The sequence below is a fragment of the Malus domestica genome, chromosome 09, assembly GCF_042453785.1.
Source record: "Malus domestica chromosome 09, GDT2T_hap1".
Lineage (NCBI taxonomy): Eukaryota > Viridiplantae > Streptophyta > Magnoliopsida > Rosales > Rosaceae > Malus > Malus domestica.
In genome coordinates, this window is record NC_091669.1 from 9168084 (window position 1) to 9311097 (window position 143014).

The window sequence follows — 143014 nt, forward strand, 5'->3', positions numbered from 1 at the left end:
ATAAGGCTTTACAACATTCCTTCTTAGCCTTCACCTTTGTTTGTACCTCCTCATTCCACCACCAAGATTCCTTTTGGTGTGGGGCAAAGCCCTTGGACTCTCCTAATACCTCTTTTGCTACTTTTCGGATACAACTAGCCATGGAATCCCACATTTGGCTAGCTTCCCCCTCTCTATCCCACGCACATTGGGTGATTACCTTCTCTTTGAAAATGGCTTGTTTTTCTTCTTTTAGATTCCACCATCTAGTTCTTGGGCACTTCCAAGTCTTGTTCTTTTGTCTTACTCTTTTGATATGTACATCCATCACCAACAAGCGATGTTGATTAGCCACGCTATCTCCTGGTATAACTTTGCAATCCTTACAAGTTATACGATCCCCTTTCCTCATTAGAAGAAAATCTATTTGTGTTTTTGACGACCCACTCTTGTAGGTGATCACATGTTCTTCTCTCTTCTTAAAGAAGGTGTTGGCTAAGAAGAGATCATATGCCATTGCAAAATCCAAGATAGCTTCCCCATCCTCGTTTCTCTCCCCAAAACCATGGCCACCATGAAAACCTCCATAGTTGCCTGTCTCCCTGCCCACGTGTCCATTTAAATCTCCTCCTATAAATAACTTCTCCGTCTGAGCAATTCCTTGCACCAAGTCTCCAAGATCTTCCCAAAATTTCTCCTTCGAACTCGTATCCAACCCTACTTGAGGTGCGTACGCACTAATCACATTGATAAGTTCTTGTCCTATTACAATCTTGATTGCCATGATTCTATCTCCTACCCTCTTGACATCTACAACATCTTGTACCAAGGTCTTGTCCACGATGATGCCAACACCGTTTCTCGTTCTATTTGTGCCCGAATACCAAAGTTTAAACCCTGAGTTTTCTAGATCCTTTGCCTTACTACCAACCCACTTAGTTTCTTGTAGGCACATAATATTTATCCTTCTCCTCACCATAACTTCCACTACTTCCATAGATTTTCCCGTTAAGGTTCCTATATTCCACGTTCCTAAACGCATTTTGCTCTCTTGAACTCTACCCTTCTGTCCTAGCTTCTTCACCCTCCCCCGTCTAATAGGATCAAAGTACTTCTTTTGTGTGTCCCGGGTAAAGTTGATAGGAGCATATGCTCCCAAACAACTTTGAGTGGAGTCGTTCGAAAAGAAGTTTCTATGGCCCCCTTGCTCATTTAACACTGCATCCGGGTGCCGATGGAGATACAGCGACCCTTGCTCACTTATCACTGTGCTCGGGCCACACAGCGCGCCACTTACGGGTGACGCCCTAGCTTTAGCGCGATTTTGTTCTAGATTCATTTTCATAAGGATTCGACGTGATCATGGATGCCCACATCACTAAAATGAAGTTGTTTTATGCTGGTCAAGTTTTGGACTAGGATTCTCATATTGGACTTCCTAAGCTCCAAACCATTATTGTAAGACAGAACAAGGGTGGACAGTTTGGATAGCTTTGAAATTTCAGATGGAATTTGGCCAGAAAATGCAGACCATGAAAGGTTGAGATAGGATAGACTGGAAAGGTCATGGCCCAATCTCGATGGTATTTCAGAGGAATTGAAGTTGTTATCTGAGAGGTCAAGCATTTGCAAGTGAACAAGTCGGAAAAGGGTGCTGTTGGAATTGATAGAACCATAGAGACAACTGCTCTTGAGGTCAAGGCCAATGACACGACCAGACTCCGCATGGCACTCAACACCATCCCACGAACAACAGTTACTCTGATTCTGATCTCCTTCTTGAGCCCAAGATGCAACCTTCGGATAAGCAAAAGGAGATGAAGACGCTGACTTGTCTATCGTAAAGCTTTCCTTGAATTGTAACAAGAAGGAGTGCTCGTCAGTGTGGCAAAGTGTTTGTGTCTGTGTCTGCACAAATGAAAAACAATGAGTAGCATTGAGTAATAGAAAAAGAAGACAATGGAAACAGGTAAACTTGGACAACCAAGATTCCATTTTCATGGCAGTGTGTTTTTTATGGTTATAGGAAATATTGTTTTATGACTCTCGGATAATTAAGAGTGGAGAAGTTAACTTCTTTTATAGACACAACTCATGCAAAGCATAAATAAATAAAAAAGCATGAGTCGATCGATGAGTGGGTGGTGAATTGATGTCTCGATCAATTGAAGACTTGGAAGTCATGAATTCTTAGTCATGATTCTTCTTCTTTACATGGCCAGGAAACGTTTGTTTTCAAGATTCTTCTTCTTTAGGGAAGCTTTGCGTATCTAATAGGTAACCTCAGCTGAAGTCAAGTCATCGTTTGATAAAATCAGCGCATCCCCATCACTTGAAGACTTGAAGTCATTCATCGTTTGCATGTAATAATTTGCAAACTCGATCGTTTAGTTTTATTTGTACGCTCGTATGATCTTAAAGAATGTGAACATAATATACTTTGAGCAGATAAAATTAGGTGATCATCATCACTTAAAGACTTGAAGTCAAGTCGTCGTTTGCATATGTGACTCATCACAACGCTTATTGAAGACTTGAAGTCAATTCATCGTTTGCATGTAATAATTATTATGTTCACCTTTGAACAAAAGGAAAAAAAAAACCGTCTCACTGTTAGACTGAAAATTTATGTACTCATATCTAAAAACAAAATCTTAACGTATACAAGTAAAATTTTTCTAACCTAGTTACAAATACCATACCATTATTCATCCGACCCTCTTAATTATATACTAATCAGAAGGGGCTTATGGGCGTTTCGATCACCATGGCACGTAAGCTACAGAAATAAAAAGAAGGGGTATGATATTCACACACCTCTTTTTACTTCTCACACACCCTTTTAATTTTCGACCGTTGGATCGGATGAATTGAAGAATATCAAATGACAGAAATCAACAAGAGGTGAGTGAGAAGTAAAAAGGGATGTGTGGATAGCACACCCCTAAAAAGAAATGCAAATATGATGAGGAGAGCTACTTTCCAGCAGAAAGAAGTAAAGGAAGAAGCAAAAGAAGGCGGCTGTGGAGATAGAATCTTTATGGCAAGTGAAACATTTTATCTTTGTCAAAGCACAATTTGAGAGTGAATCAGTTATTAATTACTCTTGTTACTATTCTCCAATAGGCTTTTTCATGTTTCCACTCAATTTTCACGAAGATGTATTATGTTAGGTCGAGTCCTCTACGAACTGCAGGAGATAGTTGCCCATCATGCAAAGTGACTTTTTTTTTCTCACCAATCTGTTCATTTTCTTTCCACCATACTAGTCATCCACTAGCGTTGTCTCCAAAAGGGAAGCATTTGATGATATGAGATATAGAGATGGAAAAGTACATGAGTCTATAGGCTAGGGTTTAATATTTTTATTTTTCTTTAATCATCAAGAAAAAAAAGGTCATTGGATCATCGTGGTTTAACTTGTTTTCTATACCTTGTATTGTTTTGTTTTTCATCAAAGTCACTCATTGTTTTAATCATGGTTTAAAATTTCTTCGATACAGTCGAAATTTCTATGGAAATATCTAAAAAATCATATAAAGATATGGAGATGGGGGGGGTGAAGTCTAAACTTCACCTTGTATTGGAGAAACTCTTAACTTTATGATAAAATCGACATATATCGTCGATATTTTTTTATACATCTATTAAATATCGAAAAAATCGTATATTTCGTCTAAATCAATGTTTCCAATATTTCATTTTAAATTTTCATTATTTCCATAGAAAGCAACCGATATTCGATATGTCCGTCGATATTTCCACAAATTTACTTATCAATATTTCCACAATTACTGATATTTTATGCATTGGTTTTAACAGATACAACAAAAATACCTTTGGTTGAAGCTTCCTCCAGCTTGTGTCTCAATTGTTCAGGAATGTGATTATAACAAACACCTCCAAACACTTTGTGGTAATAGTCAAAGACGTATAATTTGGTTCAAGACTATAAGCCTTAATCAATTAGTACCAAAAATATGGTTTCACACTAATCCCATGACGAGAATGTTTGCAGTGATAGTGAAAGGCATGGAATTTGGTTCAAAACTTTTAAGCCTTAAAAGTGGATCCATGCATACGACTAAAAGGGAGATGGAAGAGGTGGGGAAAGTAGGTAGTTGGGAGCCGTCTACTCCGGTCAGAGCTTCGACTACTGTTTTATTTTATTATTATTTTTACAACTTTATTTTTTAAAAGGGTAAAATGAAACCTTTGAATTTTCCTAAGTAATAACATATAATTATTAAGTGTGTTGTAAGCATAATTTACTGAATAATTATGGCAGCTATAGAGAGAGAGGTGCGGCAATAGTAGAGAGAAAGAGAGAGACGTGTAATTGTGGGGTGTATTCTATTACACCCCATTGTGCATTTATTTATAGTAGTAATGAAGGTTAATTCCTTATCCTTTTAGGATTACAACTCTTAATAGGTAATCAACTCCTAATAGGAATATAAGAGATATTCCTAGATACACTAGGATTTACACAATCACATTCCTAATCTAATAGGACTCTCCCTCTTGAATGTGTAAATACTCAAGTAAATGGCGCATTAGGTCTTCGGTGATGAAGTAAGTACAATTGATGAAGTCGTCGGCATAATGAACGAATGCGAGTCTCAGATCAACGGAAGAATGCGTAAAAAATAAAACTCACAAAACCTTGCTATGGTAAAACTCAAGGTGGGGGAAAACTCATAGTCTAAGGAGAAAAGTTAGAAATTGCATTAAGTCAAAACTATACGTCTTTTGGACGCAAGTAGAAGAGCTCACAAGGGTATGATCCGTCCAGGATGGGTGCCTTATTAAAACCTAGTTAGGTAGCAAAAACCCAGTGGGAAAAATGCTCATAATCGTAGGAAAAAATAGTACATTAAGATCAAGTAAGTATACTTCTGGATACTCCCCCTGAGTTTGACATAACTTCCAAATGAAAACTACAAGCATCGCATATAAATAGTTAGGCATACCAATTCCTCGGACAAACTTCTGGAAGGTTAACTTCGGCAGTGACATCGTGTAGAAATCAACAAAGTTGTTTGGGATCGGCTTGCATGACTTCAGTCTCCTAATGCTTTGCTAATGTAGATGTAGACGCAATATGTCTTGGCGTTGACTTCGTTGATGTATCATGTCTTGGTCGGGTGGATACATACAACATAGTCTTCATGGATCGTCGTTGGGACTTAACAATGGATGAAAACAACAAGTACTTCGAATATGGTCAACAAGAACTCCTAACCATGTCTCACTTGTGGCGTAGTGAAGTAAGGTGAGTCTTGGAATGATTCGAAAATTTCGCAACTAAGGTCATATCGTGGACCTCCAAGGGCTAGGTGCATTGATGATTGAAAGAGTACCTCAGGGGGGATTTCTATGTTGTGAACAATTTGGTTGCTTAGCACAATAAGAAGCAAAATTATGTCTCTTTATCAAATGCCGAGGCAGAATATGTGGTTGTTGGGAGCTGTTGCACTCAATTGATGTGGATGAAACAAATGTTCGGTGACTACGGTATATCTCAATCCACTTTTCTTGTTTATTGTGATATCATGAGTGTAATTGATATTTCTAAGAATTCTGTCCAACATTCGAGAGCCAAACATTTTGACATGAGACATCACTTCATTAGAGATCTAGTGGAAACTAAGATTCTTACACTAAATTTTGTGCCAACTGAAAAACAATTAGTTGACATATTCACTAAAGCCCTAGATAATTGAAGGTATGAAGATCTTCAACGGTCTATTGGTCTTTCTACTATGAACTAAATTGTTTAAATAGCTACGCTTCTGGGTTGTATATGTCTTGTCAGTATACTCATCAGATACCTACATTATGTCTCTCTATATGCTTATCTTAATTGTCATACATTCATGATATTTTTTGGATTATCCTTGGATAATTACTCTATGTGATGTCAAAGGTTCTCCTTATTATCTTGATGACATCTGAAAAATCATTTTTCCAGTCACCCAAATCTAGTGGTGTTCTTGAATTTAATGCTACCTTGGTCCTAATTGAGTGGTAGTAACTTTACTTACTTTATAATCTGGACCATATGCCAATTCTCTTATTTTTGTCCTCTCCCAAAAATCAAAAATAAAATTAAAAAAATAAATCAAATGGGAGAGTGTTATATGAAAGGGGTGTCTTCAAAAGAAAGTGTATATTATCAAATGGGAAAATCCATTCATTTTGGCCTTCCATGCAATGTCATGTGTAGTGCTTCAAGATTCCCCTCCGTAGGTCATGAACCAAATTCTCTAACAAATCAATGGTGATTCATCAAAATTTCACCTTCATTCAAATGATCTTGGCACTTTTCAAATTGGTGCCTTCTCAAAGTTCCTCATCAAAGTTGGATTTTCCTTCAAGGCTTATGCCTTGCTTTTTACAAGTCTTGCCCATTGTCCATATTGTGTAGAAAGTGTTGTCTCTTAAGGTCAATGGATTATTAAAAGCTTGATTGACTTTGAAAATGCTTTTGAGATTAAATACTTGGTTCTATGATTTTAAGATGGCTACCCAAAATCCTTTCTCCCATACCTTGACACATCATTGCAAGATTATGAGCTTGTGTTAATATTATTATTAACGTTTGTGTATGCCCTTGAAGATTTGTCCATTAAGAACTGCATTGCACTTCTACTTTTTGTGTTCTTCAAATTACATATTTATTAGAAGCATAGATATTCAAGCTACATTGTACTTCATTCTCATCTAGTCATTATGTTGTTGGTTGTCTATTGGTGCAAAATTCAACTGTTATTTTGATCTCTATCATCTTAATGAGCTACAATTGGTTGTTTAGGTGCTTTGTCTATGTCTTTGCTCAAATTCATGTTTCAATGGTCATCTCTTCTTTCTGTTGAGTCATTGTCTCTTATCAGATAAATGAAGTTACAATTTAGAATTATGGGGGTATGTTTTCATGAAGCGCATCAAGTCTAGGGGAGTTTCCATTATGGGGGAGTTAATTCATAACGCATGCACCTTTTTGTGCTTACTTGTTGTTAGTCTAGTTGTTGCTACACTTTGCTTGGGCATATCCTTATCATCTATTGCATATTCATTATCCGTTGTGCTCTTGTTGTTCGTGTCATGTGTATTTGCATCAAATTTGACTATTATGTGCGATTTTCCACCTTGTCTTTGTCTTACCATGACAAAATAGGGAGAAATTTTTCATTGTGTTTCATACCTTGCAAGCCTTTTCTTACCCATGATAAATTTCACTTGTTCTTGTCTAGAGTTATTCATATGCAGGATTCATTCCTTGTCTCTTCTCTTGAGTGTGGGTGAGTGAAATTAGTTATAGACTTGGGGTATTTTGTCAAGGAAAGCCAAATGGGGAAATTGTAAAGTCTAGGTTTAAGTGTTTGGATTTCCTTGTCAAATATTGTATTTGAGTACCACATGTTCAATCTAGCTTTAGAATATACTCTAATTATGAGTTGTTACTACTGGAGGAAATGTTCATGAAGTGGCTCATTTCACATCAAAATGTTTGTTCATGCATGTGCATTTCATATCTCATTTTGTGTTGCATTCTGTCTAGCTTGATTATCTAGCCAGTTTTGCACGCTGGATTCCAGCTGTCTAGGCACATAGATTAAGACAGCCCACATGGGCTGACTGACACCTTTCTGATGGTAATCAGTTTCTGGCCATTGATCTGCCTATATTTCTTGTGCAGTCGACAAGTGTCCACAAAACGATCCCTACACCCAAAGGGCAAGACCTTAATTTTGTCAATATTGCAAGTGAAGAAGTTAAGATTCCACCAAAAAATCAATAGGCAATATGGGAAGTAGCCTAACCTCTTATAAGCCATTGCAAAAGTTTCTCCCCTCACTTGAGATACCAATACCAATGTTGTAAAGTCACTTGAATTCCATCACTTCCCATCTCATTCATCATGTCCTGCTACAAAAGGAAATAAGGAATGTCAATTAATGTTAAGATCATTCCTTCTTGTGTTGTTACTCCAAAAATCCGGGTCGAACTCTTCCGATTAGACCCAATTCTCGAGTTTCTGCTCCAGGTGGCACGGCATTTGTATAACTGCAAGTCGAACATTTGCAAATACCGACTATGCTTTGCCTATGCAAATATATGATATCATCCATTAGAGACCTAGAATGCAAAAGGCTTCAAAATAATAACTCTGAACTCGTTGACAGCGTAATGATACTAATCTTGGTTAAACGGTGCCAAATATGTGTACTACCAATCAAACGTTTTCACAGCTGTGTGTAAGTATCGGAATTACAATTTTCATATAGCTAGGACCTGCTCAAACCGCATATTTAGATATATCAGAGATTCTCACTGTTTCCTGATTCATCTTCACCAGCTTCAGCAGCAGCTATCTGAGAATCCAGCGTGTTTATCAGCAGCTCACTTACTGTTTTTGCCACAGATACCATGTCGAGAATGATGCTTGGATCTAAGCCTGCACCGCCCCGTTTGGTCAACCCGCAGATGTGCCCTTGCCTATTGACGGAAATTGAAACAGCCGAGCTCATTTGTAATTCCTCTTCTGAAGTGGCATCCACAATATAGTGCTTACCTACCTGAAAAACACATGCACATGATTCAGGGCAAAAAAGCATTTGCAACTCGCTAAGGGACAGAAGAGATGGTTAAGTTTTGTCACCTTTGTTAATGTAACTATGACAGGGACCTTAGATGTGTCAAATTGCAGAAATTCGCCATCGCTTACATCAACTTCTGGTTGCTCCTTGCCTGATGCACCAGCTGCAACATTTACTCTTGGGATGCCTGTATCGCTCAAAGCAGCCTTTGGGAACAGCAGTTCTTTTTCCTTTCGTTTTTTCACTTTATTGGAAACAACAATTAAGTGCACTTTAACACTTGTTCCTTGCTAGCCACACTAAATTTAATGTGTAAAAATTAAGATCGACAAAGAAATTATGAAAACACTTTAGACACTCTGAGTTGTCAAATATACCTGCTCTGCCATCACAAGATACGAATCGTTATAAAGGCTGGTTTGCAAGAGCACTAAGCTCAAATCAGGAAATATCAAGGTAGAAGTATTTTTACTTTCTAATTTATTTATGTTCAATGACTTCAGTCTCAGACAAGTCTTCAATAGAAAAACGATGCCTATCTCATAACTAGACTTTTCTTGGGCAACATAATCACTAACTTTACCAACAACCAGAAAACAAACAAAACTCATCTACGTATGTTATTATTTTTAGCAAGAGAATTATACAACTAATGTATAAAGAAAATCAAGTACCTTTATAGCAGCACCTAGGGCATCTAGAAGATTCCCATCTGAACTGACAACAAGGCCGTCAATGTAAAGATCCCAACAGATCTTTCCTTCCACAACTACCAGAGAGGAGAGATCAATTCCAGCACCTGAGACTAACAAAGGCACCTATACTTTCAACTCTGCAGTTGGATTAAAATACGTTCAACTGAGAATCTATTGCCAAAAGAGAACACAGAGCAGATCCAGTTTTACCACCCAAGAGGCAACATCAAAGAGCCACCGAGAGTTCTGCTGACAGCTCCTCACCCCCTCTACCCTGCAGACATGTTAAAAAAAAATCAAAAACCACTTTACAATAAGCATAAATGCATTGGTCCTACAAAAGCAAAATAGATATTCATTCCCTGCAATGGACTAGCAACTCGTACACCAGATGGAGAAGTTCAGATTGTCTAATGAACAATGAACATAAACTGAGATACAGTGCATTTGTATTTTATCACAGCGTGAACTCAACAACTGTCTACAGGATCGTGAAGAAAGCAAGATGTCTATATAATCTCAATTCACAGAGTAGAACATGAGAAGGAAGCAGATAATAAAAGTGTTAACCTCAAACATTGGTGCTGCAGTTGGACTGCAATCAACAATTATAAAGACCCTTCCTTTGTCGGGTTGCAGTGCAGTTGACCTTCCAAGTTCAGCCTGCACTCGGTTAACATTACCAGCAAATATGATAGTATGAACAACAGGGGCAGCTCAAATAATTAGACTAACAAATTACCTAAATTTATCCAGGACATTCCAATAGCATGTAAAAGTAAGTATCGCTTAACATCAAGACCGCAGTTATACCTTCACACTGGCAATGACATCTGTAGCACCCATCCTGACCCTTGCCGAGCCATTTGGCTGGGCAACGGCCACAAAGAACGGAAATTATAACGAAATAAGTAAAATTTCATGTCACACCAAAAATTAAAATCCATTATTTTTAGTGAAACATATGACAGATATTAACCTGGGAAATGACTCCAGTTTTGACATTGATGGGCCGAGGCGTCAGTCTTTTTCGGCTATCAGAACGAATGTCCTGAGCAATGCCACCCTCTATAAAATGATTTTCTTTCTCCTATGGATAATCCCACCATTTCTGAACATATGATATGGAAAAACATTTCTCATCTAATTAACTTCATAAATATCAAGAAAAAATAATTATTACAGCAACATAATACGTATATATAAAAATAATCAAAGCAATAAATTCAAAACTAAAAATAAAGGCGGCAATCCTAAGCGCTCATATGTCACAGACAAACTCTACAGTTTGCTCAATCAACGTAAACAAATAGCTCAAAGTAAAGGGCAGCCAATTGGAGTGAAAAATTGTGAACTTTTCAACGATTACTAACAAGCAATGAGGACTAATTACCGGGCAGAGACGATGCTAATGAGTGAGAGTCGGAGTCGGCGACGGCGGCGGCGATGCTGCGGCTGAGAGGAGATGCAGAGGGATAGACTGTTAGCGGGAACTGCATCTCTAAAAACGACGAGGTTTTAATGGAAGGAATGTTCCCCCATCTTTTATTCTGTGAGACGCTCTAGTTAAACGCCTCGTGTCCTGAACTAAATCCAACGGACGATATATGCTCTAGGTATTACTTTTCTCAACCATCAGATTAGTGGACGATGACGTGGCGCGCGCACATCGCCGGTGAGGGGATGAGACCCGTACCCGTTTCATCCAGAACATCAACTGGCCCTAACCGAAATTTCCCAAATCTTCACCTGTTGAAAAATTAGGGTTTTTCATTTTCTAGGGTTTTGCATTCGGTTCGTTGGTGAAATTGAACCGATGGGTCGGTCCCGCGCGGTCTCTCAGGCCGCCGTCGACAATCACAATCAGATGTCAGTGCAATTTTCACCAATTCGCTGCAAATTTTCAGGCTTTATCAGATAATTAAGCAATTCAAATTTCCCAATTATGTCTCACAGAAAGTTGTTTATTTGTTGGATAATTTGCAGTAGGGGAAAAAGAAAGAGAACGGCTTCGGGGGCGGAGGTGGCGGAGAACAGCAGCACAGCTCAGAAACCTGTGGCCCAAGAAATCAGCGAACCCAAAGGGGCTTTCTACCTTTGCAATTACTGCAACAAGGATATTTCTGGGAAAATTCGGATAAAGTGTGTGGTGTGTCCAGATTTTGACCTTTGCATTGAGTGCTTCTCTGTTGGAGCTGAGCTTACACCTCACAAATGCAATCACCCTTACAGGGTTATGGTCAGTCCCCCTGTACATTTTCAAAGTTGCTTTCTTTCTGATATCTTAGACTAGTTGAAACTGCTTGAAGAAATTTTGAATTTTTAAGTTTTGAGTATAGCTAGAGCGGAATTTAGAATCCGGAAATGGAAAAAAAGGCGAGACTGGGATGACCTTAGAGTAAAATGCATTAAAAGGGAAAAGATTGATTCGGTTTTCTGACCCGAATTGAGGCTCTATATACTGCCTGCAAATAAGAATGTTTTCCTTAGAATGCAAGCAACAGCCCCATTTAGATTCACCTGAAATCTGTATGTAGTAATTTTTCGAGCTTGTTATTTCATTTGACTATATAGGAGATGCTTTCAATAAAGCATGGACTATTAATTAAGCATGCATTTGCGGACTTTTTGGTTTTTAAACAGGACAATTTGGCTTTTCCACTTATTTGTCCAGACTGGAATGTAGATGAAGAGATGCTCTTGCTCGAGGTATTGAATAAACTGATTTCTTCTTTCAATTATTATGATAAACTTAATTTATTTTTCCCCTGTGAAACTAATAAATTTTGTCTACTATCACTTTTTCTTTGATCATGCTGTTTAGGGTATTCAAATGTATGGATTTGGGAATTGGACTGAAGTTTCTGAACATGTTGGAACGAAAACCAGACAACAATGTATTGATCATTATAAAGCTATATATATGAACTCTCCATACTTTCCTCTCCCAGTAAGACCAGTGTTCTAATTAATGCATGTCCACACGCCACACGTGATACACACATAAATTATATAAAACGCAAAAATTCTTACTAATAGTTTTCATGATATCCCCTTAGGACATGTCTCATGTTATGGGAAAGAGCAGAGAGGAGCTTCTTGCTTTGGTTAAGGGGTCTGATGAAATCAAGAAAGGTTAGTTCACATTGAGTCCATATTAGGTGAGGCCTGAAAGCAGTTATGCTTTGGTGTATGATTTATGATTTAAGATGCCTCAATAGTTTAAGATCAAACCATTCAGTAGCTTAAGTGATCTTTTAATAAGCAATTTATATTCAAAGGATCCACGAATTGTTTTCCAATGCTCTGTTTCATCTGTTTGTCATAGATAGTGATAATCCTTTGAATTAATTAGAATGTCTGTCTCATCTTTTTCTTCTTTATCTGCAGAAGTTCCCATAAGAGGTCGCACTTGGTGCCATGGCAAGTGCCTTTGCCCATAAGATGTAGGTCTCGGGTTCGAGACTTGGGAGCAGCCTCTCCATAAATGGGGGTAAGGCTAGCCGACATTCACCTCTCCCAGACCCTGCGTAACGCGGGAGCCTTGTGCACTGGGTACGACCTTTTTATCTGCAGAAGTTCCCATGCTTGTGGAGATTACATTGAAAGAAGTTTCCCTTTTTTGCAGGAATCAAGTATGGTTTTTTTATATTATATTCTGTATCTACGTTAGTATCAAGCGCTTGTTCCATATCTTCTTGTCTAATTTTGTTTCTTAATTTTCTTGATCAGATGTGAAGAATCAAAGAAGAATCCAACTTCCAAATCATCGTCCCACTCAACTGCTGGTACACCAACTAACATTCTTGAGGCAGTTTTTAGCTCTTGAGCAATCTCATTTTTGTCATATGTGATTACACATGACTGGAAATGTCTGATCTTCTGTTTTGCATCAGATGTTGCCAAAGGGTTGGTCCCAGGTGCTGTAAAGAAGGCATCCAATAAAAAGCAGATTAAGGACGAGACTAAAGTCAGTAAAGTGGAAGGTATGATTTTATGGTTACTTTCTGTTTCACGATTATTGCATATGTAAACGTACGCATATCTACTTTTACATGTCTTTAGAATTTCAGTGACTTTCTTTAAGCATTGGTAATGTATCTCTGTGAACTTTATTGCCCAGAAGTTTTTTCCACACAGATTATTTGTTGTCACTTAAATATTCATCTTATACATGATATATATTTATATACTTATGTATTTATCATGTATTTGGTTTAAAGCTCAATTTTATGTTATGTTATCAGCAGAAACTCAGGTTGACCGAAGCGTTGGAGAAAAAAAAACTAAGGAGTTTAGTGGAAGAGGGACCTTCTATGACAGAACTAAGTCGCTATAATTTCAAGAGGCAAGAGTTTGAAATTGAATATGACAATGATGCTGAGCAGATTCTGGCAGATATGGAATTCAAGGATACTGACACTAATGCTGACCGTGAATTGACTCTACGAGTTTTGCATGTCTACGCAAACCGGTATTTATATGGCTACTATTATAGATTAAGGCTGATGGGTCTATTTTCAAATTCAAAGCAATTATGAGGAGGGGAACAGTTTAAAGTTTTAACAAAATGAAGTGATTATTTTCTTTCAACAACAACAACAACAAAGCCTTTTCCCACTAAGTGGGGTCGGCTATATGAATCCTAGAACGCCATTGCGCTCGGTTTTGTGTCATGTCCTCCGTTAGATCCAAGTACTCTAAGTCTTTTCTTAGAGTCTCTTCCAATGTTTTCCTAGGTCTTCCTCAACCCCTTCGGCCCTGAAACTCTGTCCAGTAGTGACATCTTCGAACCGGAGCGTCAGTAGGCCTTCTTTGCACATGTCCAAATCACCGGAACCGATTTTCTCTCATCTTTCCTTCAATTTCGGCTACTCCTACTTTACCTCGGATATCCTCATTCCCAATCTTATCCTTTCTCGTGTGCCCACACATCCCACGAAGCATCCTCATCTCTGCCACACCCATTTTTTGTACGTGTTGATGCTTCACCGCCCAACATTCTGTGTCATACAACATCGCTGGCCTTATTGCCGTCCTATAAAATTTTCCCTTGAGCTTCAGTGACCTATGACGGTCACACAACACGCCGGATGCACTCTTACACTTCATCCATCCAGCTTGTATTCTATGGTTGAGATCTCCATCTAATTCTCCGTTCTCTTGCACGATAGATCTTAGGTAGCGAAAACGGTCGCTTTTTGTGATCTTCGCTAGATTGCTCCGGTCATTAGTATGGATAAGTATATAAATGGATAGAGATAGGAAAGCGAACACAAGATGTACGTGGTTCACCCAGATTGGCTACGTCCACGGAATAAAGGAGTTCTCATTAATTGTGAAGGGTTTACACAAGTACATAGGTTCAAGCTCTCCTTTAGTGAGTACAAGTGAATGATTTAGTACAAAAGACATTAGGAAATATTAGAACGCCATTGTGCTCGGTCTTGTGTCATGTCCTTCGTTAGATCCAAGTACTCTAAGTCTTTTCTTAGAGTCTCTTCCAAAGTTTTCCTAGGTCTTCCTCTACCCCTTCGGCCCTGAACCTCTGTCTCATAGTCGCATCTTCTAATCGGAGCGTCAGTAGGCCTTCTTTGCACATGTCCAAACCACCGTAACCGATTTTCTCTCATCTTTCCTTCAATTTCGGCTACTCCTACTTTACCCCGTATATCCTCATTCCTAATCTTATCCTTTCTCGTGTGCCCACACATCCAACGAAGCATCCTCATCTCCGCTACACCCATTTTGTGTACGTGTTGATGCTTCACCGCCCAACATTCTGTGCCATACAGCATCACCAGCCTTATTGCCGTCCTATAAAATTTTGCCTTGAGCTTCAGTGGCATACGACGGTCACACAACACGCCGGATGCACTCTTCCACTTCATCCATCCAGCTTGTATTCTATGGTTGAGATCTCTATCTAATTCTCCATTCTTTTGCAAGATAGATCCTAGGTAACGAAAACGGTCGCTCTTTGGTATTTCTTGATCTCCGATCCTCACCCCTAACTCGTTTTGACCTCCATTTGCACTGAACTTGCACTCCATATATTCTGTCTTTGATCGGCCTAGGCGAAGACCTTTAGATTCCAACTCTTCTCTCCAAAGGTTAAGCTTTGCATTTACCCCTTCATGAGTTTCATCTATCAACACTATATCGTCTGCGAAAAGCATACACCAAGGAATATCATCTTGAATATGTCCTGTTAACTCATCCATTACCAACGCAAAAAGATAAGGACTTAAGGATGAGCCTTGATGTAATCCTACAGTTATGGGAAAGCTTTCAGTTTGTCCTTCATGAGTTCTTACGACAGTCTTTGCTCCTTCATACATATCCTTTATAGCTTGGATATATGCTACTCGTACTCCTTTCTTTTCTAAAATCCTCCAAAGAATGTCTTTTGGGACCCTATTATACGCTTTCTCCAAATCTATAAAGATCATGTGTAAATCCTTTTTCCCATCTCTATATCTTTCCATCAATGTTCGTAAGAGATAGATTGCCTCCATGGTTGAGCGCCCTGGCATGAACCCGAATTGGTTGTCCGAAACCCGTGTCTCTTGCCTCAATCTATGCTCAATGACTCTCTCCCAGAGCTTCATTGTATGACTCATTAGCTTAATACCCCTATAGTTCATGCAATTTTGTACGTCGCCCTTATTCTTGTAGATAGGCACCAAAGTGCTCGTTCGCCACTCATTTGGCATCTTATTCGTTTTCAAAATCCTATTGAAAAGGTCAGTGAGCCATGTTATACCTGTCTCTCCCAAAACTTTCCACACTTCGATTGGTATATCGTCTGGGCCTATTGCTTTTCTATTCTTCATCTTCTTCAAAGCTACAACCACTTCTTCCTTCCGGATTCGACGATAAAAAGAGTAGTTTCTACACTCTTCTGAGTTACTCAACTCCCCTAAAGAATCACTCTTTTCATGTCATTCATTGAAAAGATTATGAAAATAACCTCTCCATCTGTCTTTAACCGCGTTCTCTGTAGCAAGAACCTTTCCATCCTCATCATTGATGCACCTCACTTGGTTTAGGTCCCTTGTCTTCTTTTCCCTTGCTCTAGCTAGTTTATAGATATCCAACTCTCCTTCTTTGGTATCTAGTCGTTTATACATATCGTCGTAAGCCGCTAACTTAGCTTCTCTCACAGCTTTCTTCGCCTCTTGCTTCGCTTTTCTATACCTTTCATCATTTTCATCAGTCCTATCCTTGTATAAGGCTTTACAACATTCCTTCTTAGCCTTCACCTTTGTTTGTACCTCCTCATTCCACCACCAAGATTCCTTTTGGTGTGGGGCAAAGCCCTTGGACTCTCCTAATACCTCTTTTGCTACTTTTCGGATACAATTAGCCATGGAATCCCACATTTGGCTAGCTTTCCCATCTCTATCCCACACACACTGGGTGATTACTTTCTCTTTGAAAATGGCTTGTTTTTCTTCTTTTAGATTCCACCATCTAGTCCTTGGACACTTCCAAGTCTTGTTCTTTTGTCTCACTCTTTTGATATGTACATCCATCACCAACAAGCGATGTTGATTAGCCACGCTCTCTCCTGGTATAACTTTGCAATCCTTACAAGTTATACGATCCCCTTTCCTCATTAGAAGAAAATCTATTTGTGTTTTTGACGACCCACTCTTGTAGGTGATCACATGTTCTTCTCTCTTCTTAAAGAAGGTGTTGGCTAAAAAGAGATCATATGTCATTGCAAAATCCAAGATAGCTTCCCCATCCTCGTTTCTCTCCCCAAAACCATGGCCACCATGAAAACCTCCATAGTTGTCTGTCTCCCTGCCCACGTGTCCATTTAAATCTCCTCCTATAAATAACTTCTCCGTCTGAGCAATTCCTTGCACCAAGTCTCCAAGGTCTTCCCAAAATTTCTCCTTCGAACTCGTATCCAACCCTACTTGAGGTGCGTACGCACTAATCACATTGATAAGTTCTTGTCCTATTACAATCTTGATTGCCATGATTCTATCTCCTACCCTCTTGACATCTACAACATCTTGTGTCAAGGTCTTGTCCACGATGATGCCAACACCGTTTCTCGTTCTATTTGTGCCCGAATACCAAAGTTTAAATCCTGAGTTTTCTAGATCCTTTGCCTTACTACCAACCCACTTAGTTTCTTCTAGGCACATAATATTTATCCTTCTCCTCACCATAACTTCCACTACTTCCATAGATTTTCCCGTTAAGGTTCCTATATTCCACGTTCCTAAACGCATTTTGCTCTCTTGAACTCTACCCTTCTGTCCTAGCTTCTTCACCCTCCCCCGTCTAATAGGATCAAAGTACTTCTTTTGTGTGTCCCGTGTAAAGTTGATAGGAGCATATGCTCCCAAACAACTTTGAGTGGAGTCGTTCAAAAAGAAGTTTCTATGGCCCCCTTGCTCATTTAACACTGCATCCGGGTGCCGATGGAGATACAGCGACCCTTGCTCACTTATCACTGTGCTCGGGCCACACAGCGCGCCACTTACGGGTGACGCCCTAGCTTTAGCGCAATTTTGTTCTGAATTCATTTTCATAAGGATTCGACGTGATCATGGAGTGCCGGCTGTCGACTACCTGACGCCCTTCCCCTCCTCCTTTATCCGGGCTTGGGACCGGCAATGTAAGTACATAGGCGGAGTTGAAGTGATTATTTTCTTTACGTTCAGAAAATTTATACAGAACTTTATTTCGTTGTCATAATTATTGCAAATGCTAGGCAGCAAATGTCACAAAAACTTTCATACAAGTAATGCTGTTATCTCATCCACTAAAACGAGTTAGCCTTGCTGTCTGATTTTCTTTTTTTTTTTTTTTTTTTTTTTTTTTTTTTTTTTTTTTTAACCCTTGATATGCTCAAATAATATGTGGGAATTTGGCAGCCTTGATGTGAGGAAACGTAGGAAGAATTTCGTACTTGAAAGAAATCTGCTTTACCCCGACCCTTTTGAGAAGGGCCCTTGCACCTGAAGAAAGAGAAGTATACAAGCGTTTCAAAGTTTTCATGCGGTTCCACTCAAGTGAAGAGCACAAGGAATTGCTTAAGAATATCATTGAGGAACAACAGATTGTCAAATGAATACTGGATCTTCAGGTCTGATGCATGCCTCACACATCGCTTCTGTTTCCTATTACCTTATTTCCCTCTCTATACAGTGGGTTGCTCTCGTTGAGTAAATAACGGGAACAAGACTACATTATGTTTGTCACATGCTTTTACATAATTCTAAGTAAAAAATACCATGGCTTCCCACGGTTAATACGACTAGCTTAAATTACCCCATAATCAGCCATTCAAACTCAGTTATACTTTCCCATCACCACACCCAAAAAAAGGTCCCAACCCTCCAGTTTGGCCACTTGCTCATTTTGTTCGTTCTCTAGGGCATATAATAATAAGTGATCATGTTGCATGGCGTATGCTCAAATTATCTGCATTAACTATGCAGGAAGCTCGAACTGCTGGCTGTAGGACAGCTTCTGAGGCCAGTAGATACCTTGAAGAGAAGAGGAAGAAGGAAGCGGAAGAAAGTGCCCTAAGGACTAAGGAAAGCTCTCAGGCTGGTAAAGGCTTGCTGATCAGCCCTCGGGGATCTTTTAAGGGATCCACCGTTCTGCATCCTGTCAGCAAGGACACATACTTAACCACGCAAGCTATTTCAAGCTCCGTGGATTATTGGGATATCACTGGGCTAGTCGGGGCTGATTTACTGTCCGAAACTGTAAGAATGCCAGACTCAACGTGATTTTGTATTTATCCTTTATACGTGAATTGTTCTTTATGATACGATCAATGTGGCGTAATACATGCAGGAACAAAGACTTTGCAGTGAAATCAGAATCCTACCTTCAAATTACCTGAACATGCTGCAGACCATCTCCACAGAGATTGTGAATGGCAATGTTAAGAAGCAAGCGGATGCCCATCGCCTGTTCAAGGTTCAACCGAGCAAAGTCGATAGGGTTTACGACATGCTTGTGAAAAAGGGAATGGCTGAAGCATAGTTATGTCTCCAGTCTCGTTCTTGTAAACCTGTACAGTTCTGTTTGTTAATTGAAAGGGAAAATCCCATTCGTATCATCTCGGGATTCCTGAGAGAAAATTAATCCTTAATGCTCATATAAGAATTCGGCGCATGCGAAACTATACCGTGCCCAAAAATGATTTAGATATTTTTATACAAGCGATAATAGAGACGGGATATCAAACATTGCCCTTCATTACGCTGGTTTTACCGCGATAATAGGGACGAGATGTCAAACATTACCCTTAAATATGCTGGTTTTAACGCAGCCTTTTAACTTTTTACATATTTTATTTATTTATTTACCATCGTATTGAATAAATTAACAGAAGTAACATATATGATTAAACAGAAATGTGTTTTAGAAGAAAAAACAATGCCGAAAGAAGAAGAAACAGAAAGGCAAGCCTGCAAATATTACAAGAGCAAGCAACTAGAACCTGAACAAAACTAGACTAGACTAGACTAGAAAAGAAAGCTCTCCTCGTTTGTTTTGTGTGTGGGGCCAGGTCAACATAGTCTCTCTCTCTCTCTCTCTCTCATAAATCATTCTGCAGCATATCTGATGATATCACTAGCCAAGTCAAAAGTTCACTTCTTATGTCAGTTTCCTTCCTCCATTGCATTACGTTACATAACCCCACGGCCTACAGGCCATGGACATCACAACACAATGTCCATTTTGCTTTCCTCCCTCCCTACTCTGCGGATCTGCCTGCCTTGTTTCGTCACTCTCATCATCTCCCTATTTATTTAACCATTAACTAAGTTTTGTTTTGTTTTTAAATACGACATACCATTCTGAATTATTTTAACGCAAAAACTATTTAACTAGTCAAAATGTCAAAAAATAACTCGATAAATTGTATTAATCAACCTCACTCAATATGCATCTACCTACACATTTAATCAAAAAAATAAGCTTAATGGATTGTTCATATCAACCTGATTCAATACACGTCAACTTACTCATTTGGTAAGAAAAAGGCATGATGGACTGTTTAGGAACCTAAACTAACTAATACATATTTGATTAACGCATAGTGTGGCAGCTGATCTGTAAGTACCGCACCAATCAATGGCTCTATCTCATTCAATTTTAATCAAATACATTATCACATTTCATATGTGATACTCTAATGTCTGATAAATCTAACATTTACTCTATACCAAAGTTATGTTTAACCCCCTACACTAATCAATCTGCTGCACCAAAGTCCCAAAGGTGCAGCGTCGTACCCCCGGAACACGCTGCGACATGTCGTTCATCGCATACGAAAGCGTTGACTTCCTCAATCATCTCCATGAAACTGTACAGATAGGCCCCTCTCTCCCCCTCCCACACCCTCACCACCCCACCGCCGCACATTAGCGCGTACCCTTCGTTCATGCACCCCATCACCGCCATCTGCGACGCCCTACTCACGCTAAACCTACAGACCTCCTCCAGCGTGTCAGTCCGGCGCACGCTAGCCAAACCCCTCCTCCCCACTATAACGAACGCCGTCCGGCTCACATCAGCCGCAGTCACAATTATCCCTCTCCTGTACTCCTCGCTCAACACAAACCCTTGATTCCTCAGATCGAAGACAATCACGCGCACGCTCGTGCACGCCACGGCCGTTTCGTGACTCGTGACTCGGACTCGGCCTACGAACTCGGTCATCTCCGTTAGCATGTGCCACCCCATCACGGCCTCCGGATCCGTCAATGTCCCGCCGACGAAAGTCAACTGTTCAGTCAAACAATCCCAAATGTGAAACGCCCGACCCGGAACACCCGCATAGAGCCCGACCCACCATCTTTCGGATCCAGTGAAATCAACCAAAACCCCATCATTTACCACGTCGCCCAAGTGGGCCCTACGAGTGATCTGCGGGCCGTTGATGATCGCTACGTGGATGTCTCCGTCCAGCAATGCGAAGGTGAGAGTGGTGTCTGTTATGACGATGCCGGTAACGGCGCGGGAGAATCGGCCGAGGCGGTCGCGGGGATGGGGCCGGAAGGTGCTGACATGCAGGCGAGTGGCAAAGTTGAATAGGCGGACGGTGCCGTCGGCGAAGCCGCAGGAGAGATGGGCGTCGGAGAGGGTGAGGCATCGGCAGGTGAGGCCGTCGGGGTCTTCGACGTCGGACGGATCGAAGTGGAGGGTCGTGTGGGTGGACCTCCGGGTTCGGAAGTTTGTGGCCGTCCGATGCCAGTAGACGTACTCGTCTCGCCACCTGTCGCGAAGGAGAATTGTCCGGCCCCAGATACGGCGGGTAAGGCGACGCCAGAGAAGGTCGGAGCGCGAGACGGCGCGCCACGTCGAACAAACCTGCACTCGGAAAAATGTCACGTACGCGATCAGTTTCAGTAAGAGTAGGTTACAGCTCGTTCATGCATGCACGTTATATTGAATGGAAAACATGAAAACTAAAACGCATATGAGTTCTCTATTTTTTGTGCATGCAATAAAAATAAAAAAATTAATAAAATATATGCTTTCTAATTATATGTGGAGAGATGGGAATGCATGCATGAGTAGGTAGTGTTATTATGGGTATTTAACAGAGGTTTCAGATTTGATGGGTATGTGTTTTAACCAGTTAAAGGAATGACTGTAATAATACAATACATGAAGGAGAAACCGACTAATTCAACTTTGAGCATCTCCGAAGAAGCCATAAAACCACTAAAATTTTATTAAAAAAAAAAAAAACTCCATAAAATCATCTCCAGGATAAAATTTTAATTTTTTGTTAAAATAGCAAGAGAACAGTGTCAAACTCTTTAAATGTAGTTAGGGTTCTTGTATTAAATGTTAAAAATTTAATAAAACTCAATGATAGACTCGTGACCAAAGAGTAAAGAAAGAGAAAATGTGATTTTAGAAAATGAGTGAATTAGATTTGAATTGTTAATAATAAATATTTAAAGTTTGTTAAAATAGTGTTATTGACATAAAAAATTAATTGAGTAGCTACAATAATTTCATGACACTATTCACTCGCTAGTTTAACAAGGATTAAAACTAGTAACCAACTTGGAACGTAAAGTATCATTCATTTTGTTTAACCAATTATAGAGATAGGATTCAAAATTCTTCCAAAGTGCAAAAGAAATTTCACTGAACTAATATTTTAGTTACAATAGCTAGGGAACAATGCCAGAAAGCTATTTTAACCAGTTAATGTAACTTAACATCTTCAACAACACTTCGTATTTTAACATATCTTTGATATTTTATTAGTTCTTCAGGTTAAAAATTCTCTAATAGTTGGTAAAATTTCGTCGTGCCAGGAAGTGGGGAAAATGGCGATTAAAGATTTAGATCTCTTACTATTTGTACGTGGGTTGAGGTTTTTGGGCTGTTTGCACATATTAGGGCAAATTAACTACGGGTAGAAAGTATCACCGTGGACTGAAGAGAAGCAAATGCAAAACCCTAGCCCCACGGAGGAGACAGTTGAAGCCATGCGCGTAAACCCTAGAGAGAGAGAGAGAGAGCGGGCCTAAAAGGTGGAGCCCGATGGAGAGTACGTAATAGTAGAATAGGAGCCGGGGAGTGTAAGAGAAGAGTGACGAGGAAAAGACATCAGTCAGAGAAGGTCTAAATAAAGAAGTGGCAGCTGTGTGGTGTACAATTTTCGTCTGCAAATCTCTCATCTCCCTCCCTCCTTCGGAGGATTCTCTCATTTTTCTTTCCTTCTCGTTACAAATCACGTCATAAGAATAGGAGCCGGGGAGTGTAAGAGATGAGTAAGGAGGAAAAGACATCAGTCAGAGAAGATCTAAATAAAGAAGTAGCAGCTGTGTGGTGTACAATTTTCGTCTGCAAATCTCTCATCTCCCTCCCTCCTTCGGAGGATTCTCTCATTTTTCTTACCTTCTCGTTACAGATCACATCAATATTTTATATTAATTTTTTTATAAAATTAATAAGATAAAAAATAAAATGTAAGAGGAGGAGGATGAAAGAGAATAGGAATAGAGAATCCTATTTCCTCTCCTTCTATATCTGTGTGGATTGTTGCTACCTGCTTGCCTGCTGTATGAGCTTTTTATTTGATGTCATGGACACTGGAGACTAACACCTCTCTCTCTCTGCTCTCTACATTTTTTATTACCCAATCCAACGTCTTACAACATATAATATATATATATATATATATATATAATACATATATGGCACCTCCAATTACAAGACTGCTCTATCAATTTGCATTCCACAAGATTATATGTGATTTTCTAGTTTTACTAGTTACAATAAATACATCTAATTTCGGTTATAGAAATTCGCACTTTGACTCAGCAGGTAATCAGATTATTGTTCTAACTAATTTAATTAAACTCAGCAGGACGATTTTATACTAGAACTTTTGATACAGATGTAAATACATAATTGTTAATAGGAGACTTTATATATAACACTGTAATATCATTAATTCAATATCCATGGGAAACAATTAGTGTACCTAGCTAGAGACCATGAAATGGACAAAGATCGACCACCTAGAAAACTATGAACAAACATATACATATACCTTGACATAATAAAAAAAATAGGATTGCAAATTTTGCGTGCTTCCCCACACATAGTTGCCTTTCAATTCCAAGAAACGTGTAGCCAAAGCCTGTCTTGTCAAAAAGCAGAGAACTTTTCATCCCTTACCCCTACTTTCTTTGACTCCTCTAAATCCCACCCGTGCGTGTACCACTCACGTTTTCCCGCTCTAATTGGATCTTCTTTCCTTTTCTATTTTCTTTTTTGGTTTTTCTTGCTCTTGGAGACCCCATCATGTTCTTGTTCTTGGGTAATGGTTTCATGCTTATTATGAAATTTGTGATATTATTTTATGTTCACAAAAATATTGATCTAAATCACATCGAAATCTATCATGTGCAAGATTCTGTTTTGCAAAATCAAGAAATATGTTAACGCTCAATGTCTGCCACTGACATGCACAAAACGAGATTGCGTTCTTAAATAAAAACACAACTTAATATAATATGTAAATTTAAATATATCAGCAGACATGTCAAATTGTGAGACAAAAGAATACAAACTTCGTTACAATGGTTGTAACTTCCTTCTTAATCTTAGAAGATTATACTTATTCAAGCATATGTACCCATTCACACAATATGTTTAAGCAATAAGGGTGAAATTACTTTAAATTTAACATACCATAGGTTAGTCAATTTCATCACTCTAGCTAGGCTCCAAAACAGTTTTCAAACGTTCAAGAAAGGACAAAGCAAATAAGAGTCACCAGAAGCAAACATAGAGAAATAGAAGTCACCAGAAGGTATTGCATTGGAAGTAGCAAGAGACATGCACACCTCTGGAGTTGACCAGTAGACATCACCTTGTAAACCAAACAAGCATTGGGCTCCATGTACTCTTTCTGTTTTTTTTTTTTTTTTTTTTTTTTTTTTTTTTTTGGGAAACTTGGTCTCAATATACTTTATGACATATGCAGTTGCATCAGTTGCATGCAAGGTTTTTTTTGACATGGCCCTTCAACACCCATCAACTGTCAGGATCTCGACATCTCAACCCGCTCCTCAATCTAAAGCTTCTTCGAACTTTTTGCATTTTCTAGGGCATGAAGTTCTGACATGAAATTCCTTTTTAAGATTCTAAATCATTTTCATCCATAATTTGAAAGAGTATTAGAGTAGAGAATTTCTTTGATGGATGTGGTTTTTCATTAACCCACTAGTCTTTCGAGTTCAAATTTTTCATCTTACATTTTATTCAAGTTAGACTTTTAAGTAATACTGTTTTTATCCAGTACCATTCTGTTTTGTTACTTTTTAAATGTCAAAAACATAATCTTGTAAATTCCAAAAACATAAAATAATCTAAAAAAAGACCCAGCGGTAATAGATCCCTGGAATCTTGTTCTTGTGGACTTGCATAACAGATTTATAATATTAATTATAGAAAAAGATAAAAACAGAAGATGAATTTTTGTACGTTACTGGCATGACTATTGTTGTACTTGGAACTCCAATTTAGTCTGAATTAAAGTGGACTATAATATTCTTGCATATAGTACTAAAAAACACCAAAACAAAAAAAAACATTAATGGCTATGGCAGCGAAAATATAACTGCAAGACAAACGTTAGCTAGATATAGAAACGTAAAGTTTTATGTACAATCCAATCAGAGCCGGCCCTGAGATTTCAGGGGGGGGGTTGAATTTGAATTGGAAGCCCTAAAAAGTACTAAGAATTTATTTTTTTATATATTTTTTTGTTCAAAATAATAATTTTAGTTTTCAATTAAGCTTCTATAAATTCTAATAGCACAAACAAATTTAACAAATGGAAAGGTGGCATATTGTTTTTCTTAACTATTTAGAGGGTTAGGGTTCAAATTTGTATGTTATTCTGTGGAATTTTTATATAATTTTGTGGAAGCTTATGCATTTAATAAAAATATAAACTGAAAAAAATGATGGAGATGAGTTTCGAACCCGCAATAATTCCACTTGTACTAAGACTCGAGTTTGTAATATTTTACAAATACTACTATATACAAGTAAATGCATGTAAAATTGAAAAATCGGGGGCCATTTCGATTTGGGGGCCCTATGCGGTAGCACCATTTGCACCCCTCAGCGCCGGCCCTGAATCCAATCCATCCAGTCTAACAGCTCCCCAAATTTTGCTATATAATTCCAATTTCCAAACACTGCTAAGTGATAAAACCAAGCTTTAAAGGTCCTTATCCGAGAGAAAAAGAGGAAGAAAGGCATCCCAATAAAAATTTGTAGAAAAGTTCAGTCAAAAAAGTAGAGAGAGGGAGAGGGATTGCTAGAGCTCATAAGGGCAAAAAAAGGGGAATTTAAAGCCAAAATAACCGTTTTTCGTTAGATTTGGAAAGGGAAAGAAATGAAAGGCCAAAGAAGCCAAACACAAACCTCCTACTAGTGAAAGGGACATTAAATTATTTTTGCATAGAAGAGCATTGAGAGCATGACCCTTCAAAAAAGCAATTACTTTCTGAAGCAAAAGAGTTTCTTCTCTCGAATGTAGCTGAACCAACTAGTATACCAGAACAGTGTGTTTTCCTCTCGGCGCTCATGCTCGAATCCTTCGCTCTGTAAAAAGGTGCCACTATACTATCTAGAGGACTAGAACAAAACCCAGAACCCGTTATACTCGTTTATTGGTAATTTCTCATGTTTTCACAAATAAAGGGAAAAATAAACCCATAACCCTTTTTTTTTAATATATTTAATATTTAGGGGAACCATCAATTGAATTAATTTTGGTCTGGCAGGTTTTTCTAGTGTATTTATGCATATGATGCTCTTTGACTAGACTAATATTTTCTCCATTTTGGAATAAGAACCATCAGTTTCTCAGTAAGACCTAGCCGGATTCTAACGCTGCGTACCATGCCAAAGATCTCCCAAAATAATCAAAATTATATAACAAGCACACAATTTTTCACATATTTCACATTGCAACACAACTAGTTAATCAAAAGATTTCATGTGTTAATAGTTAATTAGCCAGAAGAACAAAAAGTATTAGTAGAGTATTAAAGATTGTTTAATCTTCTTATCAGAAAACGTACCTGAAACACATTAGCAAGGGCTGGAGCAGCCGCAAGTCGTCCGACGGAGCGAGAGGCTTCAATGGCAACTTGGGCAGCGAGGGCTTCCACAAAAGGCTCAGGCCAGACCTCGTTTACGGAACGTCGTCTGGAGGAGGATGGCCCTTCGAGATCACCACCTCTTCGTACACTGCTAGGACCAGCTGCATTGGCACTGTCGTTTCCATTTCCGTCATGGGATGAGGAGGAAGACGAAGATGATGAAGTTGATGATGGAGCCGAACTGTAAGAGGTAGACATGAAAATGACAAAGAAAAAGGTGGGAGAAGAAGACACAAGGACAAAAAGGTAAGGTATGGATAAAGACACAATTCAAGCGAGGGACCCAAAAGGTCTGTGTGATTATTGGATATTTATATGCAATTTCACACTCTCTCACCCTCTCTCACTCAATAAAATAATTTAAAACATAATCAATGTTTGCATCCACCTCGTATATGAGAGACCATATTTCATGACGAGGGACATTAGTGTGGGCGTATTCGATCGGTGCAATATAAATCATTTTAGGTGCACCTCTTTTTCCAATCAAATGTGATTAATATATTTTTATCTTAATAATTTTATAATCAATGATCATGATCATTCTTTTTTTAATCAACATTTAAAGATCATTCAGCCAAAAAAAAAAACGAGTTAAAGATAGTTAATCAAAAATACAGAAAAAAAAATGAATTCGCTTGAAAAATAATAAAGTTGTTATTATAGTGCAAATTAATGGAATGAGAGTGTACATTTTCTTTAACAACCAAAAAAACTAACGTTAGACAATAAAAATAATGTATCATTTTAATTTTCCCTTTCCGCACTTATCTTCTTGTTTTTATCATATATTCAATCTTCGTTAGGAAAGATTTTTTAGTGTAACAGTCATACGAGATGGTACACCACGTGTCATTACATAAATAGAGAGATATGTGTGTCAAAAAATTAATAACTTAAAAAATATAATTTTCCACTACTTACATAAAAACACATGGTATATCATCCGTGTTCCCGTTACTATAAAAAAATTCTCCTTGGTTAGGGGGGAGAAAATTGCATCGGGAATATAGGAATGCCAAATTCACTTCACATTCACAGTAATAAATTGATAGTGAAGATAATCAATTTATGACATAATCTTATGGAAAATGAAGAACATTTTCTTGTTTATTTTTGTGAGTTAATAAGGGGGCCGGGTCCAACCTAATTAGAGAGGGGGTGGGAGGTTGATTTAATTTCCCGGCCTGCAAAGAGGGCGGTGGGGAAGGGGTGGGGGTTTCTGAAACCGCAGGGCTTATTATGGATTAGCCCTGGATTTTTCAGTAGATTTTTTAGCCCTAGCTCCCCTTGGTCCCTTTTGGTCACTCTGCATCCTGTTCAAGTAAGATCGTGTCTCCCTGTATCTGTATCAATTGCAGATGATTGTCAAGAAAATGGGCATTGAATAAAAAAAAATTATTTTGTTTTTGACTCCTGAGGATGATTTTGCAAGGAGTGCATGGTAAATAGCATTGTTATTAGGGAGTAGTAAGTAGCAACTGGCGCTGCTGTACTGGAAACCGCTGTTCATATATTAATAACTAGTAGGTCAAGTTAGTTACAACTCCTTGATGGTCGATGAACTTTATTATGCAAATTGTTGAATTCATATTAAAAGTAGTAACTGTTTATCATTTTGAAACACGTAATAACTAATAAAAGTGATAGAACCATCGACCAGTATTCAACCGATGCGTGGAAGTTATTTTGTTATTCAGATTGTAAAATATATAAAAATCTGTTTGTGCTTCATCAAATTAAACTTTAATTACGATTTCACACCCATCCTTCAAGGTGTTGCTATTTATGCTCACATATTTCTTCCTTTGATTAATTATTGTAACAACCAAATCATTAACAAACTTAGAGAGGCAAAAAAAGCATAGAAAAACATAAGATATAAAATAAAAGATTAGGTGACAATGATTAAACATCTAAATTGTGGGAGTTGAAAACTTAGAGCCTTCGAATCAATAGAGATTATGGACAAGGACTCGAAGTTTGATATTGTGAGCCTGTCAGTTGTGAACTTGTGAGGGGCCAAGAGAGGAAGGAAGATATAAGAAATTTTGGTTTTGGATGGATTATTGTTTTGTTTGTGTTGTAGAAAAGTGAATGTTAATTAGTTTTGTACAACAAACAAACTATCTCTTCATATTATTGAAATGTGTTTCATTGTTTCAAGTTTAAATATTTCTTTTCTTACACGGTTAATTTTGTCAAATACATTCTCAAATATATGGTTTTTTTTTTTTTGTCGAAATATGGTAATTAGATTAGTTCATAAAATAAAGTGCTACCTTTTAATTCATAATGATTCTTTTACGTATAAAATTACATTACTTTTTTAGTTTAAATTAATTACATAAATTACCATGATCAACGGTATATTAGTATAGTTTTCTCTCAGACCATTTTGTAATCAAATCTATTTCTTCGATCAAAGAAAACTTTTTATCCCATAGTCAAGCCTTTATTTTAAAATCCGTTGAATAGTTTGATTGCAATATTTGTAGAATAAATGATAGAAGAAGGTAATCAACACTCGAGTACGAGTTGAAAACTTGAAAAAGATTTTTAGATTCGAGGAAGTTGGTGCTATGATGATACAAAGTTTTATAGGTTCCAAAAAATTAAGGGAAGCGTGACATTTTGTCCGCCATTCTCGTACTACGACCACTGCACCTCTCCTGCTCTGCATGTGCATATAATAGGAGATGATTAACATCAACGTGCCATCCACAACTTGCTTACTAACTCTTATGTAATTTTGGATATAAAAGCCATATTAAGAACGTAGATCTCAAATCTCACAGCATCAACAATAAAGTAGTCAAATAAATATTCAAACTCGTAACTAAACTCTTGTGATAAGCTATATAGGCAAAATTAAGCTCCAATAAAGTTGTCAATTAAGTAGGTAAACTTTGCCTACTCCCTCAATCTAGGCAATATTGCATATTTCTACATATGGATAAATTTTTTAGTGTGCCAGGAACACAACCTGGTACATCAAATATCACAGTACAAGTGATTGGATTTTTTTTTCACATATTTAACCACTTGTATTATGACATATTTATTTATAATAAAGTATTCCATGTGAGGCCAAAAAGACAATATATATATATGTAAATATCAAAGGTGAAAGAAAATAGTAAAATAAAATTTTGCTTGCTTAGTTTGCCTATTCTATTGGAATGATACATTTTGTTTATAAGCAACTTATCACGTCAGTCATTATAATACAATTTTGTCTATTATATTTATTTACATTATTGGAAATGCTCTAACAATAATGATAACAAACTAAATCGATACCGAACATAAATTAAATAGATTTTGGCAATATATCTTTAGCTTAATTTCACCTCATAAGCAAATTTCACAAATGTCATTTACACATTTTCCAGAAAGTTAATATGACGGCATGCAGCGGCGAAACTTGGACATGATTATAACTATAATTGTATTCGGTCCTCACAATCTCCTAGCGAGATCAGTCAACTTCTTAATCTCCTTTGTTCAAATCACTCAACAAAGCACGCTTTTATATGTTTCAAAACTATAAAATTTCTTATATAACCACGTACCTAAAATTAGCTCAATTAATAAAAAAGACAGCATGCTCCGTTTTCTAAGTACGCCCCGAGGCACATCAAACAACCATATTTGCCAAAGACAAATTATATATCAATTGAGAAGATTTTTTTTTAATTTTTATTTGAGTAAACAAAAAGAAAAGATGGGCGTGCAAAGACGCAGAGGATAAGAGCGTGGGGAAGAAGAAGAAGGAGGAGGGAAGGGTTGGGTCAAGGGGAAAGACAGGAGAGTGCTTTTTGACTAGAATGGCATGCTTATGTCTAATCATCTGGCGCAGTCTCGATGGAATATAACTGAAAGATCTTTTTTAGCAAAGTACAACTGTCTATGTCACTTGCTTCCCCATCTGTCTGTGTCTTTCTCTCTCTCAACTTTTTTGGGAAGAAAAATACAGATTAAAAACAGCTGGAGTAGGAGAGTAGGCTGCTACTGCTATTAATTTCTAGGTACTAGATACTAGGGTTATAGTAGGGTTCCTGCCACAGTCAGTCTTTAACTATCATAACCATATATCCTCACTAACCTCTCTCTCTCAATCCTCAGCCACAGGTAGAGAGAGAAAGAGAGAGAGAGAGAGAGAGAGAGAGAGAGCGAGACAGCCGATATCACTGGCTGGCCTGGCTTCTGCTACCTTCTGCATGCCCATCTGCAAGCCCTTGTGCTTTCACATTTCAGAAAATTTATGAGGAGGATTATGTCCTCTCCTTTTTTTCCTTTCCTATCCTTCCCTTCTTATATGAACTGCTATAATTAAATTACGTTAATATTTTATATTAATTTTTTATAAAAAAAAGAAAGACGAAATAAAAAATGTAAGAGGAGAAGATGAAAGGGGATAAAAAGAGAAGGTGAGAGAATCCTAGTCCAATTTAAAGCAAGTCCAACAGGGGCTTAAACCCGATGGACAGTGGATTGCACAGTGCCCAATTGTTGGGGCGATCAAGTCCAGCCCATGCGGGTTTCAGTGTCGAAGGGGGCCCAAGCGAAGGGACCCGGCGTGAATCGCTGGTCCGAGAGCTCGAGGTGGGGGTGATGCAACGCTGACGTCAGGGTGACGTTACTCATAATATAAAATTAATAAAAAATTAATAAAAATCTGAAAACAAAATTGATTTAATTTTTCAATAAATATGTTATCATTATCTTCTAACTTACACCATACTTTTATATTTTCTCAAATACTTTGGGTTGTAATTGTAAACCAAGCTGTAACCACAAGGAAGAATATGCAGTATTACGCTTGAGAGAGAGAAGAGAAGTGAGTCAAGAGAAGAGAAGATAGAGAGAGAAGTAAAACTTTCATATATTACATTTTCTGAATGAATACAATCTAATCTGTTCTAAGACTATATATTCTCTATATAAAACTTGCTCTTTAAGTCACAATATAACTAACTCTAACAGTCTTGCTAATCTCTTGACAAATGTCTTATTATATCACCATTAATATTATCCTTAACAATAATTTCTTATTTAATGACACATGGTACAACTAGACAGATTAAAAATCATATCTAAAATTACAAAAAAAATTATTTTTTATTATTTTATAAAATAAAAAATATTAATATTTTATTACCTATTGCCATGACTATTCAGTGTAGATGTGAAGATGCAAAAGGTAATTACTGTTCATTGAAGGTTATTCAATAGTGATTTACCCTAAGGGCCTTTGCAACGATGAAGTTGCTCATGCATCCTTCTAGGGGTGGGTTCGGTTTAATTCGGTTCGGTTTTTTGCCAAAACCGAAACCAAACCGAAATTTCGGTTCGGTTCATTTTTTTTTCGGTTTTTTTCGGTTCGGTTTTTTTTCGGTTCGGTTTTTTTCGGTTCGGTTTCGGTTCGGTTTCGGTTTTTTGTTTTTTTTTTCTTTCAAAAAATGAAAAACATTGAAATTTTAAATTTTAACGTATCCAACACAATCATAACACAAGCATTCTAACTATAATCAAAGACAATGAAAATAAACATTTAAAGTTGAACTAAAATCATCAATCAAGTCTTCCAAAGTCCAAACTAACAACATCACAACACAAAAATCGTACAAATGACTTAGAAAAGTTAAATTGTATGATGTTGTTCAAAGATCAGGGTTGTTTGCTTGTAACTGCATGTTGACAACTTGATTAGTAAAAGAAATGCGTGGGTGGATTTATTTAGTGTGTGTTGGATTCTTTTCCATCACAAATTCCCTAAGTAATCTACCCGAAATAAATGTTTATAGATTCTGTTACATGTTATATGAGAGTAGATTTGGAAAAGAAAGCTGAGACAAAAGTAGACAGTGCTATGGAGATGAATGTAGGTACTTCAGGATGAGGTTTGGCTCCGGAACCTTATATGGGGGATAAATAATAGGTTAGGGTTTAAAGTTTTTATAGGACTTTTTTTTAATATTTTGAGCTTAAAGTTTGGCAACACATTGGGTTTAGCATATTTTAACTTACAAATTGGGTTTAGAAAATAATATCCAAAACAAATAATTAAATAAAAAAATTAATTTAATTAATTCGGTTCGGTTCGGTTTGGTTCGGTTTCTAGATCACTAAAACCGAACCGAACCAAAAGAATTCGGTTCGGTTCGGTTTTTTCAATTCGGTTCGGTTTTTTTGTTCGGTTCGGTTTTTTCGGTTTCGGTTCGGTTTGGTTTTCGGTTTTTTTCGGTTTTCGGTTTTTTGAACCCACCCCTACATCCTTCTATCAACCTCATTATAAATAAGGTAAACTAATGAAAATGGCTTGAAAACTTTGAGTTTTAATGATAAGGACAAAATAAAGGGTAAAGTGAATAGTACCAGAATTGACTTTTTAGTGTAAAAATGTGGTTTTTCGTTAAAGTGAACAGTACCGGGTGTTTTTCGTTAAAGTTCTCTTATAAATATGGACCTTCCATGGTTGGACCCATGTCCCTTCCTCCTTTTTCAACCGAAGTAGGATTTTCTTCCCTCTTTTCCTCTCACACTTTGTTTTCTATCTTATTGTCTTTATAAAAAAAATCAATATAAAATGTTAACGTGGCTTAATCGTAACCATTCAAATAAGAAAGAAGAAAAAGAAAGAAAAGAGAAATTAGAAAGAGAGAGAATCCCCTCCTTTTCAGCCATGTCCCTCCTCCTTTTATTATCCCTTTGGTTATACAAACTACCTATCATTCGTTCATCATCAATCACTACAAGAACAGTGACTATTAGAGCAAGTCCAACCATGGTAGATTCAACATTCACCTCCCATCCATTTCTTCAGGCCATGGCTCATGGAGTCTTTTGCAGTAGCCATGTTGATTGTAGCCTCAAGTTTAGATCTATGACAGTTACTATTCATGACGGATTGAAGTAGCATAACCATAGTATCTATTTTAAATTAATTTTAACCGTTGAATAATTAGTGAAAAACATTGTCATGGTAGTTACTATTCACAATAGGTGAAAAGTAGTAAAGCGAAGTCAAGACAATTAAAGAAAAATTAATGAAACCTTTTCGTTAAAGTTCATTTTAAATAAAATAAGTCTTAATGAAACACTTTTGTTATTGTTCAATTTTAAAGTTAAAGACATTTTTTATCTAAAAAATCATTCATGGTACTATTTATTAACACTTTTATTTTGTCATTTTAATTAAAACTAAAAATTTTTAGAACTTTTCGTTAGTTTTTCTTTAAATAAATAAATATTAACTGTCACACAAGTTCACTCCTAAACTCAAGTCTACCAAATGGGTGAAAATTGTTCTTAGTACCTACAAATTAGAGGTGGATATATAAATTGCCCCAATTAATTTTTATTAGAGGCAGAAATACAGATGTACCTCTTTTAAAAAGTTATTAGATTAGATGAAGTCCACACATTAGTAAGGAACTCTCACAAAACGTATATATCTAACCAAGTCCCAATATTTTGCTTCTGAGCACGCAAATTAAAAACAAACATCTTTCCTCCCATACTGTGAATGTCTATGTCGCCCTTTTTATCATCATTTGCAATAAAAATAGAAAAATAATTAAAAAAATCAGTAAAATAAAAATAACTAATTAATCCAGAAATAAATCACACATAAACAAACACTCATAAACCCTACAAATGAAAATCAATGGCTGGTAGAGAGAATTACTATAGATATATGAACCAAGTCTTGAATCTCTTCAAAACTATATTTGTTTTGGGCATACAGAATGAATGATTTCACATGAAAGTAGGAACTAGACTTGGGTTCTTCAAATGTTCTCGTATGTTGTCGAGATGATAGTTGAGCCGAGTATGGTGGTGAGAGTAATTAAAAAAATGAATGCAAATGAAAAAGGGGGATATGAAGTATATGTTCAGACGTAGAAGAGTGCGACGATACATATAAGTGGGTGTGTGAGTTATTGGAGAATTAGGATTTAGATTAATGATTTTATTTTTTTCACACCACCTCTAAAAGAAAAGAAAAAAATACAGATGTTCCCCCCTAATGGAAACTATTAAATTAAAAAAAATATATTAAGGATGCATTTTTTCACCTCTACACGACTTTAGCTTTAATTAATTTTTTGCAGACGATCCCTATAGAGTGATTTAATATGAATGGTATTGATTATAAAGACGATGTTTTATGAATAGACAACGAACAATTTTGAATATAAACTCCTACTCATTCTTTAAGTATTCAAGTATTATTCTTCCTATTTAGTCTAAAAGATAAAAAATAAAACACAAAAACAATAAAGATAACAAAGCATCTTGAGGAGGAACGCCTCCTCGTTCGATGCTCATTTGTAATTTTATTTTGTTAATTTTAATAATGGTAGAATTTTTCCTTTAAACTCGATGTAGGCTATATAAAGCCGAACCAACATATATCTTTGTTTCTCTCTTGGTTTTTTTTATTTATTTTTTATTTTTTGACAAATGATAAGATAATTTACACTAAATTCATTTAATTACGAAGATCGAGAATGAACACGAAATCTTAAGTGCAAAAACAAATGTTTGTAACTAACTAAGCTATAAACCACTTGTAAGGATCTTATTATTTTGAATTTCTAGTTTTTGTCATTTCTTTTTTGCCTTGCTTGATATTGACCTCATATCCGTCTCCTAGCACTATTCTTTTTCAACTTTGTTTTTAATCATCAGCAACAAGAAGAGCAAGAACTATGATTTTACTTAACTTTCATACAAACTTTTCAAGGTGCGGTTTATTATCATGTTATTTGTTGATGCTCAAATTTAGGGGTGCAATCAATTTGGATTTCAGAGGATTTTAAAAGATTTTTTTTAAGTAACAGATTTCAATGGATTTTAATAGATTTTACAATTCTATATAGATTTTGACAGATTTGTGTGAATTTTCATTATAGATTTGTATTATCTTCTTTCATGGGTTTTTTAGGATTTTTTAGGATTTCAAAAGATTAACACCTGAAACTCTTGTCAACTATTGTTGCAGTCACCTTGTTTGTCTCTCCACATGTCCATAGTAACAATTACTGGCTTTCAGATGATAGTTGGAGACTAGTTTTCTAAAACACGTCCTACTGTTTAGGTCTCTATACATTTTGTTACATGAACTTAGAGCAATTTGCATACATTTGCATAGCCTTTTTCTTTATTTGGGGTTCAAGTAATCCATTATTTGGGGTTAATTTGTCTTATTTCAATATAATTCGCTGCTCTATACAAATCAAAATGACCAAATCACAGTACCAAATCAAAATCATCTATTAGCTGTACAAAACGAAATGAAAGAAATAAGAATCCAATTCTGTAACAGGAAATGGGTAATTTCCAAAGGAGTCAAATTCACCTTAGCAGCCAAGCAAAACTCCAAATTCCACCGGTTAGTTATTGGAAAAGCCACCAAATTAACAAATGGGTTTTTGCAGAAAAGCTTCCAGCTTTCATACAATGGGTGAAGACATTCCAATTCCTTGGCTCGCTGTCGGCACTGTCAAACAACAGATATGGTTTTCCTCAAAGCTTGGGTTTATCAGTCTCGGAGGTTTTAGCACTACGTTTGCAGACTGAGTACAACTATACAGAAGAGAAAAGCAATACCTCGAGGGATTGAGGACTTCAACCTGAGAGAGGAAGTCTAATGAATGTGAAAAGAAATACGAGAGGGGAGGTTGGATTCTTGATGGCATTGGTATTTATACAATCCACTCTCAAATCCATCAAAATTCTCTATTTATTAAAATTCTAGCAAATTTTTATTGGGATGTGTTACCTACACATCTTTTTTTACGTCTTACACATTGTTTGTTAATTTCTATCGTTGATTTTCTTCAATTAATCTGCTTCAACGATCAAAAATTAAAAAAATATGTGAAAAGTAAAAAAGAGTGTGTGGATATCACATCTCATCTTTATATTATCACTACACTTAGATTTGGTAGACATTTTTAAAAACATAATTGACTATCCATGAATTTGATTGTATTCTTTAAAATCCTCTTAAATCCTAATTTGACTACACAATGATTTCAAATTTCTTTAAAATCCTCTTTCAAAATCATAATTGACTACACTCTAATTTTAAAATTGATTAAAATCCTATCAAATCATAATTTGACTATACCCTCTTTAGTTCAAGATAGATTATATTCACACATCTTAAATTACTTCTTCTATATTTTTTAATTTTTTAATATTTTCTACCCATCACTAGCACTTGATAAATAAATATTAAAAATTAAAAAGATGTAGGAGAAATAATTTAAGGTGTGTGAATATAATCTGTCTTTGCTCAATTACCAGGATTTAAGAGAAAGGACAGACGGAGTAGAAGGGGAGGAGGAGCCACTATTTGTGGTGCAAGAAGAGGGGAGAGGAGACGAGGTTAATGTGTGCGGCAGCTCTCTCGCAAAGGGCAAGCCCTGTGCGTGAAGGGAGAGTCGAGAAAGTTCCCTACACTTTCTGGAATGCAACCATGTGTCGTATGGTTGTAAGTCCTTCCTCTGGGCATAGGAAAACATCCCGGCCCGGCGGCCCCTCCTATCTGTGAGAGAGTTTCCGGTAGCCCTAAACAATAATTTATGAGAAGAGGGAGGGAGACTTGGGTGGCTTCATTTTAGACCAAAAAATTGGAAGCTCAGAGTCTAGAGAGCATTGCCATAGTCAGATTCCTGCTATGTCTGGTGTTTTTTTGGGTTTTTATGCGAGTACAAGATACAACTATTCGATTTCTTAAACGTGAGACACGTCTTAGATTTTGAGTATGAAATTGAATTTTAGAACCGATTGTAGCGAAAAAAAATCGATCTACTTTCGTTGGATATTTTGGCTTAAATTTTTTGATTCCCAACACTCAATTAAATGATTCTAATTGTTATGGAAAAGTCTTGTTGGAAAGTGGTAAGTTGTCTTTTTTGTTGGATTAGAACTTTGTATTGAAATTGTAATACAATCGTGATATAATATGGATCCGTTGTTGGTTTCTTATGATGATTCTAATAAGAGTCATTGAGATTGATCTATTATAAATAGTAACCGTTACTCTCATAATATGTTATTGATCCAAAGACTTATTGTTAGGAAGAGTATTGATTTTTTTCAAGAGAAGAAAATGTGCACCGTTTAGAGGATGCAATGGCTTCTTCTGTTACAAATTCTGCAGGTATGTTTGTCTTTCGAATTGCAAAAACGCATTTCTAGTTTGTTGATCATGTCTGGTAGTTCTATGGCTTAATCTTTGATCTTGGTTGCGGTTAGATTAATCTTACATGTGGTATTTGAACCATAGGTTATGGCCATTGAATTCGAAGGTTATTGAAACAAATAGAGAGAAAAACATGCATGGGAAAAACTGCTGGGATTCGAACCTACTACCTGAAATCAATTTTAGGGTTCCGTTAACATAAATTAAAATTATAAAGAGACAATTAAGTTTTCAAATTGTTGATGGATTTGTAACATGAAACTTATGAACCAAGATTTAAGAGAAAGGACAAGCGGATTACGAGGAGGGAACGAGGAGTCACTATTGTTGGTGCAAGAAGTCGGGAGGAGGTTCTTGTGTGCGGCTACTCTCGCACAAAGGGCGAGCCTTGTGCGTGGAGAGAGACTTCCCTACACCTCCTGGAATGCCACCATGTCGTCCATGACCAATGATACAATGTAATTGGTTGTAAACCCTTCTTTGGGGCATGGGACCAACATGCTAGCCCGACCTATTTGTGAGAGTTTCCGGCAGCCCGAATCTAGAATTTCCGAGAAGAGGGAGGGAAAGTTGGAGGCTCTGTGTCTAGAGAGCATGTTTGGTGTACATAGAAAGATTTCCACCATTGCGGTCCAATATTACACATTCAACAATCTCACCAATACTGTTCACAATTGAGAGTTGTTAAAATTGTTTTACCGTGAGTAAAATCCACAAAGTCATGTGATGATTCAATGATTCACCAGAATAACCACCACATAACAGAAACATTTTAGTATTTCAATATCTGCATTGACGAGAATCAATGGCTAAACCGGGGAACAAGAACAAGACATGAGCATGCAAAAACCGCGGAGCAAAATTTATGTAACTTTGCCAAGTGTCAATCATCACTGAGATCACCCCACCTGACATTGTGCTTCGCAGCAAGATAATGCGGTCCTACAGGTCCTCTACTGCCATAGGGGTAGAGCTCGGGAACAATCTTCTTCTGTTCAAGCTCCTTCAACAATGGCGTGAATAGTGACCAAGCAGCATCCAGCTCGTCACTTCTAATGAACAACCTTCGTTCCCCTTCAATTGCATCTAGGAGTAGCCTCTCATATGCATCTGGTATTTCTTTTGGATACCTTCACAAAGCAGTCATACTCTTAATAATGTGTTAATTATGCAAGTGATTATCATGCAGAAAAGTTAATGAATTAGGGAAAAAACTTTTACTAGTATGAGCATCCCCATTTGGTTAAGTGTTTACTAAAGTTTAGTGGAGATTTAAGACAATTTCGTACAGCCTAATGCCTACAAGAGTATTGTACCTTGATCGGTAAAGCAAATTCAGGTCACTTCGATCCAGTCTCATGCCAAGACCAGGGACTTTGTTGTTGATCTTCAGATATATGGCTTCATCAGGTTGTACACGAAGCACAAGCTCATTTGTAGCCTTATCTAAATCGGTTCCAAAGTTCCTCTTATACAAGTTTCCCGGAACATGTCTGAATTGGACTCTGATCTCTGCTCTGGTTAAGTAATCATGGCGAAAAAATAAGGTTGTTCAACTATTTGCATCTCACAATATGAGGGAATACAAAAATAAATGATCCTTAGGGAGACTAGACATTTCGACATACCGCTTAGTATGGAGAGCCTTTCCTGCTTTCATCAAGAAAGGAACTCCATCCCATCTGGCATTGTCAATAAAGAGAGCTGCTGCGGCAAATGTAGGGGTGAGACTGTCTTTTGGCACAGTTGGGTCGTCTATATAAGCAGGATACAATTTACTGCCCTTGCTGTGACCCTTGTATTGACCAATGACTACGTCTTCAAGCAGCAGTGGCCTCATTGACCGTAGAACCTTAACCTGAGTTCAGATCATCTCCCCCAATCAAATATATCATGATCAACTCAAAGGTGAGAACATTAAGGTAGGATCTCCATAACATTCTGGGATAGAATTTCTTAAAAAACAGAATTTTGACATAAATGAGATCGGAAACAGAGAAATTTACCTTTTCGTTCCTAATGTCTTCAGCATCTAGGCTGACTGGTGTTTCCATAGCAAACAGTGCTAATATTTGCAGAAGATGGTTTTGCATTATGTCCCGTATGATCCCATACTTGTCAAAATATCTGGAAACGAGGGTAATCACGGTCAGGTGATTGAATAATTTAATGCCATACAACATTGTAGACGAAGAAACTCACCCTCCTCTTCCCTCTGTGCCAAAATCTTCAGAAAAGATGAGTTGCACATTACGAATGTAGTTACGAGACCAGACAGGCTCAAAAACAAGATTTGAGAAGCGAAGCACTGATAGATTCTCGACAAGTTCCTTGCCCAAGTAATGGTCAATCCTGAAAAGTATTACTTAGAAGCTCAAACTTCGTTCATTAAAATCAAATAAATCTGAGTATTCATAAAGCATGAGATTTATTCACCTAAATATTTGGTCTTCAGCAAGGTATTGCTTTAAACATTTGGTTAGCTCCGCAGATGATTCCGAATCACGACCGAATGGCTTTTCAACAATTACCCTCGTCCACCCATTTGCTGAAGAAGCTTTAACGCTAGCACATCTGACCACATCCACAAATATGTTTGGAGGTATTGATAAGTAAAACAACCTATTTGACTTGCTTCCGGCCTGCAAATGAGCACCATCCAAGATATCAAGCCGTTTGTAAGAAAATGTTAGTTATTGTCATTGTACATCAATATCTGTCAGAAAGATGGTTGTTCATGCCATCCACCAGACCACCATTATATATATGTATATATATTCAGATTAGTATTTCATCTAGGAGTTCCTTGTCAGAGGTCGGTTCTCGGATATAAACTTTTATTGATAGTCTTAATAGATTTGAAATCTATTTAAAGACAATTAATCTGTACATTCAAATAATAATAAGGTTTCCTGCAAGATTTAATTTTCCGCCATCTGTCTTAAATCCCAATTTACATCAACTTATCTAGTATTCGATGAGTTTTCTGCATGTACAAAAGTAGCTCATATTAAACATACAAGAGAAAAAGATCTAGTACGCATTACCTCCTTCTCAATCATCTTGCTGTCCAATTCTGCGAAATCTTCCTCGGAATTATATTGACCAGCATGGTAGAAGCATCTTTTCAAGAACTGATCCATTTTGTCCTCACAATTTTCCCTGCGAGTCATTTATGCACGCCAATTTGTAGATAACACAAAGAATTCATGTAACCGTCTGTTCACCGTTGCTTAGCAAGACAACATACCTCTTATCTATCCTGCAAGTCAAGGTTCTGCTAATCATGTTCCTTAGCTCTTCATCAGTCATTTGAGTTCGAGCATAACCAAACACCATGAAATTCTACACAAAGATATAAGCATATAGAACGTAGTTAGCCATTTATTTGGTACGAACACCAAGTGAAAACTGATGACATGATGAAGACTGTAACCTCAGGTAGACAATCTTCATAATAAAGAGCGAAAAGCGCTGGAAATATCTTCTTCTTTGCAAGGTCTCCAGAAGCACCAACAACAGTTATGCTTAAATTAGATGCTACATTTTCTGAATCCGAGATGGGAAAGGATTTGCCACGAGGCTCGGTATATTCTTGTCCCAGAGTATTTCCAGCTGAACAAATTCCAAATACCAATTTTACATTGAGCAGTAATAAACCCAACAAAGAAAATTAACCTAGTAAATGAAAGCACAACAGATCGCAGACAGCTAAATGGAGCACCAAGATGAAAAATATGTGGATTCGAAATCCGAAAAACACTATAACTTCCAAAGCAAGTTACTTTGCAGTCACTAATTGTAGTTTTTATTGCTAAAATTGTATCTATACGCATTCAATCCAGGTTAAGTAGAACTCTAGAAGAATGATTTCCAGTTGTCAAAAGTGCTTTTCTGAAACTGGTCAAAAAAAGCATCATACATAATTGAAATTAGATATTGTCTGTCAATAAAGAATGTTTCTTGTGGTTTAATCACAATCCTAAACAATCAATCAATCAAAATATAATATTTTGAAAATTCACACTTTGGAAGCAAATCAAGCAAATAAACAAACTTTTTACTCAAACAATTAAACAAAGGGCCAAAAGGAGTAGCAAAAAATCAACAGAAAACCAAGAAACGAACCGGCATTGAAAGACACAGCATTGAGCGGATGCCCATTTGAGGATTTGAGCTGAAAGTGCTTTCTGGCGAGGATTCTGAGGGGAATCTGAGAAACCCATCTGGAGGAATGGGATTCTCTGAGCAAAGTGATGAACTTTATGAAGTGAGGTGTCTGGTTTTTGAATGAAGAGGGAGGGAATGAGGCTGAAGAAGATGAACAGGTACTCAGGTGAGTTGCCATGCAATAGGGGAAGAGATGAAGCTCAAAAAATTTGAGGAATAATTTCAGAGGAGTATTTATAACTTACCTTTTGAGATAATGTTTTGTTAAATGAGTGATATCCGTGCACACTTGGTTGGTTCAGAAAATCTCACATATCAGATCCATGCTTTGTTTACTTGGTTAGCAAAAGTATATAATATTATTTTGCACTTCTTGGTGAGAGAACATATTGGGATTATTAATATTAACCACTCTCCAAAGAGTTAGCAAATTTTTATTCAAAAGTGTTAGTTGTTAGTTTCATTGGAGATTGGCTAGAGATGCATGCATTTGATTAGAGTGGTCCTATCACACACCCATTTTTACTTCTCATACATTAATTTTTAGCCGTCTAATCAAATGAATTGAAAATGATCGAGGTACAAAAATTAATAAAAGTATGTGAAAAATAAAAAGATATGTGTGAGTAGCACCACCCTTAATATGCACAAGACAACAAGCTATAGAAAGTGGAATGAGCAAACGGAGTGACCCACTTTGTCTAAACTATATTTTGTAAACCATATAATGTGATTGTTGATGATTTGATTACTATTTAAGTATTAGTTAACGTATTTATTTTCTATTGATGGCAAATCATATGATCTGCAAAGATGATCTATGAAGTGCAGCTTAAAAAATAGATAATTAGGATCGTTAAAACTCAATCTGAAGTGAGTTCCATAGATAATCTCCTTTTTTTTTGAAGAAAATGGAGATCTATCCCCTTAATAATGAAAATGAAACTTGTCTTAAAATTTTAGGATCATTAAAATTCAATGTGAAGTGAGTTTCGCAACCAATCTTTATTTTTTGAAGAAAATGGAGATCTATCCCCTTTACAATGAAAATGAAACTTGTCCAAAAAATGGGCCAACTCTTAAATGCTTAGACATCAAGGATTGTTGACCCCATTTTGGAAGTGACATATTTGGCCCATCCCTGGCCTCAGCCCCACACAAAGCCCATCCCTAACCAGCCTATAAGTTTGAATTTGTTCTTACACAGTTAGGATTAGGATAATGTTAAGGAGATTAAATTTGTAAATATAATTTACAAATTAAATGATATGTCATTAATAAGAATGAACATTTTTATCAACGCTTAAGTAATAAACTAATCATCAACTTCCATGTCTTTTAGTTTCTCTATTTTTATTAATTAATTTAATCTCTCTAGCATTATTATTACCAGAAAAATGGGTTTAACACATGGCAAATCCAAGTCATCACAATGTGAACACTCATTTGTGGTCAACAAACCTCCAGGCTCCGGACTGTCTTCACACGGAAGATTCAATTCAACCACTCCAAATTACTAATCTCGAAAACAATAATTGAATAAACCATACGGTTTTGGAGGTCAACCTTAATATCTAAGTCAATCCTAAAATAATTAGACATCCAAAATGATTAAGGATTTAGAATTTCTTTGTAGCACAATACGTTACATTTTTTTCATTATAAATGAATATTTTAATGTTTTGAATTTGTCTAGTTTTACAAGGATGATTTATAAATAATATTTTAAAAGATAGACGGTTCGGATTATCAAAATACATTACGGAGTGAGTTCCCACAAAAACACGTGTAAAATGTTGTGTAAAAAAAATGATGTCACGAATCCGCATTTTTAATAATAACTTTGAATTGGTCGAGTAGTCCATTAACATTATTTTTCTTAGTGGAATTTCAACAACGATTTTAATATTCCATCAAACATTAAAGTTCTTCCAAAAGAGCATAAAATGTTTTGAATGCTTTGGATTAAGGAATGGTTTCATAATTTCTTACCTTTGAGATAATTATTTACTTTCATTGCATGCATGCCTAACCATATGCCGAAATTGAAGATATGCAATCTTGAACCAAGCTAAAACTTCAATCTCCGGTCATTTAGTATTACGGTCTAGTGATATTCTTTTTTCTTTGTAAGTGAGAGATTTTAGGTTCGGTTCTCACCAAATATGAATTTGAACTATATTATTACTAGCTCATTGTAAGGCTAAGTCTACCCCCTCTACTTAATATAGATAAATATCATTTGTTAAAAAAAACAAACTTGAATGTCCCATCCTCAAAATTAACCCTTGAAATTACTAGTCATCTACTTAGGCCATCTCCAACCGAAGGGTTTAGAGAGCCAGAGTGTCGAAAATAGTCTGAAAACCGTCTCTAACCGAGGGTTAGATCAGAGGGCTCGTGGGCCCCATGGAATCTGAAAGGTCCAAAGGGCTGGCCCAATCCAGCCAGCCAGACCGGGGCTGGCAAAAAATTCAAAAAATCCTGTCAGATATAACTGACAGGAATTCTTAAACAAAAATTTGATTCCAATGGCTAGCTGACTAGCTGTTGCATTCATTTTTTTTTAAATTTTTTTATAATGAATTTAAACCTTTTTTTCCTATAAATACCTAAGTCATTCCTACACCATTTCTCACATAATTTTCACCATTCCATGCTATCTCACTTCATTCTATTTTTTTTCCTATAACTTCTATTTTACAAAATTTGTTTCATATTTTTTTTGAAATTCCATTTTTTTCCTATAACTTCTATTTTACAAAATATGTTTCATATTTTTTTGAAATTCCATTTTTTTCCTATAACTTCGATTTTACAAAATTTGTTTCATATTTTTTTTTAAATTCCATTTTTTTCCTATAACTTCTATTTTACAAAATTTGTATCATATTTTTTTTTTACAAAACTTTACATAATTTGTTTCACTTAGAGGTTGGATTTGAATTTAAGTTGTAGTTTTTAAATAATAAATTATGTTTGGCCCTATGACCATTTGACTCTCGGTTGGAGTCGGTTTTTTGTGACAGGGCTAAAACGAGCCCTATGGCCATTGGACTCTCTGTTGGAGATGGAGGCAAATATGGCCATGTATTGTTCATTAAAATATCAATTTCTTGGAGGGCCAGATAGCTAAAACGAGCCCTCTGGCCAGCCCTCGGTTGGAGATGATCTTAATTTCTTGGAAAGCCATAGAGCTAAAACGAGCCATCTGGTCAGCCCTCGGTTGGAGATGACCTTAATTTCTTGAAAAGCCATAGAGCTAAAACAAGCCATTTGATTAGCCCTCGGTTGAAGATGACCTTACCCACAAAATGTTAAATTAAACCAACTGATCAAATTCAACCATCTTTTAGTCAGAACTTTTACTTTACGTGGGAAAAAACTTTTTAACGACCTTTTCAATTGTGTGGCACCAATAGAGAAAGTCACCACCTCAAATGATGTATCCTTTAAAGTGAAAATTCCAAGATCAAATTAAATTTTTTTCGCCTTCACAAGGCAAATTTGGATGATATAGTTTTGCTGTCACGATAACATTTTGTGCTAATAATACAAGAACATACATTACATATTATTATATTATTAGCACGAAGCGTCACCGTAATAGTGTATTTACATCGTCAAAATTTCTTTCCTTAATGAGATAAGTAATAAGACTGCTAAAAGAACCACCATAAAATTTCAATTTTTGTTTTTGGAAAGACCATTGACTTAGTCTTGGTCATCAAAATTAAATATTAAAATGGTAGTTGACTGACATAGGGTCTATATCTGTGAAGGGCACCACTGCAAATTTGCAAAATATCAAAATAAGTTCACACACCAAAAGGTTATTATATTCGAAAGAGATTCTCTCCTGAGATCTTCAATTATGATCATCGGATTAAGTGATCTGAATTTTTTAAATTTCATCCAACGATCTACTTGTTTTGATTTCTTAAAAGGTGTAATAATTTTTTACTGTTAGATGAAATTTTAAAGGTTCGAATCATTTAATCCAGTAACTTTGGTGAAAGAGATATTTCCGGAGATATCCCTTTCCTTTATATTCACAACTCTACACTTATATAAAGCACCCAAAAGCTTCCTTGTCAAGTGCAAAACCAAAAGCTCTCTACTCACTCTCTGTTCACTGCTATCTGATTTGATCACATTTGTCCACCATCTCATCGCGATTTCGGAAAACCCTTCGAGCAATTTCTCCGAAATCCATGGATTCTATCAAGATTTCAAGCATCCAATCTGCAGGCCAATTCAAATTCAACCAATCCCACAAAGTGATCAAGTTTTTACTCTCGGTCTCAGTGTTTTCAGTCTTGCTCTCTTACTCTTCTTTGATCTCCTTCTTTCTCGACTCCTTCAATTCCTTCACATTTTCTATAAATTTCGATAAGAACTACATGTTTTTACTTTGCAATGGGCTCTTGGTGTTCATTGTGAAGAACTCCGGTCTCATTGGAACTTCTCCACCAGGAAGTTCCAATCTCACCAATGAAGAAAACGATCTCAAGAGTGTCGAAAGCCGGCAAAAAACAGTTGAATTGGCAGAAACCAAGGCAACAAAATCTCCAAAAGCAAAGGAAGAAGTTGTCAACGTCGAAATCGAGCAAGTGAAAGCAAGAGCGGATGAAATATTGGTGTCAGTGGAAGAAGAAAAACGGGTTTTGATTGCTGCTGAGGAGGAAAATGAATACTGCAGAAACAACTCTCTTGTGGTGGACGATCATGATTTGTATGAAGAGGAAGGGGTTGAAGTGCTGAGTGCAGAGGAGTTGAACAAGAAGTGTGATGATTTCATTAGGAGAGTGAAGGAAGGAATTAAACTTGAAGTCCAACAGTCAATCATGTTTTGATGTTTCCAGTGAGATCATAAGAGCTAACAGCCTAGTTTTATTAATTGTAAAAGACTACTTTTATTTTTACTTGATGAATTTTGGGGGTATTGTTTCTTCTGTATTATCGTTTGAATTCTGTTGAAACCATAACGTGGGTCCAGTGAAATACAAAATGCCATGCCCCGGCTAAACAAGATAAAATTATTTGTACCATATTTACTTTTCACATTAGATACAGAGATGTGACAAGTTTATATAAGTATGTTAAGTGAATCAGAAGATTGTGGTTCAGTGGGAGAAATGTCGTGGAAATAAAGTTATTTGTATCACATTTGCTGATATAAAGATGCGACGTGCTTACTTAAGTATGTCAATTTGATACATATTGTTTTGCCTAGCTGTTTCTCTGGCTGCTTAATCGTCTTTAGTGTATATATTTGTCTATCTTTCCATATATAAGATGATACTTCACATAACGAAGAATTTTAGCTTAATATACATTGTTAACCTATTTCTGTAACACCTTTAAGTTAAGGGCATAATAATTATCTAACAAACTTCACCTCTAATAATAAATGGCTGATCCGCAAAATGTTCCACATCAAACAAATGGTTGGAGATTGGATAAGGACTTGGAAAAGTATTCACATCCCAGTCCACGTCCACGTTCTTAGTTGAAGATTGCAACAAGTAACCAAAAGTCATGAATCAGTAGGAAAAATTCTTCGTATAAATCCAAGGACTTCAATTAGTTGCAAGGACAGGCCCAAATTTGCATTTAGAAAAAAACCAAATATAATAAAATATCCTTGATTTCAATTTTTTTCCATTGAATTTAATTTCGTGTAATTTAATTTTAATTTAATTTTATGGATATGTTTGATTCTTGCTCTTGCTTTATGTTTTTGCAATGTTTATCCCCAGCTTCGGGAGAGATTTTTCAATGTGACCGTGTTTGGACCCGAATTTACACTATCGGACCGAACAATCAAGGTCGTTGAATGAATGGGGTCTAAACCGTTGGATTTCATATTTTTCTAGATATTACTATTGGATTTTCGTAGTAATTATCTTAAGTATATTTTTGGAAGTAAAGGAGATCAATGTCAGTTCAAATTGTTATGCGACTGGTTTGAGAGCCAACGTGGTGGGTTAAAAGATTATCTTCCATGCACTTATGGAGATAAAGATGGTGAAAAAGGATAAGGGCCAAATTTGCTCGAAACCGAATATGCGTGCAAATTACCTCGGTAATGATGGTATCTGATGAGTACCAAAAGATAAGGAATGGCGGGGTGATCAGATGAGATAGATAAAGAATATTCCTTGTGTGTTTCTATTTGATCAAAACTAGAATTGCAAATTGAATTTGTGTCAAGTAGATAAAGATGAGAAAGGATGGAATTGCATGCAACGTGTGGGGTCAAGGTTAAGGCGATGCAATTCCATTGGTGCATGGTTGCACGGTTCTAGCAAGAAGGTCACGAAAAAATTTGGGTCACGATTGACTTGCACAAAAATCGTGTGCGCGCCAGAATGCGTGAAACGTGAATTACGTGAGCACGACCCTATAAATACATGAGGCTGTGGAATGTTAAAAGGGACCTCCAATTCAACACACAATTGCACTGCGCAAACTCTCTCAACAACTTTGAGATTTTTTATTTTCTCTTTTCGCTGACACATCTTCCGTTGGCATCAACAGCACTGTGAAAGCAACCGGTGATATCTTAAGTCGGCATGTATAGCTCTGTCACCGTAGAATCAGCCGATCTCGCAGCATCTTCCGTTGGCATCAACAACACTGCGGCGATGACGGTTGATTACCTATCCAAGTCTCGGTCGAGAATGATTTCTGAATCCTTATTGGTCGAGGTCATCTCATCAGCCTTCTCGACGAAGTGAGGTGTTACAAGTTATTACATTCTGCACATTGAAAGCCGAATTTGATATTGAACTTCGTAAGAATAGTAACCTTGTCTTCAGGTTCGAGAGCCCAAGAGGCCGAGACGTGTTCCTTTCTCGGCCGCAATCGCAAGACGCAGAAGTCAGACGCGCACCCAACATCAACAAATTTACTCTTCGGCCGAGCTCGGCCGACGAGTTGGCACGCCCCGCATTCACTGAAGGACGTAGTTAGCTTATAGATTACTCGGCCTGCGCGCCACGTAGGCTTGGTAGTTTTTAGAGTCAACATTTTGGCACGCCCAGTGGGACCCAGTGCTAAAACTACGAAGTTCACATGATCTATCTCGATTAGGCTTCATGGGAAGAGTGTCATCTCCTATTAAAGAAGCAAAAACAACTCCTCGAGAGTTTGGGAAGAATTTCTGAAAGGCAAAAGGCTGGGGGGCAAATTTCTGCTCCGGCCACAACCAATATTCGGCCTAAGAAAATTGTTAATTTGGTTGAAGAACAAAGGCCACCTATTTTGTTGGTCGAGACCGAAAGTGTGGTAGGCCTAGAAGAAAATGTTCAAATTTATGAGCCACAAATTGACTCAGAAAATGATTCGTTAGAGGAGCGCTCCAATGACGAATAAGGTCGCAACATTGGCTTAGCCCAAGAAACCACGACAATTGATATGATTATTGGCAATAAATCCGATATGGAGAAACCTCGTTCGGCTAAGATGTTTGAATTAAAAGCCGAAATTATTATGCCCGGGGGGCATAGTAATTGTTCAATACATTTGGCAGCCGATGATAAAAAATATTTCGCCGAGTCAAAAGTATTTGGAGATGATTCTTTATTCGGCCTAGAGCAAAATCAATTTCAAAATTTTGTTATTACAAGATCTCGACTTGGACTAAAGCATCGTTGGCCTCCTCCTGACTATGGTTCGGCTATTTTTATTTTCATTTAGAAAAAAATAAAATAAAATAAAATTCTGGCCGAATAGTTATACACCCAATTCCCCTCGGCCTGCTTTACAAAATTATATAACCATACATACCGAGCTCGGCGGGGTGTATTGTTGCCGAGTATGGTCTTTTCTCTCAGCCTAGTTTTCTCGGTGGCCCAACCAAGTCATCCACCAATTATGGGATGGTCGAGGTGGTCTATTAAGGTGCTTGAAGTCGGCGACTCCGAGGAGCAAATCAGTTTCCTTAACCATTCGGCTTACGAACCGAAGCTCAAGGAAACTGGGGGGGGCAATGTTTGGACCCTATTTTACACTATCGGCCCGAACAATCAAGGTCGTTGAATGAATGGGTTCTAAACCGTTGGATTTCATATTTTTCTAGATATTACTATTGGATTTTCGTAGTAATTATCTTAAGTATATTTTTGGAAGCAAAGGAAATCAATGTCAGTTCAAATTGCTATGCGACTGGTTTGAGAGCCAACGTGGTGGGTTAAAAGATTATCTTCCATGCACTTATGGAGATAAAGATGGTGAAAAAGGATAAGGGCCAAATTTGCTCGAAACCGAATATGCGTGCAAATTACCTCGGTAATGATGGTATCTGATGAGTACCAAAAGATAAGGAATGGTGGGGTGATCAGATGGGATAGATAAAGAATATTCCTTGTGTGTTTCTATTTGATCAAAACTAGAATTGCAAATTGAATTTGTGTCAAGTAGATAAAGATGAGAAAGGATGGAATTGCATGCAACGTGTGGGGTCAAGGTTAAGGCGATGCAATTCCATTGGTGCATGGTTGCACGGTTCTAGCAAGAAGGTCACGAAAAAATTTGGGTCACGATTGACTTGCACAAAAATCGTGTGCGTGCCAGAATGCGTGAAACGTGAATTACGTGAGCACGACCCTATAAATACATAAGGCTGTGGAATGTTAAAAGGGACCTCCAATTCAACACACAACTGCCCTGCGCAAACTCTCTCAATAACTTTGAGATTTTTTATTTTCTCTTTTCGCTGACACATCTTCCGTTGGCATCAACAGCACTGTGAAAGCAACCGGTGATATCTTAAGTCGACATAGATAGCTCTGTCACCATAGAATCAGCTGATCTCGCAGCATCTTCCGTTTGCATCAACAACACTGCGGCGAGGATGGTTGATTACCTATCCAAGTCTCGGTCGAGAAGGATTTCTGAATCCTTATTGGTCGAGGTCATCTTATCAGCCTTCTCGGCGAAGTGAGGTGTTACAAGTTATTACATTTTGCACATTGAAAGCCGAATTTGATATTGAACTTCGTAAGAATAGTAACCTTGTCTTCAGGTTCGAGAGCCCAAGAGGCCAAGACGTGTTCCTTTCTCGGCCGCAATCGCAAGATGCAGAAGTTAGACGCGCACCCAACATCAACAAATTTACTCTTCGGCCGAGCTCGGCCGACGAGTTGGCACGCCCCGCATTCACCGAAGGGGGTAGTTAGCTTATAGATTACTCGGCCTGCGCGCCACGTAGGCTTGGTAGTTTTTAGGGTCAACAGACCGATACACGGGGTGATACACTACATGTCATTATACAAATGGTTGGATATGTATGCTAAAAAATTAATAACTTAAAAAATAAAATTTCTCACCACTTCAATTAAAACACGTGGTGTACTACTTGTGTTTTTATCACAATTAAAAATTTCTACAGCTGTGGAGAAGATACCAAGCAATTGCGCACTTGACTCTTGGTTTCCAGGTCTTTCAGAACAAGACAATTACTCCCGAACAAATTGTCCAATTCGTGCAAGGCTTCAAATTTGTCTGATCATACCTTAAATAAGACGCAGTCTACCAGTCCATAATGTGTATGTAAGACATGGATGTATGTGCTGTGCTTCGTCAAGCTACTAGAAACTCTCTTCGTCATTAGGTTGTCGCGTTATCAATAGTTCGTTATTTTAATCAGACAATATGGTCCAAAATGACACATTCTAACTCGAATATTCAAATGAATACCGAAATCGAAGTATGGTGGCGAACACTTGAAAAGTGACAAAACCATAATATGCTAATAATTTAAATCTAAATATATGTCTTTAAACAAAACACTATTTTATAAATTCATATTCTAAATTCAAGTCTAAATTAAATATATGTCCGACAACGCAAGTCTGACAATAAAACATTATGTTATAATTCTATACTCCAAATTAAGATCTAAATATATGTTCGACAACATACATCCGATAATACAACACCACTTTAATAATCCATAATCCAAATTTAAATGGAGAATTAATCATGTTTTGTGCCCTCCATCGAAACCTTGATGCTACAATCTTTATAAACTTTAGTTGCATGTGTACATGATGAGCTGTCCAGTTATGTCCATGGTTGGAACAAGGTGTGCATATTTTCTATACTTTTTGGTGTTGATTTAGCAGGCACAAACTGACCATCCGACAAAGCTTAGAGATCTTGACATCTTAACGAGCTTAATTAAGTGCCTAATGCGATGCACAACATTCTCATAAGGTGAGCATACAAGTCACAAGAAACAGACACAAACTGCACCACCAACTAACTATGCATCACCATTTACTAACATGATATCTATTTCATCAAAATCGTCTTATTCTTGTCTGATTTTCTCGTCATGTGATGTTATCGTCAAAGAAAATTGTAGTAATGATCCCTCAATTTTAACCTATTTAAAGCAATGATCTCTTAACTAAAAATACATGACCATTTATCATTTAATTAACTCATCAAAACATACAATTATGTTCTTTTCGTCAACTCTGTTAGAATTCCGTCAAAATGAGTCATATTGGAAGGACCATTGTTACAATTGGGTTAAAGTTGAGGGGCCATTTCTCCAATTGGGTTAAAGTTGAGGGACTATTGCTACAATTTTTTTCATTTGGGTTTTCATATTTGCTCTTTGATCATTCTCACATGTGTGACCAGTGACTCATTTTGACAGAAGTTTTAACGTATTTGAAGAAAAGGACCATATTTGTACGTTTTGATAAGCTAAGAGATCAATGGTAACGGATTTAGTTGAGAGGCAATACTCCAATTGGGTCAAAACTTAAGGACCATTGTTACATTTTCCTCTTACCATCACACACAATATTAATGAGGTCTATTTCTCATGTCACCTAATATTACCGTCAACACAATATATAATTTCATTATGACCCACATTTCCCCTTTTGAATTGAGAAACAAAAATGATGGGAATCAGAAAAGGATGAAAAAAAGGGCAGAGGGAGCATAATGAGAGTGAAATAGACTTGGCACTCGACTTGGTTTCCTTTGAGGCAAGCACTCACAAATATTGCAATTAAACACAACGGTGGAGTGGGAGACATTAAACACGACAACCCCAATCAGACGTTTTCTTGTGTGGCTTCATACAAAATAATGCCATGGCCACATGATTAGTTAGTTTAGTACTATAACGTCTTCACTCAGACTCAAGGACGTCTCGTGTTTGAATCACACGGATAAAAAAAAAAAAAAAAAAATATATATATATATATATATATATATAATATTATGAATTCGATATTAAAACATAATTCATTAGAACTTACCCAATGACTTAATATACATTGTAATAGTACTTTTTTAAATATCCTATCGTTTATGAAAAAATTAAAACTACAAATTTGAAATTTTCATTGACTTGGTAGTCCAGTCCAATGAACAAAGATCCTTTCCGGATCTTTGTGTCCAAAGCTTAAGGAGCATGTGATCCGAGTTGTTGAAGAGAGAAATGAGTCTGAACCCTTAATTTATGTGACGTGAGCCAGTAGAAATGACTAATTAGGACCGTAAAGAAGACATTGAATTGTTGAAAGTATTGCCTTGTCGTTTGGCAACGAAGGACATTGAACTTTATACAAGGACCTAGAGAGACTTTCAAAATTTTAGTGACCCCATTCTGCAAGAATGTGTGATGAGAAAGTCTTTGTTCATATGCCGTGGTCAGTGGTGTGTTTGAAACTAATGATGTAACCTGCTGAAGCTTTAATTGAAGAATATTTACAAAGAAGCAGCATTTTTTTACCATCATCGAATTTTTTTTTTACACGGCGTCTGTTTTTTATTTTCATTAATATTAATATCGTATGTTCTATAAAAGACATATCAACATTTCATTCATTTTTTAATAAAAAACTGACGTCCGTTTCATAGCAATACACATTCCGACAATACATGATTCAAAAGTAGACGGAAACTGCATTTAAGTAGGATATCAAGACAACATCAAAATTTTGAGGAAATTAGAAACGTCGCGTCTGCAATCCGGCTATCAAGTCACTGTCAATGCAGAACATTAAATTGAGGTCGGTGAACTCCATTTGTCCCGATATACATTGGAAGGTGACCTATCTTAGAACGCACCTTACAATTTACATTATTTCCCGATAAGAAACTGATTTCTTTCAGCACGCCATTTTCGTTCCCTGCACTCCTATTTTTATTTATGATCATTTGATTAATTGATTTAGAGGAGGATCGAGAGATATAAATAAATATGCGTGTGCAGAAGACGAAAAAAGTGTGTAGAAATAATTTTTCTCATATGTATTATATTTTGGCTTAAAGGTCAAAATGGTCTATGTGTTATAGTCATATGGTCAATTTAGTCCCCGTGTTTTCAATTTGGTCAATTTAGTCATTGTGTTTATCTCTGTTAGCCAATTAATAATATTTCATTCAATATATGTTAAAAAATTCATAAGAAAAATTATAAGAGATATAATTTACAAAAAATGCCAATTATTAATGAGAAATAACACATATAAGAGAAAAAAAAAACTTCAAATTTGAAAAATTATTAAGGTTATGACATAGAAAAGAGAGGGAAATAACGTTAGGAAATTTTTATTAAATATTTTAAATCAAATAAATAATTATATAACTAAGTTTATAATAATTTATGAATTTTTTTACAAATATTAGATGGAAATTTCCTTAATTGGCTCACGAAGATAAACACAATGACCAAATTGGCCAAATTTGCCAAATTGAAAACACGTGGACTAAATTGCCCCAATGACTAACACACATGGACCATTATAACATTTAAGCCTTATATTTTTGGAAACAAGTCAACTTTATTACTAAACAAATTTACAAGAAAAAGGCCGGCTTACAATAAGCACACAACATGGATACAGCTCCGAAAGTGCAGCGAAGCGAGCCCAAACGAAGGTTAAAGCCCAAAACAAAAGAAAAACCGTGACCACCGCAGCTGTTGGAAGGACATCAACCGAACAGCCGGAACCAGCGCGACCAACAATTGTCCGAAAACAAGCGAAACAAAGCCCTCGAGCTCCAAGTGGATAGAAAGAAGACTCTGACATCCTCCAAAGAGCACCACTGATACATCTGAAGAGTAAATAACGCCGAAAGATTGACACCCATCCGGACAATTTGAGCTGACCGGGGTTGATAAAAATTCTGTATTCATGTTTCTAAATTTTGTTTACAAATGTTCGAGAGTGAGCTTATTAATTTTAAGCACTACAATTTGATGCCTTCCACACCAACGCATTTCATACACAGAGTTGAATCTTATGAACAAAGACGACTAAGATTCGCTGATGTTAGTGGCTGCAGCAATCGCAGCACATTCGTCAATCACTGGCATCTTCCTAACATGCTCGAGAAGACTCGTAAGTTCGCTATGAACGTAATTAAACCTGTCCTTGGAGATCAATGACTCTGTCAACAGGGTATCAGCAAGCCCGTGGAATGCCCGAGCACACTCATCGCTGCTGATTTGAGCATTTTGATCATCCAAAGAAACCAGGGAACTCTCTAGCCGCCAACGGAGCAGAAAATATTTTTCAGGGAGTTGAAAGTAATTCTTCATTACTAGTACGCGAAGGGAATGCCTGCATAAAATCCCAGAATGCTCAAATTCCTTGCAGGAACAGTGAATCTGCTCATCATCCATCCAAATGACAAGGCACTCTCCATCCAATTTCTTGTAGTGTCTCAGAAGAAAGGATCCATTCCCCAAGTCTGTTGCTGCATATTGCTCAGACAGAACAATTTCGCGTTGTAAGACATTGAAAGCATAAGGTGTAAGAATATTCCGTGCGTGTTCTTCAAGAGGCATGCCGGTCTTGACATGCATATATTGCATCCCTTCTCTGGTCTGGTTCTCAAAGTTGGCAGCAATACTAACCTTCAAGATCCCAAAACAGAACTTAATGACGCAGTTATCGAAATCTGAACGTACATGCACCAAAAGATCGAATAAACCTTACCTGCTCAAAGAATACTTGCAGACATGTCTGTCCATTCAAAATTCGTTTCAAGAATGACTCCAAAGACGATGAAAACTCCGCTGTCAGTGTACGAGCGAGAAAGTAACTTCTAATGTAAGAAAATGCCCAGGATGCTCGGTAAGAATACAACAAAGCTACATGTTTATCAGATACAAGGCCAAACCGAGCAACCAAAATGTTCCATTGATGCTCGAAATCTTCAACATTCTCCAGATGAGAAAGCATATCAAACTCGGCTTTAAAGTTTGCATACTGTGATCCAATGGGCAAAGAGAACCAACTGGATATTTTGGATAAAATATGCCATATACATATAACATGTTTTGAATTTGGCAATTCGCTTGCTATAGCATCTCTGAGCCCCGAGTCTATATCGGTAAGAATAGTCTGTGGATGTCTTCCTCTCATAAATCGCATAAAAGCCTGTTCAAAAGAAGAAAATCATAAGGAAATACAAGAAGACTGATGAGGTTTGACCAAAGAATTTACATCCACGAACCTGTAAAGCCCAAGCAAATGCATGAGAACTTTCATCTTGTAGTAGCACACATCCTAAGAAAATTGCCTTGCCATGATTATCGATACCAAACCATACTCCAAGGAGCAATCCATAAGTGATTGAACGATACGTAGTGTCAAAACCAACTACATCACCAAAAACATTGTATGCGCGAATGGAATCGCCAAATGACCATGTAATATTTTCAACCTTTTCATTTTCATCTACAGAATAATCATAGACAAAATCTGGATCCCTCTCAGTCATAGCCTTGCAGGCCTCAAGAAGTTCGAGCATATCATTCTCTCTTTTCTCATTGAGCAGAGCATCATTCTCTTGAACAGTCTTCTTACAAGTCCTAACAAAATTTCTAACATCTTTCTCTATGAAGGGCAACTGTCCAGGTTGAACCCCCTTTTCTAGCTCCAACACTTTTACTATCCGGTTTACAGGAAACCCAGCTTTGGAGAGTAAAAGAATTCGTTCTTGATCAGCCTCTTGTATTTTACGATATGCAGGAAGTAAGCGCACTTGGTCATCTTCCAATAACTCATGATTATGAACGTTACTAAACTGTGAAACATACCATTGCGAAAAACCATCAACAATTTCCTTTGTCAAATACAACTTTGCATCGCATCCACATCGTACTGATTTTCGCTCCCTAGGATGTTCCACATTGGCCTTTTTTCTTGGTTGATTAAATCCAGACCGGTAACAAACAAAATCTCGTCTATATACTCCTAAGTTTTGGCTTTCTGTCGAGCGCGCTTTCCTAATTGAAAACCCATTCTTCCTGGCAAAGTTGCTGTAGTATTCAAAAGCATCATCATCAGTTTTGAATATTTGACCAACATATGGAGTGAAGACAGCTTCTGATGATGACGAAGACTGAGCTATTTCACTCTTCACATGCTGAGAGCTTACTGATGTCAACTCATCTCCTTCATACTTAATGTAACACTTCCAGTCTCCACATGGGCACTGTTGGCGCCGAAGCCACATGTTCGAGGGCTTCATCGCCATCCTTAAAGAAACACAACAAGTTTTTCCAGTAACCTTTAGCCAAACAAACTGCAAACGAAGAAAAAAACGAATACTTGGAACAAAAAGTTAGCATTTGATTCAGACTGTATAAACAAGGAAAAATACATTTATAAATAATTCATCATGCGATTTTAGTCCCAAAAAACGCAGCGGAGAAAGGCGGAGAAAGGGGAAGTCTTTCCTTAAATTCCATATCCTTCCTAAAGAGTTAACACTACAGAGTCTAGCTGAAGATAGTGAATTCTAAATCAATGAACAAAAATGAAAATTTGGCATAAACTAACAACGAATCGAAATTCCACAAAAGACACATATCATGATCCAAAAAGGTAGGTAAATTAAATGAAAAAATTAAAAGAAACTCAGCAACAAGCATGAATTCAAATTGTTCTATACCCCAAAAAAATTGATCTTTAAGACAGTGAAACAGATAAAAATAAAAAACTTACAAATTTAATACAAAAAAGGAGCTTACCGGTAACAAAAATTGCCTTCAAAATCTCGAACGGCTCAAATTATTCAGGCCAAGACAATGTGGAGTCGCAGAGCGTCTGCAAGTGTTTAGGTCCAGAAATTCAAAAAATTACACAATTATATAAAAAAAAAAAAAAAACCCAGAAGTTAGAGTGGCAGTGAAGAGGTAAAGGTTCGAACTTTGAGCAGGAAGTGATGAATTGAGAGAGAAAATAACATACCCGATACGGAAATGCGAGCGAAAGTATAACCCCTTTTTGTGTTTTTGTTCGCGCTTTGGGTTCTTCATCGTCTCTCTCTCCGCAGAGGAATTTCAGTTGTTTTTGGTGAATTTGAGATAATATTATAAAACAAGCAAATGGGCCCAATTGAAATATGTTAGTTGTGGGCCCACAGAAAACGTTAGCAAAAGTTGATTTGTGTTTATCTGATATTACAGGTGTAGACCAAAAAGTATGGAAGGCCTAAACTTAAAATAGAATATTAGTGTAGAATATTGTTTGTAATGACAAAAATTAATAGAGTGTAAAATTTAGAACCATGTTTAGAATTAGTCTATGAATTAAAATCATTGTTCTAAAAATTCCCGCTTAGCGCCTCTTAGGCGGACGAAAAATAATAGAGTAAAGTTTAAAATTTAGAACTGTGCTTAGAATTAGTCCATGAACTAAAATCACTGTTTTTAAAACCTCCGAATAGTGCCGCCTAAGCCTCGCCTAGACGCTAGGTGGCTGGCCACCGCCTCGGTTAGTGTCTAGGCGTTTGAAAATTAAGGAATAGTGCCTAGACCTGCTGAGGCACCCGCCTAGACCACCTAACCTGCCCAGACTCACCTAGGCACCTGCCTAGGTCATGACTCACTTAGATAAAATATATAACTTTAATTTTACATTTTATTTTTTTCAATAAATTGTAAGAGACTTGTTAAATACTTAAATGAACACATTATATGCTTGTTCCTTATGTTTTCATTATGTTCTAATACATCATAATATATATGTCATTTTATTTTGTAATTTATGATGAAATTATATTTTTAAGGATAAACAATCACTCGTTTACACAAAATATAATAATGCCAAATATTTTTTAAAACATTGACTAAAATTTTGATATTTTACGTCTCTAAATTTAACAAAACATTTCTCATTGGCTTTTGATCGATGCCGTCAAACTTTCCATCCTAAAAGACCACGTGCCACACAGTATATTGGGCCGAACACCTCTTATGTCATGCGACGAGGAATTTGAAGGCATATTTTAATCCACGATTTCAATTGATAACGTTTTCAATCACTTAAGTTATAAGTTTTTTTACACAAACGCCACAAACTTTAATAAAGAGTTGCGATTTTCACTCTCATTTTCTTCAATTTAACCTCTCTACTTTTTACTTCCATTCTCATTTGCTTAAATTAAAATTACCAGGTGACATGAAGAGCTTGAATTTCCCTGCATTAAGTACATAATTATCAAAAGCTACGCTGGATATTAGCAAGTTCACATAATTCCTTGCACAAAATTCCTTAAATTAGACAAAATTTGATTGATACAAAAGGGTTAACCAAATCAATAAGGGACTCGTTTAGAAGTGTTTTTAAAATGGTTGAAAGCGCTTTTGGTAAAAATGTTTTTGCAGCAAATTTTTAGTAAAAATGCAAGTGAATTTTGGAAACGACGTTAAGTGCTTCTTGCATGAAGGACATAAGTGTTTTTGGAATCCACAGAATTTTCTCTAAAAGCGCTTTCAGTCATTTTAAAAGCACTTACAAACAAACCCTAAATTACTGTACAAAAATGCCGAAACTGAAGCTTCCTAGTTGATCAAGGGCAGTCCTCCCCACTCATGATCCGCTTCAGAATCTTACATTGTCAACTATGCTCAATCTCAATCAGTACCAAGTGCTTACTAGTCGATTACCAGTAATCCCCGCACGAGCACTTGCCATCTGCAAAATGATGAAATCTGTTTGAGTCTCGCAATACTATTTGCCTACCAACAATCTTCGATATATATTTGAAGGCGGTGTGGCAGTCACCACAAACACGGAGGTTTTTCATAATCCTTATAGGCAACTGTGACGGGCGAGTAAGAACATATGCAACCGCAAGCTTCTCGCTGTGATAGCTCAGGATTTCTTCCTTGTTCTCCTGTTCAAGATCATAAAGCGCAAATTTCGTTTCAGGCACATATCCTGCATCCCTCATTTTTCCATTGAGTTCCTTCAGTTTATCGTATATTAAATCTTTCTCCGGGTGTGATTTGTCTCCTGCTACAAACACATGAACACCATCCTTCATGGTGACCCAACTACACCCTGCTTCCTTCTTTGCTGATGCCTTCCTCATTGCCATCCTCGCCTTGGCCACATCATCCCACTTCCCTCCAGAAGCATACATATTAGCAAGAAGCACGTAGTTTGTAGCGTTTTGGGGTTCCAACTCTAATAGCATTTCAGCAGCCCTTCTACCTAGTTCGGTGTTGCGACCACTAGCTCGGCCACAAGCCCCTAAAACTGTCCTCCAAATAAGAACATTAGGCTTCATTGGCATTTTGTTGATGAAGTCCTCTATCATATTAAGTTTTCCTGCCCTGCCAAGAAGATCAACCATACATGAAAAGTGCTCCATCCTAGGAGCCAGTCCATGTACTTTGGTCATGGATTCGAAATGGTGAAACCCTTCATCCACCATTCCTGCATGGCTACAAGCTGATAAGACCCCGACAAAAGTAACATGATCTGGCATCTGACCTTGTTGCTTCATTTGCGCGAAAAGTCTCAGAGCTTCTTGTCCCTGTCCATTACGAGCAAAACCTGATATCAGTGAATTCCAAGAATACGCATTCCTCACTGGCATTGATTCAAAGAACCTTGAAGCATAATCAATCCTTCCACATTTTGAGTACATGTCAACAAGTGCACTTCCAACTACAACATCAGATTCCAAACAAGCTCTTATCCCGCACGCATGAACTTCCATTCCACGTTCTAATGTCGCTATGGAGGCACAAGCACTGAGAACGGTAGCAAAGGTAAATGAGTCTAATCTCTGACCCCTTTGCATCATAAACCAGACCAAACCCATGGCTTTGGGCAAGAGCTCATTGTGTATGTATCCAGAAATCATGGCATTCCAACTTATTTCATCCCTTCTCTCAGACATTCTAGAAAATATCCTTTCACAGTCATCTATCCCTCCACACTTTCCATAGAAAGTAATTAGTGCATTCTCAATAGCACAGTCCTCGATAGCATTGTATTTTAAGACTACAGCATGAATCTGCTGGCCCAGCTCCGGAAGTGAGAGAGATGAAACTGCTGAAAGAATGCTCAAAAGTGTTACTCTATTAAGCTCCCACCCAGATTGCATCATGTCCAAGAAATATTGTACAACTTCTGAAACTGATGCCTCTGAACCAGCTAAAGCCCCAATTATGGAATTCCATGACACTTGGTCATACTCCGGCATTAAGAAGAAAACATTTCGGCATTCACTAAGATACCCAGTGTCGGAATATAATGCAAGAAGAGCATTTGACACTGAAACATCGAAATCAAGTCCCAATTTAAGTGCTTCACAATGTATCTGTTGTCCCAACATGATCCAGACCAAGCTTGCACATGAACTCAAAGCACTAATTAATGTAAAATTTGAAGGCATCAACTCTGATCTCCTCATGTCACGGAAGTTCATGACTGCATCTTCAAAACGCTCATTCTGGTCAAGACCAGAGATTAGAGAGTTCCATGAGATTAAGTCTTTGTCAGCCATGTGCCTGAAAACTGAGCAAGCGTCATTAATAGCGCCACATTTAGCATACATATTAACCAGTCCATTACCTATTGCAACTTTTCTGTAAATTAAACCAGCCCCGATTACGTATGCATGAACCTCTCTTCCCCTTCTTTTCCCTTCCTCCAAAACCAAAAATTCAGGAAAAGAACTTAAAAGAACCACAAGCGAATCAAGGTTTGTTCCAACCAAGTCCTTCATCTCCATGAAAACTTCAGTGGCTTCTTCTCCTCGCTTCTGCCTCACCAATGCAACCATCAACCCGTTCATTGACACTGCATTCCTCTGACTCATCTGCTCAAAAATATTCCTAGCATAATCAATTAACCCAAACTTTGCAAATCCACTAACCAAAGCACTACCCACATACAAGTCCTGTAAAATTCCAGATTTCTTAATCCTGGTCAGCATTTGCTTAAGCAAACTCAAACCCGAATCAGCCAAAGAACAAACTGCAGTTATTAAGCTACCAAATGTGTACTCATTAGGTTTCAAATTGAAACCTACACCGTCCTTTTGCATGCTCGAGAAAAGCTTGTATGCAGAGACTGCATCACCTCTTTGGCAATAAACTGAAATAATTGAGTTCCAAGATATTGAATTTCTAATCTTTATCTCGCAAAAAACCCGGTAAGCATCATCAACAGGCCCCAAACATTTCCCATACATTGACATCAGCACATTAGCCATTACCATATCAGAAGCATGATCCGTTTTAGATATCAACCCATGTGTTTGCATCCCAAACTTAAGCTTGCTAGGACCAGACTCCTGGCAAGCTCGAAGAACGCTACCAAAAGCGTAAGGACTAGGCGAAAAACCGCCAGAAACCATCCGTTTAAAATGGGCACACGCCTCATTTGGCATGCCATTCTGGGTATACCCCGAAATCAAGCAAGCCCAAGTAACCGAGTTCTTGTCAGGCATTTCCTCGAACAGCATGCCTGCTTCCACCAAAGCACCGCTTCTGACGTAAACATTGATAAGAGTATTGCACAAAAACAAATCATTAGCAAACCCAAGTTTGCAAATCTGCAAATGAAAGTTCTGCGCGTCGTTTGAGGTACGCGAGTCCCTGAATCGAGTAGCAAGATACCCATATGCACCAGTGCTGGCATGATCCAAATCTTGGGTTTTAATCTGCGGCTCGGATGATGTGTACTGATCAGCCAAGCTCTTGAATGGGATCAAATGGCGAGTTGGGTTTTGAGATTGGAAGAAAAGGGAGGCGCGCGGTGGGCTTAAGACGGCAGGGGAGGCGGCGGCAGATGTTGTGAGAGCAGGGTTTGAACGGTGGGGAAGTTTTCTGTGAGAGCGAGAGGGAGTGAAGGAGAGAAAGCAGCGAAACATAATAGTCTGGTGAGGACGAAGGTTGTGCTTTCTTTCATGGATTTTCGCGCGATTTGGTGGAAAGGTTGAGACTTTCAAACAGAGTCGCCGTTTCTTAACTTCGTTTCAGGCCCCATGACTGCGCGCGCTCTGTCCACTACCGTTGGGTCTAACGATTTAAACGGTCACCCAAAATAAGAGAGCAAAAAGAAGTTTTGAAATTTCATGTTGAATTTTGTGAAATATAAAATTTCATGTTACAAATGTTGATATTGTTGAGATTTGATTGAAAACAAAAACTTATGAAGCTTGGACTAATTAGATGGTTTAGTAGACTTTTAAATTGGTGCTACGTCAAATTATGATAGCGTTTTTCAAGTTTTTATATTTTAAGTATTGATGTACAGTAAAAAACACAATAAAGTGACATGATTTCGAGTTTCGGATTTTCATGATTTGACTGACTTCTTCATTTCAGGCCAGTGTGGAAGTAACGAACTTCTTCGTGGCTGCCGGAGACAAAAGGGTTCCGATCGAAGACACGAACATTGTGTGGGAGAAGCTCATGTCTTGGTGCAAGTATGTCGAAATGGTGTCCAACTTTCAGGCCACAACATAAAGCATGGTTGAATTTGAAGTACGTAGACAACATTTGCATGGTTCAATTTCATAAAGAGCACAAGAATCTCTCATTTACAAAGGGTTAGCATATACACTTTAAATTAACATAAGTTCCAAGCATCAAACTGCCTTCACCTGACCTATTCAGATATCCGAAACCACCCCTCTCCAAATCTCGACTTGATGTTGTATACAGGCTAGAGAGAGCGGGAACACGAAAACTTTTGATAAAGAATGATGAGGATGCAGATGAATAAAGAGATTGATCCCAGGAAGTCTTCCGCTGAACTTGGTCTGTATTTGCTTCAAAAATCTTGGTGTCGACCTTGAAGCAAAAACGTTATTACTTACTCTAAAATCTCTAATTAATATTGCAGCTTACCGAGCTTGCCAGTGAAAAATTAGTATCCTCCAGCCTCTGAATAATTGTTGGTCCCGACGCTGACTGATACAGCCATTTAGTTATGGACATGCCACGCCGGTTTAAGTGTCAGTCAACTGAAGTGGGAGTGTTGCCTCTCTGTGTGTAATATACATAGCCCAGAAGGTTTATCTGCCAATCTGGTGAACCTGCGGAAATTCTATGAGTATTATAAAGGCTGCTCTCTCTGCTTCTCTCTGATAACATACAGTGCCGTTCATGATCTTCACCAGATTCTTGCTCATTTGTAGGCCTAGCCCTTCCTTTGAGACTCGATGGCTGTTGTGAAACATCTCTTGAATTAGATCGTCTGGAATTCCTGGTGCTGGATGAGTGATACTGCAATGTTAACCACACAACTGAAGTTAGCAGTCTTAATTTAGGCTGTCAGATGGCGGGTTCCATAATGAGCAATATGAAGTGAGATTTACCGGAACTCAAGATGAACAATGTGCATTTTCATGCCTATACGTTCCTTCTTTGGGGTTACTCTGAGCCCAATGGACAATCCTTCCGATGCAGGGGTGAAAAGGAGTGTGTTTGTCAAGAAATCAGACAGAATTTGTTGTAGCCTCAAATTGTCTCCATACAAGAGCATGGATGACACCTCGGCTGGTGAGTCATGGATGACCTTCACTTGCCGCTCCTGACTCAAAACCATAACTTGATATATGACAACCTCCACAGTTTCCCCAAGGTTAAATTCACTAGAATTTAATTCCATGTAGCTGCAAATAGAATTGAAATTAGTGCAAACGATAAGGGATTATTCTTCTTCATGAATCAGGATCAATATGAAAACAAGTTACGAAGTTTCTTTTATTGCCATTCCAAAATATAAAAGTAGGCGCTACAATCTAAATCTGATATTGAAGGAAGAAAACTGATAGGGTCACAACTTGATCTGGAAAAATGAAAAAAAAAAAAAAAAAAAAAAACAACATACCATTCCTCGATACTTTCGAGATCAGTGTCATCAACAATCTTGGCCAATTGGTCCTGACACAATCTTCTCTTCCTAAGTAACTGCTTCTGCTCTTCATTTAAATCAGAAGACCCCATCAGATTATGCATAAGCATAATCCCACTTAGAGGCTTTTTGATTTCTTGACGAATGTATGCCAGTTTCTTAATACTATCAGCTGCAGCCTGCTCTGATGCTCTCTGCATCTGCATAGCATACATAAGCTCTGGACTAGCCACATGTAAAAAGAACAAAACCCCAGTTATCTTTCCCAATGCATCAATTCGTTTGTTGGCAGAAAGTAATGCTTCAACATAATTACCCTGCTGATCGTAAAACCCAAAATGCAATTTACTAACATTCTCGCCTGTTATTACCCCATTTAGTAGAATGCTAAGCTTGGTTAAAGTGTCATGACCCTTAACACGACAACCAAAATTTTTCACAGTGAAAACTTCCCCAATGAGCATCCGATCAACTGCTTCTTCCCTTCTCAAGCCAGACAATTTTTGCATAGCGTCATTCCACTCCAAGCAACGAAAATTCTCATCAGTCATAAATATAGGAGGAATCAGTGCAGATGGGCTTCGAACAATCCCAACGTAATCACCTAGCAAACGGGTATACTTGTCCATACCCAGTTTTTCTTTGGTAAGATCTTGGCTTACAAAGCAAACCCCAACTACATCTTCCTTTATATCTCGGCTACAACATGAATTGACCACCAAGATTACAAAACTGTTACTTTCTTGATGGCCAAATGTTTTCAGTTTGATTTCAACATTTTTCTTCTCCACACCTGCCATTTTACAACCACGTCAGACAAATTGCAGATTAGACAAAGGAGAAGGAACCCAAGAAGTGTATGAGGGAAAATGTATATAAGGTAAAAGAAAAGCACACTACTAAGTTATTACATATCCGTCTTTATTTTATAAACTTCGTATGCAATGGTTATGTAAAGAGTGAAACCAAATTACTACTTACAAAGGGTATTAATGTAAAGAGTGGTGTGGGTCAGGGAGCAACCCATGCAGAACACACAACCAAAGCTTATGCAACAAGGGAATCATCCGGTTTGACTTTTGTGAAAATTCACAAAGTCAGAAGCTTGAAGGAATACAAAAGGGGACATCCCAGAAAAAAAATGCTCTTAACAATTAGAACACCATATTGCTAATTATACAACCATTCACCATTATCCATTTGACAATATGTTCAATTTATCACAAAAGACACTTAAGGTAAAGCAACATCCAATGACTATTCTGATTTATGAGCATCTCCGAGTCACCTATTGTGGTCTATGTATCATCTAGAGAAACATAATCGCAAATCAGTCCGCAGCTAGTGTCAATTTTTCTATTTACAAAGTAAAATACCTATAAAGGAGTGACATGGATGATGGATTTCTTTCTATTTCTATATACATATGGAAAGTGAAAAAATCATCATATAATAATCCAGAAAATGCAATAGAAAAGAACAAAAAGGGAGGTTTGTGATGATTTTAAAATCTTTTATACTAGGTAATCTAGTATCCTTATATTGTCAAAGGATGAATAGTAGGGTCACCTTGCAATGCGAATGAGAGCATGTCCTTCACCACTTCAATTGAATCATCTCCAACAATATCAACTAACGGCATACCAATAGCTTGCTCAACAGCTAACCCTGTTAGCTCAGATGCTTTTGTATTCCACCCATTTATAGTACCGGAGGCATCAACAGCAAAAATGGGAACTACAGCTGTCTCAATAAGTCGAACCATTTCATTTGTGACAATGCGCAGTTCATCCACTCTCTGTATCCTATCATCAACTGATGGAGCCTTCACAATCACTTTGGAATCATCCACAGGCTCGTCAGGTAATGATCCTCTCAGTATTAGCTGCAAAGAATGGATGACATCCATTTCAATATCTTCCCAAGGCACGCTTCGTCGCTTAACCACCTCCAGGAAAGCCTTGAATGATGACCTTGGATGCATTTTTCTTCCATCATCCTTGTCATCAGGATCATGTTTTGCTCCACCCCATTTGATTTCCTTTGCGGTGTGGGACCGAAACCAAAAAAGGAAATCCTTTGAGGTAATCTTAATAGCAGCCATTCCGCAAACTTCATCGCCAAGGGCTGAAGCACCTAGATAACCAGCCTCCATAAGGCTATCAGTAGTTAAGCCTGTGCTCCCACTATGGTACTTGAGAAGCCATTCAGCAATATCCTCAATTTGTGCTTCTGTCGGGGTAACGCCAAGCAACCATAATTTCTTCCTGTAATATAATGCAGCTCCATCACACTTAACAAGGTCCATCACATTAGGCGATTGAGTAACAATCCCTACAGGGGAATCCCTCATAAGCATGTCACAGAGCAGAGTCTGTATTTTTAATATATGTTTCTCCCTCGACTGAGCAGCCAGCTCCACTTCTTTGCTGATCTGTACACCAAAAACTTGTATCAAGAACTCACAGGCATATCTTAAAGGGAATGGAACAAATCTAGGGCTTGTGTGATGGCAAACCACTAAGCCCCATAATTTTCTTCTTCCCTTCGGCTGATCACTGTCCATCTCATCAACATCGTCGTTGATTGTAACAGACATCACAAGAGATGCAATGGAAGACATACTTTTCATATACAGTGCATGGCAACCATGAGGAGATCTCAATGTTGATCCACAAAGACTCAATGGTTGAGCTAATTTCTTGTCCTGGATTACTTTAACTGGAGGGGCTAAACAATCACATATCATCCTAACCTTGTTCCTCATAAATAAGAATCTAGAAGCATGAGGTATATCCGTGGCTGGGAAATGAAAACCCAGATAAGGTTCCAGGTCAGGTTGATGGCACTCAGCGATAACTTCCCCGTGTTCATCTTCATGAAATTTATACACCATTATGCGATCATAACCCGTCAAATCACTAACTTCCTTAACTATAACATCACATAACAATGATATATCCCCACTTGGCAAGGACTGCAATTTTGAGATTGCTTTGGCTGCAAGCTTATAAGATTTCAATGCTCCCGCAGCAGTCACTGGAACATCAGCTGGACTTACTGGTTCCAAATCTATTACTAAACCAACGTCAACTCGATGTAGAATTGCATAAAAGGGCTTACCGGAGGTCTTAGAATGCACCAATATGGGGTTGAGAAGATTAACTTCCCCAAACTGGGCTGCTTTGTGCAATGCAGCAGCACCTGAGGACTGAAAGAGTGTCTGCACATCCGCTCCAAAAGTCAAAGCTTCTTGCTGCTCGATATTTGGAACAGCATGAGGGGCCAAGTCCAACATTTCTGGGGCATTTTCACTATAGGCAAGAACAGTGAAGTTTTTCTCATCAACAGCAATCAAGCAACCAAATGGTTGAATAAGGCTTCCTCGCTGCATGCTTCGGAGATAAGCAGATACAGTGCTGGAGGGGATTTTGCTAGTGGAAGATGAGATATTGCAGTCAACTGAAGCAGAGTAATCAAAAAACTGTTGAGATTCTCGAAAGTCTATGTCAAGCTTCGCATCAACGGGCGTCTGCGAAAATAAATGAACCCCAGGTTTTGATTGACTAGAGCTGCTTCTAGAACTATTCATCTTGTTCAAAGACGCCGACGACATCTCTCTACCCTCCATTTGTTCTTTATTTCTTCCCCAAGTAGAGCTAATTTCAATCAACCCCAGCCGCGAAAATCAAGTAATTCAATACCACATAACCAAAATTCAACAACCCCTACATTGAAATAACAAACTATGAGCTCCCAAAAACAATCAAGAAGTTATCAAAACCCCCGAAAACAAAATCCAAAACCACAGCAAAATTACCTACTCACTTGAATCTCCCGGACCCGAAAACCTTCACGAAAGTGGAAAGGAGAGAAACCCACCACCATTTCAAAGTAAAAAAAGCAATCAAACTTTTCCGATTCCCGTAACTCCAAGAAAATCTACACAGAAAAGGTCAATAATTCACAATCCTCATGATCCCTAGAGCATCTCCAAAGTGGGTTGCTAGCATACACTTCACAAAACCTCCATACAAACTAAAAAACCAGAACCCAGATTAATTTAACAGCTTCAAATTGTTCTAGCTTCTTCAAAATGTTTAAAAACAGAAAAAAAAATTGTACCTTTACAGTCACTAGTTGACATTCCTCTCTCTCCCCCACAAACTTCAAATCCCCAAACCAAGATAATATAATACCACACAGAATTCAATAAATATACTAAAAAACAAGATAACATATAAAACCAAAACATTTATATGCATATATATATATATATATGAAACAGTGGGAAAGGAGGGATGGAGTGTCGCTGACCATCAAAATTTACAGGGCACGGATCAGGCAGCCACGTGAAAACCGACCTGGGTTCTGCGGCTCCGGACTCACCCTTGAGAGAGAGATTCACAAAGAAATTAAATACGCAAAAAGATTCCAGCTTTTGTGCTTTTAACTTGTACTAGATTTTTTTGGTAATATTTGGTGAATTTCTTTACTGTTTATCTTCTCCTTCTTCTTGTAGTTTTGCCTGTTAGTTGGGATTAGGTAAAATAGTAACTGGTGGACTTTTTGACTGCGAAAGTTTTTACTTGACTTGCGTTTTACGGCTTAATAAGTGATTAACTTCTAAGCAAGTTGTGTTGTTGTGGGTTTAGTGGGAATGGGCTTTTGTGTTAATCATGATTACAATACAAATTAGCAAATAATGGAGATATGGGGCCAAATTAGCAGTTGGTGACAGTCTGTGCGCCAAGCCATCATTGCATCTTTGATTTATTGGATTTGTTTTTCTATGCTTGTTGCAAGTGGAAAGCAGCATAAAGAACTTCCGCTTCTGAAAGCTTTATTATTTGTATCATTCCACAATTAAGTTAGGGAGACTAATTATTTTATGCGTAAAGGTTAACATATATGCTATATAAAGAGCAGATTTATACAATCTGATGTGGATTCGATCTCCCTTTTTTTCATATTACAATTTAACCAACTAACATTATCGTTTATCAAAACGAAATGTCAAACTAAAGGAAAAAATGGGGAAAATCTCACAAATCCATGTGAAGTGAAACATGTGATTGTGGGGACTCCAACAATTGTGGTCACTCGTCCTTCCCTCCGGAAACCAAGCACAAATTTGCTACGAATTTGCAAAGTTGAATTATGCCCCAAATACACGGCGATTGAACATGGTTTTGACACGTGTCAACCAATGAGGAAGGAAGAAGCTCGAGGTCAAGTCCCCCATTGGAAGGGCTAAAGAATTATTAGTGGTGTTGACTGTTCTTTCTTATATCAATTTTATTTGTTTCCCACTCATTGAAGTGTACAAATATGTTCAGCTAATGCTTGTTTCTTAATCCTCATATTAAATAAAGGGAAGTGATTTTCCTATTGACACAAGATGTGCAGAAGGGAAAAACGAGCGTGCATAAATTATTTCCTTAGATAAAGCATTTAACATAATTGTAGCATAGCATTCTTTCAATTGACGATACAAATCTTTGTTTTGTCAAAACCCTATTTGTAACATGACTTGTTCTCTTGTTCTTATAGCACTCGCCAAGTCATGAGTGTCGTAGAAACATGGAGACTCGGAGATATATCTCTGGTGACGCACAAGTGATTCTCGTGTCGTTGGTTTGAGAATACACACCACCACACAATCTCAACCACATTACCAGATAATTACATGTTTGAGAACCCATACTTCCTTTGTGAGATGCCATAAAGTAATAAGCCTAGCAGAGAATGGAAGAAGAGAAAGTGAAACTTATGATTTTTATCGAGCAATACAAAACATCTCACAGCTATTTATTCCATTGGCTATCACGCAACAAAAACGAAATCCAGATCTTGCCAGTTACAACAGATGGTTAAAAACGACGTTGAAAAGTAATGTCTATCTATGAATGATACATCTGAGCAAAACTCAAGCACAATTGGTGGTCTCTCTTGTCCCCCCAACCTCCCCAACCCTTGAACCCGGCTTGGTACCCTGGCTGATTCTTAAAGACTTGCACTTCCCAGTCCGAGTTGATGTTTGCAACCTTATCTATCTCCTCCACATCAAAGTTCACCATGCCGTTGTCAATACATGTTTTTGCCTCCCCCTGTCCCTGGTGCAAACCACACTTACCAAAGTGTACTGCACTAGTCCGAGGCCCTCGTAATGTGAAAACAGGATTACCAAATGAGGGATACACTGTTGCCCACATTGTTATATCCCAATTGTATTCATCAAAGAAACAAAATTCTGAAGACTTCTTGTGAATTTTCCTCCAAACAGTCCTGTTAAATGTATATCCCACGTTTCCCATTCTCTCTGCAATCAAACTATCCCAACCTTCTCCTTTTGCATTCACATTACACGGTGCTAAGTTTGCAGCATAGCAATGAGGGCATTTATGAGGCTTCAATTCCGTGAGTATCTGCAAATTACGATATGCATTGGGATATATATAATGGTCCTCCTCTATGAAAAGAATATGACCATTGTGATCCTTGGTCTCCTTCAATCCATCCCACACTGTGTTCATCATCCACCACCAATGATGCTTTAATGACACGATCTTTGGAGATCGGTGGTTTCCGTACTGATCAGGAGTCCCCTTACAGTGTTTCGCTTTCGCATCATCCTTTCCCTTACAGTCTGTAGATGATACCCCTGGGAAACTATTGGGAAAGACGTGGGGCGAGTAAGGAGCAAATATCTGTTTCACCTGGCAAAATCTGATCCCTTCCACAACCTTGTTCATTTCTTCAAAGAATCCATCATGACTAACTATTAGTAAAGTTTCATTTATACCTACAACCCGAGACAGACTATCAACAGCTACTTTGAGATACTGCGGCCGGTTGTGCACATAAAGAACTATAGTTATATGATCCTTGGCTAGACTTGGATAGAGATCTAAGTTCCTAGGGGGCATCTGATTTCTCCTTTCCAACTGAACTGACAATTCAGTCTGCTTAGGGAGGCTAAGTATTTGTCGAACATGTGAACGACTACCACTCCTTATTGATACTTCATCAAAATCATCCGAAGGCGGTGTGACAAAATTTGAACTCGAATTAAATCTCAGGAGGAACATCAGCAGGAAAACCCCTAACAATGTAATCGAAACCACTGGCAAGAAACGGCGAAAAGCCGCTTTGTCCTTCAGACGCTGTTTCTTGATAATAGCCATAGAATCAACACCAGATATGGCAACAAACACAGTTCACATAACAGTTACAGACACGATATTCATATCTTCGCAGACTTCAGAAACCAGATATGCAAAAAAGGGGAAAGCCAAATACTTGCAACTAAAGAACCAAGTCTTTAATTCTCGCAAACAAGAGCAACCAAGTCTTTAAACTTCAAAACAACACCAACCCATTTGAGAACAGACGGAACAAGCAAAAGGGTAGGAGTCAAAAACCTCGAAAACAATCTGTGCGTGCGCAGATCAAATCAGCCAAAACTTGATCTAATTGCAGCCATGGGAGTGAAATCCGACTTCCAGTTCCTGCACCTCCGAGCTTCCTTCTGCTGCAACTAAAATTTGGTAGAACAAATCAAAACTTGGAAAGCAAGAATCAAATCACGAAACCCACATCCGAAAATTGGAATCTTTGAGCAGCAAGATTGATTGCAGAGGTTGAAATGTCTATGGTATCGATGGCTTTGATTTGTCAGTTGAATGACGACTTGAAGAAACAGAAGGGAGAGGGGACCGGAAAGGAAATTTCCAAATAATAAAAGGAAGACATTTGGCTTTGAAAAGTGGAGAACTGGTCTGTATGGTTTTATGGGGTAGGGAGATGCCGGGTCGCAACCAAAAGCCGGAAACTTCAAGGGACTGCTTTGACTGCAAACTGCGCAACAATTTGGTAAACCAACGGGATCCTCTCCGGATCCTTTTTGGAAAAGATTCTGAAAATTCATGAATCGTATCCGTTCATCGTGCATCGTGTGGTCAATTTTTATCAAATGTTATTTGTGTTTAATTTTAAATAAATGAACATGATTCATGGATCTCTGGAATCCTCACAAAGAGGATACGAATTATTTGGTAAATGGGTATGGGACCTATATTGCAATTGGGTTGTAGGTTTGGTCCAGTCAAATTTATGACTAATGAGTAATGAGTATTAATTATGGGTGCAATTGTTAGGTCATGGCTGTGTCAACTTGGTAGAATTGGTAAAGTATTTTTTTGTTTTTTCTTTTTGGGTTAAATGTTATAATTGGAATTCATTTAGAAATGTTTTTAAAATCGTTGAAAGCGTTTTTAGTGAAAATATTTTTTGTATTAATCTTTAGCAAAAATGCAAGTGAATCTTGAAAAACATTTGAAGTGCTTTTTGCAATAAGCACATAGGATGTGTAAAAGTGTGGGCAAAGGAATAAAGGGCTAATCGGTGGAAGAAGTCCATGCGTTGCATGACTATCAAGGCGTACCTCCACCCAGTTCGAAAGGGTAGAAAGAAGATCCGTCCTGCCCAAAGCAAAGAAAGTTAGGCGTGTTCGATCTCCTCGAACCCCTACAGGACAGGCATCAAGGGAAGTTCTCGAGTGCGACCACCCCGAGCAAGAAAGAGTAGGGCGTTTTCCTTTTTTTCTGTCGTAGGTGAGATACTACAAGTTCTTAAAAGTATCTCAAAAATAGTAGGGTGTGTTCGATCTTCAAGTTCTTTTGGAACCTAAAAACATTTTATCTAAAAACGTTTTTAGTCATTTTAAAAGTATTTCCAAACGAATTTTTAGTAAGTTGAATACAATTGAGTGGAAGATCAGATACTATTGCTCTAATTTTCTCAAAGAAGTAATGAAAAAACAAGTTACCACACTAAAGCACCAAGTTTACTTTCATACATGTATTTAAACGAGTGCAATTTTATGGTTATTGGAGTTCAAAGTTTCCAACTTTATCTTCATACATGCATATACATGATTGCAATTTATGGTTTATTTGAACTACTTTTAGTGTTTGTTTGTGTATTATAGAAGGTTTAAAACGCTTTTGATTATAATTGGTAGAAAAAACTTAAAAGTGCTTTGAGGCCATAAAATCACTTTCTAGATAAACACATGACAAATGACTATTTGGAAAATACTTTAAAGTGCTTTTTCACGTAGCACTTGCATTTGTTATAAAGATTTCAACATGTTTTAAAAAAAAAGAAACAGTTCTAATTACTAATGAGCAATGCTTTCCATAAAAGTAGTCTCAAATGAGTCTTCGTGAGGAGAAATTATTGTGTGTAAATGGGTCACTTGAAGTTGAGACTTGGGGCACGTTGGTCGTGTGTGTGTATATATATATGGAAGGAGGGGGGGGGGGGTTAGACACACAAGAGGAGGCCGCACAGTATCAAGATTCATGCAGATTTAGGTAAGAAAATACTCTCTCTCTCACACACATTTATTTTACTTACATTGAAATATAAATTAATCCAACTTCATAAAGTTTTGAAGTTTTTCTCAATGGTGTTAGGTGGTGGAGATGGAGAAGTCAATAAGGGATCAGGGAAGAAAAAGTTCATAACTAGAGAACAAGAACCAGAGCAGTAAGTTTTCCACTCTTCATCAGTTAACATTCACCTTGCACCCGAGGCTCTGAGTTCAAATCTCCCATCTCCCAATATTGCCTATATAAAGAAAACTAAGAGGAATTGACTGTATGCAATTTTGCAGGTACTGGCAAACAGCAGGAGAAAGGGAAGGTGAAAATCCCATGATGACCCCCCTTCCATATATCATCATATTTGGCATGTCAACCCCTTTTGTAATCTTAGCCATTGGTTTTGCTAATGGCTGGATTAAGGTACCAGTTCGATGATAACCGATTGCGATCAACTGCAGCCTGAGGAGCAGCAATCAGCACACGAGTTTTTAAACCATTTGAGTTCTCAAATGTTTTGCATGCATAGTTTTTTTTTTTTTTTTTTTTTTTTGGGGGGTTCCACTTTCATGCTACGTAGCATTAAATTCTACGAGCACTGGCCTTTTTCACCAATTTGTTTGGTATATATTAATCAAAGACTCAGTTGAGTACTTTTGTTACTGTTCTTGGCTGGTAAATGGGAAATACACTTGCAGTTTTATATATATATTTGGCAGCGACGCGCGGTCCAGTTGAAGGATATAGAAACTAAACATCGAGTCGCGATTATGCATAAATTGTTAAAAGTTGCACATTATAATACAAAACGAACACTTCCATTACATTTTGGCAAACCGTCCAAATTTCATGGGTTACATGAACTGTTTCTCAACCCTAGTAAGTCACAGCAATCTTCTAAACAATATTACATCTATGAAATATTTTCTCCTCACAAAATAAAGAAACAAAAAATTACTGATTTGTTCTTCTCAATGGCTTGTATAACACCGTTGTGACAAATTTTGTATGAAACCTACGTGTAGCGCTGAGTGCAAAAAACTCGCCGCCAATTTGGTTCTGTATGTGCAAATGGTTCAATTGTGAAGGACGAGGCATTGGTGATGACTGGTCACCGTTGTTGGAGGATGATGGCTTGTTTAGAAATGATTCTTGTAGTTGTGGGGGTACTTCCAGCGGAGGTTTACTGAAATCATCTTCGCTTAAGAGTCTGTTGTCGTAGCTTGAAGGTGGAGATGGAGGAGGTTCGAACTTTTCCAGATGCTGAGGCAATTCTGAAATACATTCCTGTGTAGAGCATTTTAGGAGTGAAATCACTTAGCCATGAAAAGAGCTTTAGAAAAAAGCACTTATGAAGACTTCCTCAATTTCTATAATCCAACTGATCTATGATAGAATGAAGTATGTAAAGTGATACTCCTAGAGAGTGCAAGGGTAGGAAAAAAAATTGAATTTCATCTGCTAGTGCAGAAGAAATGTTATCAGCAAGGCGGATTGACAATGGACTGACAAGTCCTAAGAAAATGGACGTGCCACATATGATCGGGAAATTATGTGCATATTATCTTTTGGTAAAATTTGGGGTCCAGATATAGGCTAGGATCATAAGGGGTTCGGTGAATATTCATAACGTCATCCTGCGGTGCAAGTAAAAGCAAGTAGAAATCCCAACACGGTGATACAGAAGATTCATTTTGCTTTCTAGAAGCGTAGAAGTTCTGACCACTAAAATTCTGAGAATCAGAGTAGGTAATCTTGCGTTAGGTGTTCAGTGCAAGAGAGAGTGAGTTAAGGTGAATTGAATGGTCTGAACGAGTACAATGTTTTATAGTTTACAGTGTAGTTCTCACTGGTACGAAATTGTAAAATGATCAAAAAGCTGTTTCTTTGCTCCTAAGACTGCTGATCTCCACTCAAATAAACTAAGACTTCATCCCTAAAAACTTTGGTATTTATCCTAAGTGAAAGGTAAAACTGTACAGGTAAAGAAAACAAGGGCGGTGAGCAAGAGGCCTAGTACAAGGACATAACAGTTTGATCATTTGTAGACCAGAAACCATTCACATTACAAGTCATAACATTACCTGCAAGTCCAAGATATTATACGCACTCCCAGAATTATCATAAACCCACGGCAAGTCTGGAGCACACATCAAACACCCGTCAACAATGAATCGGTATTGGTAGAGACCTGATGGAAGCAACTTTACGATAAAGAAATCATTGCCTATACTCTGCAAGAGCTCCCTGATATAAGGACATAAAAGTTATGCATAATGATGCTAAAAACAGAAAACAAAGTTTGGAAATTTAAGGATGAAACTGCTATACAATTTAGTACCTGGTCTCCCAATTGTCCCATGATCCTGTGATAGCAACTTGCCTGCCACCGTGATTCCATGAGATCTTCGCCCGCATCAATTTCTCATCGTGTACATTACGATTAAATACTGTATGTTGCGGTAATGCCTCGGCAGGTCTTGGTAAAGGTTCCCCAGGATACTGCAAATGCAGATAATATTTAGAGAGCTCCATCCCTGTGTTCATGTGTGTTTTATGCAGGGAAAACTTTGTTCGCCTTTATACAACACAGTAAATACTAGTGGAAAGACAAGTATCTGAAATGGAACAAATTCACTTGCAATTATTTTTCTATTTGGAAAAAAATAGAGATATTGAACTTTAGCAGAAGGAGACATTTTCTTGAAGGGATGTGATATCCACACACCATTTTTTACTTTTTTCACACCCTTTTAATTTTCGGTGTCGGATGAAGTGAAGAAGATCAAATGACAGAAATTAACAAGGGGTGTGGGAGAAGTAAAAAGGGGTGTGTGGATAGCACACCCCTTCTTGAACCAGATATCACAGGTGAATAAATTCCAACTTATCCTAAATAGAGTCAATAAATAAATAATTTACACCCATAAGTGCATTTCATTTAGACATTGATCAAACAACTAGTGGCTAGATTAAGGTGAAATGAAATGTCAAATCCTACTTGTTTTTTTACAAATATTCTTAGTCCATTGCTTCTTTAACTTGAAAAATCTACCTAGTAATTGTCAAAAGATCAAACAGTAAAAGAAAGATTAGTGATTTCCGCACTCTTCTTTTCTCTGCACTCCTCCTTGCAGTTTTTCTAGCCTTTGGGTTGAATATATCAAATGTGCGACTCGATAAACCGAAAAAAGCAAAAGAAGAGTGATGGAGTCTGAGCCAAAAAAGCAAAAGCACGCACACATGAAATTCTTCAAATATTGAAAAACATAAAAGAACTCACTTGGGAAGTGAAGAAAAGCGATGGAGTCTGAGCCATGGATTCTTCTACATATCCATCACTGTACTCTTCAAAGTTGTTAACTCGAGAAGGGCCTTCTCCACCATCTCTGCTACCACTGGCATTCCCCATTACTGAAAACAAAGGAAACCCAGTTCAGTTTTCATCTGTTCAAAGGAAAGAACAGACCATAAATCAGAAAGAAAAAAAAAATCCTATATTCTTTGATGCAGCTTGGAAAAGCAAAAAAGGAATAAGAAGTTAAGAACCAACAAACCCAGAAACAGAAAAAGCAAAAAGAAAAGAAACCCAAGTGACTGACTTGAGTTTGGTGACTTACCCATTTTTTAAAACAGGTTGCAAACACACAAGAAACCGAATCAGGAGTTGACAGAAACTCAAGCAAAGTTTGCATTTTTTCTGAAGGTTTCTTTTCTTGATGTCTAATGGAATGGACAGCACAAGATGCTCTGTTCTTCTCTCTCTCTCTCTCTCTCTCTCAAATCACTGGCTCTGATTGTTGGAAAGGCAAACAGTGGACAAGGACGAGTGAATTTGATTCTCCAATGAGTTTGGAAGATCCAACGGTGGAGAACTTCTTTTTTGTTTTAAAAAAGCAGAAAACTTTGCCTTGTTGTGTTGTGTTGTGCCGTCTATGGTGTGTCAGCTGTTTGATTTTGATATTAGGGTTTAGCGTGAGCCCACTTCTGGAATAACACTCTTGATTAATGCTTATGGGGTCACCCTTCTCATTCTTTTGACTAAACATCCATGTGTTTGTAGTTTTAGATTGAACTGCTTCCTTTAAATGAGGAACAGTTTAAGTTATAGAAAAAGACTCTATTTTCTGAACAATTGCCACACTATTTAATGTGCCGTATAACTTTATTTTTAATTGAGTAGTGTTATCAACGCACTAATTTTTATTTCTCACACTTCTATTAATTATCTGTCGTCGGGTCGTATGAATTGAAAAAGATAAATGATAAAAAATTAACAAGAGTGTGTGAAAGGTAAAATTGAGTGTGTGAATAGTAATATCCTAAGTTTTACACTTTTAGTTGCAATAAAATCGTCATTAGTCAAACACCGGTGTGTTGATGATAAAAAATAAATAAATATATGTATGTTTTGAAGTCAAATATGTGTACATTTCAATTCGGCATGGGTATGTTTCAATTCAGCAAGGATACATTTTAACTTGGTGTGAATACGTTTCAATTTTGCTAGGTATGTTTCAATTTGAAAATAAATTGTGTTGGTAGTTAGTACGTTTCAATTTGAAGATAAAGAATAAGAAATAACCATTAACCACAATAGTTACCGTAGTTAAGAAAAACGTTATAGAAAATTTATGTATAAAACAAATTTACAAATAATTTAGAAATATTGAAATTTCTTATATACTTTAGATATATCTGGTTATTAAATTCTGTGAATTTATCTCAACTCTCAGTAGATATAGTTGAATCCTTAAGTTGAGAAATGGATGAGTTTCCATAAAAATATAATATTATTGACGAAATTTTTGACATAGAAACTAATTTTAAATGAATTCAAAGAGAGAATATAGCTAGGGTTAATCAAAAGTGAAAGCATTTTAATAAAAAATTAAAAAGTAACAAAGGTTTAATCTAGAAAAGTCTAAAATGAGGCATTTAATTCTAATTTCTCTTATTTATGAGCATTTAAAAAAAAAATCATCGTTGAACTGTTACCAGCATTGATTCGTGCTGGATTCCCCGATTTCTAGCTTACATAGGAGTGACTCATCTCAACATGCTATGGGTACTTCGGACTCGAAGCCTTGATTCGGCCGGAAAATTGCTAAAACCATGACTGAGGACGGTACACTTAACTTCGTTGAGGCATTTTGTTAAGCACCAAGCGAAAACCATACAGATTTATCTCGAAATCTACCGCATTTTGCTAACACTTGCCGGGTGTTGCTAAAATTCCAGCTGGCATCTGTCGACCTTTGTTGACATATATATATTAATTTATGCCTAGGAACCTTACTGAGGCATGATGCTATTTGTTTAGAATCCCTACTGAGGCCTATCAATTGCCCTCAATATACACCGATTATGGCTATCTAGAAATGTCGAGTGAAGCATTTTGTCGAGCACATTGGTGTACACTATGGGGTCCCATAGACTTCTATAGGGTCTCCGATAGACTTTTCAAATTATTTTTCATGCATTCCTATGGTTCTTGGTGTGCATATTTCTCTCAACTTTTAAATGAACGTGTCTTACTTTGAATCCCCATCAATTAAAGTAGAATATTATCTAGGAAAAAAAAAAATTGTCATGCACTCTTTCTTCATCCATGTTTTTCACTACACAAAAGTTTTTAAAATGCTAATAACAACTTGAGTTTTCCAATATTTGTAAGTACCTTTTGAAAGCATTTTGACCTTACATTTTAAGAAAACATAATCAAAATTCACAAGAAAGAACTAAACATAATCAAACAGAAAATCTTTACTTAACAAATTAAAGCCAAGTCTAAACCTTTATGTACCTCCCAATCACAGCAAAAAAAATTATCTTCGAGTTTTAACTCCCTTGTCTTGTATAGTTGAGACCACTTGGAACATTATTATTTGGTTAATTTAGTGATTAACTTTTCACCTGCTTACTTTCTCATTGCTTTTACCAATCCACGTTTGGCTGGTGGTTTTTATGTCCCATGCATTGAATCAAGTATAGGGTTAAACAAATCATAATAAAAAATTACTCAGCGTCAATCGTTTAAGCTCGTGTTTGACGTCAATTGTTGGACCAATTTAGATGTGACCATAAATCACATAAAAACACAACACCGTATCGAGATTCACTCAAAGTTTGGTACATCCGGCACTTGTGTTGGTAAGAAATCAAATCAGTCACATGAAATTTTTGAAAAATATGGCATACTAAGGTTGCTTTTTATTAGCAAATTCATTGAACACTCCACCCTATTGTACAAAAGGCTCTTCCTAGCTACAATGGTTCTAAGAGTTTAGATCTCTCTCCATGTCACTTGTCTATAACCTACCAATCAAACAATCGAATTATATGCCCACTATATTATAGCTAAGGTGGTAGTTGAGCATGATTTGAGTAACCCCCAATGCTTTTTTAATAAGCCAAAGACACATGAAAGAGGGGAGATTGGAGGAAGTGGGCATCACATAAGGCGAGAGATGTGACACAGGAAGAGAATCTGATGCCTGGGATCAGTATCTATATAGACTATATAAAAATATCCCATATGAGTTTGCGTCACAAATTGCTTGTCACTTAAATTGATATCAACCTCTTTTTCTTGGGCCATAAAATGATATCAACAAATTGCAAATACAAGAGTTTTCACACTAAGCGTGTGTGTGGGCATATCTTAGCCGTCCATGCAATTTATAATTCTAAATCAACACGCATAAAGATTAATTCTAATCGTTGAGGTGTGTAAGTCTCACAATGCATCAACAATAATACGTCCACTCTACGTGAGAGATGGATTCTCAAATTTTCATCATTCACATAAATGTATCGAAAATAGTTATGTGTTCCATTTCATTGCCACATGGATGTGCAAGAAAGAAAATGAAAATTCAAACAACCGCAAACCAACCATGTGTGAACATGAATGTTAGTTGGCCGTGAAGTCGCTTTACATGTCAATTGGGTACATAGAAAAGCTAACTAAGAGTAATATGTAGACGAAAATGAAATGAAAATAATCATATCCAATCCATCATTTTTTGAAAAACTGATCATGTGACTAGCAATTTAAAATTTTACAGAAGGATTTCATACATATAAATGGAGTTTCTGGTCAACACCACAACATTATCGCTTCGATAGAGAGAGAGAGAGAGAGAGATATATGTATGAACATACATGGCTGTTTCACATACGGATAATCAAAACTTATTAACAAGGTCAACAATTTCATTTTGAATAATTGCGTTTAATCATAGAATAAATTGAATTGGTTATTGTAATGAATATTGATGCTCGGAAGTTGAATTAAGGAACAATGTGATGAAGATGACACATGCAGGTGTGATTGGTCAGTAGGTGGAGATGCTACGTGAAAATGATACTTTTGGCGACTCTAGAACAAGGCTCAGTGAAGACACTTCCTTGGCAACGCTCCTCAATCGAAGATTGTGGAGACTCTAGAACTAGGAAGTTTTGTAATGAAGTACTTTTGTTGATGCACGAAATTGGATTAACGTACGGTGTGGTGCAGTTAGTGAAAATATATTCATGGACATGAACGATTACATTCGAAAGAGAGTAGAGGTTATCCTTTATAAATGTGAAATTGGAGGAACTTTGTTGAGCTAACCAACGTGTGATTTGACTAGGCTTAATGTAATGTTGTCACTTGTTGCGTCGTGATGACTGGTCTCCAAGTTGAAGGAAATTCTCCTATTAGTTATATGAGCATATATATCCAATAAGTGGTTGCCACGTGTCGTGACTCCACTTGCATGGGGTTGGTTTGTGTGCTTTGGAAGAGATGCTTAAGTAGTGGGGATGCTTTGGTAGGTTCATAGTTCTTTTCAGGTGATTGGTGTTCAATAGTTTCAGGGCCAATTATATATAATACAAACAAACTTTGATTTTGCAAATAGCTAACCTAAAAGTTCTTCCTCACTCAGGAACTTCAGCAAATATTGTACATCGTAATCTTTCTTGTTTTACTTCTCTTAATCAGCAGTTTATGTGCTAGCATTCGGATCATCTTTTGACTTTTAATTTGGAAGCAAAAACTATAGATGTTAACATATAAACTAGAGTTGTAGGTGTGGCTCTGGATTGAAAGCAAGATTGTCTTATCCGAATTTTTTTTATAGAATTACTATGAAACATTCATGGAGACCTAGATATGGTCCCCTCCACGCTCACAGGCTCACAGCTCAAACATTCTTCAAGTTACACAGATCTCCAACACCAGTGCGTCAAGACAAAAACTTCTCAAACCCCCAAACACATTTTTATTTGAAACAAGTTATTAAGAATATCAAGGTTGTTCTCAATGTCTTGTAGTTAGGAACTAGGGTTTTCATACATGTGAAACTACTGCTTTATTGTACAGCTACCAACGTGCAAATGGGCGACAAGTGGCACCATCTTCGTTGCCCTTAGTTTATTTGTCGACTGCTTGCACAATATTTACTTTCGTTTTAATCTTCACGTTGATATTGGAGGTTCAAGGAAAATGGGGGAGAAAGATGAATTCAAGTGGTCCACAACGAAATATATGCATGGTTTGCTTAATGCTCATGGTCATAAAAAACTAATTAATGAAACAAGAGGTTGTAATTCTTAAAACGAATAATGATTCTCATCAAGGGAAACCTAAGTTGTAATTCTTAAAATGTATGCTGGAGGTTTTTGCTTTTAAATTGCATACTATTTTTCTTCTTCATCACACCGTTATTTATTTATGTCTCGTAATTTTCTTTTATACTCAATCGATTATAAATAAAATAAAAATGTGCATGAGAGGAAAATAGGCATGTGGAAATCACTTCTTGAATTAATAGGTTAATTAACCTTACAGTGGTAGCATTTTTCTCAAGGGTATATATATGTATGGTTACATATAAAACGCAAAGCTTGCATATATGTAAAATTCAACCCCTAATTAAGACATGATCATTTCATGGCATGGATGAAAGTCTAGGTCGGTCATACAAATCCCTCACACTCTCACACGCGATGCATGACGAATCATACTGGCTATAGGTTCACATGGTTAAGAATCTACACTCATCCAGTTGAGGTCTTTGCTTGCTTTCCCCTTTCAATACCACTTGTGGCATACCAAAAGGCATATTTAAGCAATGAAAGTGAATTTAACCCAGAAAAAGCATCAATCGATGATTCAGTTTGAGACGGCTGATGATTCAGTTTGATATGGCCGACTAAGGCCATTTCGTCCCACCGGCATATAGGCAAAAATGGGGCAAGCATGTATAGTTGGTAGAGATACATAGATGGCCCATATGGTTAAATCACACTTGAAAAATCATCATTAGTGCCACAACACCCAATAAACATAAAATTAAAGTATGAATAACTGTTAACACTAATAAAGCTATACGCATCACCAACACCAAGAATGTCAACATCATCTTATGATACTTATCTATCAAAACCAAAGATAAATTAATTATTAATTATTTATAAGTTTAATAATTATTTTCCTATTTGTTAATTATTAGGAAGAGTAATGCTAGGCAGACTAAATTTTAGAAATTAAATGATATGTAAGTTGATAATTGGTTTATTACTTAAACGTTGATAGACGTACTCATTTATATTGGTGACACATCATTTAGTTTCAAAATTTAATCCCTAAATTTAGTCTTCCTAGCATTACTCTACTAGGAAATTGAGTATATAAGGATTTGGTTTTACTACTAGAAGCAGTGTTAATGAATTTGATAATAGTGTACGTATATGTTTCTTTTCTATATTTACTTATGTTTTACAAGAATTTTCTTGCAATTTAAGTATAGGACTGAACATGGGATGTAGAGATCACCACAAAACAGCTATATATTGCCAGGTGATTCCCTGAATGGCATTTAATTCCAAATCGTTTTGACGAGGAAATGTAAGATCCATATGTATGCACATATATATATATGTCAGCCCCTCCTACCAATAGGTTTCAGAAGCCAAGGAACAAACCATGCATATTGGACGACAAACCATGCGTATTGGACACAAAGTGGACATATACTATTTGTCTCTAACTTTACTAGTTTAGTTGACAAACAACGCATGTTACACTAAACTTAAAATAAATTACAAGAGATGGATTCGAATTCAGGTGCAACATATATTGTTCTAGCCAACTTAACTAAACCCATGTTTGTATTAATTTAGTAATTTAATAAAACTATTTAGAGATCATACATGTCTAATAGAGGTGAATCATATTGCAGAAGATATCGCTTTTAATGTTTTCAGTCCATTTATCAACTAGGAATTATCTACCACATTTTCTTTCTTCTCTTTTTCCTTTTACGACTAAGTGATGACCATGTCTTTTTGTTTTAATTAGCCCCTTACCTGCTTAATCCAAATGACTTTGGTTGAGCTGGCACGGATGAAATAACTCCTTGCGCAACTGGCCCTGTAGCCACAGACTCGAATCTATGACTTGTTCATGAAGGCCACTAGCGTTAGACCAGCAGCCACTGATTTTGTGAGATTTTGCATGTCAGCTACTCTTTTGGGACTTTGCATGTTCAGTGTACATGCTTGATTCATGTTACTGCCCCAAGGCATGATTTGAGTGGTAGCTACTCTTCCTATAAATTGCTGCAAAAGAAAATGGTATCTGTTGATGAAGTCCCAGAAAAGTGTGAAAGCAATCTGCAAAAAGTGGGTGTTTTGAGTGAGCTTAGTTTGAACAAAGCAGCTGATCATCATCAAGAAAAACAAATTTCTGTGAATGCTGTTTGTGTGGCTGGTTTAGAGGAGAAAATGAGCATTATCTTTGATCAAAGTCAGGTACAGTACTTCCACTATCCATTAATCTTGGAGTTGATGAAGAGAGAAATATATACTAATCAATCTTGGTTCACTAATTTAATTATTAATAAGAGAATAATGTTAGATAAATTAATTTTTTAGACTACATTTACACATTATGTGTTGTGCAATAGAAAATAAGCATGCTAATTAAAACTTCGAAAACACTTAAACCCAGTTTTTTAGGTTTAATGGGGACTATTGGGAACTGTGTTCTGGGTCTGTGATGAGAGAACAACCCTTCAGAACTACAACTTCTCCATTTTTATAATAACAAAATACATAATATATTTGACTTCTCCTTACCTACTTGCTTCCTCTTTGCAAACTAGTTGAATTAATTTACTTGCTGCTGCCTCTTTCCTCAAATCTCAAAGCACAGATAACAGCTTAATTAGTTTCATATATACTTCCTTCCTGTTCATACATTTGTCATACAACTATTTATATCATCTGCAGTTTCTGCTTCAAATCCCCAATTCAACACTTTCCTTTTTAGGGTTTTGTTGAAAATATTTGAGTAAGGAAAGCCCAAAACTTTGAGCCTTTCATTTTTTTGCCCTATTTTGATTATTTTTTATTATTACAAAAGAGGATTTCGAACTCTAGATCTCTAGCCTATTAATTTCTACTTAGCACTCTACCCACTTTTGCTATTGGGCTAACTCCTGTGGCTTTTTCATTTTGATTTTTACCTACTATTTTTTTGCTTATACTGGAGTTAAAAACAGCAGACTACCAGCTTTCAGCAATATATAATTTTGTTTCCACAATTTACCCTTTAGTATTCTTCTGTACACATTTCTACCAACTTATATTTACTGTACAATATTCAAATCCAACAAAAGGGAAAGTTTTCTCTCCACTTACCCTAATTTTTCCTTCCAATAATTACTTGCTCAGGCTTGAGTAATTCATGGAGTTGAAAAACCTACTTGAAGATCAAATGCCTACGCCTTTGTGGTTCTTCAGATTCCCACGGCCATTGTTGCTTTTTCTTGCTCCATTCCTTGTATTGGTTGGATTAATGGGGTTTGGATTCCTCTCCATCTTCCTAACATCTATGGTGCTGATTTTCTCGACTGTTGTTTTCACATATTCCAAGCAAAAACCACTTCATCTGGTTGAGAATAAGTTAGCTGAAGAAAAAATGTTCATTCCTTGCTTGGAAGAAGTATCAAAACATCAAAGTGCTTCCCCACAAGAGAAGGATGCTCCAGAAGCACCACTGAGCTCACCAGATTTGATATCAGAAAGTGAATGCGTTGATCACCTATCAACCAGTGATGATTCTGAATTAGTAGGCTGGTCGTTTGGAGAAAATGTGACTCGGAGCCCCGATTTCTCAGACGGCTCAATTTCCGACGAGGATAGCCTCATCGAAATAGCCCTCCCGGGCGGATACTATGTCGATCACCAGGAGCATGACTCAGTGTTTAACCTGCAGCAGAAAATGCCAGGTTTGTCACACCAGTCCATTTTTAAGCAGCATACTCTATTGGAGCTCTTGGCTGAGATCAATGAGATGAATGAGGAAGAAAATTTGTTCGAAATCGACTTATCCATGGGATCCATCAAGTGTTCAAGGTTTGAGATTGAAGCTTGAGAGTTGCCTTTTTTTTTTTGTCAATTTTATGACCATTTTTATGTTTTTGATCCTCCATGGATTTGGTTGAAGATAAAGCTTAAAATTAGCATTCTGCTTATGTGCAATTGGCCACTTAGTGTTATATTGTTGTGCACAGTAGGCTGCTTCTGCTTTTTGACAAGCTTTGGATTCCCATCAAAGCACTTGTACTATGGCCCTTTTCTTTTCTCCTAATGCACACTAGTTAAAGTATTAAAAGTTTAATTGAAGGTTAAAAACATTTTATTTTGCTGGAATTCCCCTTGCTTTTCCTTTTCTTCTCAGCTTCTTTTTGCTGTCTCTGACTCTCTATGGCATCACTGGTCACCATTTTAGATCTCCTTTGATTGCTTTTGTGGATTCTGGAGGACAATATTTTCAGGATGAAGATTAATATCCTTTTGTTAAATCAATATAAATATACGTTAACTAGATATTGAGTTGACTATTAGCATCTATGCAATTACTGCATCAACAATTATCAATTATAAACTGGATCAGATCTTCAGACTAAGTATTATGAACTTGATCAGATCTTCAGACTAAGTATACTATATTATTATTGTGAACACAAGTATATTTGACAAGGTCTAGTTCTTAGTTGCCACGAGTTGAAGTCGTTATTACGGACATCGAAATATCGGTGAAATAAACATTCACTAACACATTAAGTTTTGACATGTCAGGGCTTACGTGACATGCACCATGTGTTTCACAAATCGTACATGGCACATAACTCATCAAAATTGGACAAGTTATCAAAAGAGACACGTGTCAACACTTGACGGAAATGAATCCATTGATTTTAATTTAAATTAAACAAAATTAATTTAAATCAAATGAAAATACCAAATTGGGGAAGATTGATTTATTTGATTAAATAAAATATTAATTGATGGAGTCAAATCACGAAACAAGCCACAAATCAAGTCTTGGTTCTTTTGTCAATTAATCAAGTCCACAATCAAGGTTAATTAATCAAGACTTGGAAAGCCTATGAATACGATGCTCCAAGACAAAGAAAAGGTCAGAAATTCATCCAAACGCCCAGACGCTCGAACTCCCAAACTTCCAAATTCCAAACACTCAGGACTCTAAAAACCTATGCTTTCTTTGTCACATCGGTGAAGAACCATCAAGCATCACTACACGTGCCAGTTTTTCCATGTCACAAGCCAAACCCTTGCGGCATCCATTTGTTCGAGATCAAGTCATTGCGACGCTTGGATCAACAATCCTACACATACATCCTACGAACCCGGAGATCGAATCAGAGGATCAAAGTTGTAATAGAGATTGTAACCCTACATTTATATTAATACAAAAACATTATTTTGTATCCGTGTTCTTGTTTGATTTGTTGCATGAATTTCTCGTTTATAGTTATTTTTGAGAGATATTATGATGGAAAAAGGGATCTTGCATATGCTTATAAGTAATTGGGCTACTCCCCATATTACCAATTTGTTTTATGGTGGAAGCTCAACTTCTTCATGGTATAGGCTGTCTAATGTGTGAAGCGCAGTGGCTACATGTGCTCCACATCACCTGATTGGTGTTGTTTACGTGCTAGACTTGAAAATTTGCCACGCGTAAGAGAGCTTGTTGAGAATGAATCTCACATTAATGGGAGGATGAATCTTGCATGTGCTTATAAGTAGTTAAGCTAATCTTCGTATTGTCAATTAATTTTATGGTAAAATCTCAACTTCTCGAATAATTACATGCATCAAAATGTATATTTCTTTCTATCTATCTCTTCTCATATCAAGTATCCAAGTATAACCTCTTTTCACCTTAGTTTTAATCGTGTTTCAAGTATATTCTATGGTCATTTGTTTTTAATTTGGCACATAGTGAAGAAGAGGCATGGATGCCCATATAGCACCTTATCCAAATTGATTCCTTCTCATCTCCTGCTAAACTTAGATCAGAAGCTTTGGAGCCTTAGACCTCTTTATCCTATCCACAAATAATATTTCTAAATTTTTCCTTTGATCATATAGTAAATGTTATGCTGATGCTATTGCTATAGCTATTATTGCTATTGCTATTATTGCTATTCTTGGTAAAAACTTTGCTTTTTAATTCGCCACTGTTTTAAAAAATTATTGTTAATTTGTTAATTAAAAGCTTGTATTAGATTTTAGATCGTATAATCTTTTTATCATTCACAAATTCCTCACTGATGAGTCCATATTATACTATATATTTTACTCTAATCTTAGTATTAATTTATTGATTTTTTTGGTAGAATTTTGATACTTTGTTATATATTTTCAATGTAGGACATTCGACTTCCTCTAGAGCAAAACGTAACCAAACGGATGAATTTTGGAGTGATTCTAATTCGAGGATGTTCGTGGGTCTTTCAAGACGATTGTGTCAAAATTCCAGATTTTTCTACCAAGCCGTTGACTGTGGCAAAGAAAAGAAGACACAGTGCGCAGCTTTCCCAAATTGACGTTTTTGGACGTTTTAAGTATTTTGGAGGTATTTTGAGGAAGATTCCTTCTGAGTATTTGTAGGGGACGTCTTTAGCTTTCAAAAGAGACATTTTGGGACCAAATTGGAGTTGATTTGGTCGGTCAAAAGTGTGATTTTCTGAGAAGTCCGAATTTTAGTTCAAATAGGAAACCTTTTATTTTCTGTTTTATCATTTAATTATGTTTCCTAGTTTTATTCTAAGACCTTTTCAAGGTAGGGTTTTATTTTCTAGTAGTATAAATAAGACTTTTTAGCCATTAGAAGAAAGTGAACGTACGTGGAGAATTTAGCTAGGCTTTGACGCTTTGTATTTTCAAGGTGTTTTCTATCCTTTTTCTATTTCAATAAAATTCCTTGTGTTTTATGGTTGTTCGTAACTAATTTACGTTTGCTAAGGTGATGGCTTGAGCCTTAGCATGAATATGTAGTTTTTATTTAATTGCTTATGATATTATACATGCATACTTTGAATTATTAATCACTATGCTTTAAACTGTTTCTATATCTTAATGCTTAGCTACCATTAGGATGTTTAGATAAGTAATCAGATGCAATTTGATCGAAATACCACCGGGGAATTGAGTATTGCTTCTTGTGATTGATAGTTGTAATTTCACCTAGGATGAATACCATGTCTTAGGGGTTGCATGGTTTTTCAAAGGGTTTTCACAAAGCGTAATGAGTCATGCATGTTTATATTTGATCTGAATACCATGGACAGATTGCATGTTTGATATACGTTATAGCTTGAATACCACGAGTAGAATATGCATTAGGAAAACCTAACATTCAAAGTGGCATGGGTAATTTATAAGTAATTAGTAAATCTACATAGGATTGTTTAGAGGACGGCGGAACCCTAGACTTTTACAATTTGGTTTTCAAAACGTTTTCCTTTGTCTTCTTTACTTTGCTAATTTCTTTATTCATTTTAATTAAATTCGTTTTTATTATTTTTAAATTCAAAATCAACCTCTTCCAATCTTTGTTTTCAAATAGTTAATTAAGAATTAGTTTAAGCATAAATTATTCATTCAATCCCTGTGAAAAATGACATTGCTTGAGCCGTTTATACTACAACTACCCTGTTCTCTTGCAAGTATTTTTAAGTGTTTTTATTCTTATTTTTGCAGGCTATAGAAATACCTATCACTCACATACTCTAATGCTTTTAACATTTTATTATGAGAATGTATTGATTTTGAGCCGTTTATACTACAACTACATTGTTCTCTTGCAAATATTTTTAAGTGTTTTTATTCCTATTGTTGCAGGCTGTAGAAATATCACTCACATACTCTAATGCTTTTAACATTTTATTATGAGAATGTGTTGATTTTGGTGCCATAGTCGAGCTCAAAAGATGACGATATTTGATCGTAATGAAAAACCAACTGGTTAAAAGAAGATATGAGACCATCTTTAACATTTTAACAAGTACAACTCGATTAGATGTTAAATCAGATTTGGATAAAACATAAACACGTATTCAATAATAACTTAGTTGAGAAACCATTGAAAATAAGAATTTTTCGTGCATAAAAATAAATGATATATCGTCACTTAATATTACGGTAATTGTATCTTGTAAATGAGAAGTTTTAGGTTCAAGTCTTACCAAAGACGAATTTGAATTACATTATTACTAGTCTATTGTGAGGCTAAGTCCACATCTTTTTCTTTAGTGTAGATAATATCATTTTATTCAAAAATAAGAAATAAAAAATTGTCCATATATTTTGTTGGAAAAGATGACATCTACACATTAGCCACGACTTTCACTAACGGCTAAGGCAAAACTACGTCTGCGATCAGGTAGATTCAACGCTATAAATTTTACTCACTTTTCAATTTGTTGGACTCACAATCGTTGATTCGTATGGACTATAGACAAATGGAAAGGGATGCAATATTAGAAGGGGTGTTGTTTGATATGGACTGTATAGCTATGGATTTTCACTTTGTAAAGTTGGGGTTTGTTCCGCCGGATGGAAACTTTGCTTTTCATGAGGTGATTTCATTTGCTACCAAGCATGGTGGCAAACTCCTTTGGGATGAGATTGGCCGGAATTTTTTTTTTAATATTCTGGCAACTGAAGTAAACTTTGTTACTCGGCTTTAATAAATTTCTATTTTTTTTGACAAACACAAACCAAAAAAAAAAAAAAAAAAAAGTTCGACTCGGCTACAGCCTGGAGTTAAAGGCGCAGCGGCCGGCTGAAGAATCTCAAAACAGACAGTGGCTTACGTGTCAATTTCACATCCGTCCAGATCACAGTCCCACGCCCTAATCCAACAACCCAAAAACCCCCCACCTAACCCACAACTTATCAAGAAACAAACGGTACAAAAATATCCACGTGTCGCGGCGGATGCGTTATTACACCGCCAGATCGAACGGACACCAGCGTCTGTCTGTCTGTCTCTCTCTCTCTCTCTCTCTCGCGCCTCGCCCCGACGACGAAGCCCTCCGAAACTGCCGGAATGGCCGATTCGGACAACGACTCCGGAGGTCCCAACGACAGAAGCCAAGCTCAGAGCGGAGAGCTGTCGGCGCGTGAGCAGGACCGCTTCCTTCCGATCGCGAACGTGAGCCGGATCATGAAGAAGGCGCTGCCGGCGAACGCGAAGATATCGAAGGACGCGAAGGAGACGGTGCAGGAGTGCGTGTCGGAGTTCATCAGCTTCGTCACCGGAGAGGCCTCCGACAAGTGCCAGAGGGAGAAGAGGAAGACGATCAACGGCGACGATTTGCTATGGGCGATGACGACGTTGGGGTTCGAGGAGTACGTGGAGCCGCTCAAGATTTATTTGCAAAAGTATCGGGAGATGGAGGGCGAGAAGAGCACTATGGGCGGCGGTGGCAGAGAGAAAGATAGTAGCAGCGGAGGCGGCGGTGCGGCCTCTGGTGGTGGCGGAGGCGGCGGTATCAGCTCTGGGATAAGTGGGGGTGGGTATAACGGGGGGTATGGTGGAATGGTGATGATGGGTCATCATAACCATCATCAGGGACACGTGAGGGGTTCTGGTGGAGGGTATCAGCAGAACCATATGGCTATGGGAGGTGGAGGGGGTAGGAAGAGTGGTGGTTCAAGTGGTGATGGTAACGGTGGAGCTTCAGTCGTGAGGTGACTACTCTCGTGTCAAAGGCAGGTGCTTTTCTTGGTGGAGTTAATTAATTAATAAGTATGCTGATGATAATTACTAATTAGTGTTGATCTTAATTTAGATGGTCAACTTTTTTTTGTGTTTTATTATATACATGGAGAGAGACTTTCATAGAACAATTGCATCAACACTATAACGTTCCAAATCACTAATGACTATGAACTCGTTCCATCTAAGTCATCGTCCTACTTGCATGTAATTGTAATTGTGCATGTAAGTGTAATTGTGGGAAAGGAAGATTATAGAGCTAAGTACAAATGTATTTACCTAAAGCTAATTGAGAGAGAGAGAAGAAAAGGTGTGTGATTGTAATTGTAACATTGTATCATGTAGGGAGCTGAGCTTCTTTAATTTCATTGTTTTCATAAACCACAATTTAGTTGTTGGATATTTGGTTGGTTCTAAAGTCTAATCTGTTTTATAATTAAAATCCATTTCATGGGATTTGTTTGCATGGAAATGGCTTTGTATTTGTTTTCCATAGAGGAAAGGCTACTTTGAACAATGACCCAAATACTAGGCACTCTGTGTACCAAATATAGAAACATCCTATATATGTACTTGTTTCCACAATTGAGTATTTCGTGGCTGTACAAAGACATAGTGTCTCCTTCACACTTACTTGCACAATTGTCTTTCCTGAACGATACCTTCACCAAAACCCATGTGGAGTATGTTGAGAATGAATCTCATGTTGATGGCAGAAGGGACACTGCATAGCTTATAAGTAAGTTGAGTTACTGCTCATATTATTACTTGATTTTATGTTAGAACCTCAACTTTCTTCAAAATGTGACTATATGCAATTTAGGATGACTTGCATATAACTCAAGTAATGGACGCTTGTCCTCGCCTATTTACGAAAAATTCAACTATATTTCAAAGTATCTATAGAATACCCTGGGCATACTAGAAAGTCCTGCCTATATATATTGTTTTCAATGGATCCTTGTGCCTTGGTTGTGCTTCTATGTTAAGACATGTCGAGCCCTGGTAGTAGTGCTTCTAAGTCATTCGTTCCGTCCATCATGCTAACTAGTAGTGATAGATGAATTGGGGTTTCAAGAGGGTGTAGTCAAATTCGGATTTGAAAGGATTTTAAATCTTTTTTTAAGAGGTAGATTTTGTTAAGATTTGTAGAATCTGGATCTCATTTCAGGATTCTGATGGATTTCTTTTGTGGAGTTTGATCGGTTTTTTATATTTTTGCCCTTTTTTCACACAAAAAACAAAACAATAAAATAATAATTGAACGTGAAACTGCTACCAATCCCTGCGTGACGTCTCATCAACAAGAGAGGAAGGAAAGACCGAATCAGAAAAAGCAAAAGTGTTTCCCATGTTTATGCAGAAGCCAAACAAGCAGAAGCTCTAAATGCACTTCTAACTCGGTAATTGATATGCATCCAAACTTCCAAAGTCCAAATGCTCATTAGACAAGACGGCTCCCGACCGAAAATTTGAAATATTCCTATTCTACCAGGTGATGGCGGCGTAGGAGACATCTGTTTAGAAAATTATGGAGGAGTGCAATCCGGTCGTATATATGCTCATTGGACCAACGCAGTAAAATTTTATAAAAATTTGAAGGGAGACTGGAGAGATCGCGGTGGTGCTGCTGGGAGGAGGGGTGACGAGTGGATGTGGGTTAGGTGATGGTGGCTGATGTGGACAACCGCCGATAAGGTTGGGTGGGAGAATTTGAGATTCCAATGAAGTATTTGGGGAAGGGTGGACTTAACTAAAATTCACCAAAATCCACAATCTAACGAAATCTCATCAAATCTGCAACTTTAACTACACCTAAATTTGTATGCACTTGCTTAAAGTCCACCAAATTCCTGTTTGGCTACAGATGGGTTTACATGGACTTTAAAAAAGGTAATGCAAGTAGACTAACTTTTTAAGGAAAATTAATGAAAAAGCTTTGAAAACTTTGAGTTTTAACGATAAGGACAAAATAAAAGGTAAAGTGAATAGTACCCAGTTTGATTTTTTTGTGTAAAAATGTGGTTTTTCGTGAAGGTGAACAGTACCGCGGACTTTTCGTTAAAACTCCCAACTTTTTAAGGTAATGTTAGGTAAACCAACTCTTTAACTAAATTTACAAACCAACTGATGTGTCATAAACAGTGGCAGAGCTAGAAATTCATGCCAGGAGGGGCCTGAAAGAAATTAGAAAAAAAATTAGTAATATCATGGAAAATTTGAATCAAACAAGAGTGATGGAGCTTTAAAATTTGTATGAAAAAAATTAGTATTGAGAGATGTCATAGTAAATAGAACTTGTGTTGACATCTAATGCAACATTGATAATAACGTTATAACTAGTTGTTTAGGCCCAAAATATTGGTTTGGGCCGAGATTTATTCTCGGCCCGGAAGGCCTTACGAAAAGGTTATTGTGGATCGTTTAGTTCATGGGCTTTCCAACCTAGGTCGGTCAAGTCATGCTGCGAGATGAGTAACTGAATCTTGGCGCAATAAGGAGTCTCGGCAAGATATGGATATTGATAACCTGGAAGTGAATCCGGCTTGATAAAGGACTGGGTTCAAAGTTATAGTGAAAATAGGACTGGTCGAGATGGTGTTTGATTAGAAGAAGAAATCCTTATCCGAGTACGGTTCTAACTTGATCTAGAAAGTACCTGATGCTATAAATAGAGAGGGTTGTGCATTGTTTAAACCCCCTCAAATTCAACACACAACTGCCCTGCGTAAATTTTCTCAACAACTTTGAGATTTTTTCCTTTTCTTTTTTCGCTGACACACCTTTAGTTTGGATAAACAGCACTGTGAAGGCAACCGGTGATATCTTCAGTCGGCATAGATAGCATTGTCACCGTAGAACCAGCCGGTCTCGCAGCATCTTCAGTCGGCATAGATAGCACTGCGTCGAGGGTGACTGGTTATCTATCCAAGTCTCGGTCGAAAAGGATTCCCGAATCCTTATTGGTCGAGGTCATTTCATTAGCCTTCTCGGCGAAGTGAGGTGTTACAGTTTATTAGGCTCGGCACATTGCACACCGAGTTAGTTTATGATTAGATACTCTCAAGTGGGATTTAGAGTTCGGCATTCCGATGGTCGAACCACGTTTATTGTTAAGACGTATATCTGCTTCGAGTACTTGTGCCCTTACACTTTGGTGTCGATTCGGCGTGAGTTTACTCTGACAAATACCATCACTGTGACCGAATTTGACGACTACGATTTGTGAACTTCGTAATAATAGTGGCCTTATCTTCAGGTTCGAAAACCTAAGAGGCCGAGATGTGTTCTTTCCTCGGTCGCAATTGCAAGACGCAGAAGTCGGTCTCGCACTCAACACAACATCAGCATATTTTTATTCCTCGGTCGAAGCTCGGCCGACGAGTTGGCACGTCCCGTATTCAACCGAATGACGTAGTTAGCTCATAGATTACTCGGCTTGCGCGCCACGTAAGCTTGGTAGTTTTTAGGGTCAACATTTTGGCATGCCTAGTGGGACCCAGTGTTAAACTACGAAGTTTATGCCAATTGAAACGCGATCGGTTAAAAAGAAAACAGCTATGGGAAAATTAACAACCGATTTGCCAATTCAGAACATGGGACAAAGTGTATCATAGGCACAGAATCCCCTTGGTGCCATGACACCTGAGTCCAATAGCGCGACTTGCCGAGAAAATGAAGTTGGTCTCGGCGGTCAGCTTTGCAGTCTAGAAATCCCTAACAAAAACACATGCGTTCTCAATGAATGGATAGTGGAAGTCTGTGATGAGAATGGTGGTGAAAGCTCTGATCCACCAACAAGATCGTTTCTTCGAAGACGACTTTACGAACAGTCTAGGGCGGTTGAACAGACATTTAGTCGAGGAATCGATAAACTGCACAACGGGATACGCAGTAACAGTGAGGTACAAAATAGATTGCTTGAGATACTGGTTAGCAAGGTCTGTGACGACAGGTCATTAGATCTTTCCCGACAATTGCCACCAAGGAATAATCTGTTGCTAATAGTACAGGCCGAGCAAATTCCTACTCGGCTCAAGCCAATTGACTTAGAAAAAAAAGGAGGATCGAGTAGCAGAACAGATGGACCCGACCAGAGAGTGGAAGTAACTTTCGTCGATATAACCGAGGTCCAGCGGATGATTGATTCGGCCATGAAAAAGGGGCCGAAGTTCCCTAAATTCATCCATCCATATCCAGCTTACGTGGAACGGTTTGAATATCCTAAAGGTTTCAAAATTCCAGATTTTAGTCTTTTCGCTAGAGAATCGTTTTTATCCTCGTTAGAACATGTGGCTCGTTTCACCGCGCTATGTGGAGATGTCAACAATGATTTTCACAAGCTGCGACTGTTTAACTTTTCATTGACAGGTTCAGCATTTGCTTGGTATATCAACCTTCCACCTAATTACATCCAAAGCTGGGAGGAATTGGTCGAGAGATTTCACGAGCAATTTTATCGGCCAGGGATGGAAATGTCAGTTTCTTCGTTAGCAAGGATGGCTTAAGCAGCTGATGAGTCACCAATTGATTATCTTACCAGATTTAAATCGGCCAGGAATTGGTGCCGAGTACCTTTCCTTGAAGTCAAGTTTGTTAGACTTGCTTTGAACGGACTCGATGTAGAATACAAGAAGAAATTTTTGAGGGCAAACTTTCGGGATATGTATGAATTAGCCCAGCATGTCGAGCAATATGGCTATTTGATCCGAGAAGAGAAGATGTCGAAACCCCCCATCTCGAGGGACGATTTACAAAAACCCTACGGTCAATTACGCGTCAACCAAATGTGAGGAATCTTATTACGTCAGCGTGGATGCGGCCAAGATAGTAATAGATAAACCATACGTGTGCAAGGCATTGACTCAAATTAATTCTAAGGAGGTTAAAACCCGCTCGGCCACTGAAGAAACAGCAAAAACATCAAAAGTTTATACCTTTGATATCACAAAGGCCGAAGCAATTTTTGATCAATTGCTATCAGCGAAGATCATTAAACTTCAGCCAGGGCATAATATTCCCAAGGCCGAAGAACTTAAAGGAATGACATATTGCAAATACCATAACTCGACAAAGCATGCAACAAACAATTGTGTCATATTTCGTGGTGATATCCAAAGCTGAATTGACAAAGGCAAGTTAAATTTTCCTGAAAAACGCATGACAGTTAACACGGATCCATTCACTTCAGCGACAGTCGACATGGTAGACGCCCGTTTGCCTTAGAGCAAAGGAAAAGAGAAGGTCGAATTTGCCCTAATACAACACATTCGAAAGCAAAGCTCCCAGCCTCGACTCAAGATCGACCTATTTTCCAATGCACCACTTACCAAGCTCTCAGGACCGGCCATAGTTGAACCAATGTCAAACTACAACGACGAAGAAAATGGCGGGCTAATAGTACCACATATCCTAAAGAAAGGTTCCCAACCTCGACTCAAGATCGACTTGTTTTCTAATGCACCACCCACCGAACTTTCAGGACCTGCCATAGTCGAGTCCATGTCAGACTCCAGTGAAGATGGAAATGGTGGGCCGATAGTTCTGTGTAGCAATTGTAAGGCACGCATTGTATTAACCGAGCCTAAGAGGAAACTGCCTCCGATGCAGATGTTGACATCACAACACTAATCGATAATTACAGCAAAACCTTCAAAGGAACCTAGTGAAGGCCAGTGCTAGAAAGTATTCGACAGGCTCGGCTCAAGCAAATAGACAGATGGTCCTACATCGATCAGACGACGCCTTGATTTTGACGCATCATTTTACAACGAGGATTATTATTCCCGCAATTCCAGTAGTTCGAGCTCATCAGCAAATCAAAAAACCTTCAGGCCACCTGAACCACGTGACTAACGTTGGTATAGCTATAATTCTCCCACCAGCATGTATACCGCGCTCTCTAAATCTCAGAAACTTCGACGTCAGCGTATAGATTGCTTGGCTCGACAGCAAGCGGCCCAACCTGTTTCAACCACTAAATGGCAGCCGAAAGAGACTGCAGGAAGCGGAGATGATCGGCCAACCCCAACAATCATGGCTGAATTACAAGGGCAGAAGGAAACTAATTGGGACTTTGAAACTACCATTGAAGCAGTCGAGAAGCGCATTAAACTTCTTCTTCGGCCAGGGGAAATAAAAGATCGTTTTGAGCAATTTAAGAAAGAGGCCGAAAGCCAACTGCCCCCGTTACCTTTGAAAGAACCACTAATCAGAGTTAGGATGAATCTGCACCCCCCATTCATCAGCGAATCATTAGAATATATGAAAGAGTTTCACAAGAAATATTCCGCCAATGACTTGTATGGGTTGCCCAAGGCCTTCTAAGAAGCTCTTGACCTGTCATTAACTTGCCCCGATGCTGAGCAGATCATCTAAAAACCACCGATCCAGCAATAAAAGCTAGATTCCAGCACATTCGAGAGGCTAGGGTTCTTGGCTTCGAGGTCGACCCATACACGGATATTGACACAGCCGAACTCTCTTTTTCTCTTGAAGACCTTCAACATCTTCGATATCACTTCGAAGTTTTTTCGGCTGTCTCCTTGTTCGGTTTAACGGTCGATGAGACGGAGCAGGTGGCACTTCTGGACGCTTACTTGGACACCAGGAATGCCCGTATCGCCTAAAGTCTGACACCAGATGCATGCAAGCCTGAGGACGACAATCAACAGGATACAGCGTCAGATTGTGTGGCACAAGCACCTGAATATGTTAAGACACACAGCGAGCCGGCCGTGAATACTCCAACACACGATGATACAGTCCTCACCACTCCGGAAGATGACGACCAAGATCTAATGGGCCCTTCAGTCCTTGAAAATATGGAAATCAACATGGTCCATGTTCTTCTTGCCAAATTTCAGCTGACTACGCACCAACCAAGTTCCTTAGACGGTGATGTGGTCACCGAGGAGGCAACACAAGTTGATTTCGTCATTACTACTTAAGACGAGTCAACTAACAGCGACGATAAACTTAAAACAACCTTGGATATTCTGTTTCCCCGTTCTTCCTCGACTAATCTTCAACATTTAAAATCGCTGTATGTCACGGCCCATATTGAAGGCTACCCAATCTCCAAGATTTTCGTCGATTGCGGAGCAACAATCAATATCATGCCTGTATCCGTCATGAAAGCATTACGACGATCCACTGACGAACTCATTCCTTCAGGAATAACCATAAGTAGCTTTGTCGGTGACAAGTCTCAGACCAAAGAAATACTCCCTCTAGAGGTAAACATCGCAGGTCGCAATCACATGACCATATGTTTTATCGTCTACTCCAAGACCGAATATAATGCTTTGCTTGGTAGGGATTTGATTCATCAAACGAATTGCATTCCTTCTTCTTTATACCAAGTTCTTATTTTTTGGGATGGTAAATCGGTCGTGGTCCACCCAGCTGATACTCAGCCGTTTGAAACCAACATGATTTAGGCCCGCTATTATGATGATCACGTCGGCTATATTACCCTACAAGGTTTTAATGAAGATGGACGGCCGACTCGGATCTTAGTCCAAAAAGCCATCGAGGTTGGTGCCGAGACTGTCCACCAGGATTCGGTGAGACTCGGTTTGGCCAATTTACTCCCCACCACTGATGATTGACATCAAAAGCGAGAGGCGTCGGGCCATAGTTTCATCCACGATGGAACGCCTGCTGGCCCATTGGTATGCTACTTCCAAGCACCCGCATTCGAGCATCAATTTAATCGAATTTTTGGCAGAAGAGGATAACAGCCTGGTACCATCGTTGGATAAAGTTCAAGCCACACCGACCGAGCTCGATGACAGCCGACCCTAAGTTAAGGATCCTCTAGAGGAAATAAATGTTGGAACGGCCGATGATCCTCGGCCGCTATTTATTAGTGCGTTATTACCCCATGCCATGAAAGTTGAACTTCATCAATTGCTTCACGAGTTTAAAGACTGTTTTGCTTGGAGTTATCATGAGATGCCGGGTCTCGACCGGACCCTTGTCGAACATGAATTACGTATCAAACCTAGGTGCAAGCCTGTTCGACAACCTCCTCGTCAATTTTCGACCGAAGTATAGTTCGGTATAAAAGATGAAATTATTCGATTGTTAAATACCAGGTTTATCTGAACTGCTCGATACGTCGAGTGGTTAGTGAATATCGTACCAGTGCTCAAGAAAAATAGGGCTCTACGCATTTGCATTGATTTTCAAAATTTGAATCTGGCAACACCCAATGATGCATATCCCATGCCAATTTCAGATTTGTTAATCGACGCCGCGGCTAATCATCACATGCTGTCATTCATGGATGGACATGCCGGTTATAACCAGATATTTATTGCCGAGGTCGATGTTCATAAAATTGCTTTCCGTTGCCCAGGGGCACTTGGAACCTACGAGTGGGTAGTCATGCCATTCGGTCTAAAAACGCTGGTGCTACATATCAATGCGCAATCAATACCATTTTTCATGACCTGATCGGCACTACCATAGAAGTGTATATTGATGACATTATGGTCAAATCAAAAAGTCACCGAACGCATATTGATGATCTTCGACAAGCTTTCCTTCGCATGCGATGACATAACTTTAAGATGAACTCGGCCAAATGCACATTTGGCGTGTCGGTCGGTAATTTCTTAGGTTTTCTCGTCCATCATAGCGGCATCGAGGTCGACGCGAACAAAGCTCGTGCAATTATTGACGCCCCATCATCGACGACCAAAAAACAACTCTAGTCTTTGCTCGGGAAAATAATTTTTCTTCGCTGATTCATAGCTAATTCTGCTGGCAAAATGACGGAATTCTCTATGCTTTTGAAACTTAAGGACTCAGACATGTTTGAATTGCATGAAGACCATCGAGCGGCTTTTACGCAAATCAAGGTTGCTCTTGCGACTCCGCCTGTCCTCGTACCGCCTCGACGCGATAAACCCCTTAAGCTTTACATTTCAGTGGCCGAAGAATCCATCGGTTGCCTCCTCGCACAAGATACTGACGCTGGGTGAGAACAAGCTATTTTCTATCTCAACCGACACCTCAATCCTCCAGAGATCAATTATTCACCAGTTGAGAAGCTTTGCTTGGCTTTGTTCTTCGCCGCATCAAAACTCCGGCATTATATGCTCCCATCCGTCACGCAGGTCATCGCCCAAACAGATGTTATTCGATATATACTTACTCGGCCAATAATCGAAGGTCAAATCGAGAAATTGACACTGGCACTATCAGAGTTTAGTTTGCAGTACGTCCCACAAAAAGCCGTCAAAGAACAAGCGCTTGCTGATTTCTTAGCCCACCACCCTTCTTCATATGGGTTCGAGGGCAACGATGTTGAAATCGGAATGGTGGAAGCACGTGACAATTATTAGATGATGTATTTTGATGGTTCCAGCATGTCAACATCGGCCGGTGTGGGGATCGTACTCCAGTCTCCACACCAACACCGTTGGTTCTTTTCCCTTAAGTTGGATTTTTATTGTACTAATAATCAGGCCGAGTACGAAGCCCTTGTTATCAGCCTTAGCGTACTTCATGATTTGCACGCTACTTGCATCCTCGTCTTCGGGGATTCAGAGCTTGTGATTAATTAACTTAATGGAACTTTTCGGTGCATGAATTGCATTCTAGCGCCCTATCACATGGTGGCCAGTTACTTGGCCAAGTCGTTCGACGGTATCATGTTCAATCATATTTTCTGTGGACGGAACACCGTCGCAGACGAACTAGCTCAGATAGTCTCCGGAGCACAACTCTTGGGGGGCAAGAGTGGACCAATGATACCTGTTTTACGGTAATCGTATTCGGTTTTGGTTAATCAACAAGTCCTTTAGTGAGACCAAGTCATCCGTACACGGGTAATGTCATTACCTTCGTTGTTGGAACGGGAGGATCCTGTATATGTTTGTGCGGTCGAGATGCTACCAAACGACTGGAGAAGGCCAATTATGCAATACCTTGATAATCCCGGAGGCAAACACGACAAAAAGACAAAGGTCTATGCCACAAACTATGTCTTATACCAGAATGAGTTGTATTGAAAAGGCGAGGACGGTTTATTACTGTTATGCCTCGACCCACAAGAAGCCGCCCAAGCAATCACAGAGGTACATGAAGGAATTTGTGGAGCCTATCAATCAGGACGCAAGATGCGTTGGCTACTTCACCGACACGATTACTTTTGGCCAAGCATATTGAAAGATTGTATCGAGTATGCACGAAGATGCGTCCAGTGTCAAATTCATGGACCCATCCAAAGGGCCCCAACCGAATTACTTCATTCAGTCACCAAACCTTGGCCGTTCAAAGGATGGGCAATGGACATGATCGGCAAAATCACACCATCCTCTGGAGCAGCGAAACATGCATGGATACTCATGGCAACAGATTATTTCACTAAGTGGGTCGAAGCAAAATCATACTTCGAATTAACATCCAAGGAGGTTTGCGATTTTGTGACCAGGTTCGGCGTACCAGAAACGATCATAACTGATAATGGCACAGTTTTCACTGCCGAAAGGTTCAAAGAGTATACGGCGAGCTTAAAAATTCAGCTTGAGCAGTCCACACCATACTATCCACAAACGAATGGACAAGCCGAAACAAGTAATAAGGTTTTGATCGGTATTCTCAAAAAATTGATAAAACAAAGACCTGGCATGTAGCATTTAAAATTGAATGAAGCCTTATGGGTATACCGGACTTCACCCCGGTCGGCAACGGGGACCACCCCATATGCATTAACCTATGGACATGACGCGATGTTACCAATCGAGCTAAGTGTAAATTATTTACGCGTGATCGAGCAGAGTAGTTTGTCCAACGCCGAATACAACCAGGCCATGTTACAAGAGTTAGAAGATTTGGAAGAAGATTGGCTTGACGCTTACAACCCTCTAGTGGCACAAAAGAAAATTACCGAGCGAGCGTATAATCAAAGGGTTAAACAAAAAATGTTCAGCGAGGGAGAATTAGTTTGGCAAACTGTCTTACCCATGGGAATTAAAGACCTTAGGTTCGGTAAATGGTCACCGAACTGGGAAGGACTGTTCGTTGTCCATAAAGTCCTCGGCAATGGGGCATACCATCTTAGAGATTGAATCGATTTTATTCATAGGTTGCCAATTAATGGAAAGTTCTTAAAGAAATATTACCCAGTCACATGGGAGATGCAAGAATAAAAACTCGTTTCATTTCATTAATAAGCTGGTTTACAGTCAAATCATTTTAGGGTGATGAATGAAGAAGAGTTCCAAGAAGGGCCTTCAGCTCCAGCCACCGCACCTCGCCCATTATAACCTTGGCCTGCTGGTTCTTCTTGTCCATCTTCAGCTGCTCGACTCGCTTCGCGTTCGCCACATACTCGGTTAAACAATATTTGCCGCTCGACTCGAAGTCCTTTGCAAGCTAAGAAGCAATAGGCGACCTTCATTTTGCCAATTCGGCCATTTGACGGTCGAGGTCGGCCAAGGCTTCCCCTTTCGCCTTTAAAGTATCGATCTTCAGACGAAAAGTGTCTTGGATGGCCATGGCAGCTTTCAAATCATTATCAGCCCGAAGAGCGTTCTCGATGACACTAAAGTATTCCCAAACTCGCTCCAAGGCGAACAACGCCTGAACGACAGCCTCGATGCTTATTTGACCATCTGTTTCGAGGTTGTTTAGGCAGGCACTCAATAAATCAAGACTTTTGCACTCAAGGACTTGTGACGCTGAAAGAGATAAAACTCATTACAGCCGAACCAGAGCAGCTGAATTGGCAGGTTCAGTTGTAGTAGCCAAAGGGCCAGCTGCTCCAGAAGTGCTTGACAAGAGAGCTTTAAACTCGACTTCCCATGAAGACTTCACACACAAAAATCAGTTTAAGCATAAGGAAATCATGAAAGAATATAGCAAGAAGGTTTTTGTTTTAAACCTGCTGAGAGGAGACTTCGGCCATATCTTCAGGTTCGTTGCTTGAACCTAAAAAACCTAATGGCCGAGCCCAGTGTCTTAGACTGCTTCTCAGTTCACGCGGCTGATGGAGGTTATCTACGTTCGATGGCCACTTCGGCAGCTAAGAAATATAGATAACCCTTTTCGGCGCGTAGAAATTTCGATGAAAAGAATGGGTAGGCACCTGACATTTGGTATCTTCCTGGTTTAGAGTTCTAAGGCAGAAAAGTAACCAAAGAAAAGCGGTAGGGGTACTTACGAAGGCCGAAGTGGCTTATTGCAGAGGAATGTTGAGGTTCTGGTCTTGCGGATAAACGGGTGTTTCCGCCATCGCTTCTGGCTCTACGGCAGGTCGTTTGCCACGATCAGCCGCAGAAGGGCTGACTTGGACAACAGCCTAGAACATAGGGGGAGGTGGATTACGTGGTTGAAGGTGACTCGTTAAGGGAATCTCATCGCTCATGTCGCTGTCTTCTAGAACGATTACAGTGTGCTTTGGATTTTCGGGAAGATTTTTCTCGGCCAAGGGGGCCGCCCCTTCCAAGACAAGCGCAACAGCTGACCCCGAAGCTGCAGATGCCTCAACCTGTGGAGCAATAACTGGTCCAACAACTTGAGAAATAGGCCGTACATGGGCGGTTTCTTTGGCCAGAATTGGCCGTTTCTCTGTCGAAGCTTAGACGACAGGGGTAGAAGGGGAAACACTAGGAGCCGTCGTTCCCGTAGTTTGACTGGAGATAACATAAATCTCCTATTCTCCTTTCCTCACCAGCTTCTTGACCCGTTTTATGGGTTGAGGGTGTTCGATGGCCGTCTCGACCTCTTGACGAGGCTGTTTGCTCAGCAAGGCTTGCGTGGCAGTCATAGCCCTTTTGGAAATGGTCGATTTTTTTCTAGCTGCGCCGCAATGACAACTTTTGCCTTTTAAAGCAAAAGCAAATTAGTAGAGTTCAAAGTCGAAGGAAGAAGGTAGAAATGGACCGTTACCTTGAGATTGGGGGGCAGAAGCCTTATTGGGTTGACCATCGAAGATCTAGTTCAGAACGTCTTCGACCAAAGCACTAAAAAGAGGCGTTTGTTTGCCCTCACTAAGTGGGACTGGACTGGACTGGACTAGCTGTTAGTCCAATACTGTGTTTGTTCTATGCTGGGACTAACATTAATGAGACTAAAGGGGACTAGCATGGACAAAACCCTTCACTAAGAGGTCTTATCGAGACCCCCCAATAACCATAAGACTAGCTAAGACTATCATCTCTTGTCATCGTCATGCTCAACAACCACTCCCGATAGACTCCTCGTCATCTCCGGTCACCTAGATCATAATAAAATATTAATAATTTATATATTAAATAATATAATATTAGAATTTGTTATTATCCAGCTTCTTAGTCCAACACTGCACCAAACGCTTCACTAAGTTAGTCCAGCTTAGTCTAGTCTAAGCCAGTCCAGCTTAGTCCTTGAAGCTAGTCCAGTCCGAGATAGTCCGGCGCAACAAACGCCCCCAAAAAGTTTTGGGTATACTCTTCCCACCAATCACCGAAAGTGTCAATGCTAAGGGATTCTGGAACTGTTGGTCGAAGGCGGAATTTTTGGCACTGTTCTTGAAACTCCTTTTTGGCATCCTTGCACTATTTCTCTGAAGAGCCAGATATACGTCCTCGGATTAGCAGGGAACGAGAGGTAAGAAGAGGCACTGGGCAACCCTGAAGATAGCCGAGTTGTCGAGCAGTGAATTGGGGGTGATATACTTCCCAACTTGCTCGGTACGCGTTACACCTAAGAGAAAGGTCGCGGGTAAGCACAAACGACCCCTAGGATTGGCGGAGATCAACATCATCATCTGCACTCCATGCTGATGTGAGAAGTTTGATCGACAAAGGATATTCTCGACGATGGCAGATAAAGTATTCATCGTCGGAAGGGTATCAAGGCCGAAGAAGTATCTAAACACGTCTTCAGCTTGGTGAGGAGGTACTAGTTGAAAAGCCACTTGAAGGCCGAGCGCTTCAGTAGTTGAGAAGCTGGCAAGCTTTGGCCGAATGGTGGCAAAATAAACCTACAGCCAGAGTTGGAATACCCAGAGGGGGCCATTCTGATGTGGGTCGATCTTGTGATGGGTCATCTGGGCCAAATAGCGCAAGAGATGGGCAATAATGGCTGGACTAAGCGCCAGGGTATGACCGCTAGACAGGGCTTCGGCCACTGGCATGTTCTCGACCAAGCATTTGTTGGACTTGGTACAACAAATGAATTTGTTATACCAGTAGAAGAGGAAGGCTTCGTGTTCTCCCTGCCGTATGTTCTCCTCCCCTCGGCCAGCAAAGTGGAGGTAAAGGGTGTTATAATTGAGGAAGTTCTTATAAAGTTTCTGAACTTCTTCCTTTGAGGGTTCTTGACCCTCTCTGCTCAGCGTTTCGATGGCCCGATCGTTGAAAAGTGTTTTCAGGTCGATGGTCAATGGGTACCCGGAGAGGGTAGCGTTAACCGGGATGCCAAAAGGGGAAGTCCCTAGGATCGCTATAATGTTGAGGATAGTAGGACCCATGGGGCCGAGGGGAAAGACCATAATGTTGGTGGCTGAGCACCAGAAGCTTGAGGCTGCCATAAGAAGCCCCTTATCCACGACGAGCTCCATAGACGAAAGACGAATGGCATCATAAATGCCAAGAGCTTTCCATTGCTCGCCGAATATCTTTCCCATCCGTGCAACCCAGGTTGCCCAGGTCGTAGTGGTCGAGGGCCAGGAGCCTTGGGGTTTTGCTGAATCCCACCTCAACCATTCAAACCCTTGGAGTAGGGGTGTTAGACACTACTCCTTGAAGAGTTTAGTGATAGCTGGTGGCACTGCATCCTTAAAAAGTGGACCAAGGATTTGGTGGGGGGTGTTCATGTCGTTCTCAAAGTGCAGAGTCTTGATTGAGCGTTGGTCGATGATTGTCCCGCATTTGTCGCATTCCTTAGAAAGCTTGGAGATGAAGGAGGCCATTGGAATGGTTTTGAAGGCTTTCTGGGAGAAAGTCAGGGGATTTTCTTTTAATCTTTTGAATAAGAGAAAGTTTGGAAAATTTGAAAACGTAAAAAATGAATAATAGAAGGCCGGGTATTTATAGACTCGTGGAATGAAAGACCAAACGGGGAGAGTGATCGGGAAGATCGCTAATAATTATGGAGTGATGAAGAATATTAACAGACCCATGCGAAAGAACCAAAAAAATCACAGATTAAGGGGTCATGATGATATCATGACGACGTCATTTTATGAAGAAATGACGTTTTGGTGTTCGCACGATCTCGAGGGTACCGAAAGATTCACAAATTGAGATTGCATGATGGCATGCGGCGACAGGTATAATGATTTGAGGACGTTTGGACATCCACACGTCATGAGGAATTCAAAAATCTCGCGGATCAATGGGTAATGATGAAAGGACACTTCAGGTCATGCTGAGAAGATGACACTTGGTGAGATATCTGACGAGAGCAAGATCGTGCAATCGTGCTTCATAAATGCACCTCGGGAGATAGAGCCTGGTGTCGCTTCTTCAAGGTCAGGGCTCGGCCATAGACTTCAGGCCGAAAAAGTCTTCAGAAGCGAGGGGGCAATGTTTAGGCCCAAAATATTGGTTTGGGCCGAGATTTATTCTTGGCCCGGAAGGCCTTACGAAAAGGTTATCGTGGATCGTTTAGTTCATGGGCTTCCTAACCTAGGTCGGTCAAGTCATACTGCGAGACGAGTAACTGAATTCTAGCACAATAAGGAGTCTCGGCAAGATATGGATATTAATAACCCAGAAGTGAATCCGGATTAATAAAGGATTAGGTTCAAAGTCATAGTGAAAATATGACTGGTCGAGATGGTGTTTGATTAGAAGAAGAAATCCTAATCCGAGTAGGGTTTTAAATCGATCTAGAAAGTACCTGATGCTATTAATAGAGATGGTTGTGCATTGTTCAAACCCTTTCCAATTCAACACACAACTGCCCTGCGCAAATTTTCTCAACAACCTTGAGATTTTTTCCTTTTCTTTTTTCCCTGATACACCTTCAGTTTGGATAAACAACACTGTGAAGGCAACCGGTGATATCTTCAGTCGGCACAGATAACACTGTCATCATAGAACCAGCCGGTCTCGCAGCATCTTTAGTCGACATAGATAGCACTGCGTCGAGGGTGACTGGTTATCTATCAAAGTCTCGGTCGAAAAGGATTCCCGAATCCTTATTGGTCGAGGTCATCTCATTAGCTTTCTTGACGAAGTGAGATGTTACAGTTTATTAGGCTCGACACATTGCACGCCGAGTTAGTTTATGATTGGATACTCTCAAGTGGGATTTAGAGTTCGGCATTCTGACGGTCGAACCACGTTTATGTTAAGACGTATATCCGCTTCGAGTGCTTGTGCCCTTACACTTTGGTGTCGATTCGGTGTGAGTTTACTCTGACGAATACCATCACTGTGACCGAATCCGCCGCCGACGACGATTTGTGATCTTCATAAGAATAGTAGCCTTGTCTTCAAGTTCGAGAACCCAAGAGGCCGAGACGTGTTCCTTCCTCGGTCGCAATCGTAAGACGCAGAAGTCGGCTGCGCACTCAACACAACATTAGCATATTTTTACTCCTCGGCCGAAGCTCGGCCGACGAATTGGCATGCCCCGCATTCAACCGAATGACGTAGTTAGCTCATAGATTACTTGGCCAGCGCACCACGTAGGCTTGGTAGTTTTTAGGATCAACACTAGCTCAAACTATTATTACGATATTTTTCTTTTAATATTATTGAATCTTCCTCTTGAATATATATACCTTATTTTATATGAACTAACAAAAAAATAAGCTATTATTACGATACTTTTTTTAAAATATCATTCAATCTTCCTCCCGAATATATATACCTTGTTTTATATGAACTAACAAAAAAATAATTGGTTTAAAAGAAATCAGAATGTTAGCAGAAGGGTAGTTATATATGGTAAAAAAAATACAAAAAAGTAGCTTTCTGTCAACTGGCATCGACCCCAGGACCTAATGAAACCTTTAAAACCTGACATACCAACACACCACATGCACATTACTACAAAAATTACTACATAATCAATATAAATTTATTTCCAGGATGGGCCCTGGACTACCCTAGTCTCCATGTGGCTCCGCCACTGGTCATAAGTAAGAAATAACATGGTAATTAACACTTACTTAATAATTCAATCATTAACAACTAAATCATTTAGCTTAAAAATTTGGTCGACCTAGTATTACCCTTTTAGAAGGTTTTAAGTTGTTCAAGGCATTTTACATCTCCCCGAAGATCGAGCCAAACCAAAAACTACAAGGTTTTGTATTTGCTTATAGGTCAAGGTTTTCTATTCCTTTTAGCTAAAGGATATTAATTCCTGTTTTTATGGTTGAAAAAGGATATTAATTCCTTAATGCTTATAAAACACCCTCTTTTGCTACCGTCGGCATTCACGCATGCATTCGCAAAAGAGAGAAAAAAATCCGCAACCCAAACTCCATCATAACCAAAACGGCCGTGGCCGTCGTCAGCCATTAGGGTTTCACTTGCCTGACCTTGTCATCCAAAACATCATCCAAGTCCTTCCCGCTAAAGCTGCTGTCCAGATGAGCTTTCTTTCAAAGAAAACTAATGAAAAGAGCTTGAAAACTTTGAGTTTTAACGACAAGGACAAAATAAAGGGTAAAGTGAATAGTACTATGATTGATTTTTTTGTGTAAAAATATGGTTTTTCGTTAAAGTGAACATTATCGGGAGTTTTTCGTTAAAGTTCCCTTCTTTCCAAGCAATGGGACCTCGTGTGGTGTTCGGGCTCCATATTAGATTTCGATGAGGGTCGTGATGACGAAAATCTTGATCATGATCAACACAGAAAGTTCATCAACATCTTGAAGAAATGCCTGGAACTCTTTGAGAAGGATGAGCAAAGGAAAGATACATTAGATAAACTTAGGGTTCACATGACAGGGTACTTGTACAAAGAGGACGCCAATATCGTAGATAAGTTGTTGAGTTGCTCATTTGAGAGAAACATCAAAGAGTTAGACAGAACCCTAGGTAGATTATTTCAGAGCGATTGGGACTCGATGCAAAACTACTACTGCTTATCTCGAATGAGTTTTCTTGATGCAAAATCTTTAACTACTCTCAGTTTGAGGTACATGAGAATAAAGAACATGCACACAAGTAATGAGGAGACTATGCATAGAAGCCTTCTTCCCTCTTTGAAAACTATGAGCTTCAAAGCCGTGCGCTTCGAAAGTGATGCTCTATTTTTCTTAATTCAGGAGTGCCCTTCCATTGAGTATTTGTCTTGAACTTCCTCCTATTTTGAAAAAGACGATAACATTAATCTTGTGAGTTCTAGTCTCAAGTTCTTGGAAGTTAAGCATTGCAATGCTCGGGTTATTGTAGTTTGGGATGCTCCGAATCTTGAACCTTTTACGTTTATTTCATCGAGCTTTTCGCTCCTTGAGAGTATAATGTTGTATGATTCCTGCAACTCGAAGCATATTGTTGTTCATGCTCAGCACCTAAAACGATTACATATATATGGAAGTCATGATAGTTTGAAAGCCACAATCACTGCTCCAAATCTAGTTTCTTTTGACTTCTCTGGTTATTTGAAGTCCAAAATTTCTCTGAAAGCTCCAAGTTTAAGGGAGACCACCATCTCACTGAACGAATTTTGGGACGAAGACAATTTACTCAACGCCTTCAATGGGCCATGGAAATATTCCCCTACACTGGCAGATTTTCTAAAAGAGTTTGCTTGCTCCAAAAATGTAACCCTCATCGTTTGCAACTGTAAGATACGTTCGTATCTGTTTTTTCTTTCATCAGTTTAAGTAGTGCAGTATCTTTACAAGTTGAAAACTTGCAATTTTTGGATTCCTAATTTGTTAATTGTGAATTTGGTGTAGGTAATCTTTCCAGATGAATTCAGAAACACCTTCTCTTCCCCATTGCCTGGTCTGATATTGTCCCTCCAGCTCATGGCCTCTAATCCTCCAAGAACTGAGACAGAATATTTTGACTTGTTAAACTCCTTGTGTTGGGTTGCTCCTTCTGCAAAGACAATTTTTCCACAGTTAATTGATCCCCTGCTTGTTTTGTAGCCATATGTTTGGACGAGGATTTGCAAATACCAAAAGATTGAGGATATACCCATTACCTGAAAATTTAACTTTCCCCCTCCAAACTCTTTTTTTTTAGCCTATAACCCGTCATATCATATTTATTTGAATAAAACCCAATAATTAGAATCCAACTAAGCAACTTACCAAATTAAGTGTGCGTGTCAGTTTTATATTTTTTGGATTCCTAATATACCCTCATCTAAGCCAGTATGGAAAGGTCTTGTAATTACGTTTTAATTGATCACGTGCATTGAATTTGGCAAGATATTGTAGCCATGAAATCTGGTTCTAGATATAGGAACTGATTTGGAAATATTTTTAATTTCAACAATATATTTCAATTTGAATATACCTAATTTAGTGTTTAATTTCAACAATATCTATTGTTTAATTTTATAAAAGTAGTTTACCTACTGTATAATTATATATATGAAAATAATTTACCTAATATGAAAATAACTTATCTACTGTTTATTTTATATGAAAATAATGTGCCTATCTTTGAATTTTTACAAAGTTAATGTATCTTCTTTTTTAATTTTTAACAAAATTAATTTACCTACTTCTTTTTATGGTATTATTAGTATACATAATGTAGAATATATGTCCGCATATAGTTGATCTAATTAGGTTTTGGATTGGGGGAGTTCATACAAAATTAAAACGTATGAGAGATATGGTGGCATGATTTTGTAAATAAACACAAATGCATGGACGCCTTTTATTCAACATGACATCATATTCAAAATTTGGGTTTTATTTAGAAGTTATATATCATACATGTGGGTTTTTATCAAGAATTTAAGAGTTGTAAAGGTCTAAATCTAAGGAACCCATTATATAGATGGATTTGAAATGTATTAATTGCATGGTCACATACAAAGACATAAACAAAACATTTACAACAAAGAGTAGTTATTTGTGAATCCGTCTCCGATATCTGCATTGTATCTACTTATCTACTCAGTTTATATCCCTTGAATTTAGATTTTTTCTGGATGTCTGTGTCTGGAGCCGACAGATCAAGGTCTCCAAGCCACTCAATTTAAGTCATGTCGTCCTTATTAGTTCATTCCACTGACTGACCTCATACAAAATCAAGGTCTTCAACAGCCCATATCTCTTTCTCGCTCTCTTGAAAGGCCCAAACTCTAATCCGTCAAAGACCCGAAGAGAATCTGAATTGATATCCCTTTATATAATCTTTCTTTTATTTTTTGGTCAATCTTTCTGTTTTGCATGCATGACTGTGTCTAAAATTCCTCGGTATGTCATAAAGACATGAAATTCTCAACCCAAACAATCAAAACAAGAAGAAGAATAAGTAGAGAAATAACTTTGTAGTATAAAGGTATACATGCTGTAACTCAATTATAGTTGGTGGCATCTTGGCATATCAATGAAGTAAGGTTGATTGGGCTCCGTAGCCAAAACTTAATGAGCATAGATTGTTGTTATCTTCAACACTCGTTTGGTGGTTAAAATTGAATAAGGACCAATTCCAAACTAACTATAGAAAGTTTTACCGCTCAAAATAAAACTTAGAATACACGATATATTAGAATATTATCTAATTTAAGAACTCCAGTCTTAACATTAGTAACTTTACCAAACAACAATTGCGTCATCGAAGGAGCCCTAGATCACTGTGTAGCCCATTCATAACAATTTAGCAAGATTATGAAATTTTGACGAGTTTTATGAAAACCTTTGTTGCTTTTTCTTTTCCTGTGGCCTTTTCTTTTTCCACTAAAGTTTAAAACATCGGGCCTTTTTTCTTTTGGTTAAACAAAAGGGCAAAAACCCGACAAGAGAGAAATTACAAGATAATGTGGCGAGGTTGAGAAATTCTAGAAATATTAGACAATAATAATTGCTTTAAAAAAGATGAAGTTTGCTCAAAATAGACCGTATCCAACATATGCGAGAGACTCAGTTGGCTAACTCTTCAGCAACAAAATCCTTTTAATTACTAATATCCTTGTATTTAAAAAAAAAAAATTATCAAGTATCCTGTGGTGTGCCCCCATACATCACTCAACTTCAGCAAGGTCCTACAATATATACCTGCACTACACCCACTAAACAAGCCAATAATCACCTACTTTAATTTCCTTTTTTCTTTTTCTGTACAGAAGTTCATTCCCTTCAATCTGCAGCTGAAAAAGTTGATTAATATATTCATAGTGCGAGGATAAATTAAGTTAATATATTCACACACAAATAGAAAACGCCAACAAAAGAAAAATTAATTTCACTTGTTAGAGAGAAGACAATGCAACCATAAAAAATATGTTTGAAAATAAAATGCTAACTATCATAATATTATTGAATCTTTTTATACGTTTATTTATTTTGTATATTTGTATTTTTGTTAAGGAGATCAAGCGTCGGTGTCCATGTAGTCCAACCTCTCACAAGTTTCTTTCTTCAAACCAATCTGGCTTTTCTGGAGTATACTTCTGCCGACACACGTTGTTAGCTTAATTTAATTCCTTTTTGTTTGTTTGTTTTGGCTAATCAGGATTATTATATAGCTTAATCACCTCCTGGATTAGCATAATTACTTGCTTGGCCGTATGCATGAGGACAATGATGCTGCCATTTTATCTACTTTATATTCAAAATTATATCAAAATAATTATGTTTTGACATCCCATTTTTCAAATTTAGGGACCCATAGGAAGAATAAAAGTCCTTAATTATATTCAAATCTATGATTCTATGTTATTAACCAGCTTGATCTTTGGAAAATCATGTATCAACTAATTCAATCATTTTTCTCTTATTAATCTAAGTGCCTGACCCATGGCTTTCATGTTTAACCAGTATGGTTCAATCACAGCTTCAAATTCCAATCATTGCTCTTTTTAGGAACTTAAACATCCTCTAGGCAACATTGTTGTTAACTCTGGTGACTACTAGCTAGGTGATTACCCTTTACCTACACTTATAGTATGCAACTGCGACACCTTAAACCAATAACACGATACTGTTTATTTTAACTTTTTCACTTGACATCATGTTATTAGCCCGGAATGCTATGCACGCGTCTCTTTGTAAGAGTGCTAGCATTAGTCGTCCACGTATTTGTAAGGCATGATGAGAAGAACTTTCATACAACAAATACGTAAGTATAATTGTATTTAAGTCAATCATACACTATTGTGTGCGAAAGTTAAAATGCATGACAATGCGTAATTAACTAAACATACCACCACAATTACATTTTCATTGTAAGTTTCTTTCTAAAATGAATCATTGTTATACATGTGAGCGTGAGTGACTGATGTTACCATATATAATGTGCGTTCTATACGTAAAGGTAAGGTATAATCTCATAAACTCACAATTATATAAATGCAATTATCATCCCAAGGGCCCACTAATACATTATATGCCCTCATCCATCCATCCCTACCTAAACCAAGCTGGCAACATTTTGAAGGACCGTATACACCACATTAAACACCACTGTACAGCACTAGCTACTACATTGCTTGCCCATCACTCATCACTTATCGCATATAACCACACACCTCCTTCCTTCCATTCATCCCCTCTACATTCCACCATGCAGAAACCATCAGCCATCACCGCCACCCTAGCCCTCTCTGCCCTCTTCCTCTTCCTCCTATCCTCAACGTCCCAAGCGCACAACATTACGCGCATACTCGACAAGCACCCCTCCCTCACCACCTTCAACCACTACCTCAGCCTTACCCACCTCGCCACTGAGATCAACCGCCGCCAGACCATCACCGTCCTCGCCCTCGACAATGCCGCCATGTCATCCCTCATTTCCAAAGGACTCCCGATTTACACCATAAAAAATGTACTCTCCCTCCATGTTCTCGTGGATTACTTTGGCTCCAAGAAACTTCACCAGATCACCCACGGCACCACTTTGGCTAGCAGCATGTTCCAGGCCACAGGGGTGGCGGCCGGGACCTCCGGGTACGTGAACATCACCAACCTCAAGGGCGGTAAAGTCGGGTTTGGAGCTGAAGACAATGATGGTAAACTCAACTCCTTCTATGTCAAGTCTGTGCTGGAGATGCCGTACAACATCTCTGTCTTGCAAATCAGTCAGGTATACGTTTAATTTTGTCCACTGGACAGGTACAGCTAGTGGACGTTGCCATGTTACTCCACCGACATATAACATGAAACAACTACCTTTTTCAGGTACTAACTTCCGCTGAAGCCGAGGCGCCAACTGCCGGACCAAGCCAGCTGAATCTAACGGCCATCATCTCAAAGCAAGGCTGCAAAGCCTTCGCCGACTTGCTCAAAGCTTCCGGAGCCGACTTCACCTTCGAGACAAACATCGACGGTGGCCTGACGGTGTTCTGCCCGACTGACTCCGTCGTCAACGCATTCCTCCCCAAGTACAAAAAACTAACGGCGTCCCAGAAGCTGTCGCTGCTGCTCTACCACGGTGTCCCGGTCTACCAGTCCCTCCAGGATCTCAAATCCAACAACGGCCTCGTCAACACGCTGGCCACAGACAAGGCGAAGAAGTTCGATTTCACGGTTCAGAGTGACGGTGAGGTTGTCAATTTGGAGACGGAGGTGGTGACGGCGAAGATCACGGGGACGGTGATCGATCAGGAGCCGTTGGTGGTTTATAAGGTGAACAAGGTATTGCAGCCAACGGAACTGTTTAAGGCGACGGTGGCTCCCGCACCGAAGGAGGTGGATGATTCGGCTGAGGCACCATCGGATGATTCGGAAGATCAGACGGCTGATAGTGAGAAGAATGGAGTTGCGGGATTGGACGGTGGGAGATTGGTCGCGGTTGTTTTGAGTTTTTGCGTCGGGGTTTTGCTTTTGTGATTGGTTTGAGAAGGGTATTATTTTTGTGATTGATTTTTATTTCTTTAATTTAATCTGGTGAATAATATGTTGTAAAGATGTATTGTGTTATTACAATTATTTTGCATGTTATACCATTTAAACACAAAGAGAATATTGTTGTGAAGTGAAATTAAGGTGTATAATGATTTGCAAATTTCGTATTAAAGATTATGTATGGGTATTGTGAATGCAAATTTCGTACAAAGTTAGATTGACGAAATCGCAACTGCAAAATAATAAACACCATAGCCTAATTGACGAACACCAAAAGATCAGGAGAGGTTGTCAGCCAAAGGATCTCCGATGCGTAAGTCAAAATAGTAGTTTGAGAGAATCTGAATAAAGAGAATTAATTATGAGTAGTAAGTGTGGGTTATTGATTTTCCTGTTTAACTTGGTTATTTATAAACCTGAAGCCTTGTAGGAAACTGAGCGAGGAGATTGCAAGCCATACTAGGCATACTGCTATGTTTTGCTAGTGATGGTGCAGACCAGTCTCCACAGACAGCTTAAAAATTGTTCTAGGGCTTCATGGTTGATTGGAGCGTAGTAGTGTCGGACACCCAAATGGGAGACTCTAAAGAGTCGGCTTCCTTGTGTGAGTGTTTTCTTTTTAAAAATAAGTACTTGTATAGTTTTGAAGTGTTTGATGGTCCGCTAGTACCACGCAGTTGGTCATAAACAATGCTGATGTTTCCTTGCTAAAAATAAGTGCTTGTGCAATTCTAGAGCATTTAGAAGTCCTTAAGCAGCACGAAATTGGTTATACATTTATTGTCTCTAAAAATCTCTGAAGTGTTTGAAGGTTACGCAATTTTGTAGCTACTTTATAATCAACTGCATGTTGAAAAATATAAAAGAAAGTATTTTAGAGATTTGTTTTGATCTAATTAGGGATCTGATTTGGTCTAGATTTATTGGTCTTGTGGACAAAGGTTTGGTTTAATTTACTTCCTATTACTGCTCCTTTGTAATCTTATAAATACCTCCTTCTGGACTGAAGTTGTATTTGACAAATGTGAAATTGCAAGAGAATTTTAAATTTATCAAAAAAAAAAATTATTTTCACTTTGGTATTAAAATAGAGTTCAATTCTTGGTTGAACTTTGCTGTGAGCGTTTTCACGTCTTTTGTGTACCCACATGCTATGAAGCTGAGAGTGAATATTGTCTATGATAGTTAGATGAAAAGGAAGGTAAAGTTGTTTCAGCTGCTGTGAAAAAAAGATTAAGGAAAATTTTGGAAGGAAAAAAAAAAGCTGGAGAAAAGAGATGAAAAACGCGGGTGTATTTGGGGGCGCTCAAGTTCATTCCTCACGCCGTTTACAAGCTGCTCGAGAATATGCCGATGCCGTGGGAGCAGAGCCGGAAAGTCAAGGTTTTATACCATTTGACCGGCGCAATCACGTTCGAAGTGTCGTTGCTGTCAGCTATTAGAATGGTACAAGGAGCATGGCCCTGCGTCATATCCAGTTAAAGTTCGTGTGATATATCAGAAATTGTTCAAGTGTTTTCTGTTGAATGAGCTGCATCAGAAACCAAGGCTCAAAAGAAGACTCACATGTTTCCGTCGCTTAGCTACCAAATTTTTCCAGACTACAGAACTTGATTGAGCTGAAACTACCAAAATTTTCTAGACTACAGAGGCCAAATGAGTTCACCACCTATTGGACACAAAGGTTGAGACTCGGCATCCTATCAGGCTCTACTCTCGGTACATGGACAGGGTGCATATGTTGTTCAGCTTCACTCATGAGGGAGCTCGAGACCTTATCCAGCGATATCTGACTGAGCATCCGGATCCCAATAATGAAAATATGGTCGGATTTAATAATTAGAAGTGCTGGCCAAGAGATGCTATAATGAGGCTCATGAACCATGATGCCAATCTTGGGAGAAGCGTTTTCTTCGATATGAAGAACCGTCTCCCTTGAAGCATCACAGCTTTAGAGTGGGAGATACAGCAAGAATAATCCAAATTTGCTCTTCAGCATGTGTCGTTTTGAAGTTAGATACTTCCCTAGGTAAATGAATCGAGAAGCATTTAGCAGCACAAAAGAATTGCAGAATAAGAAGACAAAGAAGAGGCCTGCCGTTGCTTTCTTACGAGTTGATGATGGACACATGAAGGTGTTTGAGAATCGTGTGAGGCAGATCCTTATGTCCCCAGGGACCACAATATTCACAAAAATTGTCAACAAATGGAAAAGGCCCTTATCGGTCTTATGACTTACTTCTGTGAAACGACTGTGCATACACAAAGGCTGCTTGATTTGCTGGTTAAATGCGAAAATAAATTCAGACTCGTATTAAGATTGGATTGAATTCGAAATGCGTAGCAGGTTTCCACTAGTCATGTTTTACACAACAAAAGAAATTGAAGGGCTTGCCGTGTTATCTATGGGTCATATATTGATTCCACAAAGTGACCTCGGATACAGTCAACAGACAGATTTGGGTGTGACACACTCTAGGAGTGGAATGAGTCATGAAGAGGACCAGCTGATTCCAAATATTTCCCGTTACGTACAACCATGGGAGAGTGAAATTATAGGTTCTCAACGTGTTTGGCAGAATATGCAATGAAATTAGGCAGGAAGGTCAGACACAAAATCGGCGTCTAACCCTAGAAGATTTGAAAGAGTCACGGGATATGGGAATACCGCGCATATGTAATTACTTTGTTCCAGAAGGACCGGCAGACTTTGGCTTACGACAAAGGGTGGAGAGTTCGCACAGAATTTAAGCAGTACCATGTCTTGGAGAAAAATCCTCTCTGGTGGACACACTAGAGGCATGATGCAAATTGCTGGTTACTTGCACGGTGTAAGCCCACCCGACAACCCTCGGGTTAAGGAAATTCGACGCATGGTCATGCCACCACAGTGGGGGACGCACCAGCAAGTTCATCTGCCATCAGCTCTTTCTGAGAATGATTTCCTCAATGATTTAGAGCCTTTGGGGTGGATGCACACGCAGCCAAATGAGCTTCCTCAGCTTTCTTTCCAGGATGTCGCATGGCTGGAGAACACCAAGCAAGAGAATGGGGAGAAGTGCAACATTTTAACCTGCAGCTTCACTCCAGGTTCTTGCTGGTTGCCTGCATGTAAGCTTACTCTGGCGGGTTATGAGTGGGGACGTAGTGCTAATACAGGAGACAGCGGAAGCAAAGTTAATCCACAAGGATACCTTTCCAACCCATTCTGAGAAAGCTCAGATGATTCTCAGCGACTGGTTTCTTGGATTCTTCAAGATTCCTGATAATGGCCCGTAGAACTACAACTTCATGGGGGTGAGGCATACAGCAAGCATGAAGTATGACATGAAGCTTGGGATGCTGAGGGAGTACTATCACCAGGACCACTGCCCGATCCATTTCCTTGAGTTCTGCAACATGGAGGAAGGTGCCACAGTAGAGGGAGGTCGTGACGATCACTTCGAGTAAATCCTTCTCCGTTCTTTTGTCCTAATCACTGCATGTAGAAGTAAGTATTTTACTGGATATTGAAATACCTCAATTTAATATATGACTTTTGTTCTTAACGTTTGTTAGTCTTCCTTACATATTCAACATGAATAAGAGAGTTAATTTCTCTAAACGTCTTTACATATAATAAAGTAGCAACACGCTTCATAGCTTTTCACGGTGACATGATTTTTGCTTCATGATTCAGGCGTTATAAGGCTGTTTATGGTTCGTAACTTGGTATTACTATAATTTCACAGCACTTTTATATATTTGTTTCGTTGATTATGTAACGGTAACATGTATTTGAAGGATGTTGATTTTCTTTTCTGTTTTACCTAATTGTTGATCTTTCCCTCTGCTTTGTGTACAAGACATAGTATTCGATGTCTTTGAGTTTGAGTCTATGTTGCAGGAACTCTTGGTTTAAGGGCTGTCTTTACCTGGTCCTCCTATATATTCGTGTTTTCGTTTTCTACCAAACAAGTATTCATTTATTCTATCTATATTTTACTTTGCAGTCTCTGGAAGTTCTTAGCTTTAGTATGGACATGAAAGGACTTCAACTTCGTTTCATAGAATTTAGTAAATAATCTTGTTATTTGATTTCATCAAGTAGTGAAATTAGTTTTTTGGTTGTTGTTGGAACCGTATGAAATGACTTGGTTCATTCTCAAATTTAGTTGAAAAATAAGTTGAAGTCTGACTCCGTGATCAATCTTAAAACCAAACCTACCTTGTACTTGGAGGACTTACATGCCACGGAATGCTACAGTAACGGTATACTTTTGTCATCGTATGGGACACTATGATAAGGGTTCACTTTTGCCATATAAGTTGTTCTCCTGTACTTGAGCTTGAAATGACAGTTAAAGTTTGGGATAGCCTGAAATGCTGAATAATTAAGCCGCCCAAATGCCAACCCTTTTTTAAAATATTTTAATGCCCTCAGAATTTGGATGAGATAGTAGTTTGCCAATGCCATTAAGCCAATGTTAAAAGTGCAACACCAGCCCAAATAATAAGGACTGGCCCATGATGAGGAAACAAAGGAGAAAACATGCATATGCTAGAATCTTCTAGCATGAGTGTGTTGGTGGGAACAAGCTAGAATTGTCTAGCTATTATAACAATTGTGTGGCTGCCATGCAAAGCCCAAAGGCGGTGGGCAATTGTAGTCGGCAAAACCACACTTATAAATAGGTGTGTGTGTGTGTTGCTAAAAAATCAACCAACAAGAAATCAAGTAGTAGTAGTAGGCAACCAAGTGAGAGTGAGAAGCCAGAATAGTCTTGTAGGAGTGTGAGTGATCTAGAGTGTGTCTCTAGAAAGTGAGTGAGTGTCATTGCTTCTAAAGTTGTGTCCTTGTGAGTGTTGTAATATTTTGTGTGTGTAATACAAGTAATTTGTTTACTTGTGTTGTCTCTCCAACACTTGTGTTAGAGTTGTGTACTCTAGTTTTTTCCCAACAATTGGTATTAGCGCGATACGATCAAGGACCATCTTTAGTGAAGTTTTTAAGAATCGTGAGAAGTTCAGTACTTCGCAAGATTATTCATTAATCTTGTTCGGCTTATCGAAGTTTTGCCAACACGATGGGAGATCTTTAAGTTGTTGGAGGAATCAAGAAGTTGAACAACAAAAATTACAACACATGGGCAACGTGTATTGAGTCTTACCTACAAGGCCAAGATCTTTGGGATGTCGTCGGCGGTAATGAAGTTACGCAGCCGGAAGAAGACACCAATGACAGTTTGAGGAAGTGGAAGATCAAGGCAGGTAAGACTATGTTTGCCTTAAAAACCACAGTTGAAGATGACATGTTAGAGCACATATGGAAGGCCAAGACACCAAAAGAAGAGTGGGACACCTTCGCCACACTCTTTTCAAAAAGGAACGATACAAGACCCTAGCTTCTCGAGAATGAGTTGTTATCAGTGGCCCAACGAGACATGACGATTGCCTAATATTTCCACAAGGTAAAGTCTATTTGCCGTGAAATTTCTGAGTTAGATCCTAGTGCTGCCATTGTAGAATCCAGGATAAAAAAAATAATTATCCATGGATTGAGACCCGAATATATAGGCTTCGTTGCCGCTGTACAAGGATGGCCGACCCAACCATCACTTGTTGAGTTTGAGAATTTGCTTGCTGATCAAGAAACTTTGGCAAAGCAAATGGGAGGGGTCTCGTCAAGAGGTGAGGATGAAGCGCTCTACACCGAAAGTAAAGGCAGTTTTAAGCAGTGTGCTGGTAGTGGATCTAAAAGAAATGATGACAAGGCAACAGGTCATCAAGGAGGAGGGAGTTCTCGACCACGAGGAGCTTTGAAGTATCACGGCAACCATGCTCAGTCCCAGAATAATAAAAGGTTTAAGGGCAAGTGCTACAATTATGGAAAGAATGGCCACATAGCGAAGGATTGTTGGTTCAAAAGGCCTGCAGAAAGTAACGTCGCCAACTCAGAAAAGAAAAATGAACATGATTGGGACGTCATTGAGTCTCTAGCCCTGGAGGAAGAATGGTACGCTGAAGCATCCGTTACTATGGAGAAGCAAGAGTCAGCTCTCACAGTAGCAAGTCCGGAGTTGATTGACTACCAGAACGATTGGATCGTGGATTCAGGTTGCTCAAACCATATGACAGGTGGTGAGAAAAAGTTACAAAGTCTGACTAAGTACAAAGGAGGCCGCTTAGTGGTGACGGCTAACGACTCAAGGCTACCTATTGCTCACATCGGTAAGACAGTAATTGAGCCCCGATACAACACTAACCATGTGCCGCTTCAAAATGTCTACCATGTTCCAGGTATGAAGAAAAATCTGCTTTCAATGCCACAACTAACGTCATTGGGAAATTATGTCTTGTTTGGTCCACGAGATGTGAATGTGTATCAACACCTTAAGATCTTAGTGACACCAACAATGGAGGGACAACGACTGCAGTCAGTCTATGTATTGTCAGCAGAAACTGCATACGTAGACAAGACAAGGAAGAACGAGACAACAGATTTATGGCACATGAGATTGGGTTACATTAGCTATCACAAGCTAAATGTGATGATGAAAAAGTCAATGTTTAAGGGGCTACCTCAGCTTGACGTGAGAACAGACACAGTTTGTGCAGGATGCCAGTATGGTAAAGCACATCAACTACCATACAAAGAGTCAAAGTTTAAAGCAAAAGAGCCGTTGGAGTTGGTTCATTCCGATGTGTTCGAGCCTGTCAAGCAACCATCGATAAGTGGGATGCGATACATGGTCACATTCATTGATGACTTCTTTAGGTATGTGTGGGTTTTCTTTATGAAAGAAAAATCTAAAACATTTTCAAAATTTAAAGAGTTTAAGGAGACAGTTGAAGGAGAAGTGGGAAAGAAGATTCGTTGCATACGCACGGATAATGGAGGAGAATATACCTCGAATGAGTTTTCCCAGTATCTAAGAGATTGTAGAATACGTCACCAGTTCACATGTGCTAACATGCCACAACAGAATGGCGTAGCGGAAAGAAAGAACCGGCATCTTGCAGAAATATGTCGAAGTATGCTCCATGCCAAGAATGTTCTAGGAAGGTTTTGGGCAGAAGCTATGAAAAATGCAGCTTAAGTGATCAACAGGCTTCCTCAACCAAGGTTAGAATTTGTCTCACCCTTTGAAAAACTGTGGGATATGAAACCTACAGTTAGTTACTTTCGAGTATTTGGCTGTGTGTGCTACGTATTTGTTCCAAGTCACCTACGTAGCAAGTTTGACAAGAAGGCAGTTCGATGTATCTTTGTGGGATACGACAGCCAAACAAAAGGGTGGAAATGTTGTGATCCTACGAATAGAAGGTGTTACACATCACGAGATGCGATGTTTGATAAAGCATCTTCTTGGTGGTCCTCAGAAAAGGAAGGGTTGCCTGATTCGAGAGAGATAAAAGATAAGTTGCAGCAAAAGATGGATGAGCAAATTGTTCAAATCCAGTCGAGACCAGATGAGTTTAAAGATTCACTTGATGGTGATGGTGTTGAGCAAACAGTGCCCCAAAATCCTTGGCAAGCTGACGTATAACAACAACCAGAAGAAGATAGACCTAGTGAAGTGGAAATATCAACTCCACAATCACAACTAAGGAGGTCAACAAGAATCAAGAAGCCAAATCCTAAATACGCCAATGTAGCCATAGAAGAAGAAGGAGCTGAACCTAAGTGGCTCAAAGTTGGGAGAAGAGGTCACTGCAGCGGAGCTAAATCAAGCTTGGAATCCAGTGCCAAAGCAAAGAGATGTGAAACCCATATCATGCAAATGGGTGTGCAAGAAAAAGCTTCGTCGTCAACTCAACATGGGTGAAAGAATGAGCTGGTGTTGAGGGGGAATGTTAAAAGTACAACACCAGCCTAAATAATAAGGAATGGCCCATGATGAAGAAACAAAGGAGAAAACATGCATATGCTAGAATCTTCTAGCATGAGTGTGTCGGTGGGAACAAGCTAGAATTGTCTAGCTATTATAACAATTGTGTGGCTGCCATGCAAAGCCCAAAGGCGGTGGGCAAGTGTAGTCGGAAAAACCACACCTATAAATAGGTGTGTGTGTGTGTGTGTTGCTAAAAAATCAACCAACAAGAAATCAAGTAGTAGTAGTAGGCAACCAAGTGAGAGTGAGAAGCAAGAATAGTCTTGTAGGAGTGTGAGTGATCTAGAGTGTGTCTCTAGAAAGTGAGTGAGTGTCATTGCTTCTAAAGTTGTATCCTTGTGAGTGTTGTGATATTTTGTGTGTGTAATATACAAGTAATTTGTTTACTTGTGTTGTCTCTTCAACAATTGTGTTAGAGTGTGTACTCTAAGTTTTTCCCAACAGCCAAAGACGGGGATTTTTATTGATATTATGACACAAATATGCCGACAAATTTGTAGCACCGATGAAGCCAGGCAAACAAGGGATTCGAATTTAAGGGCACGATTAGCATACCTCAACTGAAAACAAAGGCCACAGGTCCTCAACTAACCTAATTAAGCACTTAAGTCTTGACCTTTAAAGAAGAAACTATGTGAGTTGCAACTTACTAGTCCGATACATGGACACTATAGGACCACAAACTCCCAATAAATACTACAATTCACATAAATAATTCTTCTTAGGTTTTCAAAAAGCGATTAGTGGACCATATATAACAGACATGTATCTGATGAGTATATCTTAATTACACGTTAGAATTTTGTGAGTATATGTTGAAGTGGTTGTTTTGTGCGACAATCATTTGTTTAGGGCATCAGACTCAAATGTATGAAACCAACGTGAAATTGAATGAGACCAAATACAGTTACTCCTGCTCTTTTATAACATGTGTCGGATAAGTAGCGTCGTCCTGATAGTTAGACCCTTTAATATGAGAGGCTTTGACACAGTCAACTAGTCTGGTTGAGACAATCATCATTGGCCTTTGATGCGTTCGAGAAAGGAAAAGTCTGTGATGTATCTGTAGGCAGTTGAGACTCTTTGGACATGGGAATAGTCTTTATTGTGAAGTTCACACAGTTGGCTGCATTTACCGTAGCAGCTCAATAGGTCAAGCATCAACCAACCAATTCCTCCATAAAGTTACAATCTAAAGCTTAATTAATAATTACGAATTCTAATTCATCACCTAACTAAATCATCTACAACCACCCAAGTTAGACCAGTGTGAAAGGTGAGTGGAGAAATAATAGGAGTAAACTAGAGATTTAGAATTCGAAACTCTCAATTTTAACTTTAAAAAGTACGTACACTACTACAAAAGGGCCTTATAGTGTCAGTTGTTGCGTTGGTTTAATATAATATAGTGACGCATAAGAGAGTTGCGACACCCACTAAATATGACGTCGGATTTACAAAGCCTGCGTCGCTTTTAAACCGACGTAAACATTTAATGTCGCTTATAACCGACACACATTTTAATAATTTTAAATACTGGCGTCACTTTAAATAAAACAGTGTCGTTTTTAAGCGACATAAAGTATGGGTGTCGCATATAGAAGAGACACTAATTGTTGTTTTTATATATTTTAATTTCTGCATCGGTTCTGAGCGACATATATTTTATTTTTTAAAATATTTTGAAACCCGGTGTCGGTTGTAAGCGACAGATTGATGGTCTTTATATACCCTCCCCCGTGTTTTCTTCTTCTTCTCTTGCATTTATCTCATTCTCACGATTTACAAAGCCTTCTGGTTCTCTCTTTCACCATTATTATTTCTTCTTCTCTTTCACCTTCCCGAGTTCTTGCAAGTTCATTCTTCACAACGGTAAGTTTTTCTTGCTTGTAATATTTTTATTTTCTTCTCTTATGTTTAATTTTTTGATACAATTTATTTTTGTAGGGAATTTATTTGAGTTGGTTGAGTACATAAAGAATTGATCGAAGACGGAATTCTTCTATAATTCAGGTTTCTATCACTAAATTCCTTAATTTTTAAATTGTATAATACACAAGTTTATTTATTTAAAAATTGTAATTTAAGTAGTTAGATAAATTTCTACTATTTTTGTTAAATTAATTAATATTTAGGCGAATTAATTAATTTTGTCACTTGAATTGTTATGAGAAAATGGAATGAATATTATTTATAAGCATTTATGTTAAATTAACAACATTAAATATAACATAAACTTATAATATTGAGTAATTTAAGAATATATTATGTTAAATTAATTTTTTTTGCACTCTAATTGGTATTTTAATTTGTTGTTATTTTGATAATTTTTTTGTTGTTATTTACTAGAATGGATTAGATGAGAATAATTTGAATTGTTATGAGAAAATGGAATGAATAATATTTATAACCATTTATGTTAAATTAACAATATTAAATATAACATAAACTTATAATATTGAGTAATATAAGAATATATTATGTTAAATTAATTTTTTTTGCACTCTAATTGTTATTTTAATTTGTTGTTATTTTGATAATTTTTTGTTGTTATTTACTAGAATGGATTAGATGGGAATAATTTGAATTGTTATGAGAAAATGGAATGAATAATATTTATAAGAATCTATGTTAAATTAAAAATATTAAATATAACATAAAATTATAATATTTAGTAATATAAGAATATATTATGTTAAATTAATTTTTTTTTTTAGCAATTTGAATTGTTATGAGAAAATGGAATGAATAATATTTATAAGCATTTATGTTAAATTAAAAATATTAAACATAACATAAACTTATAATATTTAGTAATATAAGAATATATTATGTTAAATAATTTCTTTTTTGCAATTTGAATTTTTATGAGAAAATGGAATGAATAATATTTATAAGCTTTTATGTTAAATTAACAATATTAAATATAACATAAACTTATAATATTTAGTAATATAAAAATATATTATGTAAAATTAATTTTTTTTGCAATTTGAATGGTTATGAGAAAATGAAATGAATAATATTTATAATCATTTATGTTAAATTAACAATATTAATATAACATAAACTTATCATTTTTAGTAATATAAGAATATATTATGTTAAATTAATTTTTTTTTACAATTTGAATTGTTATGAGAAAATGGAATGAATAATATTTATAAGCATTTATGTTAAATTAACAATATTAAATATAACTTTTGCACTATAATTGTTATTTTAATTTATTGTTATTTACTAGAATGGATTAGATGAGCATAATTTTGATAACTTTTTGTTGTTATTTTAATTTTTTTTTCACTATAATAGGTGTTGAAAATTAAAAGATTGCAATCGTGATAGAGTTCGAGGGTTGAAAGATAGAAATTAAAAATTCTAATAGTTATGCCTACATGATAGGGATTGCAAGATTGTAGGCATCTTAGTGTCACTGTCAGCATAATATTTTACCCTCGTAAACTGGTAAAACATGGACAAGAGTTGGTTGACGATACCGCGAAATTTTGAAGCGTATACAGCTGGAATTAATTTGTTTTTGGATCAAGCAGTTGCAAATGGTGTTGGTCCTGATAAGTTTAGATGTCCTTGCAAGCAGTTGCAAATGGTGTTGGTCCTAATAAGTTTAGATGTCCTTGCAAAAGATGTTGTAATTGATATACTTTTGTTAGGAACACTATTATTGAACATCTCATATTGCATGATATGGATAAAGATTATAAAAATGCTTGCTGGCGACATCATGGCGAGCAAAACATTGGAGAGCAAAATGTGTCAATTGGAGAATAAGAAACAGGAGATGAGGTGATTGGCATGCATGACTTTTTTAATGATGTATTTGTCCAACCATTAACAGAAGAAGGTGTTGGGCCGTTTACTGAACCGTCTATTAGGGAAGGGCGTCCAGAAGAGGTGGAGACTTTTTTTAGGTTGCTTGAAGAGGCATATCAAGATTTGTGGCCAGGGTGTAAGGAGTTTAAGAAATTAGAAGCAGTTGTAAGACTGTATCAGATCAAGTGTTTATCGCGAATGCCAGACGAGATCTTCACAACTTTACTGGAGTTAATTAAAAGAATGTTGCCTGAAGGGGATTATTTGCCTGAATCTTGTTATAAGGCAAAAAAACTTATAATTGACTTGGGTCTGACGTATGTGAAAATTGATGCATGCCCCAATGATTGCATGATCTATTGGAAAGATACTTCGGATTTGACGTGTGCTCGGTTTGTGGTGAATCAAGATATAAAATTACCAACACAGCGGATAGGTCGAGAAAAAAGATCACAGCTAAGGTTATGTGGTATTTTCCTTTAAAACCACAATTGCAACGATTTTTTATGTCGAAGCATACGGCTAAACATATGAGGTGGCATGCAATTGAATGTCCTAAAGATGAGTTTATGAGACATCCTTCAGATTCTTCAGCATGGAAGCATTTGGATAATTTATATCCGGATTTTGCGTCAAAAATTCAAAATGTTCGATTAGGGTTGGCCAGTGATGGATTTAATCCTTTTGGAAAAATGAGGAATGACCATAGCACATGGCCTGTGGTGCTTTCTGTTTACAATTTGCCGCCTTGGATGTGCATGAAGCAACCAAATTTGTTGTTGTCTCTTTTAATACTAGGACCGCGCAGTCCTGGTAAAGAGATTGATGTATACATGCATCCACTGATTGACGAGTTGAATGAGTTGTGGGAGGTGGGCACTCCAACTTATAATGGTATTCCAACCAAAGTTTTACGATGAAGGCTGCTGTCTTATGGACTATAAGTGATTTTCCGGCTTATGGAATGTTGTCAGGATGGAGTACACATGGCTATAAAGCCTGTCCACATTGCATGCATGATAAAGAATCTATTTACTTGCCGGCGAGTCGTAAAATTTGTTATATGGGGCATCGACGCTTTCTTGAAGATAATCATAGGTTTCGAAGGCAAACCACAGTTTTTAATGGTCGTCGAAAGCATCGTAGTGCACAAAGGCAGTGGACTGGTTTACAATGTCTCGAAGAACTTTGTACATTGAGATTTACTTTTGGAAAACCAAAGAAAAATGCTTTAGTTGGGCAACGCAGAAAAAGAACTTCGAGCAGTACAAGTGGTAACAGTCAGTGGAAGAAGAAATCTATTTTTTATGAACTACCTTATTGGAAACATCTGTTGATTAGACACAATCTTGATGTTATGCATATCGAGAAGAATATATGTGACAGTGTGGTGGGAACATTGCTAGGTATAGAAAAGTCTAAAGATGGATTGGCTGCACGTGCAGATCTTGAAGTCTTGAACATAAGACGCAGTCAACACCCATGTAGAGAAGGAAATAGAACATTTCTACCTCCAGCTTTGTTCACGTTGAAAAGAGAAGAAAAAATTGCGTTTTGCAATGTGTTGTCTACTATTCGGGTCCCCGATGGATATTCATCAAATTTATCGCGATGTGTGCACATGAATGAACAAAAAATACGTGGGTTGAAAAGTCATGATTGTCATGTTTTAATGCAGCAGTTACTCCCGTTTGCAATACGCCTGGTTTTGCCTAAAACTGTTACTATGATATTATTAGAGTTGAGTGCAATTTTCAGACAGTTGTGTAGTAAGGAGTCTAAGGAAGGATTCAAGGAACTGAGTTCAAGAATTGCCTTGACATTATGTCAACTTGAAAAAATATTTCCTCCTACATTTTTTGATATAATGGTGCACCTTCCAGTTCACTTGGCAGATGAAGCAGCTTTTGCAGGGCCTGTTCCCTATAGATGGATGTATCCAATTGAACGGTAATTAATAAATTTTTATAAATTTTTTACAATTGTAATCATAACTCTAATTTATAATTATAATTGTTTGTGTTTCGTTTATAATTATAGGTATTTGCAAACGTTCAAGCGCTATGTTCGTAATAAGGGTCATCCTGAAGGTTCTATTGCTGAAGCATATTTGGTGGATGAGTGCTTGTCCTTCTATTCCATGTATTTTAGAGGTGTCGAGTCTCGTCGTACCCGTAGAGGCCGAAATGAATATGGTGTTGGACGTGGAGTGTCTCGTGGGTTATCAATTTTTGACTCCAAATGATATTATATAGGTTCAGGAGAACATGTGGAGCTCGATCTAAATGTTCTTAATCAGTGCCATAGATACATTCTAAATAATTGTGATGAAGTGAACCCATTTAGAACGTAAGAACGTTTAATCATATGTCTTAATGTTTTATTGATTTTCTTAACTTTGAAAAATTAATTATCTAAATTTGGACATAATTGTGTAGCCAACATGAGGAATTCTTGAAAACTAAACATCGTCGAGAAAGGTTAACTATGCGACAAGGAGCTAAGCAAGAAAGAATTTCCAAAATGGTTCAAGCAACATGTGAGTTGATATAACAATCACATTATTTATTTATTGTTTTGCATTTTAATTATAACATGTTATAGTTATTCTGTCAATTTTTATCTTCATACTTATTACAGATGAATTCAAGCTATCATGCTAATGACATGTTGATATCTCAAGACTTGCATTGGCTAGCTAATTATCCTAGAAGGGTTGTGAGTAGATATAAAAGTCACATTGTTCATGGGTTTAGATTTCATATAAAATCAATGGATGATAAGCATAAGAATCAAAATTGTGGTGTCTTTGTACCTGTAAATGTTCCTGGAGCAATTGGGCAAGTGAATTGTTATGGTAGAGTTGTAGATATGTTCGAGGTTAAATATTGTGGTCCTACTGAGGCAGGAGATAGGGGTCGAGCTGTGATGTTATTTAAGTGCGAATGGGTTAATAGTGAAAGTCCACGAGGAATGAAGACCGATCAATATGGATTTACTATGGTGAATTTCAATCAATTGGGATTTAAAGAGGATCCTTTCATACTAGCATCACAAGCATTACAAGCATTTTATGTGGATGACACAATTGAAAAAGATTGGCACGTAGTTGTTCGAACCCAGCCGAGGGATTTGTTTGACGTACTAGAGGATAGTGATGCTATTGATGATTATGCCATACCGAACTTGGATGATCAAATTCTTGATAATGAAAATTTTCATACAAGGGTTGGCGTGGAAGAGACTCCTTTTCTTGACTCATTAGCGTTGCCTATCGAGTTCGTTAATCATGCCAATGTCGACGATGAGCTAACAGATGATGACGGAGAATAAATATGTTAATTATTTTATGTATTAATTATACTATCTTTCATTTCGTATGTTATGATATCTTATTATAAAATTATATTTCTATTTTTTATTAAGTATTATATATAAGTTAAAACTTTTTTTTTTTTTAATATTGGGTTATACTTTTTTGTTTTTTAGCTTGTTTCATGTCGCTTTTAACCGACGGCATATGTCATCTGCGTCGGTTTAATTGAAATATTTTGGGCGGCACTTTTCCCGGTTTTTTTCATTCGGTTGGCGTCAGTTTTAACCGACCAACCTCAGATTATTTCGACTCAATGAAAGCTTATTTCGACACAGACTGTCATGTTACGTCGGTTTGATCCGACGCAGTGTTAGCCTATTTCTACGCAATGTCAGTCTATTTCGACGCAAGGTAAAAACCTGTTGTGAATTATATGTATTAATGCGAAAAAAGGATGATTATTTTTTCTTATTTACAGTTCACAAAATTTTTGAGTTGTTAATTACACTATTTTTCTTTTTATTTAACAATTTTATACTTCTAAAAACTATAATAATTATATATATATATATATATATATATATTAAATTCTTTTATTTAACAATTTTATACCCCTAAAAACGATCGATCTTCAATTTGAAATATTTACACTAGTGGATACCACAAAATCTTATGTTATACTTAATGAAATTATGAATAAACTCTTTTAGTGTTAGTGAATATATCGTTTTGATGGAATACGAATTCTACGAAACTAATTTCAACAATCCAACCGTCAAACATGTTTGTATATAATTCGAGATCGCATACGCCAAAAATTGCAAAAAACAAACATTCTGAGATAAAGTAACGGGAAAAACTTATTCGACGGTTATTAACGAAAAATCACGATTTAACGATTATTTTAACTCCGATTTTGATGATTTTTTATATGTACACTCCTTCACCCTATATAAATACAGTGAATGAATGCGATCTTCAATTTGAAATATTTACACTAGTGGATATCACAAAATCTTATGTTATACTTAATGAAAGTATGAATAAACTCTTTAAGTGTTAGTAAATATATCGTTTTGATGGAATACGAATTCTACGAAACTAATTTCAACGATCCAACCGTCAAACATGTTTGTATATAATTCGAGATCGCATACGCCAAAAATTGCAAAAAAAAAAAACCAATCTGAGATAAAGTAACTGGAAAAAACTTATTCGACGGTTATTAACGAAAAGTCACGATTTAACGGTTATTTTAACTCCGATTTTGATGGTTTTTTATATGTACACTCCTTCACCCTATATGAATACAGTGATTGAATGCGATCTTCAATTTGAAATATTTACACTAGTGGATATCACAAAATCTTATGTTATACTTAATGAAAGTATGAATAAACTCTTTAAGTGTTAGTGAATCTATCGTTTTGATGGAATACGTTAACTCTGAAACTAATTTCAACGATCCAACCGTCAAACATGTTTGTATATAATTCGAGATCGCATACGCCAAAAATTGCAAAAAAAAAAAATTCTGAGATAAAGTAACGGGAAAAACTTATTCGACGGTTATTAACGAAAAATCACGATTTAACGATTATTTTAACTCCGATTTTGATGATTTTTTATATGTACCATAACGTACCATAAGTTTTGTACGTACCAAAATAAGGATAATACAACGTACTAATAACTTGGTACGTACTAAATAAAAAATTGCATAACGTACCAAAATACTAATACATACCCAGATTAATACAAATTGGTACGTTATATTTAATATTTGTGCATGTTATATTTCATAATTGTATGTTGATATGATGTTTATATGTTTTTATAATTTAATACAACAAATTATTTGCATAAGAAAAATTCATTTTAAACGAATTATGATAAGATAAGATAGGAAGTTTGTGGTGATTTTAGAATATTTATCATACTATTTTATGAACTAGTTGGTCAATTATTTACAATAAAAATCATATTTTTAATTAAAAATTAACAGAAGAATGTTTGATCAAAAGTTTAAAAGTTATAGATGTTTGATTAAAAAATTCAAATTTAAGGCATCTATATCAAAATGATCATAAAATTATATTTATGTTTTTTATTAAGTATTATGTATAAGTTAAATTTTATTTATTAAAATATTATATGAAATAACATAACTGCTTATTTTTTAATTTTGGGTTAAATTTTTTTTTTCTCCTCGTTTCCATTTTTTTTTTTTAGTTAAACTCTATTTTTTTATGTTGGGCTGGAATTTTCCCGGTTTTTTTTTGCACAGGGAAATGGATTGGAAGAATTAGGGTCGTATTGGACGTGCGAATGAACCGAGGCATCGAAATAATAAATGGTTGAGTCAAAATAATAAGTAGTGGCGTTGGTTTAAACCGACGCAACCATTTATTATTTCGATGCCTCGGTTCATTCGCATGTCCAATTCCGAGGCCACTGCAATGACTGTCTGTCAGAAGAACGTCGGTTAAAACTGACGCAATTGTGTTCTATTTTGACGCTAGGCAAATCTGTCAGAATAACGTCGATTTTAACCAACGCAATATGACCCTATTTCGACGCCAGTATCCTTGTAGTCAAAAGTGTGTCAGAGGTTGTGTCGGTTTTAAGCGACGTAATGTTTGCATAATTCGACGCTAAGTTTTTTTTTTGCATATTTAAGTTTCTACGACCTATTTCCGTGTGTTTCCTTTTCATTCTCTCATTTCACTCCCTCTCCTTTTCCATCTTCTTTATTCCGCATTTCTTCCGTGATTCCTTTACTTTTGCTATGGATAGTAGTAGTGATTATCAACGTTATGAGGAACTTCCTGTGGAAGAGGAGGAGGTCGAAGCTGGTTATTTTTCCATACTATTATTAGTTTCGTTTTTTTTTTTGGTGTGTTTATTCTACTATTATGCTTAAACTGAAAATTTACATTTGTTTCCTACTTTTTTGGTGTGTTTTAATTGTGGTTTTTGTATGAACAAGGAACATCTCAACGGAGGTGAGGACCCTCAGTTCCCAAATGGACGAAACAGCTTTGTTCGTTTGATATGTCCGGAAAATGCATTAGTGATAATTCTAGTGCATTTTCAAAATATGTGGCATCGGAGGTTAGAGACCACAGAAATCTCCCATTGGCAAAGCATTGGCGTAAGATTAACGATGTAGATAAGGAAGCTTTCTGGAATGGAATTAAGGTATAGATATTTTTATTTTTACTAGAAAATAAAAGAATAATTCAATGATTGTTATAATATTTGACTTGGTTGATTTTTTTTTTTTTTTTATGGATGTAGGGAAATATTGTTTTTGAAGATGCAGATATACCAAAAATGCCCTTGATCCGCTTTATGACGCTTAAGGTTGCTAAGCATGCACATAAAGAGTTTAGAAATAAGTTAAAAAAAGTATTATACCGAGAGAGCAGCAGAGGAGTGTCGCCAGCCTCCTCCTGATGTGAATCCTACCCAGTGGGGTAATTTATTGGCATACTGGAGTGGAGATAAAACAAAGGTAATCGTTATGTAATTTATTTCATTATAACTATAAATTTGTCTAATAAATTTTTTATTTTTATTTTCAGGAGGTTGCTGAAAAAAAACAAGATTAATCGGCAAAGGAAAACAATGAACCATACTACTGGTACAAAATCTTTTGCAAGAAAGCGACAAGAATATGTATGGATTGTACAATTTGAAGAAATGTTATTTTAAATATTCTATAGTTGTTATAAATTTTAATTTTAATGAGGTTTGCTTAAAATTTTTTGTGTGAAATTTTATTTTTGGTAAAGCAAAAGAAGCATGGGAAAGAAGCCGATCCTGTAACCTTTTTTCGTGAATGTCATACACAAAAAAATGAAACTTGGATTGATGAAACATCGGAGCGTACAGGGGTAATTTATTTTACTGTGTTAGTATTTCATTGTTATTAATTTTTTATTATCTATAGCTTATTTTTCTGTTTTACGATTGAATTTTTATTTTTAAAAATTGTAATGCAAGGCAACAATGGAGAGCAATATGCAAACTTTGATTCAGTTGGGGCAAGAGGATAATGAAGATCTTAGGACCCGAGTGTATGTTGATACAATGGGTCCTAAGAGGTATAATAGAGTCAGAGGATACGGTCATGGGGTGACTCCTGATATGGTGTCCTATGCGTCTTCTTCATCTTCAACATCAATTCCCTCCAAGAGGTCATCTAACAGTGCAATGGCATTGCTGATGACTCAAAATAATGAGTTGAAATTGAGGGACGAAAATAACAATAAACGGATTTCGGACCTAGAGAACAAGCAAAGTAAGATGTTTGCGTGGCTTTTCCAAAGATTTCAGCCACAACCACAACCATCGTATAGCCTAGGAACCCAATAGTCAGGCCAGAGTCAGCCTCCTCCTCCTCAATAGTCGGGTCAAAGTTAGCCACCCCCTGCATATCCGTATGCTTGCCATAATCAGCAACCTCCGTATCCTATGTATCTAATGCCTATGCAGCCCACGACATACATGCAGCAGCCTTCCATGCCTTACATGCAGCAGCCTCCCTATCAAGTGCCAGTATATCGACCTGAGATGGTTGCTCCTTGTCCTGAATTTCCAGCTGGGGGGTTTGCTGAAATGCTTGCGGGTGTTGGATCTGATGTGGACTTGTCGAGGATGTTGGCATCAGATATAGGACCTCAAGGACGAGAAGGATATGTGCCACATTTAGGCGCAAATTCGGTTCAATAGTTTATTTGGTTCGCTTTCTTGTCGGCTAAATATGACACTTTAATCGTTCTATCTTTTTTGTTTTTTTATGCTATGTTTGTAATGTCGAATTTAGTAGTTGTTATGACGGATGAGTTTTTGTATATTAAGTGGAACGTTAGATGTACAATATTTGTGTATTTTGGCACTATTTTTCTTGTTAATTATTTTCATTAATGTTTATTTTGGCCTTGGAATTTATTATTATAATTATATAAATTTTTTCTGTTACAATTAATTGAAGACGAATGCAGTTTGTTGGTTTTTTTTTATTATTATTAACAAAGGTGGTGTCGGTTAAGACCGTTATTAGTTTGCATATTATATTTATTTAATTGTTATATGACGTCGGTTTATGGGATGTTAAATTGATTTAATTTTATTTCGGTGTCGCTTAAAAGCGACAGTAGGATGGATATTTTACAATTAAATTGCTAATGAACGTCGCCTTAAAGCGACGTAACGTGTACGTATACGTCGCTTTAAACCGACGTGAATTTTAGTGTTGACACTGTTTAGTGGCGGTTTAAGCCAAGAAACCGACGCTAAAGCCCTTTCGTGACGCTAGCAATAGTGTCGCTTTGATAATGCGACATTACATTGTTTTATGTCGGATTTTTGCCAAATTTCCGACAGAAATCGGATTTCTCGTCGGTTTTTGCTCCGACGGTGATAGCATATATTGTAGTAGTGATACAACCGTTCATAACGTATACCATTACAAAAAAAGGTAAAAGAAAATATTACAGTAACTAACGGTGGTTCCAAGAGGAAACCATGGGCACTCAATCTGGCTAATTTGTGATTGGGATGGGATGACTCCATGCATGCACATGCAATGCGTTTTGGTTAATTTATCCTTGTTCTTTAATTAATTGCAGTGGTTAATCACAGGGAGCATTGACCAAGTGCGCTCGCCTAAACCAAACTCACATGAATGTTGAGGAAAAGGAAGCATGCGCATGAAAATGGGAAAAAAGGAGTGGCCGATGCGTTCATAACTTTATATAGTATTTTCGAGAATTCCACTGTATTTTAATGGATAATATGAACCAATAAATTGAGGATTGAAGGGGGCGTGCTCATAGCTTTATATATATATATATATATATATATATATATATATAGTATTCTCGAGAATTCTATTGTACTCTGGTTTATGACATTCACTAAATGAATGAAACATTAGATAAGCAGCCAAGCATCCATCGATCAAAGAACTTAACCGTCAAGGAGCGTGGTGTATACTATCTTCCTTAGTGTTCTTTGCTAAGTAAGACCAATAAAACCAAATGGAAAATGTTGACGTATTATGCAGACACGTGCTTCGTCATGTTGGCTAAAGTAATGTGTTACACATGCACTCAAGTTCGAATTTCTCTCCTCATAATTTATATGAATTTATTGTCTAAAAAAATGAAAATATTGACGTAAATATGTGGGACAAAGTTGCAATGCTATATTTCCATCTGGGAGGCCAGCTGTGTGCAAACTAAATGGGGAAAATAAGAAAAATAGACTCACTATCTAGTCTTAAATTGTATGATTCAAACTCAGCATTCCAGGAGCTGGCCCAGAGCATAGCCAGCCATAGAGACTGGAGAGCGATCCGCTTAATGACTGCGACGACTCCGCGTTCTCTCAGCCCCCAAAATTAGTCCAAAGTATGGAAACTTTGGACTCTACAGCTTTAGAGTTATGGTTATGGAGCCTACGTAGATTTGGCTTAACATGCCAAGGCATACGTGGCAAAAATCCTATTATGTCTTTTAAAACAAATTAATTGGCAATACAAATGATAGCCAATGCAAGGTCATCTCTTTTATTAATAAGGAATTCATTCTAAACAACTAGTTAACTCAAGCAACGAATGAGCGCGAGTTTAATTTTCTAAAACCAATGAAATAATGAGCGCATGGTTCATCTCAATCGGAAAAGAAGTAATTTAACAATCTCTAACGGTCTTAAGACAATTTAAAAGAGCTCAAAACTTACCATTGAAAAGTTAACTAGCATGAACATTGAACAATGTCATTAACACCCACAAACATTTTACAGCCAAGGTCAGTCCAAATTATGATGCGTATACAATTGTTAATTCGTCACGAAGCTTACTACAAAAATATCGTACTATAATTTGAACAAATTTATATAATATATGAATTATTGCACGTAGTGCATTAGATCGAATACACATAACATAATTTGAATGAATCGATACGCACCATAAATCATGGTAGATAGTGTATCGGATGGGATAGATCGATTTACTTTCTTTCCACATTTTCCCTTTTCTTTCTTTCCCAAAGCGCAAAAGTCCTCCCCACCGTCCACAAACAAAGCACTGCTACTAGTCTCAAGCGCACAGTAGACACAGTTGTAGTTGCATGTCGTTTTGTACTTGTCCAAAATCTCTCTCTGTCTCGTGCCTTAATAAGCTTTCACCTGCTCAACAACTTTCAACACGCACAGAGAGTAACTCTTATTTCTATCTTCTTTGTTCCAGCGTATAAGAACTTTCCCAGATCCCCACCGGACCTCACTCACCTCCCACCCCAAAAATAGCTACTCTCTCTCTCTCTCTCTCTCTCTCTCTCATCACACATGGGACCCACTCCCCAACAACACCAAACTCCCTTGAGCAGCAACTGAGAGAAGAGAAACTCCAAACACCATTCATTCCCCCTCTATAAAATCCCCCCTCCCCCCAGCCCCTACCAAAGATTCAATCTTTCAGCATCCAAAAGCATCAAATTCCGGACCAAAGAATACCCGGATTCTGAAATTCTCAAACTTTCAACCCAAATGGCTAGACTTGGTCTGATTTGCCTCGTCCTTGCTGGGTTCCTTCTGGTTTCTGCGATAGCTACCCAGAAATCCGATGATTTGGGCAGAGACACAGATCACTCTGCTTCCATTGCGGCAGAGCCGTCGTCGGATTGTGAGAGCATGGAAGAAGGCGTGGTGGCTGAATCTCCATCTTTGCGGCGTTTGGGACCTGCTGAAAAGAGTGAAAAGAAAGCTGATAAGTCGGTGGCCGGTGGAGGTATTATTATTGGCGGGCTTGTCACTACCATTTTTGCAGCTGTCTTCTGCTACATCAGGGTCACCAGAAGAAGGAGCGGAGTTCGGTGATTAATTAAGGTTTTCCGATGGATTATATGAGATTATATGAGGATTAGTGTAAAGGGAGGACTTTGATCCACACAGATACACGGTGACAAACAGAATTAGTGAATTAGTGATTTAGTTTAGTTAAATTTATTTCATTGGTTTTGTTAGTAAGGGTGGGTAGTTAGTATTTATTCTCCCTATTATCTTATTTATCAGTTTATATTTGAATTGTAATTTGAATTTCAAATGTAATTGTTTAGATGAGATAGGACTCCCATGAAACGACGTATATCAGCATTACAGAATGACAATCAGAAAGTATACATGGTATTCGAGCCTTGATTTTTTTTTCGGAGGCAGATTCTTTTCCCTCTCATCCCCATCTTTTTTGTTTGACTAGTCAGTTAATATTTTATATTACTATTTCTTTTAGTTTTATTATTTCTATAAAAAAATATGTATATAATGTTGACATGATTTAACCGTAATCACATAAAACAAGAGGGCACGGAAAATGAAAGAATAGAGAATCTGCCTTCTTTGTTTTTTTCCGAGGCTTCCGCAACCTCCTCTTCCTCAATCACCATTCCCAATATTTCTACCTTGTTTTCTATCAAACCATCTAAAACCAATTATCTTCCATGGGGGGACAAATTTTTCTAAGTACTCGGCACATATGCTTACATGAAGTTCCCCACTAATAAATATTTGACACATGTGTCACTATTTTTTAAGTGACTGTTAGGGTTAATGATTTTATTAAAATACCTATTTTATCCTTATATTTATTCTCAGAAAATAATTAAAAACGAAAGAAGAGGATGAGATTCTTCCGTCCGCCATCAGCAATTGATAGATCGGGATTGGCGACGCCAGATCTGAGTTGGAGTCACTGCTGACAATTCCTAGGTTCCATGTAGAAGTAAGAGTGGGAGAGAAAGTGGAAATAAAAAAGGAGAAATTCAAAAAGAGAGAAAGGATGGATGAAGCTAGTAAAATCATCGGCCGGTGATGAAGGTGGGTGCATTGGGTAGTTGATCAGTGTCGTAAGATTGAGGGTAGCAGTGAGTTTCTGATTTTTTTTTTTTTTTTTTTTTTGAGGTAATTTTGAAACAGCTGTCATTTTTTTTAGATTTAAAAGACTTAAAATATAAAGGTGTTAAGTGATTATTGGTGGAACTCCATGTCAGCGTATGTGCCAGGTATTTAGAAAATTTTCTCCCATGGGAGAGTCAGGTGAAGCCATTTTTAATTGGCCAGAATTTCTAGCGTTTTGTTGATGGATTGTATCCATGCCCTTCTCTGGTCATCACTACCACTACTCCAATTGCCTCTTTTACTGCCTCTACAGATTTTAATACTTCTACAATTCTTCCACCAGTGATCACTACTTCTCCAAACCCCGAATATCTTGCCTGGTATCAAACTGACCAAACTTTTGTTAGTATGCTTCGAGCCACCCTCACTGAGGCGATTCTTTCTTTGACCATTGGGCTTTCTACTTCTCGTGAAATTTGGGAGCATCTTCGTCAAAAATTTTCACAACAATCCCTTGCTAATGCCACTCACCATTGATTTTAATTGTTTTCACTTCAAAAGGGGACAAAGTCCATCGCAGATTATCTTGGCAAGGCGAAGAACATTGTTGATTAGTTGGCGTCCATTTTACAACCTGTTGCCAATGAAGATTTGGTGTCTTATGTCCTTCGCGGTTTAGGACCGGAGTACAGTGTGATGGTGGTGATGTTGACTAATTTTCCTCCCTTCCCGCAATTCAATGATCTGCTTTCTCGATTGCTTTTCTTTGAGTCACAATAGACTGTGTTTGCAACGCCCACATCTGCTCCTTAGGCGTTCTATTATGCTAGTAATGGTTGGAATGGTCCCTCAGGGGGCCGTAATAATGGTGGTAGGCAACCTCATCGAAACCCTAGTGGTAATGGTGGTTCTCGTGGGTTTCGCAGACCTGGTGGCAATGGTTGTCAAGCACAAGAACCTGCCATTGGTGGGGTTCAACGTGGTAACTCCCCTGCTCTTGGACTTCTCGGTCCTACTCCCATTCTCGTGGCCTTCAGTGCTGGGCTTGCCAACAATATGGTCATATTGCTATACAATGCCCTCAAACTGCTTGTGGAGATGATGACTTATCTCGGGCCTTTGTGGGAATGCATGTTGCCTCCTTTATTGATCCTTATTGGTATCCGGATACCCGTGCAACCCATCATATGGCCAGTGATGCTCGTTCTATGACATATGCTACTGGGAATGGTCAACATGGTCAGGTGATTATTGGTAATGGTGATGCTCTCTCTATTGCGCACACTGGTAATATTTCCTTTGAGTCGGGATCCTTTATTTTCCGTTTGTCTCAAGTTTTATATGTCCCTGCAGTTCGTAAAAATTTGTTGTTTGTAGCATTACAGAAGTTACTGAGAATCAGAAAATTTACAGGTTTATTAATTATGAATGTGAATATTATTCTTAAATATGGGATTTCGATGAAAATATCGATATGTTTTAGTTTCTGCATTTGAATAATCTAAGTTTTTTCAAGTATAAGTTGAATGAGGGATTCTTCAGCGCCATCAAATTTTTTCTCAACATTTCTCTTGTCACGTGACTAAGTCTACAAAATATTTTTAGAAATCTTTCTAGAAAGATAAAGATTTTCACCGCCATAGCATGTTCGACTACTAATAGATCGTGGTTATGTATCATTAACCGGAGACACCATGTTATGAGTGAATATTTTTGTGCAAACCGTTCTTAGATGAAAGGTGAAGCTGTTTTCTTTCGCTCTAAGCAACGAAAGAAATTCTCATAAATCTGCTCTGAAATCTTTACCCGATAATATGATGATATAATTTTAATTTTGAAATCACTTGTGGTCTGCAAAAGAAAAAAAAGTAAAAAAAACATGATTGTGTCATGGCTCATGGGGTTCCAAATTAAAGTGTTTGATTGCATCACGGACATGAAAAACTTGAGTCCTTCAAGAAAGTGGGATTTTTATGGCAAAGCACATGATTTTGTATATAAAGTTAAGGGTCGTGGGGTCGGTGATTGACACGTATTTATAAACTTAACTTTTCTTAATTTTATTGTCATAAATTTAATATGTGTCAAATAACGACTGTGGTCATAGAAATACCAAATCTATTTTGGGTGCAG

The 143014-nt window shown here is 37.8% G+C and overlaps 14 protein-coding genes, 2 long non-coding RNA genes and 2 pseudogenes across 26 annotated transcripts; 8 read left to right on the top strand and 10 right to left on the bottom strand.

Moving 5' to 3' along the window:
- Positions 1-1320: 1320 nt before the first annotated feature.
- On the bottom strand, positions 1321-2333 carry LOC139187757 (receptor-like protein Cf-9). Its single transcript, XM_070804338.1, has 2 exons — positions 2262-2333; positions 1321-1887 (listed from the first exon to the last, which is right to left on the bottom strand). Exons 1-2 carry the CDS (start codon positions 2331-2333, stop codon positions 1321-1323), a joined length of 639 nt encoding a protein of 212 aa, XP_070660439.1.
- Positions 2334-8170: 5837 nt separating this feature from the next.
- Positions 8171-10827, bottom strand: LOC103443095 (uncharacterized; annotated as a pseudogene).
- A 150-nt stretch (positions 10828-10977) lies between these two features.
- Positions 10978-19376, top strand: LOC103429228 (transcriptional adapter ADA2b-like; annotated as a pseudogene).
- Positions 19377-20393: 1017 nt separating this feature from the next.
- On the bottom strand, positions 20394-27216 carry LOC103411461 (transcriptional regulator STERILE APETALA-like). The gene is made up of 2 exons (XM_029107517.2): positions 26899-27216; positions 20394-21637 (listed from the first exon to the last, which is right to left on the bottom strand). The coding sequence occupies exons 1-2, from the start codon at positions 27175-27177 to the stop codon at positions 20519-20521; spliced, it is 1398 nt and encodes a 465-aa protein (XP_028963350.2). The 5' UTR covers positions 27178-27216; the 3' UTR covers positions 20394-20518.
- An 11573-nt stretch (positions 27217-38789) lies between these two features.
- Positions 38790-42655, bottom strand: LOC103429189 (glucose-6-phosphate 1-dehydrogenase, chloroplastic-like). Its single transcript, XM_008367329.4, has 10 exons — positions 42332-42655; positions 41640-41818; positions 41454-41548; positions 41251-41365; positions 40640-40845; positions 40406-40555; positions 40210-40330; positions 39832-40061; positions 39520-39720; positions 38790-39333 (listed from the first exon to the last, which is right to left on the bottom strand). Exons 1-10 carry the CDS (start codon positions 42549-42551, stop codon positions 39087-39089), a joined length of 1764 nt encoding a protein of 587 aa, XP_008365551.1. The 5' UTR covers positions 42552-42655; the 3' UTR covers positions 38790-39086.
- Positions 42656-46587: 3932 nt separating this feature from the next.
- LOC103443059 (uncharacterized) lies at positions 46588-47229 on the top strand. The gene has a single exon (XM_008381846.3). It carries the CDS (start codon positions 46588-46590, stop codon positions 47227-47229), a length of 642 nt encoding a protein of 213 aa, XP_008380068.3.
- An 8299-nt stretch (positions 47230-55528) lies between these two features.
- LOC103442991 (putative protein FAR1-RELATED SEQUENCE 10) lies at positions 55529-58741 on the bottom strand. 2 transcript variants are annotated; one of them, XM_008381772.4, is made up of 5 exons: positions 58618-58741; positions 58398-58473; positions 56876-57949; positions 56356-56799; positions 55529-56273 (listed from the first exon to the last, which is right to left on the bottom strand). In XM_008381772.4, exons 3-5 carry the CDS (start codon positions 57899-57901, stop codon positions 55671-55673), a joined length of 2073 nt encoding a protein of 690 aa, XP_008379994.3. In that variant the 5' UTR covers positions 57902-57949; positions 58398-58473; positions 58618-58741; the 3' UTR covers positions 55529-55670. The 2 variants fall into 2 exon arrangements, with proteins under 2 accessions (XP_008379994.3, XP_028963891.2); XM_029108058.2 differs by having other exon boundaries at positions 56876-57902; positions 58618-58729.
- Positions 58742-60062: 1321 nt separating this feature from the next.
- Positions 60063-63685, bottom strand: LOC103442993 (putative pentatricopeptide repeat-containing protein At5g09950). Its single transcript, XM_008381774.4, has one exon. It carries the CDS (start codon positions 63539-63541, stop codon positions 60314-60316), a length of 3228 nt encoding a protein of 1075 aa, XP_008379996.3. The 5' UTR covers positions 63542-63685; the 3' UTR covers positions 60063-60313.
- Positions 63686-64146: 461 nt separating this feature from the next.
- On the bottom strand, positions 64147-70425 carry LOC103442994 (phytochrome C). 7 transcript variants are annotated; one of them, XM_008381775.3, is made up of 6 exons: positions 69850-70425; positions 69353-69474; positions 67102-69260; positions 65509-66325; positions 64994-65290; positions 64147-64901 (listed from the first exon to the last, which is right to left on the bottom strand). In XM_008381775.3, exons 3-6 carry the CDS (start codon positions 69161-69163, stop codon positions 64691-64693), a joined length of 3387 nt encoding a protein of 1128 aa, XP_008379997.3. In that variant the 5' UTR covers positions 69164-69260; positions 69353-69474; positions 69850-70425; the 3' UTR covers positions 64147-64690. The 7 variants fall into 7 exon arrangements, with proteins under 7 accessions (XP_008379997.3, XP_008379999.3, XP_070660750.1 ...); XM_008381777.3 differs by having other exon boundaries at positions 69361-69474; positions 69850-70091; XM_070804649.1 differs by having other exon boundaries at positions 69361-69570; positions 69658-69924.
- An 883-nt stretch (positions 70426-71308) lies between these two features.
- LOC103442995 (alpha-1,6-mannosyl-glycoprotein 2-beta-N-acetylglucosaminyltransferase) lies at positions 71309-73444 on the bottom strand. Its single transcript, XM_008381778.4, has one exon. It carries the CDS (start codon positions 72717-72719, stop codon positions 71436-71438), a length of 1284 nt encoding a protein of 427 aa, XP_008380000.3. The 5' UTR covers positions 72720-73444; the 3' UTR covers positions 71309-71435.
- LOC139187758 (uncharacterized) lies at positions 73339-75421 on the top strand. The gene is made up of 4 exons (XM_070804339.1): positions 73339-73407; positions 74867-74912; positions 75015-75087; positions 75215-75421. Exons 1-4 carry the CDS (start codon positions 73339-73341, stop codon positions 75357-75359), a joined length of 333 nt encoding a protein of 110 aa, XP_070660440.1. The 3' UTR covers positions 75360-75421.
- A 302-nt stretch (positions 75422-75723) lies between these two features.
- Positions 75724-78820, bottom strand: LOC103442997 (SNF1-related protein kinase regulatory subunit beta-2-like). Of its 4 annotated transcripts, none has more exons than XM_008381779.4 (5): positions 78542-78820; positions 78205-78335; positions 77263-77423; positions 77006-77168; positions 75724-76208 (listed from the first exon to the last, which is right to left on the bottom strand). In XM_008381779.4, exons 1-5 carry the CDS (start codon positions 78543-78545, stop codon positions 75876-75878), a joined length of 792 nt encoding a protein of 263 aa, XP_008380001.3. In that variant the 5' UTR covers positions 78546-78820; the 3' UTR covers positions 75724-75875. The 4 variants fall into 4 exon arrangements, with proteins under 4 accessions (XP_008380001.3, XP_028963894.2, XP_070661375.1 ...); XM_029108061.2 differs by having other exon boundaries at positions 78205-78368; positions 78542-78708; XM_070805274.1 differs by having other exon boundaries at positions 77263-77539; positions 78542-78577.
- Positions 78821-84926: 6106 nt separating this feature from the next.
- LOC139188288 (uncharacterized) lies at positions 84927-86758 on the bottom strand. The gene is made up of 2 exons (XR_011571636.1): positions 86619-86758; positions 84927-85589 (listed from the first exon to the last, which is right to left on the bottom strand). It is a non-coding gene; the product is annotated as an uncharacterized lncRNA (long non-coding RNA).
- On the top strand, positions 85583-87621 carry LOC103442998 (uncharacterized). The gene is made up of 2 exons (XR_011571635.1): positions 85583-85727; positions 86652-87621. It is a non-coding gene; the product is annotated as an uncharacterized lncRNA (long non-coding RNA).
- A 4606-nt stretch (positions 87622-92227) lies between these two features.
- On the top strand, positions 92228-93436 carry LOC103421701 (nuclear transcription factor Y subunit B-3). Its single transcript, XM_008359739.4, has one exon. It carries the CDS (start codon positions 92347-92349, stop codon positions 92992-92994), a length of 648 nt encoding a protein of 215 aa, XP_008357961.4. The 5' UTR covers positions 92228-92346; the 3' UTR covers positions 92995-93436.
- A 22023-nt stretch (positions 93437-115459) lies between these two features.
- On the top strand, positions 115460-117089 carry LOC103443000 (fasciclin-like arabinogalactan protein 2). The gene is made up of 2 exons (XM_008381783.4): positions 115460-116192; positions 116288-117089. The coding sequence occupies exons 1-2, from the start codon at positions 115497-115499 to the stop codon at positions 116936-116938; spliced, it is 1347 nt and encodes a 448-aa protein (XP_008380005.4). The 5' UTR covers positions 115460-115496; the 3' UTR covers positions 116939-117089.
- A 2623-nt stretch (positions 117090-119712) lies between these two features.
- On the top strand, positions 119713-120660 carry LOC139187759 (pre-mRNA-processing-splicing factor 8A-like). The gene is made up of 3 exons (XM_070804340.1): positions 119713-120129; positions 120233-120399; positions 120633-120660. The coding sequence occupies exons 1-3, from the start codon at positions 119713-119715 to the stop codon at positions 120658-120660; spliced, it is 612 nt and encodes a 203-aa protein (XP_070660441.1).
- A 3621-nt stretch (positions 120661-124281) lies between these two features.
- LOC114822284 (uncharacterized) lies at positions 124282-131991 on the top strand. The gene is made up of 7 exons (XM_070804341.1): positions 124282-124429; positions 128684-129127; positions 129244-129530; positions 129633-129824; positions 130337-130608; positions 130699-130771; positions 131299-131991. The coding sequence occupies exons 1-7, from the start codon at positions 124282-124284 to the stop codon at positions 131989-131991; spliced, it is 2109 nt and encodes a 702-aa protein (XP_070660442.1).
- Positions 131992-143014: the final 11023 nt, after the last annotated feature.

Bases quoted from the DNA above. Each gene is read 5' to 3' on its own strand.
- LOC139187757 (XM_070804338.1), bottom strand. From the start codon at position 2,333: ATGAATGACTTCAAGTCTTCAAGTGATGGGGATGCGCTGATTTTATCA. The intron at 1,888-2,261 runs GTTACCTATTAG...TCATTTGTGCAG, and splicing joins ATGACTTGACTTCAGCTGAG to ACACAGACACAAACACTTTG.
- LOC103411461 (XM_029107517.2), bottom strand. From the start codon at position 27,177: ATGTCTACCTCTTACAGTTCGGCTCCATCATCAACTTCATCATCTTCG. The intron at 21,638-26,898 runs GTACGTTTTCTG...TTCCGAGTGCAG, and splicing joins CCCTTGCTAATGTGTTTCAG to GTTTGTTCGACGTGGCGCGC.
- LOC103429189 (XM_008367329.4), bottom strand. From the start codon at position 42,551: ATGGCAACTCACCTGAGTACCTGTTCATCTTCTTCAGCCTCATTCCCT. The intron at 40,846-41,250 runs GTAATGCGTACT...GCTCATTTGCAG, and splicing joins GCAAGATGATTGAGAAGGAG to GCCGGAAGCAAGTCAAATAG. The intron at 40,556-40,639 runs GTGAATAAATCT...AATACTTTTCAG, and splicing joins GCTGAAGACCAAATATTTAG to GATTGACCATTACTTGGGCA.
- LOC103443059 (XM_008381846.3), top strand. From the start codon at position 46,588: ATGGATTCTATCAAGATTTCAAGCATCCAATCTGCAGGCCAATTCAAA.
- LOC103442991 (XM_008381772.4), bottom strand. From the start codon at position 57,901: ATGGCGATGAAGCCCTCGAACATGTGGCTTCGGCGCCAACAGTGCCCA. The intron at 56,800-56,875 runs GTTCGTGGATGT...TCTTTTGAACAG, and splicing joins CATTTGCTTGGGCTTTACAG to GCTTTTATGCGATTTATGAG. The intron at 56,274-56,355 runs GTAAGGTTTATT...GGGATCTTGAAG, and splicing joins TGCAAGTATTCTTTGAGCAG to GTTAGTATTGCTGCCAACTT.
- LOC103442993 (XM_008381774.4), bottom strand. From the start codon at position 63,541: ATGTTTCGCTGCTTTCTCTCCTTCACTCCCTCTCGCTCTCACAGAAAA.
- LOC103442994 (XM_008381775.3), bottom strand. From the start codon at position 69,163: ATGGAGGGTAGAGAGATGTCGTCGGCGTCTTTGAACAAGATGAATAGT. The intron at 66,326-67,101 runs GTGACCCTACTA...GTAAAATGGCAG, and splicing joins GCTCTCATTCGCATTGCAAG to GTGTGGAGAAGAAAAATGTT. The intron at 65,291-65,508 runs GTATGTTGTTTT...TTCTATTTGCAG, and splicing joins CTCGAAAGTATCGAGGAATG to CTACATGGAATTAAATTCTA.
- LOC103442995 (XM_008381778.4), bottom strand. From the start codon at position 72,719: ATGGCTATTATCAAGAAACAGCGTCTGAAGGACAAAGCGGCTTTTCGC.
- LOC139187758 (XM_070804339.1), top strand. From the start codon at position 73,339: ATGCCGGGTCGCAACCAAAAGCCGGAAACTTCAAGGGACTGCTTTGAC. The intron at 74,913-75,014 runs GTAAGAAAATAC...CAATGGTGTTAG, and splicing joins CAAGATTCATGCAGATTTAG to GTGGTGGAGATGGAGAAGTC. The intron at 75,088-75,214 runs GTAAGTTTTCCA...GCAATTTTGCAG, and splicing joins AGAGAACAAGAACCAGAGCA to GTACTGGCAAACAGCAGGAG.
- LOC103442997 (XM_008381779.4), bottom strand. The intron at 77,424-78,204 runs GTGAGTTCTTTT...CTGCATTTGCAG, and splicing joins CGCTTTTCTTCACTTCCCAA to TATCCTGGGGAACCTTTACC. The intron at 76,209-77,005 runs GTAATGTTATGA...TGCTCTACACAG, and splicing joins ATAATATCTTGGACTTGCAG to GAATGTATTTCAGAATTGCC.
- LOC103421701 (XM_008359739.4), top strand. From the start codon at position 92,347: ATGGCCGATTCGGACAACGACTCCGGAGGTCCCAACGACAGAAGCCAA.
- LOC103443000 (XM_008381783.4), top strand. From the start codon at position 115,497: ATGCCCTCATCCATCCATCCCTACCTAAACCAAGCTGGCAACATTTTG. The intron at 116,193-116,287 runs GTATACGTTTAA...TACCTTTTTCAG, and splicing joins CTGTCTTGCAAATCAGTCAG to GTACTAACTTCCGCTGAAGC.
- LOC139187759 (XM_070804340.1), top strand. From the start codon at position 119,713: ATGTCTTGGAGAAAAATCCTCTCTGGTGGACACACTAGAGGCATGATG. The intron at 120,130-120,232 runs GTTAATCCACAA...AATGGCCCGTAG, and splicing joins CAGGAGACAGCGGAAGCAAA to AACTACAACTTCATGGGGGT. The intron at 120,400-120,632 runs GTAAATCCTTCT...TTCATGATTCAG, and splicing joins GGTCGTGACGATCACTTCGA to GCGTTATAAGGCTGTTTATG.
- LOC114822284 (XM_070804341.1), top strand. From the start codon at position 124,282: ATGTTTGATAAAGCATCTTCTTGGTGGTCCTCAGAAAAGGAAGGGTTG. The intron at 130,609-130,698 runs GTAATTAATAAA...TTATAATTATAG, and splicing joins TGGATGTATCCAATTGAACG to GTATTTGCAAACGTTCAAGC. The intron at 130,772-131,298 runs GTGGATGAGTGC...TACTTATTACAG, and splicing joins CTATTGCTGAAGCATATTTG to ATGAATTCAAGCTATCATGC.